Consider the following 144,179-nt stretch of genomic DNA (forward strand, 5'->3'; position numbering starts at 1 on the left):
ATATATATGATGGAATATATGATGGAATACTATTCAGCCATAAAAAGGAATGAACTAACAGCATTTGCAGTGACCTATATGAGACTGGAGACTATTATTCTGTTTTTTTTTTGTTGTTGTTGTTTTTTTTGAGATGGAGTCTCGCTCTGTCGTCCAGGCTGGAGTGCAGTGGCCGGATCTCAGCTCACTGCAAACTCCGCCTCCCGGGTTTACGCCATTCTCCTGCCTCAGCCTCCCGAGTAGCTGGGACTACAGGCGCCCACCACCTTGCCCGGCTAGTTTTTTATATTTTTTAGTAGAGACGGGGTTTCACCATGTTAGCCAGGATGGTCTCGATCTCCTGACCTCGTGATCCGCCCGTCTCGGCCTCCCAAAGTGCTGGGATTACTTATTCTGAGTGAAGTAACTCAGGAATGGGAAACCAAACATTGTATGTTCTCACTAATATTGGGAGCTATGCTATGAGGACGAAAAGGAATAACAATGATAGAATGTACTTTGAGGACTTGGAGTGAAGAGTGGGAGCGGGGAGAGGGATAAAAGGCTACAAATATGGTGCAGTGTATACTGCTCGGGTGATGAGTGCAACAAAATCTCACAAATCACCACTAAGGAACGTACTCATGTAACTAGATACCACCTGTATCCCAATAACTTCTGGGGGGGGAGGGGAAATTGGGGAAAATCTCCAGGACATTGCTCTGGGCAAAATATTCTTGAGTAATACCTCACCACCACAGGAAATCAAAGCAAACATGGAAAAATGGGATCACATCAAGTTAAAAAGCTTCTGCATAGCAAAGGATACAATCAACAAAGTGAAGAGACAACCCACAGAGTAAGATAAAATATTTGCAAATTACCTCTCTTACAAGGGATTAATGACCAGAATATATAAGGAGTTCAGACAACTCTATAGAAAAAAAATCTCGTAATACTATCAAGAAATGTGCCAGGCGCAGTGGCTCACGCCTGTAATCCCAGCACCTTGGGAGGCCGAGGCGGGCGGATCACAAGGTCAGGAGATCAAGACCACGGTGAAACCCTGTCTCTACTAAAAATACAAAAAATTAGCCAGCGCGGTGGCAGGCGCCTGTAGTCCCAGCTACTCAGGAGGCTGAGGCAGGAGAATGGCGTGAACCCGGGAGGCGGAGCTTGCAGTGAGCCGAGATCGCGCCACTGTACTCCAGCCTGGACGACAGAGGGAGACTCCGTCTCAAAAAAAAAAAAAAAAAAGTGCAAAAGATTTGAATATGCATTTTCTCAAAAAGACATACAAATGACCGCAAGCATTTTTAAAGGGGCTCAACATCATTGGTCATCAGAGAAATGCAAAACATTACAGTGAGATATCATCTCACTCCAGTTAGAATGGCTTGTATACAAAAGATAGGCAATAGCAAATTCTGGTAAAAATGTGGAGAAAAGGGAACACTTGTACACTGTTTTTGGGAATATAAATTAATACAACCACTATGGAGAACAGTTTGGAGGTTCCACATAAAACTAAAATTTGAGCTACCATATGATCCAGCAATCCCATTGCTGGGTATGTGCCCAAAAGAAAGAAAATCACCATATCGAAAGATTATCTGCACTCCTATGTTTGTTGTAGCACTCTTCACAATAGCTAAGATTTGGAAACAACCTTTGTGTCTTTCCATCAACAGATTAGTGGATAAAGAAAATGTCATACATATATATAATGAAGTACTATTAAAAAGGTACTATATATTGCACTCCATACATAATGGGAGTACTATAAAAAAGAATAAGATCCTGTCATTTGCAACGACATGGATGTACCTGGAGATCATTATGTTAATTGAAGTAAGCCAAGCCCAAAAAGCAAAGCATTGCATGTTCTCACTTATTTGGGGGACCTAAAAATTAAAAAAAAAAAAAAAAAAATGAACTCATGGAGATAGAGAGTGGAAGGATGGTTACCAGAGACTGTGAAGGGTAGTAGGGGGCTTGGAGGGAGGTCAGGATTTATAATGGAGACAAAAAATAGAAAGAATGAATAAGACCTACTATTGATAGGACAATAGGATGTCTATAGTCAATAATAACTAAATTGTACATTTTAAAATAACTTAAAGAGTGTAATTGGATTATTTGTAACTCAAAGGATAAATACTTGAGTGGGTGGATACCCCGTTCTCCGTGATGTGTTTATTTCAATTTGCATGCCTGTATCAAAACATCTCATGTACCCCATAAATATTTATACCTACTATTTCTCACAAAATTAAAAAAATAAAAATAATATCACTAAATTAACACCCCAGTATAATGTTGAGCAAAGAATAACTACCCAGTGGGAAAATACAAATTTTAAATAAAGATTTAAAAGCTCAACCTCAAATAACAACAGTCGTTATACCTTTTTAAACCCATTCAGAATTATAATGATAAGAAATTGGTAATATAGTTATGTGTCACTTCACGATGGGGATAACTTGTGAGAAATGCATCTTTAGGAGACTTCATTGCTATGGGAACATCATAGAGTGTATCACACCAACCTAGATGGTATAGCCTACTACGCACACAGGCTATATAATATAGCTTTTGCTGCTACTCTACAAATCTGTACATCATGTTACTGTACTGAATACTGTAGGTAATTATAATACAACTGTAAGTATTTGTTTACCTAAACATATCTAAACATAGAAAAGCCATGACAAAAATACAGCATAAAGGATTTTAAAAAAATAGTACACCTGTAGAGTGTACTTAACATGAATGGAACTTGCAGGACTGGAGTTGTTCTGGATAAGCCAGTGAGTGAGTGGTGATGGACTGCAAAGGTGTAGACAACTACTGTGCACTACCGTTGACTTTATAAACACTGTACTTAGGCTATATTAAATATATAAAAACATTTTTCCATTAGTAATAAATTAACCTTAGCTTACTGTAACTTTCTTAACTTTATAAACTTTTTAACAGTTTAAACTTTTTGACTCTTTTGTAATAACACTTAGCTTAAAATACAAACACATTGTAAAATTGTACAATAAGGTTTTCTTTCTTTATATCTTTATTCTATAAGCTATTTTTCTGTTTTTAAAATTATTTATTTCTTTACTTTTTAAACTTTTTTCTTAAAAACTAGGACATAAACACACACATTACCCTAGGCCTACATAGGGTCATCAGCATCAAAATCATTGACTTCCACTTTCATATCTTGTCCCTCTGAAAGGTGTCCAGGAGAAGTAACAACTACACTACAGTTTTATAGGACAACTGTTGTATCTGCTGTTTGTCATTGACCAAAACATCGTTATGCATCACACAACTATACTCAGTGTTGGAGAGAGTCTGGGGGAAATGGGCACTCTAATACACAGCTGACAGCAATGTAAATTGGTAATCTCTTTCTAAGAAGAAATTTATGAAATCAACCTCAATTGAAAAATAGATGCCCTTTCATTCAGCAATTCTACTTCTAGAACTTTATTAGGCAAATGTGCAAATAAATGTCTATGAGGATGCTCATTTCAACGTTGTTCACATTTGATAAATCTTAAACACAATCTAAAAGATTACTAATAAGAAATTTTACTAATTTATATGATAGAGTAATATTTAGACCTTAAAATTATATATGACTATATTTATTGATAGGAAAAGAGAGCCAGGCTATTAAATTTTACATAGAGTAATCATCTCATCTTTATCTGTATATTTAGTGTATAATAACAAAATGTTAGCTAATTATATCTGGGCAGTTGGTATTATTCTTCTATATATTTTTCTTTTTTTTCCTCAAAGTTTTACAATAAATAGGATGATTTTTATAATCAGAAACATGTAAAAGTTTTTTGCACGTTTTTTGCACTTACAAGTTACATGTTATCTTGTCAGTGGTAGGGTCGGTCAAATCTTCTCACTAATGTTGAATAGGAACCTGGTATCAGAGTAGGTTATGGATATGGGAGGAAATGAACCTAAATATTTGGAGCTTATTGTAATGGCAGCTGGAGTTCTAGCAAAGAAAAATGGAGCAGTCCACAGAGCTAGACAGATTTTGACAGTCAGTACCAGGGCAATTGTGGGAGAACTGGAATCATCATTAGAACATGGGGTCAGACTAATTAAAAATTTTTGTGTGCCAATTTTCCTGTGTTTTAATAATGTATAGTTACCACTAACAACTGGATTGAATTTGCGGACTGAGTTTTTTAATAGCCCTTTGAAATAAGGAAGAGTCAAAAGGAAGTCAACTTTGTGTCACAGGAGGAAAGATGATCTGGTATGATCAGACCCTTGCTTGAAGCATGCCCCTATACTACAACTGTCGTTGTCTGCCTTTTAATTTAAACAACAACTTTATTGAGGTATAATTTATGTGCCATAAACTTATCCATTTTAAAAGTACAATTCAGTGAATTTTTTAGTACATTTACAAAGTTGTGCAACCAGGCCAGGTGTGGTGGCTCACACCTGTAATCCCAGCACTTTGGGAGGCCAAGGCCATTGGATCACTTAAGACCAGGAGTTCAAGTCCAGCCTGGCCAACATGGCGAAACCCTATCTCTACTAGAAAAAAAAAAGAAAAAAAACATACAAAAATTAGCCTGGCATGGTGGTGTGTGCCTGTAATTCCAGCTACTCGAGAGGCTGGGGCACAAGAATCGCTTGAACCTGGAAGATGGAGGTTGCAGTGAGCCGAGACTGCCCCATTGTACTCCAGCCTGGGTGACAGAGCAAGACACTGTCTCAAAAAAAAAAAGCTCCCCCCAAACCCCCCAAAAACAAAAACAACCAAACAACAACAGCAAAAAACATTTATGTAACCATTTCCACAATTATTTTATATTTTATTGCCCTAAAAAGAAACCCCATACACATTAGCAATCATTCCCCCCATCTTTCCAGCTCTAGGCAACTACTAATCTCCTTTTTTCTTTTGAGATGGAGTCTTGCTCTCTCTCCCAGGTTGGAGTGCAATGGGGCAATCTTGGCTCACTGCAACCTCTGCCTCCCATGTTCAAGCGATTCTCCTGCCTCAGCCTCCTGAGCAGCTGGGGTTACAGGCACCTGCCACTGCACCCAGCTAATTTTTGTATTTTTTAGTACAGACAGGGTTTTGCCATGTTGACCAGGCTGATCTTGAACTCCTGACCTCAGGTGATCCACCTGACTTGGCGTCCAAAAGTGCTGGGATTACAGGTGTGAGCCAACGCGCCCGGCCTAATATACTTTTTGTTTCCATGAATTTGCCCATTCTGGACATTTCATATAAATGAAATCATATAGCATGTGGTCTTTTGTGCATGCTTCTTTCACTTAGCATAAGGTTTTTAAAGTCCACCCAAGTTTGTATCATATGTCATTACTTTGCTCTGGAGACTGTCTTCATAGCACTGAAAGAGAAAAACAGTAAATGACTAATGAGAAGCCTTCCCTGTGCTGGAAAGAAAAGAAAAACATTTTCAAAGGTGAAAATGGGTGAGGCAGACTGAATGCTAAGGACTGAGGGTTGAAAAGGTTGTAAAATCAAAAGATATGGCTTGTGAAATTGGAACTGATGAAGTCAATGAAGAGAAGTACTTCATATACCCTTAGGAGATTGCAGGAACTACAAAACTGGGAAAAAACTATATAAAGTTTTGCTCTATGTAGTAAACAACTGCTTAAAATGAATGCAAAATTTCAGAGGAGACACCATATGTCTTTAAGAGAAGATTATGAAGAAAAAGATGTAACTCGTCCTTCATCTTTGGAAGTGCCCCAGTGAAAACCTTTCTGAGTTAGTCAGATTGTGGATGACATTGGATTAGAGAGGGTGATAGCAGGACTACTGAATCTCTAGATAAATTCATCATGATCCTTAGGATCCCCCTGCCCCACCCACCTATAAGTAAAACTTTATTGTACATGTAGTCTCCATGTCGCCTAACTTAGCACTCCCATTTCTTAATTTTTAAATTGTTAGCTGATTGTGTCAGACATGTCATGTATTGTATTTCTGCTATTACCCACTATGCACTAGCCACACCCTCTACTGAGCCATGCCAAACCAAACCAAACCAACCAAACAAAGTAAAACAAAACAAAAATATTATACAAGGATGGACAGATAATAGATGCTCATTAGGCACCAGTTGAATGATTATTTTCTGAAGGGAGGTGGTAAATATTAGTGGTGAGGGTTGTACAACTCTGACTGTTCAAAAAACACTGAATTAAACACTTTTAAGAAGTTAGTTTTATGTTTTATAAATTGTATTTTAAGAGGTTATAAAATGAGGTTAAAAGTTTTATGAAAGACATTATGAAAATGTTGGTTTAATTTATCTAGCAAACAACCAAAATAAAGCATTAATATGAGAAGAATATTCTGCTCTGGGAGTGTTTTGAGGCCTGGCAGTGTGTGGTGCTTCTTATTAAATGAAACTTGAGAACAGGAATGGTAAACTATGACCTAGTGCATGTTTTTAAAGGTACAATTTTATATATTGTCTATGGCTGACTGCCTTTCTATAAGGACGGAGTTGAGCAGTAGCAACAGACTATACGCTCCACAAAGATTTAAGTACTTACTGTCTGGGCCCATATAGAAACAGTTTGCTGATACCTGCTTTAGAATGTATGTATGTATTAATTTGGATCATTTTTGCTGCATACTCATGAAGAGCTATAATTCTTAATAAAGTCTTTCTGAAGGTGACAATTCATCAGGTACTATTTTAAAAAAGCAGAAAAGAGGAAAAATATAGCATCGGAACTTGGGAGATAAAACCCTGCTGTGAGAGCAGATTGCAGATAAACAAGAGAGCCAGGAGGAATATTGGCTTATAGAAGAAACCACCTTAGATAAAAGAGGGAATAAACTATGTATGTGAAGGGAAAATATGGAAAGTTTCAGAATTTTTTGAGCTACTAAGAAATGAATCACAAATATCTGCAAATGTTATTGTTTTATTTGGTGGTGGGAAAAGAATTGTATATTAGTCTGTTCCCATGCTGCTAATAAAGACATATCTGAGACTTGGTAATTTATAAAGGTATGAGGTTTAATTGACTCACAGTTCCACACGGCTGGGGAGGCCTCACAATCATGGCAGAAGGTGAATGACGAGCAAAGTCACATTTTATATGGCAGCAGTCAAGAGAGCTTCTGCAGGAAAACTCCCATTTATACAACAATCAGATCTCATGAGACTTATTCACTACCATGAGAACAGTATGGGGGAAACTGCCCCCATGATTCAATTATCTCCACCTGGCTCAGCCCTTGACACATGGGGATTATTACAGTTCAAGGTAAGATTTGGCTGAGGACACAGCCAAATCATATCAAATGATAAATATGTATAATATGTAAATAACATTGCTAATTAAAATCCTACAAGGACTAAACATGATAATGACTGGGAAAGTAGTTTGAAAAGCAGAGGCAGTATGCAAACCTAGTTGCTGTTATTAAGTGTTGTGTTTTAGACTCCAGATTATTCTCTCTGTATGAAGCTATTCAAGGATGTTGCCTTATTTCTTGCCTTCCCTGCCAAAATCGCACTGTATTTTGTGACCATTTCATTTTTTATTTTTTCTTTAGTCATTTTGTTCCCAGTTCTGACATGTAGTCTATGTTGCTGATTTTAGTTGCTTATCCTACTTGTTTCAGCCTTGAGTAGTCTCTTGTTTCCCCTCTGTAGGTGGTAATCCTAATATTAGTTGCACTGGGCTCTGATTTTCACTCAATCTAAAGGTTGTGGCATATAATGGGATGAGGAAAACACAGTGGGTCAAGTCTACCACACGATTCATGTTCTGTCTGGCTAAATCTTTGCCTTCCTTTCTCTACTCTTTGCCTTTGCTAGTAGCTCCATCATTGCCTCACTCATCCAGGCTTCCAAACACTTGAAATCTTTCTCTTCTTCAGTTAGAATATTCTAGAGCACCTACTCTGTTCAAAGATCAGCTGAGCTAAATATTACAAGGATGTAGTTCTTAAAGTTTACCCTTTTAAGCATACAGTTCTATCACTTCCATAAAATCCCTCTTGCTCCTTTGTAGTCAAATCCTCCCTGTCCCCCAACCCCTGACAACCACTGATCTGTTCATTGTCCCTAGAGTTTTGTCTTTTCCAGAGTATCATATAAATGAAGTATACACTGTACAGTATTCTTAGTCTTCTTTTATATGATATAATGCATTTAAAATTTATCCATGTCATTGAATGTATTGATAGTTCATTCCTTTTTATTGCTATGGTAGCCTATACATATAGCCAAGATGTATAGTAGGCTATACTATCTAGATTTGTGTAAGTATACTCTATGATGTTCACACAACAAATCACCTAGATCTATACAACCTACCAAGATTGAACCAGGAAGAAATCCAAAACTTGAACAGAGCAATAGCAAGTAACAAGATTGAAGCAATAATAAAATGTCTCCCAGGAAAGTAAAGCTTGGGATCTGATGGCTGTAATGCTGTATTATACCAAACATTGAAAGAAAGACTAATATCAGTCTTACTCAAGGTATTCTGAAAAATAGAGAAGGAGAGAATAATTCCAAACTCATTCTATGAGGCCAGTATTACCCTGATACGGAAACCAGACAATGACACATCAAGAAAAGAAATCTATAGACCAATATCTCTAATGAATATTGATGAAAAAATCATCAACAAAATACTATCAAACCAAATTCAACAATATATTAGAAGATTGTTCATCATGAGGAAGTGGGATTTATCCCTGGGATGCAAGGATGGTTCACATATGCAAATCAATCAATGTGATACATCATATCAACAGAATGAAGAATAAACTCCATATGATCATTTTAATTGATGCTGAAAAACCATTTGATACAATTTAACATCCCTTCATGATAAAAACCCCCCAAAACTGGGGATAGAAGGAACATACCTCAATACAATAAAAGCCATATACGACAGACTCACAGCTAGTATCATACTGAATGGGGAAAAACTGAAAGCATTTCCTCTAAGATCTAGAACACAACAAGGATGCCCACTGACACCACTGTTATCAGACATAGTACTGGAAATCCTAAGTAGAGCAGTCAGACAAGAGAAAGAAATAAAGGGCATCCAAATTGGAAAGAAAGAAGTCAAATTATTATTGTTTGCAGATAATTTAATCTTATATTTGGAAAACTTAAAGACTCCACAAGAAAGCTTCAATAAAGTTGCAGGAAACAAATCAACATAGAAAAATCAGCAGCATTTCTATATACCAATACAGAACAATGTGAAAAAGAAATCAAATACCTAGGAATTAACCAAAAAATGAAAGGTATCTATAATGAAAACTGTATGGCACTGATGAAAGAAATTGAACAGGACACCAAAAATGGAAAAGTATTCCATGTTCATGCATTGGAAGAATCAATATGGTTAAAATGTCCATACTAGCCAAAGTGATCTAGAGATTCAATGTAATCCCTATCAAAATACAAAGAACATCTTTCACAGAAATAGAGAAACAGTTCTAAAATGTATATGGAACCACGAAAGGTCCAGATTATCCAAAGCTAACCTAAGCAAACAGAACAAAACTGGAAGAAGCATATTACCTGATTTCAAACTATACTACATACCTATGCTACCCAAAACAGCAGGATGCTGGCATAAAAACAGACACATAGCTCAATGCAACAGAATAGAGAACCTAGAAATAACTCTACATACCTATATCGAACTGATTTTCAACAAAGGTATCAAAAACATACAGTGGGAAGATGGCCAAATAGAAACAGCTCCGTTCTGCAGCTCCCAGTGAGATTGACGCAGAAGGTGGGTGATTTCTGCATTTCCAACTGAGCCTCCGCTGGTGATACCCAGGCAGACATGGTTAGAAGTGGGCCTCCAGCAAACCCCAGCAGACCGGCAGCAGAGGGGCCTGTCAGAAGGAAAACTAACAGAAAGGAATAGCATGTGCACTCAAAGACCCCATCTGAAGGTCACCAACATCAAAGACCAAAAGTCGATAAATCCACAAAGATGGGGCAGAACCAGCACAAAAAGGTTGAAAATTCCAAAAACCAGAACACCTCTTCTCCTCCAAAGGATCACAACTCCTCACTAGCAAGGCAAAAAAACTGGACAAGAATAAGTTTGATGAATTGACAGAAGGAGGCTTCAGAAGGTGGGTAATAACAAACTCCTCCGAGCTAAAGGAGCATGTTCTAACCCAATGCAAGGAAGCTAAGGACCTTGAAAAAAGGTTAGACGAATTGCTAACTAGAACAACCAGTGTAGAGAAGAACATAAATGACCTGGTGGGCTGAAAAACACAGCACGAGTACTTCGTGAAGTATACCCAAGTTTAAATAGCCAAATCGATCAAGTGGAAGATATCAGTGATTGAAGATCAACTTAATGAAATGAAGAAGACATGTTTAGAGGAAAAAGAATGAAAATGAATGAACAAAGCCTCCAAGAAATATGGGACTATGTGAAAAGACCAAATCTACACTTGATTGGTGTACCTGAAAGTGAAGAGGAGAATGGAAACAAGTTGGAAAACACTCTTCAGGATATTATCCAGGAGAACTTCCCCAACCTAGCAAGACAGGCCAACATCCAAATTCAGAAAATACAGAGAACACCACAAAGATAATCCTTGAGAAGAGCAACTCCAAGACACAAAATCGTCAGATTCACCAAGGCTGAAATGAAGGAAAAAATGTTAAGGGCAGCCAGAGAGAAAGATGGGTTACCCACAAAGGGAAGCTCATCAGACTAACAGCAGATCTCTCTGCAGAAACCCTACAAGCCAGAAGAGAGTGGGGGCCAATATTCAACATTCTTAAAGAAACAAATTTTCAACCCAGAATTTCATATCCAGCCAAACTATGCTTCATAAGAGAAGGAGAAGTAAAATCCTTTACAGACAAGAAAATGCTGAGAGATTTTGGCACCACCAGGCCTGCACTACAAGAGCTCCTAAAGGAAGCACTAAACATGAACAGGAAAAACCGGTACCACCACTGCAAAAACATACAAAATTGTAAAGATCATCGATACTATGAAGAAGCTGCATCAACTAACGGGCAAAACAACCAGCTAGCATCACAATGACAGCATCAAATTCACACATAAGAATGTTAACTTTAAAGGTAAATGGGCTAAATGTCCCAATTAAAAAATACAGACTGGCAAATTGGATAGAGTCAAGATCCATCAGTGTGCTGTATTCGGGACACCATCTCACATGCAAAGACACACATAGGCTCAAAATAAAGGGATGGAGGAATATTTACCAAGCAAATGGAAAGCAAAAAAAGCAGGGGTTGCAATCCTAGCTTCTCATAAAACAGACTTTAAACCAACAAAGAGACAAAGAAGGCCATTCCATAATGGTAAAGGGATCAATGCAACAAGAAGAGCTAACTATCCTAAATATATATGCACCCAATATAGGAGCACCCAGATACATAAAACAAGTCCTTGGAGACCTACAAAGAGACTTACATTCCCATAAAATAATAGTGGGAGACTATACACACCACTGTCAGTATTAGATAGATCAACGAGTCAGAAAATTTACAAGGATATTCAGGACTTGAACTCAGCTGTGGATCAAGGGGACCTAATAGACATCTACAGAACTCTCTACCCCAAATCAACAGAATATACATTCTTCTCAGCACCTCATAGCACTTATTCTAAAATTGACCACATAATTGGAAGTAAAATACTCCTCAACAAATGCAAAAAAATGGAAATCATAACAAATAGTCTCTCAGAACACAGTGCAATCAAACTAGAACTCTGCATTAAGAAACTCACTCAAAACCACACAACTACGTGGAAACCGAACAACCTGCTCCTAAATGACTACTGGGTAAATAACAAAATGAAGGCAGAAATAAAGATGTTCTTTGAAACCAAAGAGAACGAAGACACAATGTACCAGAATCTCTGGGACACATTTAAAGCAGTGTGTAGAGGGAAATTTATAGCACTAAATGCTCACAAGAGAAAGCAGGAAATATTGAAAATTGACATCCTAACATCACAATGAAAAGAACTAGAGAACCAAGAGCAAACAAATGCAAAAGCTAGCAGAAGACAAGCAATAACTAAGATCAGAGCAGAACTGAAGGAGATAGAGACATGAAAAACCCTTCAAAAAAATCAATGAATCCAGAAGCTGGGTTTTTGAAAGGATCAACAAAACAGATAGACTGCTAGCCAGACTAATAAAGAAGAAAAGAGAGAAGAGTCAAATAGCCACAATAAAAAAATCGTATAGGGGATATCACCACTGGTCACACAGAAATACAAACTACCATCAGATAGTACTATAAACAGCTCTCTGCAAATAAACTAGAAAATCTAGAAGAAATGGATAAATTCCTGGACACATACACCCTCCCAAGTCTAAACCAGGAAGAAGTTGAATCCCTGAATAAACCAATAACAAGTTCTGAAATTGAGGCAGTAATTAATAGCCTTCCAACCAAAAAAAGCCCAGTACCAGACGGATTCAGTCGAATTCTACCAGAGGTATAAAGAGGAGCTGGTACCATTCCTTCTGAAACTCTTCCAAACAATAGAAAAAGAGGGAATCCTCCCTAACTCATTTTATGAGGCCAGCATCATCCTGACACCAAAACCTGGCAGACACACAACAAAAAAAGAAGATTTCAGGCCAATATCCCTGATGAACAGCGATGCAAAAATCCTCAATAAAATACTGGCAAACCGAATCCAGCAGCACATCAAAAAGCTTACCCAGCACGATAAGTCAGCTTCATATCTGGGATGTAAGTTTGGTTCAACATACGCAAATCAATAAACGTAATCCATCACATAAACAGAACCAATCACAAAACCACATGATTATCTCGATAGATGTGGAAAAGGCCTTTGACAAAATTCAACAACCTTCATGCTAAAAACTCTCAATAAACTAGGTATTGATGGAATGTATCTCAAAATAATAAGAGCTATTTATGAAAAACCCACAGCCAATATCATACTGAATGGGCAAAAACTGGAAGCATTCCCTTTGCAAACCAGAACAAGGCAAGGATGCCCTCTCTCACCACTCCCATTCAGCATAGTATTGGAAGTTCTGGCTGGGGCAATCAGAAAATAGAAAGAAATAAAGGGTATTGAAATGGGAAGAGAGGAACTCAAATTGTATCTGTTTGCAGATGATATAATTGTATATTTATAAAACCCCATTGTCTCAGCCCAAAATCTCCTTAAGCTGATAAGCAACTTCAGCAAATTCTCAGGATACAAAATCAATGTGCAAAAATCACAAGCATTCCTATACACCAATAACAGACAAACAGAGAGCCAAATCATGAATGAACTCCCATTCAGAATTGCTACCAGGAAAATAAAATATCTAGAAATACAACTTACAAGGCATATGATGGACCTCTTCAGGTCAACTACAACTACAAACCACTGCTCAATAAAATAAGAGAGGACACAAAGAAATGGAAAAACACTTCATGTTCACAGATAGGAAGAATCAATATTGTGAAAATGGCCATACTTCCCAAAGTAATTTATAGATTCAATGCTATCCCCATCAAGCTACCACTGACTTTCTTCACAGAATTGGAAAAATCAACTTTAAACTTCAAAAAACAGCTTGCATAGCCAAGGCAATCCTGGGCAACAAGAACAAAGCTGGAGACATCACACTACCTGACTTCAAACTATACTATAAGGCTACAGTAACCAAACAGCATGGTACTGATAACAAAACTGATATATAGACCAGTGAGACAGAACAGAGCCCACAGAAATAACACCACACATCTACAACAATCTGATATTTGACACACTTTTCACAAACAAGCAATGGGGAAAAGATTTCCTATTTAATAAATGTTGTTGGGAAAATTGGCTAGCCATATGCAGAAAACTGAAACTGGACCCCTTTCTTACACTTTATACAAAAATCAACTCAACATAGATCAAAGACTTAAATGTAAGACCTAGGACCATAAAAATCCTAGAAGAAAACCTGGGCAATACCATTCTGGACATAGCCATGGGCAAAGACTTCATGTCTAAAACACCAAAAGCAATGCCAACAAAAGCCAAAATTGACAAATGGGATCTAATTAAACTAAAGAGCTTCTGCACAGCAAAAGAAACTATCCTTAGAGTGAACAGGCAACCTACAGAATTGGAGAAAATTTTTGCAATCTACTCATCTGACAAAGGGCTAATATCCAGAATCTACAAAAACTTAAATAAATTTACAAGAAAAAAACCAAACAACCACATCAAGAAGTGGGTAAAGGATATGAACAAACACTTCTCAAAAGAAGACATTTGTGCAGCCAACAGACATATGAAAAAATGCTCATCATCACTGGCCATCAGAGAAATGCAAATCAAAACCACAATGAGATACCATCTCACGCCAGTTAGAATGGCGATCATTAAAACGTCAGGAAACAACAGGTGCTGGAAAGGATGTGGAGAAATAGGAACACTTTTACACTGTTGGTGGGAGTATAAATTAGTTCAATCATTGTGGAAGGCAGTGTGGCGATTCCTCAAGGATCGAAAACTAGAAATACCATTTGACCCAGCAATGCCATTACTAGCTATATACCCAAAGGATTATAAATCATTCTACCATAAAGACACATGCACATGTATGTTCATTGTGGCACTATTCACAATAGAAAAGACTTGGAACCAACCCAAATGTCCATCAATAATAGAATGGATAGTGTAAATGTGGCACATATACACCATGGAATACTGTGTAGCCATAAAAAATGATGAGTTCACGTCCTTTGCAGGGACATGTATGAAGCTGGAAACCATCATTCTCAGCAAACTATCACAAGAACAGAAAACCAAACACCACATGTTCTCACTCATAAGTGGGAGTTGAACAATAAGAACACATGGACATAGAGAAGTCAACATCACACACCAGGGCCTGTCAGTGGGTGGGGGGCTAGGGGAGGGATAGCAACAGGAGAAATAACTAATGTAGGTGATGGGTTGATGGATGCAGCAAACAATGACATGTGTATACCTATGTAACAAAACTGCACATTCTGCACATGTACCCCAGAACTTAAAGTATAATAATAATGATAATAATAATCATAAAGAACATACAGTGGGGAAAAGACAGCCTCTTCCATAAATGGTACTGGGAAAACTGGATATCCATATGCTGAAGAATAAAACTAGAACCCTATATCTTACCATATACAAAAATCAAATCAAAATGAATTAAAGACTTACATCTAAGACCTCAAACTATGAAACTGCTTCAAGAAAATATTGTGGAAAATTTCCAGGGGATTGGTTTGTGCAGGCATTTCTTGAGCAATATCCAAGAAGCACAGGCAACCAAAGCAAAAATGGACAAGTGGAATCACATCAAGTTAAAGAGCTTCTTAACAGCAATGGATACAATCAACAATGTGAAAAGACAACTCACAGAATGGGAGAAAATAATTGCAAAGATCCCTGATGATTAGAGAAATACAAATCAAAACCACAATGAGATATGATCGCACACCAGTCAAAATGACTATTATTAAAAAGTCAAAAAATAACAGATGCTGGTCAGGTTACAGAGAAAAGGAACCCTTATACACTGTTGGTGGGAGTGTAAATTAGTTCAACCATTCAGGAAAGCACTATAGCGATTCCTCAAAGAGCTAAAAACAAAACTATCATTTGACCCAGCAATCCAATTACTGGATATTTACCCAAAGGAATATAAATCATTCTATCATAAAGACACATACATGCATATATTCATTGCAACACTATTCACAACAGCAAAGGCATGAAATCAATCTAAATGCCCATTCATGGTAGACTGGATAAAGAAGTTGTGGTACATATACACCATGGAATGCTATGCAACCATAAAAGGGAACAAGATCATATCCTTTGCAGGGACATGGATGGAGCTGGAGGCCATCATCCTTAGTAAACTAACACAGCAACAGAAAACCAAATACTATATGTTCTTATTCATAAGTGGGAGCTAAATGATGAAACACATGGAAAAAAAGAGGGGAACAACAGACACTGGGGCTTTCTTGAGGTGAAAGGTCGGAAGAGGGAGAGGATCACAACAAATAACTATTGAGACTAGGCTTAGTACCTGGGTGCCAAAGTAATCTGTACAACAAACCCCTGTGACACGAGTTTACCTATGTAACAAAGCTGCACGTCTACCCTGAACCTAAAATAAATGTTTTTGTTTGTTTGTTTGTTTTTGTTTTTGTTTTTAATGAGCTGAAGGGAGGGAGAAAATTATAGACTATTTTCTCAAGGGGTTTAGTAGCAGAGGGAAGGACAATGGGTAGTCTGGTAAGTGAGGAAGATTCAAGGCTGAGGGAAGATTTTTGTTTTGTTTTTATTTTGAAGCAATATAGGCTTTGATTAATTGTAGGCAGAGAACAAAACCCCAATGAATAGGAAGTAATTGGAGATATAGGGGAGAAAAAAAATAACTAATAGAGCACATTTTTTTGGTAGGGGATAATGAACATAAGTGGCTGGCTTCATCATAAGTGGGGAGCATCAAAATATTTTAACTCATTTTGCATTCAGTCACATAGAACCTTTCTTCATCACAAAACTCCCTTCAGCAATGGCTATCCCTAGAGCAAACCCTAATCTAGGATCTCATTGCTTTATATCTGAGAGACTGTGATGGCCTTGTAATTATGTTCCTTCTCTATAATCTTGTCCAATCAAAATTGTCCCTGCATGTTGGCCAGTGGAGCTCTCTTCCAAAATCTTTTCTAGAAACAATCCTATATATGGCCCCTTCTTTCTGATCTCTGATTTTAGCTTGGCATCTTAACTTTTCGGTATGGATAAGGATTTGGGTTGTTACTACTCCCTTTAAATCTAGATTCCTTTACAGTTTCCATTATCAGAAGATAACATGTAACTCTTAATTCTGTTGCAACTTTGGCATTTGACACTGAAATTTGTTGCTGTAACTGATTTTAAATGATGATGATGACACCTCTTGTTTTCTAACTAGGTGGCAAGGATTGCTGCCAAGGAGACTTTCTCTAAACAACTATTTATTTCAAAAAAAAGATCATTAAGTGTGTAACTCTGTATGCATGTGTGTTCATGTATCTGTACATGTGTGTGTTATGCCACAGACATAATTTATATTTGGTATATTTATTATCATATGTGGGCTAATTGATAGCTTACAGGGTCCTTGTGTTTTTCAGTCTGTTGTTTTTGCTCTCAGCAAAAATTACTCAGCTGATGAGGATATTTTGACAACTCTGCCTGTGTGTCCGGGAACTGCAATTTGGTATGAATTTTTTGGTTGAAATGATATAATTTTAAAATATAAAATATTCCAAATTTATAAGGAAATGATGTAGGTAGCCTGATGCAAGGAATAACAAACATTAAGACTTTATATAGTTCCTAATATATAAAATCACAGGGTGGAAACATCATGATTATAGCTTCCTTATTTCATTTGCAAATATTACAAATGTTGTTTACTAAAACTGCATTCCAACAAAAGTTACAAAGAATTATAATTTCCAGCTTGAACAAACAGTTCAATTTAATTCTTAGGAATGTTTCAGTCAACATTTACAATGTATTTGTACCTTTAAGAATTCACATACTTTCTCAAATTTCTTTGTTTCTTGATGCTTCCAAATATACTATGCCCAAATAATTAGTTTTCAACACAGTGAAAGTGTTTTGTTATTGTTTTTCTTTTGTATTCAGTAGCCCAATAATGGCGTTTATATAATTTAGTGTGATTCCTATCTCCTCATTTATTTCTCAGCTGATTTAATTTTTAAGATTCTGATCACATAAATAAATGCCTACAGAATTTTATGGATAACTAATGAAAACCAATCTCTCTCTCTCTCTTTTCCTCTATCTCTCCCTCCCTCCCTCTATCCCCCTACGTGTATATATATACATGTAGGTAGATAGATGGATAGATGGATAGATAGATAACACTTATCATTTGCATAGGTGTTTTGTGAACTTTAATATTTAAAAACCTGGAACTCAAATAACACAAGTGCTGAGCTGTAATTGTTTATTAAAGATGCCTTTACCATACAAGAAGAAAAATACCACTCTGCGCTTGCTGACAGAGAAAGCAAAACAATCTGCATTCTCACAAAGTGTTGTGATTTAGCAACTTTCCTCTGCAGAATTGAGGCTGAGTTTATAGGATTGATTATATTGACCATTTTATGAGTCTATTGCCAAGCAATTGAACAGTTGATTTGATTTGGTTTCCTTAATGGCCAAAGAACCAGATGGCTTGATTGGAATGATTACTGAAACAACCAATTCAACCAGAAAAACAGTTGGATTAATGACGATGTGTTAACACCATCCAACTTCTCAAAGAGATAGCTAATGTAGAAACTTCAAAGCCTGATTTCTCAGATTTAACTAGCGTTGTGAGTCTTGATGGCCAGCTCAGAATTAGTATTGCAGTGGACAACTTAATTGGGGGTATTTTTAAGTTTTTCATAATGCAAATCGACATTCTAAAGGGTAGGATATTGAAGGAGCCAGAAAGAGAAACAACAAATTGTTAGTGCTATTGAGAAGCTTTGAAAGCATGCCAAGCTAAAATGATCATGGGCCATGATATGAGAATCTATAATGAATTTATAGCACAAACATTGTGACTCATAAGCTTCTCACATCAGAGCAATTTGAAAAAGGTGTCTTTGCAAATTGATACCTGTGATATTTGTTCTTTTATATCCTAAAGTGAGATTTTACAAAGTATTAGGAAATTTCATGAAAATGAAAAACATTAACAGTTACAAAAGAAAAGGCAATATTACAAAGCAAAAGTTTGTATGTATTAAGGCTTAAGTATTCATCTATGACTTTTGGCTCAGTTATTACTGTGATGGCAATGTCTAGACACAGAATGTGAAATCAAGGGTTAGGGTTGGAGCAAATATTATGATGTCTCTTGTTACAGTATCTCTTAATGAGAAAAATGATGGGGGCTCATCATATCCTCAAACTTTATGAGAATCAAATTTCTCTAAAACTTCCTCTCCTTTTAAATTTCCTTTTCTCCTATGATAGTGAATATTTGATAATTTCATTACATTCACTGAGCATTTTCCTTCCTTGTCCATATAAGAAGTGTTACCAAACAAAGGATACAGTATCCCAGATGTTTTCCTGGGTTTGAAACAGGACTGCATCTCTTGTCTCTTTATCTGAGAAGAGGAGCAACCCTGTTTTAGGAGCCTTTTACCAAGACTGCAGGCGGTAGTTTGTCAGATTGTTGTTCTTGGAATGTGAGGCCTATACAATAAAATATACATTTGAAGCAGATTTTTTCAGAGATATTATCTCAAGGAATGAATTTATCCATTAATTCAACAAATACATATCTACTAAATGCTAGGCATTGTGCTAAGTGCAGTGTATGCAGTAGTTAACACTATAGACATGCTCACTGACAGACATTAATAGATTACTCTTAAAATACATTTGTAATGAAAAGTTTTTACATGAGCTATTTCAGAAAGGGTCAGGGTGTTATGAATGAATAATGGAGAGTAGTAGAATGTTTAAATTGGTAACCAGGAAAAGTATCTGAGACAGTGACATTTAAGCTAAGACCCGAAGGATGAGTAGATGTTAACCAGGTAATACGTGGTAGGGGGAGAAACGTCTCAGGCAGTATGTGAAAAGGTTTGGAATACAGAGGCTCATGTAGCTCAAGGGCAGAGAGAGAGGGGAGAATAGCTCAAGATAAACCTGGAGAGGCAGGCAGAGGCCAGGGAGGCTGTAACGAAGTGCAACAAACTGAGTGGCTTAAGCAATATAAATCAACGGTCTCATAGTTCTGCAGGCTAAAAAATCAAAATCAAGGTATCAATGGAGTTTGTTCATTTGGAGGGCAGTGAGGGAAGGCTCTCTTCTAGGCCTCTCTCCTTATATTCTACCTATGTCTTTTCATATTGTCTTTCCTCTTTCCATGTGTTTCTGTGTCTACATTTCTTTCTTCCTTTTTTATTAATAAGGATACCAGTCATATTGCATCAGTGCCTACCCCAATGACCTCACTTTAACTTAATTACCTCCATAAAATCCTTATGTCCAAATATGGTCACATTCTGAAGTAGTGGGACTTAACACTTCAATATACGGATTTTGAGAGGAACACAATTCAACTTATAACATAAAGCTTTAACAGACACGCTAGACGTTATTTATTATTTCCTGAGTGCCTAGGGCTATCATAGACAGATTTTATTTTTATAAATGATTGCTCTGCTGTGTGGAGAATCTATTGTAGGGATTTTTATCAGTTTCCAATTGATGCTATGACAAATTAACATAAATTTAATGGCTTAAAAACCACCTAGTTATCTTATAGTCCTAGAAGTCAGAAGTCTCTAAAATCTAGTTTCAATTGGCTAAAATCAAGGCAGATGTCTTCATTCTGGATACTCTAAGAGAGAATGCATTTCTTTGTCTTTTCCAGATTCTAGACACCACCTACATTTCTTTGTTCATGGCTCCTTCCCCCATTTTCAAAGCCAGCAGTAGGGAATCTTCTCTCATCTCTGACCTCAGCTCCAGTCATTACATCCTCACTTTCTGATTCTCATCCTCCAATCTACCTCTCATATGGACCCTTGTGATTACACTGGAGCAAATTGAATGGTCCAAGAGAAATCTCTCCATCTCAAGATTTTTAATTTAATCACACCTGTGAAATCCTTGTTACCATGCAAGGTGACATACACACACATTCCTGAACATCCTGGTATGTGTATGGGGGAGCATTATTCTGTCTACCACAGTAGTCAAGAATGAAAGTAAAAAGCCAGTTACAAAGCTATTGCGATAATCTAAGTGTGAGATGATGGTAACTTAGATTGAGTTGCAATGGAAATGGAAATAAGTAGTCAGATTGGAGAATTAATTAGGAGAAACTGAACAGGACTTGCATATATATATATATGCTATATAGATATGCAATATGTATATATGCTATATATATGCAATATATATACACACACACACTGAACTATAATTGATTTATAATATGCCTCCTGGTTATTGTGAATATCACATCTATAGATCTGTAGCATGGACTAGGAAATTAAAATACTACATTTTGAACATGTTCCTGTATATTTCTAAAAGTAGACATTTTTGCATCCAAAAAGTTTTGCTTCTTTGTTTATTTTGGCATAGGTAGAAATTTTATTTTTAACTTTTTGGAAGAGTTGTATAAAATAGTTTGCTCAGATTTTGAAACCTTATGAATAAATCATTTGAAATTATCTACTAAATTTGCTATTATCTCATTAAGTTTGAATATGAAAGAGAAAAAAATGCTAACAAATTGGAAAATAAAGTCAATCAGAAAATAAAAACTGGTTGTGTTCAAAGTGCGTCATGTGTGGGTGGCAGTTGAAACACTAAAAAAGTAATTTTCATGAGCAGATGACTGAACTTTGGACATGTTCTAAATGGCATTACAAGAAAGGAAACTGGATTTTAGTTAGAGGTCTCCAGAAATTATAGTGGAGAAAACTGACAGAGATGGACCAGTTGGGAAGTTCTCTTGACTGATTCCTATGGCCAAAAGCTCTGGAGGAATATTTAGGTGTGAGGAAAAGGAAAACAGAAAGTTATATGGGCATTCTTAGGCTAGACCATTACTACATAACAGATGTACCATGAGGCAAATATATTAAAATAAAAACTTATTCACTTTATGAGATTTGACACATCTCAAGAACATATCTGAGGATCACATTAAATTAAAAATTCCTTTAGAGGAAAGTGACATTAGCAAGATGGTGGAATAGGAAATTCTATCACTCATCCCCTGACAAAAACATCAATTTGAACAACCATCCAAGCATAAAAAACCTTTACAAGATACCTTCAATAAATGTAAGAAATTTATATGAGAGAATTCAGCAGATGGGTGGAACACAGAAATAAGAAAAGATACATTGAAGAGGGTAGGAAAGATAGTTTTGCATTACCTGTGTCATCCATTGCCTAAGCTTGAGTAATGCAGTACAGGGAGAGATACCTTTCATGTAGGAGAAGAGTGAGGTGAGCACCTGACTTTGCTGTAGTGAGCCCCCAGAGTTTCAGGCTCCAGTACTTCCTCAGTGCCAGGCTGGCCCTCATAGCACCAGGCTCCAGGCCCACAGTGGCAGGCTACCCTCATGGCCACAGGCTCCAGGCTGGCAGGCCCAAGTTCCAGGCTTGCCACAGTACCAAGTTGGTTCCCATGAACCCAGGCTTCAGGCTGGCCTCCATGGACCCAGGACTCAGGTCTTCCCCTATAGACTCAGACTCTAGGCCTGCTACAACACCAGGCTAGACCTGTGGACCCAAGTTTTAGGCCTCCTTTCTGGAGTCTGGTGCCTGGCCCATTTCAGTGGACCCTGGCACCAGGATGTATCCTATGGACTTATGATCAGGACTATCCCTGTGGACCCAATCATCAGGACAACTTCAATGAGCCCTACTGCCAGGCTGGCCACCATGAACCCAAGATCTAGGCCTGCTCCAGGGGACATAGGGCTCCAGGTCCACCCCTGTGGATGCAGGCACCAGGCCTGGCGACCTGCTAACCAGGGAACTAGGTCAGCTAGCCTTAGGATACCAGCAGCAAGCTTGCCCATGGACCACAACAGCTGCCCTACCCAGAATCTTTGGACAGGCTGACTTTAAAGGGCTTTATTTGCTAAAGCCAGTCTGTAAAGACTATAAGAGGTGCTTACTCTTTCAAATGTGCAGACACCAACACAAGGCCCCAAGAATTACAAATAATCAGGGAAACACAACATTATCAAAGCAACAAAATAAAGCATCAGTCACAGATTTGAATGAAATGGAGATCTACAACCTACTTGACAAAGAATTCAAAATAATCATCTTAAATAGCTCAGTGAGCCACAAGAGAGCACAGATAGCCAACCAGACTAAATCAGAAAATGAACATGTGAGCAAAATAGAAAAGTTCAACAGGGATATAGAAAGTATTAAAAAAGTCAAACAGAAATTCCACAACTGAAGAACAAAATGACTGCCCTTAAGAATGTCATACAGACATTCAGCAACAGACTTGATGAAGCAAAAGAAAGAATCAGCAAGCTTGAAGACAGGTTATTTGAAATTACTTAATGAGGAACAAAACAGAAAAAAAAGAATTAAAAATAATGACAAAAGTCTATGAGACTTATGCAATATCATCAAGCGAATTAATGTAAACATTATGGAAATCCAAGAAGGGAAGAGAAAGAGAAAAAAAAGAGACCAAAAAAAGTAAAGAGATAATAAAAAAAAAAAAAAAAAACTTTCAAAATATGGAGAAGAGAATGAACACCCAGATCCACGAAGTCTAAAGACTCAAAACAGATTAAACATAAAGATCTCATCACTGATACACACACAATATAATCAAATTCTCAAAATTCAGTGATTAAAAAGAGAATTTTGAAAGCAGCTAAAGAAAAAAAAGTGACTCGTCTCATCACATATATAGAACGTCTCATAAAACAATCAGTTGATTTCTCAGAACAAACCTTGCAGGCCAGGAGAGAGTGGAAAGACATATTCAAAGTGCTGAAATGAAAATACTGGGTGGGTAGAGAAAGATGGCAGATTAGAAGGCTCCACTGGTCATACCCCCACCCTGCACAAAAAACTATTTACACACACACACACACACACACACACACACACAAACAACAAAATACCTTCATAAGAACCAAAAGTGAAGTGAGCACGCATAGTACCTGGATTTAACTTCATATTGCTGAAAGAGGCACTAAAGCGGTAAGAATCTTGAATGGCAGGTAGTGCGGGTGCAATGTGGAGAGCATTTTTGTGCCATGGGAAGAAAGGAAAACAGCAACTTGAGGCACTAAACTCAGTGCTGACCTTGTTATAGCAGAAAGCAAAACTGAACCAAACTCAGCTGATGCCCGCCCATGCAGGGAGCATTTAAACTAGCTCTAGCCAGAGGGGAATCATTGATCTCAGCAGACAACTTGAGTTCCTACAAGCCTTGCCACCTCAGGCTAAAGTGTTCTGGGACACCAAATAAACTTGAAAGGCAGTTTAGGCCACAAAGACCGCAACACTTAGGTGAGTCCAAGAGCTGAACTAGGCCCAGAGACAGTGCACTGGAGGGGAACATGACCTCCTGAGACACCAGCAGAAGTGGCAAAGGGAGTGCTGGCATCACCCTTCCCCTAACCTACTTAAGGAAAGCAGATGGAAGAGTGGAGAGGACTTTGTCTTGCATCTTGGATACCAGCTCACCCAGAGCAGGACAGGGTCATGATTGTGAGACCCCCTTTCCAGGCCCTAGCTCCTGGACATCTCTAGAAACATACTGGACTAGAACAGAACATGCTGCCATGAGGGTAAGAACTCAGTCTTGGCAGGATGCATCACCTATTAATGGAAGAACCCTTGGGCCTTAAATAACCAGCAATAATACCACAGTACTACATTGGGCCTTGGGTGAGACTTAGACTTGCTGGCTTCTGGTGATTCTTAGCACATTCCCAGTTGTGGTGATGATGAAGCAAGACACCTGCTTGAGAAAGTGGGTGGAAAAGTAAAAGCGACTATGTCTTACACCTCAGGTATCTGTTCAGCCACAGGAGTTAGAACACCAAGCAGGCTCTTGGGGTCCCCAATTCCAGGAGTTGGTCCTTGGATAACATTTCTTGACTTGCCCTGTGCTAGAGGAGGGCCCATTCTCCTGGAAGGTGAAGCCCAGGTGAGGCAGCATTCACCACAACCTGACTGAAGAACCCTTGGGCCCTGAGGGAACATCAGTGGAAGTCTGGCAATATTCTATGTGGGCCTGAGTTGGCAGTGGTCATGGAGTGAAACTCTTCTGTCTTTGGAAAGGGGAGACAAAAATGAGATGGACTATGTCTTGCCGTTTGAGTGCCAACTCAGTCACATTAAATTTCTCTGCATACAAAGACTTTCCTCCTCTCATACATTCTGTTATTGAGGTAACAATTTACATCTGTTATATTGTGTGTCCATTAATAAATTATTGTGGCTATAGTTATTTTTAGTAATTTGACATTTATAGTAGAGCCAAAAGTGATTTGTGCACCACCATTACATTGTTAATGTATTCTGATTTTTTTTGTCAGTACATAGTAGGTATATATATATTTATGGGTTAAATGAGATATTTTGATACAGGCATGCACTGTAACATAATCACATCATGGAAAATGATGTGTCCATATCCTCAAGCATTTGTCTTTGTGTTATAAACAATCCAATTATACTCTTTTAGTTCTTGTAAAAAGTACAATTAAATTACTATTGACTACAGTCATGCTCTTGTACTACAATATGCTAAGACATACTCATTTTCTCTAATTGTTTTTGTATCCATGAACCATACCCAAATCCCCAAGAGCCCACCACCACCCTTCTCAGCCTCTATTCACCATACTTCTACTGTCTATCTCTACCGGTTCAAAAGTTTTGATTTCTAGATCACACAAATAAGAGCCAGTATGAAATTTGTCTTTCCATGTTGACTTAACCAAAGACATTAAAGATCTTTATAATAAAAAAATACAATACTGATGAAAGAAATTGAAGAGATTATCAAAAAAATGGAAAGATAATCCATGTTCATGGATTGGAAGAACCAATAGTGTTAAATGTCCACACTACCCAAAGCAACCCACCCATTTATATATATATTTATATATATTTTTAGGTGCTCCAATATTTGGTGCATACATATTTGTAATTGTTATATTCTCTTGATGAATTGATCACTTTATCATTGTATAATAACCCTCTTGATCTCTTTGTGACCGTTTTTGACTTAAAGTATACTTTCTCTGATACAAGTATAGCTACTCCTTCTCTGTTTTGAATTCCATTAGTACAAAATACTTTTTTCCAATCCTTTACTATCAGCCTACATGTTTTCTTTAAGCTAAAATGAGTCTCTTCCAGGCAAAATGCTGTTGGATTTTTTTTTAATTCATTTAGCCACTCTGTATCTTCTGAGTGAAGAATTTGAACCATTAACACTTAAACTTATTATTAACAGGTAAATATTTACTATTGCCATTTTCTTAATTGTTTTCTGAACTTTGTAATTCCTATGCTCCTTTAATCCCTTCTTCCTGTCTTCCTCCGTGACTTTTTTTTTGCAGTGGCATTGTTATACTGTGATTTGTAATAAGAAATGTATATGTAGTCTTTGTCCCAATTTGTTGGCATACAGCTCCTAAAACTCTTGCATCTCCAATAAGATAAACGTCTTTTAGTAGACTAATGAGATGACTGATGGATGAAGGCTTCTAGATAGCCTCAGGTTGGGCCTGGTTGCCAGAGGAACAAACCATGTAATTATAGTGGTAGAACTGTCAGTCCCATTCCCAATATCTGTAGAGAAAAGAAGGGCTGAAAGTTGTGTTGATCAATGATTTAATCAATCTTATGTATGTAATGAAGCCTCCATAAAAAAACAAAATAACAGGTTTTAAAGAGCTTCCAAATTGCTGAACACAAGGACATGCCTGGGGATGGTGTACCTGGAGATAGCATGAAAGCTCCAAATCTTTTCTCATATACCTTGTCCTATGTGTCTCTTTCATCTGAATGCTTATCTATATTTTTTGTAATAACCTTTAAAATAAATGGGTAAATATAATTAATGAAAGTATAACCTTGAGTCCTGTGAGCCAACTTTGCTAATTTTTAAACTTGAGAAGGGGGTTGTGAGAACATCAGTCTATAGCTAGTGATTTAGGTCACAGCATGGGGCTTGCGATTGGCATTGGAAGTGGGCAATAGGCGAACAACACAGCAGTAGGGGCTACCTGTCTCAGGGATAAGAACCCCTTTCCCTCCCTTATTCAGGTGTGCTCTCACCATTGCTCCATCCACGAGACACACCCTTCTATAGAAGTAAAATTGGCTTGCTGAGAAAATTTATGTTCGAGTGCTATTTCTTCTGCAGCACCGAAAATGTATTTCTAACAGGTGAGAGATGATGATCCAGTTTCATTCTTCTACATGTGGCTTGCCAATTATCCCAGCACCATTTGTTGAAAAGGGTGTCCTTTCCCTACTTTACATTTTTGTTTGCTTTGTCAAAGATCAGTTGGTTGTAAGTATTTGGCTTTATTTCCGGGTTCTATATTCTGTTCCTTGGTTTATGTGTCTATTTTTATACCAGTGCCATGCTGTTTAGGTGACTATGGGCTTATATTATAGTTTGAAGTCAGGTAATGTGATGCCTCCAGATTTGTTCTTTTTGCTTAGTCTTGCTTTGGCTATGCAGGCTCTTTTTTGGTTCTATATGAATTATAGGTTTGCTTTTTCTAGTTCTGTGAATGATAGTGGTATTTTGATGAGAATTGCATTGCATTTGTATATTGCTTTTGGCAGTATGGTCATTTTCACAATATTGATTCTACCCATCCATGAGCATGGGATGTGTTTCCATTTGTTTGTGTTATCTATGATTTATTTCAGCAGTGTTTTGTAGTTTTCCTTGTAGAGGTCTTTCACTTCCTTGGTTAGGTGTATTCCTAAGTTTGGGGTTCTTTTGCTGTTGTTGTTTGCAGCTGTTTTGAAAGGGGTTGAATTGTTGATTTGATTCTCCACTTGGTCACTGTTGGTGTATAGCAGAGCTACTGATTTCTGTACATTAATTTTGTATCTTGAAACTTCACTGAATTAATTTACCAGTTCTAGGACCTTTTTGGATGAGTCTTTAGGGTTTTCTATGTATAGAATCATATCATCAGCAAACAGCGACAGTTTGACTTCCTCTTTACCAATTTGGATGCCCTTTCTTTTCCTTGTCTGATTGCTCTGGCTTGGACTTCCAGTATTATGTTGAATAGAAGTGGTGATTGTGGGCATCCTTGTCTTGTTCCAATTCTCATGGGGAATGCTTTAAAGTTTTCTCTGTTCAGTATAATGTTGACTGTGGGTTTTTCATAGATGACTTTTATTACCTTAACGTATGTTCCTTCTATGCCAATTTTGCTGAGGGTTTTATTCATAAAAGGATTCTGGGTTTTGTCAAATGCTTTTTTGTGTGTCTATTGAGATGATCATGTGATTTTTGTTTTTCATTCTGTCTATCTGGTCTATCATGTTATTGACTTGTGTGTGTTAAACTATCCCTACATCCCTGGTATGAAACTCACTTGATCATGGTGGATTGTCTTTATCATTTTGATATGCTGTTGGATTTGGTTTGCTTGTGTCTTGTAGAGGATTTTTGCATCTATGTTCATCAGAGATTTTGGTCTGTGGTTTTCTTTTTTTGTTATGTCCTTCACTGGTTTGGGTATTAGGGTGATGCTGACTTCAGATAATGATTTAGGGAGGATTCCATCTTTCTCTATCCTGTGGAATAGTGTCAATAGGATTGGTACAAGTTTTTATTTGAATGTCTGATAGAATTCAACTGTGAATCCATCTGGTCCTGGACTTTTTTTGTTGGCATTTTTTAACGACCATTTTCAATCTTACTGCTTGCTGTTGGTCTGTTCAGAGATTCTGTATCTTCCTGGTTTAATCTAAGAGGGTTGTATATTTCCAGGAATTTATGCATCTCCTCTAGGTTTTCTAGTTTATGTGCATAAAGGTGTTAATAGTAGCCTTTCATAATCTTTTGTATTTCTGTGGTATCAGTTATAATATCTCCTGTTTCATTTCTAATTGAGCTTATTTGGATCTTCTCTCTTGTTGGTTAGTATCACTAACAGTCTATCAATTTTATTTTTCTTTCCAAAGAACCAGCTTTTTGTTTCATTTCTCTTTTTTTGTTTTAATTTCATTTATTTCTGCTCTGATCTTTGTTATTTCCTTTCTTCTGTGAGGTTTGGGTTTGGATTGTTCTTGTTTCTCCAGTTCCATGAGATGTGACCTTGGATTGTCTATTGATGCTCTTTCAGACTTTTTGATGTAGTCATTTAATGCTATGAACTTTCCTCTTGGCACTGCTTTTGCTGTATTCTAGATGGTTTGATAGGTTGTGTCACTGTTATTATTCAGTTCAAATAATTTTTTAATTTCTATCTTTTTTGTTTGAGATGGAGTCTTGCTCTGTCACCCAGGCTGGAGTGCAATGGCATGATCTTGCCTCTTGCAACCTCTGCCTTTCATGTTCAAGTGATTCTCTTGCCTTAGCCTCCTGAGTAACTGGGACTACAGGTACACAACACCACGTCTAACTATTTTTTTTTGTATTTGTAGTAGAGACGCTATTTCGTCATGTTGGCCAGGCTGTTCTCTAACTCCTGACCTCAAGTGATCCACCTGCCTCTGCCTCCCAAAGTGCTGGGATTACAGGCATGAGCCATCATGCCCAGCCTGGTTTCCATCTGTTTTTCATTGTTGATCCAATGATTATTCAGGAGTAGGTTATTTAATTTCCATTTATTTGCAGGTTTTTGAGAGTTCCTTTTGTAGTTAATTTCCAATTTTATTCTACTGTCTTCTGAGAAAGTACTTGATATAATTTTGATTTTCTTAAATTTACTGATACTTGTTTTGTGGTCTATCATATGGTCTATCTTGGAGAATGTTCTATATGCTGATGAATAGAATGTATATTCTGCAGTTGTTTGGTAGGATGTTCTGTTAATATCTTGTAACTCCATTTGTTCTAGGGTATATATTCTTACAGGGATTATGGTTGCCTCTGCTGAGTCATGCAGGTTGCCTGGGAACTGGGGGAAAGCTGGTAGTCATAGACCTCACCCCACTCCCATATATCCTGCAGTGCTAACAGGCAGTCTCACTCCCAATGTGCCCCCTAAACAGCACTGAGTCTGTTTCCAGGCAGCCAGTGACCAGGGTTGAGAACTTGGCCCAAACCACGAGCCTCCCCATTGAGAAAGCTAACAGACTCACAGTTTCTCGGTGTCTGGGGGAGCCTGCAGAAGTGATCCAGTTCCTCCAAAGGGTCTGTGAATTCTCTCAGCTTTCCTAGTATGTTCCTGTGGTAGTTCTTGGGATGAAAGTTCACAATGTGAGTCTCCACACACTTCTCTGTCCATCTGAGCAGGAACTGCAAGCTAGTCCTGCCTCCTATCTGCCATCTTCCTCCTGATCAGTGATCTTTGAATGTTATTGTAATTGTTTTGGGGCATCATGTTCTGTGCCGATATCAGACAACAGATTCAATCAATGAATGTTGTATGTGTCCTCTCATTGTCTTACCATCAGCTGCTCTCCCATCTTTCTCTCTCCCCTGAGACCTTCCTGTTTCCTAAAACACAACAATATCAAAATTAGGCCAGTTAATAACCCTACAGTGGTCTCTAAGTATTCAAGTGAGAGGAGAATTTGAACATCTCTTATTTTAAATCAACACTAGAAATGATTAAGATTAATGAGGAAGGCATATCAAAAGCCAAGTCACGTTAAAAGCTGGGCTTCTTGCACAAAATAGCCAAGTTGTAAATGCAAAGGAAACGTTCTTGAAGGAAATTAAAAGTGTTACTCCAGTGAACACATGAGTGATAAGAAAGCAAAACAGCCTTATTGCTGTTATGGAGAAAGTTTTAGTGGTCTGGATAGAAGACTAATTCAGCCACAACATTTCCTTCAGCTAAAGCCTAATCAAGGACAAGACTCAAACTCTTTTTAATTCTATGAATGTTGAGAGAGATGATTAAGCTTCAGAACAATGTTTGAAGCTAGCTAAGACTGTTCCTTGAAGTTTAGGGAATGAAGCTGTCTCCATAGTATAAAAGTGCAAGGTGAAGAAGCATGTGCAGATATAGAAGCTGTAGTCAGTTACCCAGAAAAATCTAGCTAAGATGATTGATGAAGGTGGCTTCACTAAACAACAGACTTTCAATGTAGAAGATAAAGCCTTATATTGGAAGATGAGACCATATAGGACTTTCACAGCAGGAGAGAAGAAGGCTGCAAAGCTTTGAAGGACAAGGTAATTTCCTCGTTAGGGGCTAGTGTAACTGGTGACATTAAGTTGAAATCAATGCTTATTTTCCCATTATGAAAATCCTGGGACCCGTAAAAATTATGCTCTGTTTACTCTACCTGTGCTCTATAAATGGAAAACAAAACCCAGATGACAGCACGTCTGTTTACAGCATGGTTTACTGAATATTTGAAGCCCACTCTTGAGACTTACTGCTCAGAAAAAAAATTGCTTTCAAAATATTACTTCTAACTGACAATGCTCTGAGCTCTGATGGAGATGTATGAGGAAATTCATGTTGTTTTCATGTCTGCTAACATAACATCTATTCTTCAGTCTATGGATCAAGGAGTAATTTTGACATTCAAATCATATTACCTAAGAAAAACATTTTGTGATGCTATAATTGTCATACATAGTAATTCCTCTGATGGATCTGGGAAAAGTCAATTGAAAACCTTTCGGAAAGGATTAATCATTCTACATGCCATTAAGAACATTTGTGATTCATTGTGAGGAAGTCAAAATATCAACATTTACAGAAGTTTGGAAGAAGTTTATTCCAACCTTCAGTGATGACTGTGAAGTGTTCAAGACATCAGTGGAGGAAGTAACTTCAGATGTGTCAAAATAGCCAGAGAACTTGAATTAGCAGTGGTCATGCCTGAAGATGTTACTGAATTGCTGCAATTTCATGATAAAACTTCAGCAAATGAGGATTTGCTTCTTATGGATGAGCAAAGCAAGTGGTTTCTTGAGATAGAATCTACTCCTGGTAAAGATGGCATGAATAACGTCAAAATGACAGCAAAGGATTTTAAATATTCCATAAAGTTAGTTGATAAAGGAGTCGCAGCATTTGAGAAGATTGACTTCAACTTTGAAAAAATTTCTGCTCTGGGTAAAATGCTATCAAACAGTATCTCATACTCCAGAGCTATCTTTCATAAAAGGAAGAATCAATTGATGAGGCAAACTTCAATTTGTTCTCATTTTAAGAAATTGCCACAGCTACCCCATTCTTAAGCAACCAACATCCTGATCAGTCAACAGCCATCAACATTGAGGAAATACCCTCCACTAGCAAAAAAATTATGACTTGCTGAAGGCGCAGATGATCATTGGCATTTTTAGCAATAAAGTATTTTTAAATTGAGGTATGTACTGTTTCTTAGATGTAATTCTATCACATACTTAATAGACTACACAATAGTGTAAATATAGCTTCTATAGGCATTTGAAAATAAAAAAAATTGACTCACTTTATTACAATATTTGCATTATTGTGGTCATCTGGAAACAAATTTGCAGTGTTTCCAAGGTGTACCTACAAATATGATATACCACATTAACACATTGCAGTATAAATATCGTATAATCATCTCAATAGATGCAGAAAAAACATTTGACAAAATTCAACAGCCTTTCGTGATAAATACGCTCTAGAAATTATGTAAAAAAGGAGTCTGCTTCAGCAAAATTAAGTTCATGTATGACAAACATCATAATCAGTGGTGAAAAGCTGAAAGCTTTTTCTCTAAGATCAGGAACATGGCAAGGATGCTCACTCTTGCCACTTCTGTTCAACTTGGTATGGAAGTACTAGCCAGAAAAAATTAAGCAAGAGAAATAAATAATAAACATCCATACCAGAAAGGAAAAATTAAACTTGTGTTCATTTGCAGATAATACAATATTATATATAGAAAATACTAAAGACTCCATCAAAGCACTAATAAAACTAGTAAAGAATTTCAGTAAAGTTGCAGGATTCAAAATCAACATATAAAAATCAGTTGTTTTTCTACAAACTAACAATGAACCACCTGAAAAAGAAATAAAGAAAACTGTCTTATTTATAATAGCATAACAAAATATTTATTAATAAATTTAACCAAAGAACCAAAGAATCTGCACAGTGAAAACCATAAAATATTTATGAGCAAAATAAAAGAAGACACAAATAAATGGAAATATGTCCCATGTTCATAGATTAGAATTAATATTGTTAAAATGTCCCTACTACTCAGAGCAATCTACAGATTCAATGCAATTTCTATCAAAATTTCAATGAGATTTTTCACAGAAATAAAAAAGATAATTCTAAAATTCATATGGAATTATAAAAGACCCTGAATGGCCAAAGTGATCTTGAGCAAGAAGAGCAAACTGGAGACATTGTGTTACCTGATTTTAAAATATACTGCAAGACTATAGTAATCAACACAGCGTGGTGCTTGCTTAAAGCAAATTTGTAAAACAATGAAATGGAATGGAAAGCCCCAAAATAAATCTATGCATTTAATATCACTTGATCTTTGACAAATGGGCCAAGAACACACACTGGGAAAAGTGTAGTATCTTTAATGAATGGTGTTGAGAAACTGGATATCTTATATGCAGAAGTATGAAAGTGAACCCTTATCTCACACCATACACAAAAATCATCTCAAAATGGATTAAAGATGTAAACATAAGACCTGAAATTATAAAATACTTGAAGAATACACAGGAGAAAAGCTTGTTGATATTGGTCTAGACAATGATATTTTGTGGGGGAGAGTACAGCCTCTAAAGCACAGGCAACACAACGAAAATAGACAAATGAGATTGTGTCAAACTAAAATGGAAACAATCAACAGAGTGATGATACAACCTATGGAATGGGGGAACATATTTGCAAGGCATATATGTGATAAGGGGTTATTATCCAAAATACGTAAGGAACTCAGCTCAATAACAAGAAAACAAATAACCCAATTAAGAAATGAGCAAATTACCTGAATAGATATTTCTCATGTAAGATATGGAAACAGCCAACAGGTATATGAAAAAATGATCAACATTGCTAATCATCATAGAAATGAAAATCAAAACCACAATGAGGTATCACTTCACAGCTATTAGAATGTCTATTATCAAAAAGAAAAAGCAACAAGTGTTGGCAATTATGTGGAGAAAAGGCAACACTTGTACACTGTTGGTGAGAATGTAAATTTGTATAGCCATTATGGAAAGCAGTGTGGAAGTTCTTCCATAAATAAAATATAGAATTACCATATATGTTTCAGTCATCCTACTTCATGGTATACATCCCAATGAAATTAAATAAGTATTCTGAAGAGCGATCTGTACCCACATGTTCATTGCAACATTATTAACAATTACCAAGGTTGGAACAACTTAAATGTGTGTTTATGGATGACTATATAAATAAAATGTGATGTGCCTGTTTTATACACATACACTTACACATACACACATGTTATGAAATCTTATTTGGCCATAAAAAATAAATCCTGTCATTTGCAATGATATGGATGAACATGGAGGAATTCATGCTAAATGAAATATGCCAGGCAAAGGAAAACAAATAATGCATGATTTTAGTTCTATGTGGAATGTAAAAAAGTCAAACTAACATAAGTGGAAAATAGAATGGTGGTTTCCAGAGACTGGGGTGTGGGAGAAATAGATAGATGTTTGTAAAATGGTACAAAATTTCTGTTATGCAGTATAAGTAAGTTTTGGAGATCTAATGCATGCTGACTATAGACAGTACTATTGCATACTTCAAATCTGGCAAAAGAGTAGATTTCAAAAGTTCTCACCATAAAAATGTGACTATGTGGGGTGAAATATATGTTAATTAGTTTGATTAGTCATTTCAAAATATAGAATATGTATATCAAAACATCACATTGTACTCCTTAAATAGATACAATTTTTGTTAATTATACCTCAGGAAAGCTGGAAAAATAAGTAAAATCCCTTTAGAAAAAATGATCAACTTAAGTAATAACTGTTTGCCCAGCAGCACTATTTGAAGAAAAGCTGTGTCAGAAGCTGATGAATTATCGATTTATTTTGTTTTTGCAAATTACCAGCTGAATTTGGAATTAAATACATTCCCTAGCATCAGATGCTTTTCATCTGAACTATTTCTAGTGCATTATAAAGTTTACTGTGGTCTTTTATGGCAGGATCTAATTGTTTTGAACTGTTACTAGATGTCTTTTCTTAGTAACTCTAGTTTGTCTCAAATGAAAAAGAGTGCTACATATGTTTGTTTCATTTTGATTTTTTGTTTGGTTAAGAAGAAATAAAATATTAGAGAACTCTATAGATAAATTTACTTATCCTAATCACACAATGGTTTATTATAAAGGCTGGGCCAAGCATCATCTGAATAGACTGAGACTTATAGAGTCTCAGGTTGAGAATTTTTTTCATATGTTTGTTGGCTATTTGTATATCTTCGTTTGAGAAATGTCTATTCATGTCCTATGCCCACTTTTTGGTGGGATTATTTTTTTCTTGCTGATTTGTTTGAGTTCCTTGTAGATTCTGTATACTAGTCTTTTATCAAAAGCATAGTTTGTGAATATTTTCTCCAACCCTGTGTGTTGTCTGTTTATTCTACTGATTGTTTCTTTTGCCGTGCATAAGGGTTTTTTAGTTTAATTAGGTCTTGTTTATTTATTTTTTTGTTGCATTTGCTTTTGGGGTCTGAGTCATGAATTTCGTGCCTAAGCCAATGTCCAGTAGAGTTTTTCCAGTGTTAACTTCTGGAATTTTTATGGTTTCAGCTCTTAGGTTTAAGTCTTTGATCCATCTACAAAAAGGAGTAAGCACTTTACGTTATGTGTTCTGCCTCTGCCTACTTGAGCTCCCCCAGAGATGGGCTTGCTCCATTTGAAATCTCAGTGTGGTCCTACTTTCTGCTCTATAAATAAGTCATGTAGTATTTAGCCTTTATGTCCTGATTAGAGGGTACATTTTTTGTTGTAATGGCAGCCTTATTAATTTACTAGTCCAAACACATTGTATAGCTCCCTCACATGCACACTTAATAGATACTGCCTGATATACCAACTAGTTAGTCCTGGTGTCTGGCTCTACACAGTGTGGTAAATTAGGCCCCCTGAGAGAGGAAGTTGATTTATAGATGCTATTTTTGGTTTGGGTAGAAACTTGGAAGGGAAGTAGGAAGAATGAATAAATAGAATAAATGATACCTCATCTATTATTAGTATGACAATTTATTCTACCTATTAAAATAGGGGCTACATTAGACCTCTAAGGTTTGTTACATTTCCTATAGAAGATGTCTAGAAAAAAAATCTCCCTCTTTAATTTCTGGGACCTCCTACTCTAATGCTGTTTCCTAGCCTTTTCACCAAAAAGCTGGGGACATTTTATAGCTGGTTATAAAATCATGCCAACTTTGGGCTATGCAAATGCCATATTTCTGGATCAGCATGCCAACTCTCTGGTTACTTATTTTCTCATGAATTTATGAGTGTGTGAACCATAATGATCCTTCTTCATAAGAGGGATGATAAGTAGTAAGAGCATGCTCACTGGAAGCCAGCCTGGCTGACTCCATTACAAGTATAACTGATGATATCCTGAGGTATAAGGAAAGACCACATCATATGGTGGATAAAAATATGGGTTTTGGAGACCTATTTAGGTAAGGCCTAACTCTACCTATTTTTATTCGCGTGACCTGTGCAGTTTATTTGATTTTCATTAGCCTCAGTTTCCTCATAGGTTAAATAGGAATAATAATTCCATTGCCTATCAGGGTAGGTGTTCAACAATAATTCTTTATTATGCTAAAGCAATTTGTCTGTGAAAGATATCCAAAGGTTACAAAGAGGAAGCAGGATGCTTATACACTTTCCTGAGTTTTGTCTTATGTGTTACTAAGGATCCTCTCTTGTAAGCCGTTGCTGCCACCAATCTCTTAAATTCTTGCCCTTAGCCTAGGGCTGTCAGTTTTAGGATTGTGAGATATTTGTACGGCTCGGCCTTCTGAAATATACCCCTTTGTAGTTTAGACAAGCAATGTGATAAATCCCTCCTTGCCCCACAGCTTACTGTGGCTTGCCTACACAGTAAAATGGAGGACACAGTTAAGCTTTTGAATATTTGACTTTGAAATATATAGTATCTAAATTAATATTAATAAAATTAATTATAATTATGATAACCGCAGCTAAAAGTTACTGAGCCTTTACTATGTTCCAGGCTCTGTGCTCAGTGCTTGACCTGCATAATCACTTAATCATCACAACAGTCTCATGAGACAGGTATTATTATCCTCAAGTTTAAATCAAACACATTAAGGCTCAGAGAGAGAGGTTAAACAGCTTGCCAAAAGTCATGCAACTAGCAAATATAAAAATGGCGATTTGAGCCCAGATGCATTTGACACTGAGTCTTTTTTTTTTTTTTTTTAATACTTTAAGTTCTAGGGTACATGTGCACAACGTGCACGTTTGTTACATATGTATACTTGTGCCATGTTGGCGTGCTGCACCCATCAACTCGTCAGCACCCATCAACTCGTCATTCACATCAGGTATAACTCCCAATGCCATCCCTCTCCCCTACCCCCTCCCCATAATAGGCCCCAGTGTGTGACGTTCCCCTTCCCGAGTCCAAGTGATCTCATTGTTCAATTCCCACCTATGAGTGAGAACATGCGGTGTTTGGTTTTCTGTTCTTGCGATAGTTTGCTGAGAATGATGGCTTCCAGCTGCATCCATGTCCCTACAAAGGACACAAACTCATCCATTTTTATGGCTGCATAGTATTCCGTGGTGTATATATGCCACATTTTCTTAATCCAGTCTGTCATTGATGGGCATTTGGGTTGGTTCCAAGTCTTTGCTATTGTGAATAGTGCTGCAATAACTATACGTGTGCATCTGTCTTTATAGTAGAATAATTTATAATCTTTTGGGTATATACACAGTAATGGGATTGCTGGGTCAAATGATATTTCTAGTTCTAGATCCTTGAGGAATCGCCACACTGTCTTCCACAATGGTTGAAATAATTTACACTCCCACCAACAGTGTAAAAGTGTTCCTATTTCTCCACATCTGCTCCAGCATCTATTGTTTCCTGACTTTTTAATGATCACCATTCTAACTGGTGTGAGATGGTATCTCATTGTGGTTTTGATTTGCATTTCTCTAATGGCCAGTGATGATGAGCTTTTATTCATGTTTGTTGGTCTTCTTTTGAAAAGTGTCTGTTCATATCCTTCGCCTACTATTGAACCAAAAAAGAGCCTGTATAGCCAAGACAATCCTAATCAGAAAGAACAAAGCTGGAGGCATCACGCTACCTGACTTGAAACTACATTACAAGGCTACAGTAACCAAAACAGCATGGTACTGGTACCAAAACAGGTATATAGACAAATGGAACAGAACAGAGGCCTCAGAAGTAACACCACATGACTACAACTATGTGATCTTTGACAAACCTGACAAAAACAAGCAATGGGGAAAGGATTCCCTATTTAATAAACAGCATTGGGAAAACTGGCTAGCCATATGCAAAAAACGGAAACTGGACCTCTTCTTTACGCTTTATACAAAAATTAACTCAAGATGCATTAAACACTTAAACATAAGACCTAAAACCATAAAAACCCTAGAAAAACTAGGCAATACCATTCAGAACATAGGCATGGCCAAATACTTCATGACTAAAACACCAAAAGCAATGGCAACAAAAGCCAAAATTGACAAATGGAATCTGATTAAACTAAAGAGCTTTTGCACAGCAAAAGAAGCTATTATCAGAGTGAACAGGCAACCTACAGAATGGGAGAAAATTTTTGTAATCTCTCCATCTGACACAGGCCTAATATCCAGAATCCACAAGAAACTTGCACAAATTTACAAGGAAAAAACAACCACATCAAAAAGTGGGTGAAGGAAATAAATTTTTTAATTATATAGAAATAATGGCTAGTAGCTACTGATCAGAAGATTTCAACATATCTTTCCAGGAGAGGGTTCTCTATTCTCTCCATTTTGAGAATCAGCTATGCTAAAGAAATCTAATTCTTCTGGATCTTTTCTTCTTCTGGTCTTTTCTATTTTTAGTGGATTAAGTGCACCTGACTGGCTGTTGGACCCCAAATCTTCAAGATGTCACATGATAGTTGACCCCACCACTGTTTTATATCTATGTGGCCAATCTAAGGCCAATAGCTCACACTGTAGACAGTTCTTTTTTTTTGTTATGATTCTGCTAATGGTACTACTGACCTATTAGTCACTCAGATTGAGAACTGTGGTTATATCTTTAACTCTATTTCTCCCTGGACCATTTAAAGTAATTATTCTGGGCGTTTTTATCATCCAATGAGTCTTGATTCTATTCTCTGTGATAAAACATTTATTCAATAACTGTGGGGAAGACATCGGAAGGAAGTGCCTCTGATTGATTTCCTATCCTCTGTTCTCTTCTTGCTCCAAACAATCTTATACACTTGTTCTAAATTAATCTTCATAAAGCACAAATACATGTCATGTCCATGCTTATGCACATCCAAAGGGCCTGAATTGCCTACTAAATAGTGTCTACATTTGTTAATGTAGCATTCAAGATCCTCCCACTTATCTGTCGTTATATTCTTTCAATTCTTTTTATATTCACTGTGTACCCAATTACCCCCACAATTTCATTATACTTTGTCCTCTGTGTTTTTTCATCTTCTTCTCCTGTCAAGAAGCTCTTCTGCCTCTACTTGTCAGAACAGTATCAGTTTTGAATGATTAAGTAAATGATGCTGTATCCGTATAATGAAATATTTTATGATTAAAAACATGATGACTTACAAAGGATTTTAAATCGCATTTATTAATTCATATAATAAATGTAGAACATCTCCTTCATGTCAGACATTCTGTCAGGTGTGGAGGATACAGAGGTTCATCAGACAGACTTAGCTGATATCATAATGAAGCTTATGGTGGACGTTTAGACATTGAAGAACTCAATGGAGGCATGCTGAGTGCTCAAACAATAAGTATTAGGTAATGTGGACACTTAACCTAGTTTAAAGTTAAAAGGAAGCTTCTTGAAGGCAGCCATGTTTAAGGCATGCATTGAAACATATGAAAAGATGGTAGTTCTCACACTTCTGTGTTTCAGGACTCTTTTATGTTCTTAAAAATAATTGAGGACCTCAAAGAGCTTTGGCTTATGTGAGTTATATTTATCAATGTTTAATGTTATAAATTTAAAAATATTTATTAATTTAAATAATAAACATGTTTACATGCACATTTAATGACAAGTAACTATATTTCCACCAATACAAAAGTCTAGTGAGAAGACCATTTTTCAATTTTACTAATCTCTTTAAGTCTTGCTTGACAGATGGCAACTGGATTTTCATATCTGCTTCTGCTTTTGTAATATGCTGCTTTGTAATATGCTGTTTTGGTTGAAGAATATGAAGAGAATCTAACCTCACACAGATATATAGTTGGACAATGGAGGAATATTTTAGTAGCCTTGTAAGATGATTGTGGATATTTTTGTTTGATACTATTATGCATCAAAACTCAACAAGTGTCATTTTTCTCAAAGGTTAGTTACAATATGGAACCTAAAACTTATCAATGAACTTTTTGTACTCTGTTACATTAAAATTCTTTAGTCTACTTTTCACATTGAATAGATCCTTTAACCACACATGATTTTGACCTTGTGAATCCCTTGAAAGGTGCTCTCTGATCCATAGGGATCCTCTAACTACACTTTGAGGGTTACTGGAATGAGAATTACTTTGGTATTTAGGGGAGGACAAAGATAAAAAAATAAACAGTCTGGTAGTCAGAAAAGTATGGGGAAAAATTAGGTTATGATGTTACTGAAGAAGCACAATACAATGTATGCAGTAGGATCTCAACTCTTTAAAGGTAAAAAATTGACAAGCAATAAAGTCTGTAAGGATTTACAAAATGTTAACAGCAGCTCTTTATGTCATTACTCTTTTTACATTTCCCTAAATTTTTATATTTCAACAATGAGCTGCTTTTTTTTTTTACTTTGAAAATTAATGAAAAATAAAGGGGCAAATAAATCTAAGTATCCTTTGAAATTCTGCTTATGTGTTATGACCTTTATAAAGCCTTTACTTATTGCTTCCTCTATCTAGAAGTAATGTCTCCTCTTTAGTGTTTTCCTATATAAAATGTTTGCACTTTCCTATCAGGATTTAGATTTTTCTGTAGTGCATTATAGGGGTGCTTGTGCAAATTGTACCAGTTGTACTCCCTTGAGTGTAGGATCTAGAGTTTGTTTCCCCAGTATAATGCATAGTTTCTTAGATTGTAGAAATAACTCAACAAAATTTTTGGAATTAATTTGAATTGAAATCCTAAGTAAGTGTTGCATGTATTATAAATGATATTTAAATGATATTACCAAATAACACACAGCTACTGTAGAAGATTTGGGAAAATAGAGAAAAGTATAAATAGGATAGTGGATCACGGTTAACAGCAAAGACTTTGAAATTCTAGTGACCTAGCTTCAAATCCTGGATCTGCTTCAAGCTTACTATCTCTGTGATCATGGACAAGTCTTCTAATCATTCTAATTCCTAGTTTCCCCTTCTATGAAACAGAGGTTATAATTATATCTCCCAGGGTTGTTGTGAGGAATTGATGACATAATGTATGTAAAAATTCTGGTATATAATAATACTTGATGAATAGTAGCTATTTGTTATTACATTATTATCATATCTAAACCATTCATCCAGAATTTCATAAATTTATTGTAATTAATGCATTCTCTAATACATTCAGAGTCACTGGCTACTTAATATTCCTGTTACTGCTAATCACTTTTACAAGTATACATTGTTGATTGAGTTTGTTTGAGGTTATCTGGCCATTTCCAAATAAAATCATGCCTATAAAAGTTATAATCCTATAATGATGGATTATATACAACACACATTACAACCTGTGGGTTGTAATATTATAAGCAATCTGGAGTGGTGGCAAGAGATTCAGATAAACAAGTGAAGAGTCTAATTACCAGAAATGTTTTCATTAAATGGCTGCTGCTTGTATTATGATTGCTGTTACATTTGTTAATGACAGTGCTGAATGACACTCTGTACTTTAGCTTGGAGGAGCATGTCCTGGGGCTGCTACAAGAGCTGTCTGTGTCAGTCAAGGGAATTGAATATCTGACTAACTAAAAGCCAAATAAACACATTTGTTCCCTGCCTTTTGCCATGCTACAATGAAAGAAATATGTCCAAAATGTAAAAATAATACCATTGACCCTCTAACTACTTGAAAAGACACTGTTTCTCGGCAGTAGTTATGGACTATTCAATGCACCATACACCGTCTCCTTAGTATGCACTGGGAGGAAGATTCCTGTCGGAGGATTAAGTTGTTCACCATCATCATTGCCCTACTTTGCCTTTTTGGATGCTCACACCAGCACTGGTACTTCTAGACCTAGTCTGGCCATTCTGTAACAAGAAAAGAATGGAAGGGAGAGAGTTTTTACCATCCTATCTTATGGGGTACTGTGTCTGGGTCTGCTCCACAGACTGCTTGCCTGGCTTTGATACCTCAAACCTGTGTGCTCTTTGTGGCTAAATTGGTCCTCGGATACATTCATATACAGAGTCACCAGGTCTTGATTGTTTCCCTGGCTTCAATTGGTGCCTTCCATTGTGGCACCATGCCTAAGTTTTGCCTAAGACCCCAAATATCTCATGTCTTCAAATTGCCTACTTACAAATCCCCATCTCAACAAAAATTCCCACTTCTTTGACACAACTTATTTACTTGTACATCAAGAGAAAGGCATAATTTTGAATTTATTAACTCCAATATGTCTGACTGGCTGAGAGTCCCTTATCCTTCACAACTTTGCTGGCACTGAAGAACCTCATCTATCCAGTAAGTGTCTGCTATGTCCTTTGTCATGAGCTTGCAGTATTAAGATCAAAGTCTTGAGGAGCCTACAGTCTTGAGGGTGGAAAGACATATAAAAAAGAAGTTATTATGATGATACAATATAGTACTTGCAATGATGGAGATATAGTGTGTTATCGAGTAAGAGCATCTAACTTGGTCTTGAGGTATCAAGGAAGGTAGCTTGGAAGAAGAGATGTGAACTTGCTTTGAGGATTAGGATTTAGCCAAGTGAAGTGAAGGTAAAGTTTATATTAAGCAGAATGGATAGCAGCAGGCAACAGTGCTGAGAAGGAGCATCATGTGTGAAGAAAACTGAAGCAATTCAGAGATACAGAGAGTGGTAAAGAATTAAATGCAAGAGAAGAAGACAGAAGCTAGGTCATGTGAGGCTTTTTTTGTGTCATAAAACTTGAGCTTTGTGCCAAGGGTGATGGGGAGTTACTGAAGTATGTTTATAAGGCTGAGGAAAAGAGCCAGCAGAAGAGAGAGACTGAAGATATGGGAGAAGGGAGTGAATGATAGAATGTGGGGATAAAGAGAGAAAGGAATGTGAATCAAAAGCATAGAAAAATGGTTTGCCCATGCAGGAAAGTCTTCTGGGCTTTGTGCTTCTTCAAAAATCTACTAAAAATCCAGCTTTTGTATACTCTGTGAGTATAAAACACGCTTTTCTTTTTCTTGTTTTTCCCTTTGTCTTTGGCTCAGTCTCCAAACTGCACCCCTACTTAAGGTTCAGCATGATAGACCCTGTGAAAATGGACTAGAACTGGCCTCTGTGAGAGGTATTTGATGTGTACTGGTGGCATCTGAGTGGCATTTGACAGTTTACAAAACCTTTTCACGTCCATTATCTCATAATAGCCCTGTAAGGCAGGCAAAAAAGCTGTGCGCATCCCCATTCTATGAAGTTCAGAAAGTTTAAGTCACTTAAGTCGGTGTCAAGTTACTTAAAATGAATAAATGTCAGTGTTTCAACTGGCATCCAAGTCTTTTACTTCTAGATCCCATTCCCTTTTCAGTACACTCAGATGCTTATTCAAGGTTTTACGTATGAATGAATGGGTTGTACAGGTGAATAGGTAAACCATGATTTCAGCCTTTTGAGCACAATTCTGTAGCCAATGAATCTCATCTACTGGTCAGCACCATGTCATCACAAATAAACTAACTCAGTGTGGTCTCCTCTATGAAATGGGAACTAGAACTTCATTTCATGCCTGGGCTTGTTTGGGGACAATGTATACAGAAACCAACTTTTTATTAATCATTTATTAATTGATTTTATAGATCATCAAGATGGTCTGATTCTTCTCTCTGTCCCTTCTCCTTATTTACCTTTGTTCTTTTTCCTCTTCCTTATGCACCTTGGGCTATCTCAGATGGAATCAAAGTTGAAAAATACGGCATTAAGCGAGTGATGTTAGATATCAGTAGTTTTGGTGTATGCTTTGCATTTGAAAGAATTGATGTTTAATACCTAAGTCCACTTTTGGTTCATTGAATTCTTCTAGTTTATAGTTTTTCCTCATTAGGATAGTTAAGACTTTACTGTATTTATTAGGCCTGTGGCTCTAATAAAATGAACAAAGTACATGAATAAAGAGCAAAATGAGCCATCTGGGTCACATACTGCAAGTGTTCTAACATTTATTTAACTGTCTGACCCTATAAGCACCTCAAATGAGATGGCTTTGAAGATAAAATTAGAGTATATTAAATTTTTCAAATCTCTCCTCAATGTATCATGTTCTTCTATCTTTCTTTAACCCCTGTGCAGTTATAGTTCACAAACTTAAACTATTTGTGTGCTTGCTGATTGTTATTATTCTGGGCAAGTAGATGCTTCATTTGAATATTCATCTTCAGTCTCCAACACTGATTTTTTAGAATATCATGGACCTACTGCCCACTTACAGTTGACACTTCCCTTGTCTTTTTGCATCTCACCAACATTTTTCACTTTCTTCAGTAACTTGTAGGACGGCATTCTGAGTTTTTCATTCTCTCTTTTTGCCATTTATATTAAAAGTTAGAGCCACTATTTTTATTCCCTGGACTCATGGTAGTGTTAGCATTTTGGCTGGCTAGCTCACAGTGGCTGTCAGGTGAAGGAGAGACTAAGGATTGCAGAAAGATATGTCAGGTGGGAGGCTGTCATTGCATTTTCTTGAGGATGAGGACTGGTAACCTGTTTGCCAGAAATAACTGACCCCAATTATGGTATGACTACTAAAATGCTGCTTTTAGAAAATATGCTGACTGAACTATTGTTATTAATGCTTATTCTCACAGGGTCTGAAAGAGATGATCAATCTCTCTTTCCTTCTTATATCTGCATTTGGAGAAAAAGTACTCCCATTATGAGAGAAAATATACATATGAATGTGTGTGATTAACAGGATCTTGAGCCCAGCAAATATTTTCAGCCATCCCTCTGCCCACTACTTTGCTTGTCCTTGATCTTCACATGTACTGTTTCCTGCGCAATACACATAAACACTGTAGAGAGCCTTACATTATGAGGTATTCTACTTTCCTCAGAATATCCCTTCAGATATGTGTAGAAGTGCTCATACTTCATTTATTCATAGTTATATCTTCATTCAACAATTATTTGTTATCTCCTCTGTGCTAGGTGTTTTACTACATGCTGAGGATTCTATAGTGAGCAAGGTAGACATAGCATTTGCCCTCCTGGAGTTAAAAAAAAGTGACAGACTAAAAGGAGAGGACTACCTGAGATATGGTTATCAGGTAAGATCTTTATGAAATGATAACCTAGTTAACACCTGAAGCATGAAAGCAAGCCAGATATAAAATCAATCAATCAGTTAAACAAACCAGCAGACTATGGTGAAGAGTGTCCCAGGCAGAGAGAGGAAAATATTTGACAATTCTGAAGAATGGAAAGAAAGCCATATAACCTGGAGTATAGTGTGAGATAGAGGGTGTGGTGCAAGATAAGAGCAAAGAGGTAGACAAGAGGCAAGGTTTTAGGGCCTTGTAGGTCATGACAAGAAATTTGAATTTTATTCTAAGTACACGGTCCTAAAAATCCCCTGGATGGTTTGTATTCATCAGGGTCCTCTAGAGGGACAAAACCAATGGAAAACATATATATATATATGGAAGATTATTAAGTATTAACTAAAACAATCACAAAGTCCTACAATAGGCCGTCTGCAGGCTGAGGAGCAAGGAGAGCCAGTCCAAGTTCCAAAACTGAAGACCTTGGGGTCCGATGATTGAGGACAGGAATCATCCAGCATTAAAGATGTAGGCTGAGAGGCTAGGCCAGTCTCTCTTTTCACGTTTTTCTGCCTGCTTATATTCTAACCAAGCTGTCAGCTGATTAGATTGTGCCCACCAAGATTAAGGGTAGATCTGCCTTTCCTATCCCACTGACTGAAATATTAATCTCCTTTGGCAACATGCTCACAGACAGATCCAGGATCAATACTTTGTATCCATCAATCCAATCAGGTTGACACTCAGTATTAACCATCACAAGTCCCCTTGTCAACTTGAACCCATACACATCTCCTGAGCTCATACATGATCTTCAAATAAAGACAATAATAAAGCCATAATTATGCCTAACGTAATACAACTATTCTTCATACAACTGGAAACGCACCAATCCCCAACCCAAATACTATTACATAAAGTTAACAATACTTAAATGCTGATGTGAAGTAAATAAATCTTATGTCACATGATAAAGGAGAAAGAAAATAAAATGAAGATATTTTGTTATTATGAATGTATACATGCACAAACATGTTTTAACAAAAAGTGGAGGAAATACTCATGACAGTTACAGTCCTCGATTCTGCAGCTGGTCATGTGGTTGTAGCTGGTATTGATGACTACCTTCTTCTGCTACCCATTCTATATTCCCTTTGCCTTCAGCAAGCACCTTAGCAGGTTGTGGTTTTTTCCAGGGGAGTCACCCAAACCTGAAGGGCCATTTGTAGTCCTGCCTGGATTGGGCTGTTGTAGTTTCCCATTGACCTTAATCACAGGGCATTGTAATACTAAGAGATGCCCAAATGAATCCCTTATATTCCATGCATACTCTTCCTTACCTCCATTATGGAGTACTAGACTGAATTCATCTTGATAGTCTGGGACAGTCACCCCAGCCAACACTGTAACTCCCTTCTTAGCCTGTTGACTTAAAGGTAGGAGGAGACCAAAGTGTCCAGGTAGCAATCTTAACTCCTGGTTTAATGGAGTCATTGTTGTGTCTCCTGGTGGCAGTGTTCCTCCCTCTGGAATTAAGACCTCTAGGCCAGCAGAATGTAAGCTCATGGAAACAGGAAGCACCCAAGACTAAACCAGGAAGAAGTTGAATCCCTGAATAGACCAATAACAAGTTCTGACACTGAGGTAGTAATTAGTAGCCTACCATCCAAAAAAAGGCCAGTAACAGACAGATTCACGGCCGAATTCTACCAGAAGTACAAAGAGGAGCTGGTACCATTCCTTCTGAAACTATTCCAAACAATAGAAAAAGAGGGACTCCTGAACTCATTTTATGAGGCCAGCATCATCCTGATACCAAAACCTGGCAGACATAAAACAAAAAAAGAAAATTTCAGGCCAATATCCCTGATGAACATCGATGTGAAAATCCTCAATAAAATACTGGCAAACCGAATCCAGCAGCACATCAAAAAGCTTATACACCATGATCAAGTCTGCTTCATCCCTGGGATGCAAGGCTGTTCAACATGTGCAAATCAATAAATGTAAGCCATCATATTAACAGCACCAATGACAAAAACCACTTGATTATCTCAATACATGCAGAAAAGGCCTTCTATAAAATTCAACACCCCTTCATGCTAAAAACTCTCGATAAACTAGGTATTGATGGAACATATCTCAAAATAATAAGAGCTATTTATGACAAACACAAAGCGAATATCATACTGGATGTGCAAAAGCTGGAAGCATTCCCTTTGAAAACCGGCACACGACAAGGATGCCCTCTCTCACCACTCCCATTCAACATAGTATTGGAAGTTCTGGCTGGGGCAATCAGGCAAGAGAAAGAAATAAAGGGTATTCAGTTAGGAAGAGAGGAATTCAAATTGTCTCTGTTTGCTGATGACATTATTGTATATTTAGAAAACCCCGTTGTCTCAGCTGAAAATAACCTCAAGCTGATGAGCAACTTCAGCAAAGTCTCAGGATACAAAATCAATGTGCAAAAGTCACAAGAATTCGTATACACCAATAACAGAGAGCCAAATAATGAATGAACTCCCATTCACAATTGTTACAAAGAGAATAGTATACTAGGAATACAACTTACAAGGGATGTAAAGGACCTCTTCAAAGAGAACTACAAACCACTGCTCAAGGGAATAAGAGAGGACACAAACAAATGGAAAAACATTCCATGCTCATGGATAGGAAGAATCAATATCGTGAAAATGGCCATACTGCCCAAAGCAATTTATAGATTCAATGCTATCCCCATTAAGGTATTATTGACGTTTTTCACAGAATTAGAAAAAAGCTACTTTAAATTTCATATGCAGTCATAAAAGAGCCCTTATAGCCAAGACAATCCTAAGCAAAAGAACAAAGCTGGAGGCATCATGCTACCTGACTTCAAACTATACTACAAGGCTACAATTACCAAAACAGCATGGTACTGGTACCAAAACAAGTATATAGACCAATGGAACAGAACAGAGGCCTCAGAAATAACACCAAACATCTACAACCATCTGATCTTTGACAAACCTGACAAAAGCAAGCAATGGGGAAAGGATTCCCTATTTAATAAATGGTGTTGGAAAAACTGTCTAGCTATATGGAGAAAACTGAAACTGGACCCCTTCCTTACACCTTATACAAAAATTAACTCAAGATGGAGTAAAGACTTAAACGTAAGACCTAAAACCATAAAAAGCATAGAAAAAACCCTAGACAATACCATTTAGGACATAGGCATGGGCAAAGACTTCATGACTAAAACACCAAAAGCAATGGCAACAAAAGCCAAAATTGGCAATGGGATCTAATTAAACTAAAGAGCTTCTGCACAGCAAAAGAAGCTATCATCAGAGTGAACAGGCGACCTACATAATGGGAGAAAATTTTGCAATCTATCCATCTGACACAGGGCTAATATCCAGAATCTACAAAGAACGTAAACAAATTTGCGAGAAAAAAATAACCCCTTCAAAAAGCGGGTGAAGGAGATGAACAGACACTACTCAAAAGAAGACATTTATGCAGCCAACAAACATATGAAAAAAAGCTCATCATCACTGGTCGTTAGAGAAATGCAGATCAAAACCACAATGAGATACCATTTCATACCAGTTAGAATGGCAATTATTAAAAGTCAGGAAACAACAGATGCTGGAAAGGATGTACAGAAACAGGAATGCTTTTACACTATTGGTGTGAGTGTAAATTAGTTCAACTATTGTGGAAAACAGTGTGGCAATTCCTTAAGGATCTAGAACCATAAATACCATTTGACACAGCAATCCCATTACTGTATATACACCCAAAGGATTATAAATCATGCTACTATAAAGACACATGCGCACATATGTTTATTACAGCATTGTTCACAATAGCAAAGACTTGGAACCAACCCAAATGCCCATCAATGATAGACTGGATAAAGAAAATGTGGCACATATATACCATGGAATACTATTACTATGCAGACATAAAAAATGATGAGTTTGTGTTATTTGCAGGAACATGGATGAATCTGGAAACCATCATTCTAAGCAAACTGATGCAGGAACAGAAAACCAAACACCACATGTTCTCACTCATAAGTGGGGGTTGAACAATGAGAACACATGGACACAGGGATGGGACATCACACACTGAGGACTCTTTGGGGGTTTGTGGCTAGGGGAAGGATAGCATAAGGAGAAATACCTAATGTAGATGACAGATTAATAGGTGCAGTAAACCAACATGGAACGTGTATACTTATGTAATAAACCTGCATGTTCTGCACATGTATCCCAGAACGTAATGTGTAATTTAATAAAATAGATTGCATGACTGTTATGATCTGTTTTATTCACTTAATACAAAGTATCCCAAGAAACAGTTAGAAGAATATAATGTGGATGTAAAAGTCAAGGAACAAAAAAAACTTTGTTTGCAAAGATGTTACTGCTAATAAAAACCTACTTTTGTATGATTCTTTACAGCTTACAATAATCTTTCACATTCATTTAAAAATCACATAATTTAAATATGCAAATGGTTAAAAATTAACTAAGAAATTGAAAGTAAATTTATTGTGAACTATATTGAAGAGAGAGATCCAATATTCAAATATGTCACATAAATCAAGTTATATTTCTAGGATTAATTCATTTAAGTAAAGTCAATTATGAATTTTTTACTCATGTGTACAATGCTTTCTCTTTTTATGTATTGGTTCTCCTTGGAAAAATGCGGCTCATAGATTTTTTTCTCACCCATTTCTCTCATTTTATTCATAACAAAAACATAAGTATGTTGTATTCTAAGTAAATGTGATTATTTAAAACTGTGACACAATGAAGTATATTACCTTCAGCAAGGCAGTTATCCTTTCTGGGTGTTAGTTTCCTCATTGCTAATGGAAATGGTTGAATTAGATGTTGTCTGAGACTGTTCATAAATCTGACATCCTATCATTCTATGAAATATTGGACATATTCTTTGAACAATAAATGCACCCAGATATTTTCATCACTTAATTATATTTCTTCTAATATACTACCTATTACTGTCCAGGAGGCCTGGACATAGGCCTCACATGCTCAGTGGGTACACTGTTTTTTAACTTTTAAATTCAGGGATACATGTTTAGGTTTGTTAAACTCATGGTAAACTCATGTTACAGGGGTTTGTTGTATAGGTTATTTCATCTCCCAGGTATTAAGCCTAGTAGCCATTAGTTATTTTTTCTGATCCTCTCCCTCCTCCCACCCTCCACCCTCAGGTAGGCCGCAGTGTATGTTATTCCCCTCTATGTGTCCGTGTGTTCTCATCATTTAGCCACATATAAGTGAGAATATTTGGTATTTGGTTTTCCGTTTCTATGTTAGTTTGTTAAGAATAATTGCCTCTAGCTCCAATCACGTTTCTGCAAAGGACATAATCTTGTACATTTTTATGGCTGCATAGTATGTCATGACATATATGTATTACATTTTCTTTATCTAGTCTACAGTTGATGGGCATGTAGGTTGATTCCATGTTTTTGCTATTGTGAATAGTGTTGCAGTGAACATATGTGTGTATGCGTCTTTATGATAGAAGATTTATATTCCTTTGGGCATTTACCCAGTAATGAGATTGCTGTATCAAATGGTAGTTCCCTTTTGAGTTCTTTGAGGAATTGCCACACTTTCCTAAATGGTTGAAACTAATTTACACTCCCATCACCAGTGTATAAGCATTTCCTTTTCTCTGCAATCTCAACAGCATTTGTTATTTTTTTGGCTTTTTACTAATAACCATTATGACTGCTGTGAGATGGCATCTCATTGTGGTTTTGATTTGAATTTCTCTAATTATCAGTGATGTTGAGCTTTTATTCATATGCTTTTTGGCCACATGTATGTCTTCTTTTGAAAAGTGTTCATGTCCTTTGCCCACTTTTTAATGAGGCTCTTTGTTTATTTCTTGTAAATTTGTTTATGTTCCTTACAGATGGTGGATATTAAACCTTTGTCAGATGCATAATTTGCAAAAATTTTATCCCATTCTGTAGGTTATTTGTTTACTCTGTTGACAGTTTCATTTGGTTTGCAGAATCTCTTTAGTTTAATTCGATCCCATTTGTCCATTTTTAATTTGGTGCAATTGCTTTTGATGTCTTCCACATGAAATCTTTGCCCATTCCTATGTCTAGGACGATATTGCCTAGGTTATCTTCCAGGGTTTTTATAGTTTTGGGTTTTTAAATTTAAGTCTTTAATCCATTTTGAGTTCATTTTTGTATATGGTGTAAGGAAGAGGTGCAACTTCAATCTTCTGCATATGTCGAGCCAGTTACCCAGCACCATTTATTGAATTGAGATCTCTTCCCCATTACTTTTTTTGTTAGTTTTGTGGAAGATCAGATGGCTGTAGGTGTGTGTCCTTATTGTTGGGCTGTCTATTCTGTTCCATTGGTCTATGCACCTGATTGTGTACTATTACCATGCTGTTTTGGTTACTGTAGCTTTGTAGTATAAAATCTGGTGGTGTGATGCCTCCAGATTTGTTCTTTTTGCTTAGGATTTTCTTGGCTATTCAGGATCTTTTTTGTTCATATGAATTTTAAAATAGTTTTGTCTAGTTCTGTGAAGAATGTCATTGGTAGTTTGATAAGAATAACATTGAATCTACGAATTGCTTTGGGAAGTATGACCACTTTAACAATATTGATTATTCCTATTCGTGAACATGGAATGTTTATTCCTTTGTTTGTGTTATTTCTGATGTCTTTGAACAGTGTTTTGTAGTTCTCTTTGTAGAGATCTTTCACCTCCCTAGTTAGCTGTATTCCTATGTATTTTATTCTTTTTGTGGTGATTGTGAATGGAATTGCATTCCTGATTTGGCTCGTGGCTTGATTGTTGGTGTATAGTAATGCTAGTGATTGTTGTAAATTGATTTTGTATCCTGAGACTTTGCTGAAGTTGTTAATCAGGTTAAAGAGCTTTTTTCCTGAGACTATGTGGTTTTCTAGATATAGGATTATGTCGTCTGCAAACAGGGATATTTTAACTTCATCTCTTCCAATTTGGATGCCCTTTATTTGTTTCTCTTGCCTGATTGCTCTGGCAAGGACTTCCGATATTATGTTGAGTAGAAGTGGTGAGAGAGGGCATCCTTGTCTTGTGCTGGTAGTCAAAGCGAATGCTTTCAGCTTTTGCCCATTCAGCTTGATGTTGGCTGTGGATTTGTCATAGATGGCTCTTATTCTTTTTTTTTTTTTTTTTTTTTTTTGAGACGGAGTCTCGCTCTGTCACCCAGGCTGGAGTACAGTGGCCGGATCTCAGCTCACTGCAAGCTCTGTCTCCCAGGTTTATGCCATTCTCCTGCCTCAGCCTCCCGAGTAGCTGGGACTACAGGCGCCCGCCACCTCACCCGGCTAGTTTTTTTGTATTTTTAGTAGAGACGGGGTTTCACCGTGTTAGCCAGGATGGTCTCGATCTCCTGACCTCGTGATCCGCCCGTCTCGGCCTCCCAAAGTGCTGGGATTACAGGCTTGAGCCACCACGCCCGGCCAGCTCTTATTCTTTTGAGGTATGTTCCTTCAATACCTAGTTTGTTGAGAGTATGTAACGTCAAGTGGTGTTGAATTTTATTGAAAGCTTTTGCTGCATCTATTAAGATAATCATGTGGTTGTTGTCTTTAGTTTTGTTTATATGATGAATCACATTTATCGATTTGCATATGTTGAACCAATCTTGCATCCCAGGGATAATGCCTATGTGATCGTGATATATTAACTTTTTTATGTGCTGCTTGATTTGGTTTACCAGTATTTTGTTGAGGATTTTTGCATCAATATTCATCAAGGATATTGGCCTGAAGTTTTCTTTTTGTTGTGTCTCTGTCAGGTTTTGATATCAGGATAATGCTGGCCTCATAGAATGAGTTACGGAGGAGTCCCTCCTCCTCAAGTTTTTGGAATAGTTTCTGTAGGAAGAGTTTCTGTTCAGCTCTTCTTTTTACATCTGGTAGAATTTGGCTGTGAATCCATCTGGTCCTGATTGATTTCTGGTTGGTAGGCAATTTATTACTGATTCAATTTCAGAACTTGTTATTGTTCTGTTCACAGATTCAATTTCCTCCCAGTTTAGTCTTGGGAGTGTTTTTGTCTCCAATAATTTATCCATTGCCTCTAATTTTCTAATTTGGGTGCATAAAAGTTTTCATAACATTCTCTGATGGTTCTTTATATTTCTGTGATGTCAGTGGTAATATCCCCTTTGTCATTTCTAATTGTGTTTATTTGGCTCTTCTCTTTTCTTCTTTATTATTAGCAGAGCTAGTGATCTAGTCTATTATTATTATTATTATTATTATTATTATTATTATTTAAACCAACTCCTGGATTCATCGATCTTTTGAATGCTTTTTTGTGTGTGTGTCTCAATCTCATTCTGTTCAGCTCTAATTTTGGTTATATCTTGTCTTCTGCTAGCTTTGGGGTTAGTTTAATCTTGTTTCACTAGTCCTTTTAGTTGTGAAGTTAGGTTGTTAAATTGTGATCTTTTGAACTTTTTGACATGGGTCTTAAGTGCTATAAATTTCCTTCTTAACACTGTCTTAGCTGTGTTCCAGGGATTCTGGTATGTAGTATCTTTGTTCTTATTAGTTTCAAAGAATTTGGTTTCTGATTTAATTTCATTATTTACCCAAAAATCATTCAGTTGAAGGTTGTTTAATTTCCATGTAATTGTATGGTTTTGAAAGATTTTCTTAGTTTTGATTTCCAATTTTATTGCACTGTTGTCTGAGAGTCGTTGGTATGATTTCAGTTAGTTTGCATTTGCTGAGGATTATTTTGCATCCGATTGTGTGGTCAACTTTAGAGTATGAGCCATGTGGAGATGAGAAGAATGTCTTGTTTTGGGGCTGAGAGTTCTGTAGATGTCTATCAGGTTTATTTGATCCAGTGCTGAGTTCAGGTCCTGAATAACTTTGTTAATTTTCTGTCTCAATGATCTATCTAATACTGTCAATAAAGTGTTGAAGTCTCTCACTATTATTGTGTGGGAGTCTAAGTCTCTTTGAAGGTCTCTAAGAACTTGCTTTATGAATCTTGGTACTCCTGTGTTGAGTGTATGTATATTTAGGATAGTTAGGTCTTCCTGTTTAATTGAAGTCTTTACTCTTATTTAATGCCCTTCTTTGTCTTTTTTGATTATTGTTTATGTAAAATCTGTTTTGTTTGAAAGTAGAATTGCAATCCTCCCCTTTTTTTCTCTTTTCCATTTGCATGATAGATTTTTCTCCATCCCTTTACTTTGAGCCTATGGATGTCATTGCATGTGAGAGGGGCCTCTTGGAGACAGAATACCATTGGGTCTTGCTTTTTTATCCAGCTTGCCACTCTGACTTTTAAATGGGGCCTTTAGGTTTTTTGTGTGGTTGCTTTTTAAGTCTCACTAGTCTATGTACCTGAGGATTTTTTTATAGTGGCTGATAATGGTCTTTCCTTTCCATATTTAATGATTCCCTCAGGAGCTCTTATAAGGCAGATGTGATGGTAATGAATTCCCTCCGCATTTGCTTGTCTGAAGAGGTTATTATCTCTCCTTTTCTTAAGAAGCTTAGTTTGGTTGGATATGAAATGCTGGGTTGGAATTTCTTTTCTTTAAGAATGTTGACAATTGGCCCCAAACCTCTTCTGGCTTGTAGTGTTTCTGCTTAGAGGTCTGCTGTTACTCTGATGGGCTTTCTCTCTAGCTGCCATTAACATTATTTTTCTTAATTTTAACCTTGGAGAACCTGATAATAATTGGTCTTGGAGATGAACTTCTTGTGAATTATCTTGCTTAGGTTCCCTGTATTTCCTGAATTTGAATATTGGTCTCTCTAGCTAAGTTGGGGAAGTTATCATGGATGATATCCTGAAAAATGTTTTCCAAGTTGTTTTCTTTGTTCCTATCTCTTTCAGGAACACCAATGAGTCATAGATTTGTTCTCTTTACATAATCCCATATTTCTCAGAGGTTTCGTTTGTTCCTTTTCATTCTTCTTTCTCTATTCTTGTCTGACTGACTTATTTCAGAAAGCTGGTCTTCAAATTCTGAGATTTCTTTCCTCAACTTGGTCTATTCTGCTATTAATACTACAATTACACTATGAAATTCTTGTAGTGTGTTTTTCAGCTCTATCATGTCAGTTACACTTTTTTCTATATTGGCTACTTTTTCTGTCAGCTCTTGTATTGTCTTATTTTGATTTTTAGCTTCCTTGGATTGAATTTCAATGTATTCCTGCATCTTGATGATCTTCATTCCTATCCATATTCTGAACTCTATTTCTGTCATTTCAGCCATCAAAGCCTGGTTCAGAACCCTTGTTAGAGGGCTAGTGCAGTCATTTAGGGGAAAGAAGGTACTCTGGCTTTTTGAGTTTCCGGAATTCTTGCACTGCTTCTTTTTCATCTATGTGGGCTGATGTTCCTTCAATCTTTGAAATTACTGTCCTTTAAGTGTTTTTTTTTTCTTTTATCCTATTTGATGACCTTGATAGTTTGATTGCAGTATATGGTGGGTTCAGCTGATTGCCTTTTTTTCTGAAAGATTTTAGGGCTCCAGAGCTCAGGTCACAACTTCTGAACTGCATGTTCTAATTCTGGAGGACTGGTATCAGGTCCTTACTTTGTTCTCCGGCTCCTTGAAGTTAGGAGTTCACTGTGCTGAGGTGGTCAAGTTGCTCCTGGACTGTTGGTCACAGCACTCCAATGGGTGGTTCATGCCAAAGCATTTTGTAGGAAGGTGGCAGCAGGATCCATACTCATTCACACATGTCAGCTGCAGTGGCAGTGGTAGCACAGCAGGGTGCTCACTCGATGGCTGGGGCAAGGTGCTAGTGGATGCCAGGGTGCTGGCCTCTGTGTGGGAGTTTGCAGCTGCACCAGAGGCAGCACAGCTCACAGTAGGTGGGAGGCCCCCTGCTGGTGACTATGCCTGTGGTTTCACTGGTGGTGATGTTAGCACGGGGGCAGAATGCTGGTGAGTATAGGGCTGTGTGTGCCCTCTGTGTATGTTCATGCAGGCGAAGGTGGTTGCTCAGGGCAGGGGAGGGTATGCTATTCTTCATGCCTTGTTTCACTCTGGGGGCAGTGTTGGCACAGAGACGGAGCACTGGCAGGGGTAGTGCTGGTGGGCTCTGTGCCCACCAAGGCTCCAACTGCAATGGCAGTACAGTAGGAAAAGGGGAGGTGAAGTGTACTGATGCCAGCAGCAGTGGCAAGGCAGGGTGCATACACATAGATGTGCTGTTAGATCAGGGAAGGCAAGATCTGCCCATGCACACACATTCAAAGCAATGTGGGGGGTGGTCATGGCCCTGTGGGAAGCCGCAGTGAGTATGGGGTGCTGTCAGGCTGCTGCATGTCTTTGGAGGCCAGGCTGCTGGAGGTCTCTGCTGGTAAGGTGGGTCTGCCAGCCTAGGAGGTATAATGCAGGTCCCCAGGTCAACTGAGGGTGCACTACAAGCAGGCGTGGGAAGGCTGGGGCCCTGGAAGAAGCCAGCAGACCAAGGGGTGCTCAGGTTGAACTGGTGACAAGACTGCCCTTCAGAGTTTAGTTCCTACAAGTCTTTTAGGGCTAAAAAGTGTCCTATGGGAGCAAGTCGAGCCTAGGGAGATGAGTGTCCCTGGCTGTGCTCCACTACAGAAGATCCCACACCAAATCCTCTGGGCTTTTCACTAGCTGGAGTTCTGTCCCTACCACTTCTCTTAGTAGCTCTCCCTGCCAACTCAAGTGTCCATGGGTCAAGGGGTCTCCTTCTGTTGAGATTCCAGAGGCCCATGATAAGAGTGGTTTTCTCATTGCCAGTTCAACTCACACGTTCCCCCAGAGTTGTTGGGGGCCAGGAGCCAGTCTTGGTGCACAGTAGCCCCATGCAGGGTTCCCAGCTTCTCCCGTCTTCATCCCAACTTATGTGTCTTCCCTCTGTCCACTTTCAGTGCATTCTCTCTGAAGATCAGTTAGGAGTGCACCAGTGTCTCTGTCCCTTGGTGGCAGTTATTCCACATGGCTATGTCTAGTTGGCCATCATCAGCGAGTACACTTTCAACCAAATGGAAAATAAAATAACAAGAACAGCTGGAAGTACTCTCTAGATTCTAACTATTTAGTTATCATTCATGTTCTAAGTATAATTTTACTCAAGTGTCACCATACACCAAAGACCATTTTGTCCTTCAACCAGAAACCAAAACGGTTATGCTGTAGAAACTGCAGAAGACATGATTAGTGGACTGAATTTAGAACGAAGCACCTTTATTATAACGAAGTATAGTATAATGGTATACTATTTTGAATTCTTCAACTGGGTCATTAAAAGAAACGGGTTGGTTCTTCTAGCCTCTGGTATTCTCATTTATATAAGATTTTATCTCTGGACTTTCAGATGGCTTGCTTATGTCCATTTCTGTGTGAGCTTTTAAAAAGCATTTATTTCTTGTTATTTCTTTTCTTGGTGTAAGATTTAAGATGGCTCCTAAGCAGCAGACTGGTTGCTGTCTTCTGAGCTGTGATGAATGGACACAGTAGACTTATCAGGCCACCTCAGATGCCGCAACCCCATTGGCTTACCCCATAGGATGGCAGTGGCTTACAGGGACTACTAGAAACACATTGTGTGATGTATGGGTAAAGAAAAATTAAAGCTGGTTAGACTTGATTTACATAGCTGCTAAGGCATGTTCTTCCTTGAGTCACAGCTGCCACTGTTGCTAACAACAACAAGAGCAATATTTATAATGTTTGGAATGCTTATTGTTTCAGGAACTTTATATACATTATAATATTTAATTTTCAGAACCTTAATAAGTAGATACTAATATCATCCTTGTTTTATAAATAAGAAAACTAAGCTATGTAAAGTAACTTGTTTGTAGACATAAAGTTATGAATTTATGGCCCACACATATATACCAAGATGTGTCAGACTCCAAAGCCTGACCTCTTTACTACTGAGCAAACAGCCTCATGAGGCAAAAATGTTACAAAGGCTTTAGACTTTGGAGAAATTTACAGTGAGCTGTGTTTGTATCTCGGAAAGTATAGCATTCAATTTTAAAACTAAGCTGATTTTACAAAGGTTATTGAATACCGTAAGAAACCAGTTCTAATCTAAGGCAACTTTATGCTTTGTGGAACTTTCCATCTTTCTGAACTTTAAAAATTAAGTAGCTGTCAACTTTAATCTGAAATGGCCGTCAGTAAATACTCTAACAGAGAATATAAAAATATCAGTGGCTGCATAAGACTATTATTACTAATAAAATTATCTAATAGGGTTTTCTTACAAGGAAAAAGTTGAGTGGCTTATTTAGATTTGAGTTTTTATGTACAGTTGTAGAACTTAAAAATGAAACAAAAAGCTAATGCCATAATTTCCTTTCTGATATTATCCAATTATTGTTTTGCATTTAAAAAATACACAATGGGAGGAATGATAAAGACCAGCAGTTCCAACACATACATTTTCCTGTTAGAAAGTAATCACCAGGGGTTATATGGCTTGCTCGAGGTCACACAGGGATTAGTGTCAGAGCCGAGACTAAAATCTTGTCCTATTAATTCTTTCACCATTCCCCTTTATATTCTGCACAAAATGTTAATTGTAATATAAAAACTTTTGAAGTCTGATAATTACGTGGTACTTAAAATCACCTTTTTATTAGTCTGAAGGCTTATAATTTTAGCTCATTGGTTTTAAAATAGAGATACTGGGGTGGCTTGACACAATAATAAAATGCTATTGAAACTATCCCATGTCTTTAACTGAGAAACCAGTCCATTTTTAAAGGAAACTATAATTCTGAAAAACTTCTCTTTAGCCACATCATTATCACTTATGATTGAGTCAAAGTTTGAGCCATTGTTTATGAATCAAATTTCCACTCAGTTATTTGAGAATGAAGAAATAGAGAAAGAAATCAGCTTTGGAAAAACAAGCAATTGATGGGGCTAAATATAACCATAAGTTCTGATTGCTCTGTTCCAGTATTTATCTACTAGTCATAGGCTATTATCATATTTCTTTGATTCCACTTGTTTTCACTAGCTTTATTTTTTAATTGAATTTAACATGAACATATGACTAAACGAGTCTGGTTGCCAACATAAGTGTCATGATTTCTGCAAGAAATCACATATTACTGAAGGAAATAAGGTAGTTGCTATAGCTATGGCTATAGGAGTTTGAAACACCTATGTGAAAAATAAAATAAAATATAAGCAATTTATTATGTCAGCTAAAACTTATATATTAGAATACAGAAGCTTCCAGTTGTAAGACATCATGGAAGCTTTCTGCTCCAGTATTCCAGTGAGTATAAATCTCCTTTCTGTAGTATTTCTGATGCCTGTTAGGTACTTATGCAATTTGAATACTTTTAATAATGGGGATCTGATTGCTTACTAAGTTAGTTCATTTAAGTGTTGGACAGATTTTATTGTGAGAAAGATCTTTCTTATCTTAAGCTAAAATATAATTGCTTATTATTCCAATTAATTAATTCAAATTTAATCATCTCAAGCAATATTTAATGCAGATGTTCAGCCAGATACACATAAGTAGAGCCATACCAGATGTTTATGGCAGGCATCCATTTGGTTTGGTCAGGCATATGTTTCAACTGGCTAGGTGTCCCTTTTCACTGGTGCCTGTTTCTTGCTAGTTGTTAATTATTTTGACTATCATCACTGGATGCATACATTGGTAGTGGTTTCCTAGTAAGGTAAAAGGAGCACTATACTGAGACTAAGGGGTTTAATTTTGATTCCCTTAATTTAGTTGCCAATTTTCTCATTTGTCAAATGAGGATATTCCGTTAGATCAATGATTACTAAACTTGGTTATATGCCAGAATCACCTGGAAAGATTGCTAGAATATATTTTTCCTGTATTTTACCCTAGATGTATTGGATCAGAATGTTGGCAGGAAAGAGGGGTTGAAAACCTATGGCCAGAGTATAGGATCCAGAAAGCGTGGCAAGGGGAGGGAAAGTTTAAGTATGGGACTTAGCCCAGACTTCAGGAGCAAAATACTTCCAAACTGTCATTTGGCCCAAATGCATTTGGTGTTTTCTATGCAGTCCTCAAAATATTTGATGTAAGAGAAGCCAGAGAGGTTATTTTAAGTTTCATGTACAGATAGTCATGGCTTTTTTTTTTGAGAAAAATCCTCTCAATACTGCTAAGCTGACATTTTGGGCAGGTAAAGCTAGATTTGCAGCTTCAAAGTCAGCCCAAACCTCACAGAGAAGTTTATTTTACATTAAGGGAAAATGTGTTGAATGGCAATTATAAGTGGTGTAATTTTAGAGCAGAAGAAACACTGACATCCCCCAGATCTTTCCCTTTTCTACCAGTTAGTTCCTGGAATTCCGTTTTTAAAACATAATGGATTTAATTAAGGCCTTTGTTTCTATTAGATTTATTGGCAAATCTGAGCATACATTTTAATGGATGGAATGAAGGAAGTAAGAAACATTTTTAAAAAAAATATTGTTGTACAAGGTGCTATGTAAAGTTAATCCAGGAATTTTATTTGGGGATACCAGGTACATAATACAGTTTGGCTCCATGTCCCCACCCAAATCTAATCTCAAATTGTAATCCCCATGTATCAAGGGAAGGAACTGGTGGGAGGCGATTGGATAATGGGGGTGGTTTTCCCCCTGCTATTCTCCTGATAGTGAGTGAGTTATCATGAGATCTGATGGTTTTCTTTTCTCTCTCCTGCTGCCTTGTGAAGAAGGTGTTTGCTTCCCTTTCACCTTCTGCCATAATTGTACATTTCCTGAGGTCTCCCCAGCCATGTGTAACTGTGAACCAATTAAACCCTTTCTTTTATATATTACCCAGTCTTGGATATTTCTTTATAGCAGTGTAAAAACAGACAAATACAGTATATAAACAATCAATTGTACTTACTAGGGTCAAGGAGGTGAAGAGAGCAATGGTCTTTTCCTAAATTAGGATTTAAATAAAATACCAGCAAACTTGTTTTTATTTATTTGAGGATTGATTGACTGAGTCAGGCTAGAGAAGAAACTTGGGTAACGTTCATAATGCAGGGGAAGTAATTTAAGGCAATGACTGATTATCATCTCATATTTCCTGCCCTCTCCCTCTTAGCTGAGCAAGTAGGCACATAAAACTAGGGGTTGGGGAAATGAGATAAAGGAAATTGCTTAATAACCCCAGAAATCGATAAAGAAATAGCTTTATATTTAATGAATTCTAATAGATGGTAGGAAGTAAAGTGCCATGAGAAAAGAATTTTTAAAAATAAGCTGTGATGGGAATTTGAAGGAATTAGTTTCTTCTGTCTGAGAGAGTTGAAAAGTATCTCAGGGCACATTTCAAGTAATCTGTCCATTATGACTAGAGATTGAGGTTGTGAATAAAAAAGAAGGATACAGGAGACATAGTCTGTAGTAATAGTTTAAGGCTAGATTGTAGGGAGTTATTGAGGGATGATTTAGAAATTGAGCTAGCTCTTGAAGTCAGTGGAGCGCTAGGCCCAAGAGTATTTCAGCAGGACAATGACATGACTTCACGAACAGTAGTTTGTAGGATGGAAGCAAATTGGAGGGAGAGATGACAGAAACAGAACAACTAGAAATATGAAGTCACGGTTGCCTGGTGGAGGTAGAGAGGGGAACACAAAATATGCTGTTCTGCCCTTAGTGCCCTGAATGTAAAAGTCTTTTTTCTTCTCTTCAGATTTTACTTTTCAAAAAAACTTGACCTTAATTTCCCTGATGGTGCTCATATTGGGAGTGATTATTGGAGAAATGGCTGATTCTGAGACTGGGAAGTGAAATATACTTCTACTAGTGCTGGAGCATCTTCTAGTTCCAGAAAGTAAAGTAGTTCTTAAAACAAAATTTAAAAAAAACAATAAAAAACACAATAATAGGGTTTTGTCAAAGGGGTAGAAAAGCCAACTGAAAGAACTTTCAGTAGTCAAAGGTGGAACAATGTAAACAACAACATAAAGAAATATTGGATCATAACGCAAATTATAAAAGCAAGGAATTATGAGTCCATACTGATATAAATAAGTGGTTGACTAAACAAATAAATGGGGGAGAATACACAAATCTTCCTTGCAAAGAAATTCCACATTATTTATGAAGATACCCTGCCTTCAAGTAGGTAGACCATAGCAGAGGATGTACGTAATGACCTGCTTCCTAAGAGTAGAATACAGAGAGGCGGAAAAATAATAACTAACAAATACTACCTCAGTGGCGTAACCTGACAATGTGATCAAGGTCAACATTATCAATAATAAGCCATGTCAATAGCCTATATCTTGGGATATGATGTAATGAGGATGGCACTCTATTTCTGTGGTCTTATTACCAAAAACCAGTAATCTCAGTCTAATTGTGGAAAAAAATAAGAAAAATCCCAGTTGATGGACATTCTAGAAAATACCTGACCTGTACTCTTCAAAATTATCAAGGTCTTCAAAATCAAGGAATGGAAAATCAAAGAAACTGTTACAGCCAAGAGAGCCTAAGAATATATGACAACTAAATGTAATATGATACCTTGATAGGATTATAGAAAAGAAAAATAATACTAAGGAAAAAGTGAGGAAATCTGAATAAAGTATTACATTTAGTTAATAATAATGTATCAATATTGATTCATTCATTGTTGCATATATATGGTACTAACATATTAAGATGTTAATATAATAAGTCTTAATATAGTAAGATACTATTATATTAACATCTTAATATAGTAAGTTGTTAAAATAGGGGAATCTGAGTATGGGGTACACAGGAACTCTGTAATATCGCTAATAATTCTGCAAACTTAAAATTGTTCTAAAAGTTTGTTTGAAAGTAGAGGAGAAATATTGTGGCACTTGTTGAGTTATTAAATCAATCTATTCTTTTTTTTTTTTTTTTTTTTTTTGAGACAGAGTCTCTCTCTGTGCCCAGACTGGAGTGCAGTGGCGTGATCTCGGCTCGCCGCAAGTTCCGCCTCGGAGTTCACACCCGTTCTCCTGCCTCGGCTTCCGGTAGCTGGGACTACAGAAGCGCCCGCCACCACACCGAGCTAATTTTTTTGTATTTTTTAGTAGAGGCAGGGGTTTCACCGTGTTATGGGAGTTGAATACTCCGATCTTCTGACCTCATGATCCACCCACCTCGACCTTCCAAAGTGCTGGGATTACAGGCGTGAGCCACCGCGCCCGGCCAAAATCAATTATTCTTAATCATCAATAAGGTATTCAGTGAAGCCTCAGCATTTGTTGACTAACCTCTCTGCCTTTACTTTCCCTCTTCTTTTTAGAGACTCTTCATTGCAGATATTCTCTTAGTGTCTTCCTAGGCTATTTAAGGTGAGTGTGCTAAAGCTAGAAATAAAAATGGCTCAGTTGTGAATATAAGCCCCATTGCTGCAAGAAATCCACTTTTAGGGCCTGATTGTAACTTCTATTAGGTGTTTGGATTTAACCTAAAAATTAAACCAGTACAAACTCAAAATGGAGAAGGAAGATGGCAAAGGAAGCCTGAGGTTTTGGTTTTCCTTGAGTATAGTCGTTCCAAGGCCAACATTACATCTTAGCCCTTTGCTGAGCACTATAATCCATTATTTCAGTGAGCTATTTGAATGACAAAATGGTAAACTTACAAATTCTGAAATCTTGGGAAAATGTTTTCTGGCTCATTTTAAAGGATGACAGGAAAAAGTTCTGTACATATTGGATTCATCTGCTCTTTAAAGTCTTATCTTTAAAAATACACCCCAAGTCCTAGCTTGTGTAAGGATACTAATCTCTCTCCTACACAGGTGCCATAATAGCACAGAATGCTGCTGACCTTGTCAAGAAGAGAAATTTGTAACTCAGCTAAAGAGTAGGTCAAACCCCATTAACGAAAATGTCCCTAAACCTATGTATTGATTAAATCAAGAGAAGGAACAACATTACAGGACTATTTGAACTAATATCAAAGTGGATGACAGAGAGATAAATGTGATAGTGGGAGAAGTGACCATTAAAGAATATTTAGGCATCTCCCTCCCTTGATTTATGAAAAAAAAACAAGATTTATGAAGAGAAGAAGGCTAAAGGGTCATTGCATTTAGCAAATGAGAAACTCCCACTTATAACTGAGAACATGCATTATTTTGTTTTCTGTTCTTGCATTAGTTTGCTTGAGGATAATAGCCTCCATCTCCATCCATGTTCCTACAAAAGACATGGTCTCATTTTTTTTTTATGTGGCTGGTTAGTATTCCATTGTGTATATATACCTTATTTTCTTTATCCAATCTGTCATTGATGGGCATTTAGGTTGATTCCACGTTTTTGCTACTGTGAATAGTGCTGCAATGAACATCCATGTGCGTGTGTCTTTATGGTAGAATGATTTATATTCCTCTGGGAATACACCTGGTAATGGGATAGCTGGGTCAAATGATAGTGATGCTTTTAGCTCTTTGAGGAATCACCATACTACATTCCACAGTGGTTGAACTAATTTACACTACCACCAACAGTTTATAAATATTCCCTTTTCTTCACAACCTAGGCAGCATCTTTAATTTATCGACTTTATAATAATCGCCATTCTGACAGGTGTAAAGTGGTATCTCATTGTGGTTTAGATTTGCATTCCTCTAATCATCAGTGAAGTTGAGCGTTTTTTCATACACTTGTTGGTTACATGTATGTCTTCTTTTGAAAGTGTCTGTTCGTGTCCTTTGTCCACTTTATAGATGCGGGATATAAGACCTTTTTTCGGATGCATAGTTTGCCAATATTTTCTTCCATTCTTTATATTATCTGTTTACTCTGTTGATAGTTTCTTTTGCTGTGCAGAAGTTTTCAGTTCAATTAGATCTCACTTGTCAATTTTTGCTTTTGTTCCAATTGCTTTCGGTGTCTTCATCATGAATCTTTGCCCGTTCCTATGTTCAGGATGGCATGGTCTAGATTGTCTTTTAGGGTTTTGTAGCTTTGGGTTTCACATTTAAATCTTTAATCCATCTTGAGTTGATTTTTGTTTATGCTATAAGGAAGGGGCCCAGCTTCTGTCTTCTGCATATGGCTAGCCAGTTTTCCCAGCACCACATATTGACTAGGAAGTCTTTTTCCCCATCACTTGTTTTTTGTCAGCTTTGTTGAAAATCACGTGGTTATATGTGTGTGACCTTATTTCTGGTCTCTTTATTCTGTTCCATTGGTCTATGTGCTTGTTTTTGTACCAGTATTATGCTGTTTTGGTTACTGCAGCTCTGTAGAACAGTTTGAAGTCAGATAACGTGATGACTATTTTTTTTCCTTAGAATTGCCTTGGCTATTTGGGCTCATTTTTCTTCCATATGAATTTTAAAATAGTTTCTTTTTTTCTGGTTTTGTGAAGAATGTCATTGGTAGTTTGTCATTAATAGCACTGAATCTGTAAATTGTTTTGGCCAATATGGCCATTTTAACAATACTGTTATTTTCTATCCATGAAGATGAGATTTTTTTCATTTGTTTGTGTCTTCTCCAATTTCTTTGAGCAGCGTTTTGTAATTCTCATTTCAGACATCTTTCACCTCCCTGGTTAGCTGTATTCCTAGGTATTTTTTTTCTTTTTGTGGTTACTGTAAATGGGATTGCTTTTTTTATTTGGTTCTTAGCTTGACTGTTGTTGGTGTATAAGAATGCTAGTGATTTTGTACACTGATTTTGTGTCCTGAGATTTTATAGAAGTTGTTTAACAGCTTAAGGAGCTTTTGGGCTGAGATTATATGGTTTTCTACATATAGGATCATGTTATCTGCAAACAGATATAGTTTACTTCCTCTCTTTCTATTTGGATTTCATTTATTTCTTTCTTTTGCCTGATTGCTCTGCCCAGGACTTTCAATACTATGTTGAATTGGAGTGGTGAGAGAGGGCATCCTTTTCTTGTGCCAATTTTCAAAGGGAATGCTTTCAGCTTTTGCCCATTCAGCATGATGCTGGCTATGGATTTGTCATAGATGGCTCTTATTATTTTGAGGTATGTTCCTTAAATATTTAGTTTGTTGAGAATGTTTAACATAAATGGTGTTGAATTTTATTGAAAGCCTTTTCTGCATCTATTAAGACAATCATATGGTTTTTGTCTTTAGTTTTGTTTATGTGGTGAATTGCATTTATTGATTTGTGTTTATGTTGAACCAAACTTACCTCCTAGGGATAAATCCTACTTGATCAAGGTGGATGAGGTTTTTGATGTGCTGCTGGATTCTGTTTGCCAGTATTTTGTTGATAATTTTTGCATCCATTTTCATCAAGGATATTGGCCTGAAATGTTCTTTTCTTGTTGTGTCTCTGCCACATTTTGGTATCAGGATGACTTTGGCCACAGAATGAGTTTGGGAGGAATTCCTTCTCCTCAGTTTTTTGGAATAGTTTCTATAGGAATGGTACCAGCTCTTCTTTGTACATCTGGCAGAATTCAGGTGTGAATCCATCAGGTCCAGTTTTATTTTTTTTCTGGTTGGTAGGCTATTTATTACTGATTAAATTTCAGAGCCTGTTATTTCTCTGTTCAGGAAATCAGTTTCTTCCTGACTCAGTCTTAAGGGGTGCTGTGTTCAAGAATTTATCCATCCCTTCTATGTTTTCTAGTTTGTGTGCATAGAGGTGTTTATAATAGTTTTGCTGGTTATTTTTGTTTATGTGAACTCCATGGTAACATTCCCTTTGTTAATTCTAAATCTGTTTATTTGAATCTTCTCTCTTTTCTTCTTTAGTAGTGTAGTTAGTGGCCTATATATCTTATCAATTTTTTTCAAAAAACTACTGGATTCATTGATCTTTTGAGTGGTTTTATGTGTCTCAGTTTCCTTCAGTTCATCTCTGATTTTGGTTATTTTTTGTCTTCTGCTAGCTTTGGGGTTGATTTGTTCTTGCTTCTCTAATTATTTCAGTTGTGATGTCAGGTTGTTAATTTGAGATCTTTCTAAATTTTTGATGTGGACATTTAGTGCCATGAATTTCCCTTTTCATACTGCCTTAGCCATGTCCCAGAGATTCTTATATGTTGTGTTTTTGTTCTCATTAGTTTCAAAGAACTTCTTGATTTCTGCCTTAATTTCATTATTTAACCAAAAGTCATTCAGGAACATGTTTTTAAATTTTTATGTATTGCATGGTTTTGCGCAATCTTCTTAGTCTTGACTTCCATTTGTATTGCACTGTGGAGAGTGTGTTTGGTATGATTTTGGCTATTTTGCATTTCCAGAGGATTGTTTTATGTCCAATTATGTGGTCCATTTTAGATTAAGTGTATATGTTGATGAGAAGAATGTATATTCTGTTGTTTTGGGTGGAGAGTTCTGTAGAGGCCTACCAGATCCATTTGGTGCAATGTTAAATTCAGGTCCTGAGTGTCTTTGTTAATTTCCTGCCTTGATGATCTGCCTTATACTGTCAGTGGAGTATTAAAGTCTCCCACTATTATTGTGTGGGAATCTATGCCTCTTTTTAGGTCTCTAAGAACTTGCTTTATGAATCTGGGTGTTCCTTTGTTGAGTGCACATATATTTAAGATAGTTAGGTCTTCTTGTTGAATTGAATCCTTTACCATTTTGTAATGCCCTTCTTTGTTTTTATCAATGTTTGTTGGTTTAAAATCGGTTTTGTCTTCAGCTATGATTGCAATCACTGCTTTTTTTCTGTTTTCCACTTGCTTGGTAGATTTTCATCCATCTCTTTATTTTGAGCCTCTGGATGTCATTTTGTATGAAATAGGTCTCTTGAAGACAGCATACCTTTGGGTCTTGCTTTTTTATCCAGTTTGCCACTCTGTGTCTTTCAAGTGGGTCATTTAGCCCATTTACATTCAGGGTTAGTATTGATATGTGTGGATTTGATCATGTCATTGTGTCCCTGGTCTATTTAGGTAAGTGTGTTTTTGTATTAGCTGGTAGTGGTCCTTCCTTTTTATATCTAGTGCTTGAGATCCCTTGTAAGGCAGGTCTGGTGGTAAAAACCTCCCTCAACATTTGCTTATCTGAAAGGAACTTATATCTCCTTCACTTAGGAAACTTAGTTTGGCTGGATAAGAAATTCTTGGTTGAAGATTTTTTTTCTTTAGGAATGTTGAATATGGGCTCCCAATCTCTTCTGCCTTGCAGGGTTCCAGCTGAGACATCTGCTGTTAAACTGATGGTGTTCTCTTTGTAGGTGACTTGACCTTTCTCTCTAGCTACATTTACCATTCTTCCTTTCATTTCAATCTTGGAAAATCTGGTGATTAACTGTCTTGGGGATGATTTTCTTGTGTGGAATCTCACAGGAGTTCTCTGTTGTCCTCTCTAGCAAGGTTGGGGAAATTTTCCTGGATGATATCCTGAAATGTGTTTTCCAAGTTGTTTGTTTTTCCCCCTACACTTTCAGGAATGCCAATGATTTATAGATTTGGTCTTTTTTTTCTATAAAGCTTCTATACTTAAATTTTTTAAATATAAAAGTGTCAATTTATTATGGTTCAATACATAAACTGACATTCAAACATCTTAAACTTTAGGAACAAAAGTTTAACATTCAAACAGAGGTACGGTTTTCAGGAAACATCCAGAAGTAATTTGTTGTCTAATCTAGAGTGCTGACAAAAATTGCTTCATGATGAATAAAGTGTGTTTCACCAGCAAGTTTCTTTTTGTTTTGTTTTTTCATTCCTCCATAAAAATCACCAGCAGTTGAATACAGACCAACTTCATAATGACCATGGCTCTGTATCTGAGAAGAAACCGCTAAAGAAATCCCTTAGGTTAACCAACAAGATTGGCTTATAATTCAGAGGGGATAAGCAAAGCATGTAAGTGAACAAATTAAATTGTTCTTTAGAGATGAAGGTAAAAGTGTATCCATTACAGTAATTTTTGCCTCTGACAGATTATTCAATTTTCAGTGTTTTCCTTATTTTTTTTGGTGGGGTGAGGGAGGGTCTTGCTCTGTTTCCAGGCTGAAGTGCAGTGGTGTGTTCATGGTTCACTGCAGCCTCAACCTCCTGGGCTAAATGCAATCCTCCCACCTTAGCCTCCTGTGTAGCTGGAATTACAGGCACATGCCACCTTGCCCAGCTAATTTTTTAATGTTTTGTAGAGGCAGGGTCCCACTATATTGCCCAGGCTGTTCTCAAACTCCTGAGCTTAAGCGATCCTCCCACCTCAGCCTCCCAAAGTGCGTGGATTACTTGTGTAAGCCACCGTGCCTGGCCTTACCTGCTAAAAAACAAAACAAAACAAACAAACAAAGAACCAAAAACAACGTAGGTTTTCTTGGAGTCTGTGCTATTCGCATCTTGCAAATGCAAACCACATATGCTCTTTAATGAAAACGTTTCCATGCACACCACTGTTAGGAAGAACATCATTAAATAACTGACTTCTATATCCATAAAAGGATGATTTTAGTTTCAAGATTTTAGATTTACTAGAGATAGCCTGTATTTGAGTGTATCAATCATGTCACACAAAGAAAAATATTTGCAAAGTGTTCTCTGTTCAGAAACGTCACAAATGGTTCTCTTGTTTGTCAGATCATTTTGCAATAGGTCGAGTAATACTTATCTACATAAAAACCTGAAAATTGGCTCAGGGAAGTGTATTGAATTAGTAAATTACCCCAATGAAACAGTGTTGAGAATTATTTTGTCTTGTGGGCTCTGAGGCTTTGGGAGGTAGAGGTGGACCCTGACAGTCTAGGTCATTGACATCCACATTCAGTTTATGCCTTTTCTCAGGCACAGTTCAGTACTGAATACTATTTATCATTCTGCAAAATGTTGGCTACATCTTTCAGGTGTTAGTCAGATTCTTAGATTAGCTTCTTAGCTCTGTTCTGTTGATGAACAGAAGACTTCAATTTTCAGGACTGATGATTCCAGCATCTTCCACAAGCTTTCACTTTCACATCTTTAACTAAACTATCTGTTATAAATTTGGTCTCCTTCAAAAGTGCCCCGAAGTCAACTTTGGTTGTAATATATTTGTCTCTGACATATTCTTCAAATTATCTTTGTTTTTTTCCTGTCATTGGAGGAGAACTCCACCCAGAATCTTAATTTTTTAACTTCTTCCACGTGGATGTTAAGGTACTCACAGAGGTTTCATCTAGAATTCTTCCCTCTTCTTTCTGGTAAGTACTTCAATGTTCTCATTAAGCTTCTCTTTATCTTCCCTCTCCAACAAAGATCTAGATTCCCAGTGGTGATCTTTTTGATGAGTCCTCTATCAAACCATGACATATGTGAAGAATGTACCCAAACAACCCTTGGGAAAAGGCAGGATTTTTCAAGAAAGTTCCAGGGTATCTACTGGTGTCAATACACTTTCAGTCCTACACCTCAGACCTTTTTTTTGTAATCACTTTATTGAGATACAATTCACATCTTTCACTTAAAATGTACAATTGAATGGATTTGAGTATATTCAGAGTTGTGAAACCTACACCACAAGCTAACTGTAGGATATTTTTTCCACCCTGAAAAGAAACCCCACACCTATTAGCAGTTACTCTGTTCTACCTACAGCCAGTCTAGGTAACACTAATCTTTCTGCCTATTCTGGACATTTCATATGAATGGAATCATCATGTGATATTTTGTGACTGGGTTCTTTCACTTAATGTTTTCAAGGTTTATCCATGTTTAGCATATATCAGTCCTTCGTTTCTTTTTACTGCCAAATAATGGTTATGGGCCTGGGGGTAGAGTTGCTAAGTCATACGGCAGCTCTGTTTCATCTTTTGAGGAACCGATGATGTGTTTCCTGAAGTGGCTGCGCCATTTTACATTCCCACCAGTAATGTATGAGGGTTCCAATTTCCGCACATCTTCACCAACAGTGGCTATTATTTCTCTTTTTAATTATTGCATTCTAGTGAATGTGAAGTGATATCTCCTGGTGGTTTTTTTTTTTTTTTTTTTTTTTTTGGGATGGAGTCTTGCTCTGTTGCCCAGGCTGGAATTCAGTGGCATGATCTCAGCTCACTGCAACCTCTGCTTCCTGGGTTCAAGTGATTCTCCTGCCTCATACTCCCAAGTAGCTGGAACTATAGGCATGCACCACCACCCCTGGCTAATTTTTGTAATTTTAGTGGAGATGAGGTTTCACCATGTTGGCCAGGCTGGTCTCAAACTCCTGACCTCAAGTGTTCCACCTACTTCGGCCTCCTAAAGTACTGGGATTATAAGCATGAGCCACTGTGCCCCAGCCTCATAATAGTTTTGATTTACACTTCCCTAATGCATCTTTTCAGGTGCTAACTGGCCATTTGTCGATGGTTTTTCCTTCTTTTAAAAACTGCTGAGACATCCATAAACATTTTCAAAATGTAGGGTATGTTTTTCAGTGTGAAGGCAACTGTTTTGATGTGTTTTCCTTTGCTCTCTATCACCAAATACTGTACATACAAATAAGAAGACTGGGATTTTTGTTGTCCATTGTTAATCCTAAATGCAACCAAACACATGGAGACTTTGAAAATCCTTCAGAATAATGCTATAGTTAAGATTTTGCTAAAGCAAGTGTATTTTTCTAACTCCTTGAGCTGCATATTGCCTTGAATAATCAATCATCATCTGGATTGTATCCTCTTCGGGGGCACTTTTCTTTCCTTTCAATTCTTCCCTTGCCCAATACTTCAGGTATTTGTGAGCAAAATCATTTGGAACTTGCCAAATTGTTTGCAAAATCCTTCTGTAGTGGAGAAGAACTTGTTGCCTTCTTATGAACTGCTTTAATGTTAGCATTGCTGGGGGTAAGCAGGAAGTGGCCGTGTCTGCCAGTGGTCCATGGCCTCTTTATATAATCACTTACTTCTCAGAGATTTTACTATGTCCATTTATTCTTTTTCCTCTTTTTTTCTGATTGTCTTATTTCAGAGAACCAGTCTTTATGTTCTGATATTCTTTCCTCTGCTTTGTTAATATTTGTGATTGCATTGTGAAATTCTTGTATTATGTTATTCATGTCTGTCAGACCCAGTAGTGTCTTTCTTGTACTGACTATTTTGTCCTTCAACTCCTGTATCACTTTATTGTGATTCTTACATTCCTTGGATTAGGTGTTGCCATTTTCCTGAATCTTGATCATCTTCATTCCTATCTATATTCTTAATTTTATTTCTATAATTCCAGCCAGTTCACCCTGGTTAAGAACTCTTACTGGTGAGCTGGTGCAGTCATCTAGAGGACATATGGCACTCTGGCCATTTGAGTTACTGGAGTTCCTGTGTTGGTTCTTTTTTATCTCTGTGTTTGTATATTGCTAAAACTGCAATATAGACTGAGTACAGTCAATAGACTTCTATTCTGAATGTTTTCACCAGGTCAAGGGTTTGCGCAGGGTCTTTATTTGAAATTGATGCCTTATCTCTGGTTTCAGAGGAGGGTATGTTAGTGAGGTACTTTTGGTGTTGAAGCATTGACGTGTGATCCAATAGGTGGCACTTAGGCTTATTGCTTAGTTGGTAGACTCTTGCTTGGTTGTATGGCTCCCCTATGTTTCCTCACAGTTGCAGTGAGGTTTCCTCTCAATGCCCTGGAAGTATGGGCTTCTCTCCACCTTGAGTGCTGCCTCTAGATCACGGCTTGGCACTCCTGGGCTGCTCACTGCAGCTCTTGGGTGATCTCAGTATTTATTTTTCTTCCTCAACTTAGAGACAGCAGAGAAAGGGACCTTGGTAGTGGTTGTGGCCTTTTGCTTGTCTCCTGTGGGCTCCACCACAGAGAGATGCAGGTCAGCAGTTGCTCTGTGCAATCAGCCCAGGATGGAGGGTCTGTGCTGCAGGCCCATCTACGGGTTCCCTGTCTGGTGATGAGCAGTGGGGTGTGACATAGTTTGGCTCTGGGTCCCCACCCAAATCTCATCTCAAATTGTAATCCCCACATGTTGGGGGAGGTACCTTGTGGGAGGTGATTGAATCATGGGGGTGGACTACCCCCTGCTGTTCTCGTGATAGTGAGTTTGCACTAGATCTGGTTGTTTAAAAGTGTGTGGCACTTCTTGCATGTCTCACACTCTTTCTCTCCTGCCACCTTGTGAAGAAGGTCCTTGCTTTCCCTTCACCTTCTGCCACAATTTTAAATGTCCTGAGGCTTCCCAATCATACTTTCTGTTAAGCCTGCAGAACTGTGAGTGAATTAAACATCTTTTCTTCATAAATTACCCAGTCTCAGGTAGTTATTTATAGCACTGTGAGAATAAACTAATACGGAATATTGGTACCAGCAGTGAGGTACTGCCATAAAGATAACCTGAAAATGTGGAAGCAACTTTGGTAGTAGGTAATGAGCAGAGGCTGTAACAGTTTGGATGACTCAGAAGACAGGAAGATGTGGAAAGTTTGGAACTTTCTAGAGACTTGTTGAATGGTTTTGACCAGAGTGCTGTTAGTGATATAGACACTGAAGTCCAGGCTGAGGTGGTCTCAGATGGAGATGAGAAACTTGTTGGGGACTGGAGCAAAGTTGACTCTTGCTGTTCTTCAGCAAAGAGACTGGTGGCATTGTGCCCCTGCTCTAGGGATCTGTGGAACACTGAGCTTGAGACAGATGATTAGGGTATCTGGTAGTAGAAATTTATAAGCAGCAAAGCATTCAAGATTTAACCTTGCTGCTCCTAACAGCATACAGTCATATATATTCACAAATAGATGGTTTGAGATGGGAAATTATGCTTAAAACAGAAGCAGAGCATAAAAGTTTGGAAAACTTGCAGCCCAGCAATGTGATAGAAAAGAAAACCCCATTTTTCTGGGGAGAACTTCAAATTGGCTGTAGAAATTTGCATAAGTGACAAGGAGCCGAATGTTAATAGCCACAACAAAGGGGAAAATGTCTCCAGAGCACGTCAAAGATCTTTGCAGCAGCCCCTCCCATCACAGACTCAGAGGCCTAGGAAGGAAAAATTGTCTAATGGACTGGGCCCAGAGCCCTGCTGCTCTGTGCAGCCTCAGGACCTGGTATACTGTGTCCCAAACACTCCAGCTCCTGCTGTGATGAAAAGAGGCAAAGGTACAGCTCAGATCAGTGCTTCAGAGGGTGCAAGACCCAAGACATGGCTTTCACATGGTGTTGGGCCTGCAGGTACACAAAAGACAAGAGCTAAGGTTTGAAATCCATCTGGATTTCAAAAAATGTAGGGAAATGCCTGCACGTCCAGACAGAAGTCTGCTGCAGGGATAGAGACCTCATGGAGGACCTCTACTAGGGCAATGCAGAGGGGAAATGTGGGCTTGGAGCCCCTACAGAATCCCCACTGGGGCACTGCCTAGTGGAGCTGTGAAAAGAGGGCCACCATCATCGAGAACCCAGAATGGTAGACCCACTGACAGCTTGCACTCTGTGTCTGGAAAAGCCACAGGCACTCAATGCCAGCCAGTAAAAGCAGCCACAGGGACTGTACCCTCTGCAGAGCCACAGACATGGTGCTTGTCCAAGGCCTTGGGAACCCACCCTTTGCATCAGTGTGCCTTGGATGTGAAATATGGAGTCAAAGGAGATTATTTTAGAGTTTTAAGATGAAATAAATGCCCTGATGGGTTTTGGAATTGTATGGGGCCTGTATCCCCTTTGTTTTGGCCAATATCTTCTATTGGAATGGGAGCATTTACCCAATTCCTATAGCTCCATTTCATCTTGGAAGTAACTAATTTGTTGTTGTTGTTGTTGCTTTTTAGTTTTACAAGCTTATAGGCGAAAGGGTGTTGCCTTGTTTCAGATGAGACTTTGGACTTGCAGTTGAGTTAATGCTGGAATGAGTTAAGACTTTGGGGAACTGTTGGGAAGGAATTATTGTATTTTAAAATGTAAGAAAGACATTAGATTTGGGAGGGGCCAGAGTGGAAAGATATGGTTTGGCTCTGTGCCCCCACTGAAATCTCATCTTGAAGTGTAATCCCCACATGTTGTAGGAGGGGCCTGGTGGGAGGTGATTGAAGCATGGGGGTGGCCTTTCCTCTTGCTGTTCTTGGGATACTGAGTGAGGTCTCATGAGATCTGGTTGTTTAAAAGTATGTGGCATTTCACCCCTCATGCTCTCTATCTTTCTCCTACTATCATTTGAAGGTTCTTGCTTCCCCTTTGCTTCTGCCATGATTATAAGTTTCCTAAGTAATCCCGGTCATACTTCCTGTTAAACCTGTGGAACTTTGAGTCAATTAACCTTTTTTCTTCATAAATTACCCAGTCTCAGGTAGTTCTTTATAGCAGTGTGAAAATGGACTAATAGAGTGGGACATGTGGGAAATGAACTAGTCTCCTCTCCTTGGGTTGACTGCAGCTTCTTGGAGGTGTGGATAAGGAAGTTAAGGTCTTTGCTGCTTTGCCGGTCCGAGGGCAGCAAGGGCAGTTCCACTGCAGAGGCAGTGGCAGAGACACTTTCAGTTGCCTCTAAATGCCCTTTCCAGGGAGCATCTCTCTCGATAGTTGCTACTCTCTCGATAGCTCTGGTTGGATGTGTGTGTGTGGAGGGGTGTTTGGATGTCCAGGCCTGGAGTATCTGCCTAGTGAGGAGATACGGGAACAGCTACCCATGTAATAGTCTGGCTGCTTTTCCACAGGGTTGCTGCAGTATGCTGGGGGCCCGCTTCTGTCTGCATTCACCTCAGATTTTCCAGTACCTGGAGGTATCACCAGTGAAGGCTGTGAAACAGTAAAGATGGGAGCCTGCCTCTGCCTTTGGGACCTCTGTCCCAGGGAGGTACAGACCTGTTGCTTGCCTGAACACACCTATAGGAGGTGGCTGGATATCCCGGTTGGGATGTCCCACCCAGTGAGAAGGAATACGATTGGTGTCCCACTCAGAAAACCATTCTGGACATGTTTTCATAGAGTAGCTGTGCTGTGCTGGTGGTCCACTTCAGTGCCCAGTTTGCTGAGATACTCCAAAGCCTGAAGACTGGAATAGCTGATCACCCAAACAGCAAAGATGGCAGCCTGCCCCTCCTCTGGGAGCTTCATCCCAGGGAGACTTGAAACCTATGTTAGCCAGAGAACACTGGTAGGGGTAGCTGGAGATCCTAGTTGGGAGACCACACCCAATGATGAGGAACGGGATGAGGGACCTGCTTAAAAATGTTGTCTGGGGTGGGAGCGGCAGCTCACGACTGTAATCCCAACACTTAGAGAGGCCGAGGCAGGTGGATCACCTGAGGTCAGGAGTTCGAGACCAGCCTGGCCAACATGGTGAAACCCCATCTTTACTAAAAATAAAAAAATTAGCCGGGTGTGGTGGTGGGTGCCTGTAATCCCAGCTACTTGAGAGGCTGAGGCAGGAGAATTGCTTGAATCTGGGAGGCAGAGGTTGCAGTGAGCCAAGACTGCGCCACTGCACTCCAGCCTGGGCAACAGAGTGAGATTCCATCTAAAAAGAAAAAAATGTGATCTGGTCACATTTGTGTAGGGCTGCTGTGCTGTGCTGTGCTGGCAGCCTACAATAGCCCCTGGTCACCTTTGTCTCTCCAAAATCTAAAGGCTGGAATAGCTAAGTCACCCAAACAATGAAGATGGCCCACCCCTCCTTCTGGGAGCTCTGTCCCAGCAAGATTTCAAATCTATGTTGGCTGGAGAGCACTGATGGGGGTGACTGGAGACCTCAGTCGGGAGGTCCCATTCAGTGAGGAGAGATGGGATTAGGGACCTGCTTTAAAAAGCAGCCTGACCATGTTTTCACAGAGCAACTGTGCTGTGCTGGGGGACTGCCTTCTCCCCTGGTTGGCTCAGACCCTCCAAAGCCCCAAGGCTGGAATGGCTAAGTCACTACAACAGCAAAAATGATGACCTGCCCTTCTCTTTGGGAGCTCCATCCCAGGGAGGCTTCAAATCTCTGCTGGCTGGAGAACACCAGTAAGGTTGGCTGGAGGCCCTGGTTGAGAGATCCCACTCAGGGAGGGGGAATGAGATTAGGAATCTGCTTAATACAATAGCCTGGCCATGTTTTTGTAGAGCCAGCTGTGCTGTGCTGGGAGATCCCTTTTGCCCGATTGGCTTGGACACTCTAAATCCTGAAGGCTGGAACAGCTGTTGCTCAAACAGCGTAGATAGAGGCCCACCCCTCCCTCTGGGAGCTCCACCCCAGAAAGGCTTCAAATCTCTGTTGGGTGGAGAACACTAGCAGGGTGGCTAGAGGCCCCAGTTGGGAGATTCCACCCAATAAGCAGGAACAGGATTGGAGACCTGCTTTAAAAAGCAGTCTGGCCACGTTTTTTTAGTAACAGCTATGCTGTACTGTGGGCTCCCTTCCACCTCGGGTGGGCCTGTCCTTTCCAAAGCCAGAAGGCTGGAAGGACTGACAAGGTCACCCAAACAGCAAAGATTGCAGCTCACCTGCCCTACTCCTAGGGAGCCCATCCCACGGAGATGCAATGCTGCTACTGGTAGCTGGCTGGAATTCTGAGACAGTGGGTCTATCCTGTGAGGTGTGGTGCAAGTGGGGCCTGCAGACCGTCACTGCTCAACCTCCTTGATTTAGCCTCTTTCCTAGGGGTATGTATGGGGGTCTTGCCTCCCGCTGTGCCAGAGCTGCAGTTACTTCTATTGGAAAGCCCAAGTATCTAAGGCTGCCAGGTCTCCATGTGTGCCTGAGAAGCTGATCTGCCAAGACTCCATGTAGCTCTGTGTGACAGACTGAAGGCTCTGGTGGAGTGGGTTCATGAGGGGATTTCCTGACAACCTGAGGGTTGCTAATATTTGTAGGAGTAGTGTGGATTTCCAGGGTCACACATTCACTCACCATTTTCCTGGGCGAGGGAGGTTCCCTTGGCTCCAAGTTGCTCCTGGGGGTGGGGGGGGTGGGGGGACGGAGGGGGGGGGGCGCGGGGGAGCTGTTGTCCTGCCTTGCTTTTCTCTGTTCTCCGTGGGTCGATTTGTTTCCTTGATTAGTTACAATGTGAGTACCTGGATGTTTCATTTGAAGGTTCTTTATTTACTCACCCCTTCCGTTTCTATCTGTGAGAACCGTGAATACTAACTGCTTCTAGTTAGCCATCTTGGCCACCTCCTTAGAATTTTTTCTTTACTTTATAAGTTTCTTTAAATCTCCAGCATCACTCCTGTGCCTCCTGCCATTACTTACTTAACACTTGTGTGTTATAAGAATCATTCTTTTCTTTTTATTTATCAACTGTCTATTCTTCTGCTTCTTTGGCTCTTTCATGTTCACCTGTTCTCATATCCATTTTCTCACATGTTTGTATTTAGAAATAAGCTGGTGGCATCCACAAAAGTGGCAGGAAACATGACTTCAGAAGCCACATGCATTCAACTCTAGGAACTTGAGAAGGAAGAGCTGGTTGGTGTGAGCTGAGTGTATTTTTTCCTAGTGAATTTAATGAAGCTATGAGGTCTTTCTCTTATTCTTCTAGGAATTCTGAAGTTTTTGTGGGCTATGAATAAATTTAAGCACCATAGTTTAATAGTATTTCTTCTTAAATATATGGTTTTAAATCATATATGATATGGTTCTTTATTCCCCTCTGTAGCCCTTCTATTTTATTTGGTTTTATTTTCTCCCCAAGGAGTATATCTCATGTGTTATAATGAAAGTCAAGGCAAAAAGTAATTCAAAATATATACATTCAATACAAGAACTATAAGGAGCATCTCTTGTCCCTGACACAAATTAACCCCATTCTGCAATACTATGGAAGAACTAGCAAAGTTTAGTATACCAATATATTGACTCTATGCTCTAAAAGCTTTATAATTCATGACTAAGATCTATCAATTTAGAGAAGAAACACCATGACTATACTTACATGGCAGAAATAGAGAGCATAATTGAGTCAGTGCTTTGGATAGCTAGTTGTTTATTTGGATAAGTATTGTCAATATAATTAAAACCATAACATTGACAATCAATTAGATGATGTGATTGCTATGAAATCTTGGAAATTATTGAATCATGTCTTTTAGGTAGCAGTAGTGGTTAGTGAGAAATAATTCTCTGGTTCTGTTGTTACATGTCGTTCAATTCCCTGATTCTGGAAAGATGCTAGACTTACTCCCTTCCTTTTTTATCTGTTTTCTTTTCTTCTTTCCTTCTACTGTATCTATGTATTTATACATAGCCCTTGCATTCTTCCCTTAGGAGATATATCTCTATCTATCTCTATCTATCTATCTATCTACCTATTTATAATTTAGTATGCTAAATAAATTTACTTGTATTAATAATATATAAATATGTCACACTCCTTCCTTGAGATATTAATATTTATATATCTATATTGTGTATATAAATAAATATATATTTATAAGTTATATATTTATACATATATGTGCATATAATACATATGTATACAGAGATACAAATAAATAAGTAAATAAGTAAGTATAGATATATTCCAAGAGAGAAGTATGCATGGGGTTGAGGGGAAAGAGGGATGCAGTTCTCATCTTTAGGTCATTTATAAATGAAGGGGAGAATTGGTAAGCTTTCTTGATCAAAGCATTAATCAGTTTTATATATTTTCCTGTATTGCAAGAACTATAGATCAAAGGTATTTTATTGCATGTTCATAGCTTTTTATGGGGTAAGAAGTGGCAAATATAATAAATTACTATATCCTATTAGTTGTGCAAAAATGATCTTTACGAGGAAACAACTTGTTTTCTTTCTCTTTATGACACTTAACACATTTAGTGTGATAGCACACTAACCTGCATAAATGTTGTACCTCTCCTCCTATGTTTTAAGCTTCTGGATGGTAATGACAGTGTTTGATTCCTATTTTATCCCTCATGGTATCTAACAGGGTGTCTAACATGCCTGGAACAAAGCGAGTACTCTGCAAATGCTTCTTGAATAAATGAACCCTAGGAAGTTGAGAGCTGTAAGACAACACTTTAACTTTGAATAAAACAGTAGTCCTTGAGGTATCTTACCTGGATTCTGTGTACATTTCAACATAATTCAAAAAGGTGAGAACTTACCTTCATTAATTATAAAGGTTTATGTTGGCCACCACTTAGTTCCTATGGTTACGTCTCTGAGATACTATAAAATAGGTACTTCAAGAGTTTGGTAACAAGAACGAATTGGCTGTTAAGAATTCATGAATGCTGATAACTAATTTACCTATAATGGTTATAATTAATTAGTTTAGAATCATCTACTGCAGTCTTAAAATGAATAGGATATTTAAAGGTCACCACTGCTCTAAGCTCTCATTTAAAACTCTAATTGAACAAAAATACATCGCAGATATCAATTGAAACATTTGAAATTAGTCTCTGGCTAAAATAGTCCTAAAATAGTAAATGATAGATTTATTTGCTTTCTCTTAAATGTTGTGATCTATATAGTATGCTATTAAGTTATTATAAAACACTAATTTCCAAGGTTTTGGATCACCGGGGATATGCCCTTCATTTATGACATAGAAAGAAGTAGAATGAATCATGTATACACTAAGTAATTTCCTACTAGATGTTTAGCAATGAATTTTCACTTTTTTCCCGTTCACTGGAAATGCAAATTGATATCATGCACTAAATCATGTTTAGCACTAAAGATATGAAATTCAATTAGAAAGTCCATTTATCAATGACAGAGAACATCTAACAATACATCTCAACATAACAAAGCAACATATCTACACATAATGGGAACACAGAAGAAATAGCATTTCTCACTGTGATTTTTGACTAGAGGTATGTTAGCAGATATGTGATAATATTAAAATGGGGCATTTGTAATTGTGAAATAGTAAATCTTTGAAGAAAGTTGTTGCTGTTGGATCATGGCAGAAGCTTTCCACCTATATCTCACATAATATTGTTTCAGAAAATGTTGCTATCAGTGCCATGTAAAAAAGTCTCCACAATCAAAGAGGTTTGGAAAATTGTTTATAGTGGTTCTTTAGCCATGCCTTCCTGGTGTCAGTAGGTTTTCCTATAGTTCTGAGTGGATGTAAGAAAGCATGTCTACCCACTGAATTGTGTCTTTTGTATGAAAGCAAACAACTTATCAAAACACCAAAAACCAGCTTGTTTAAATATGATACATAAATCAACAATATATAAAGTATAAATGCCAAGTGTGACAGATTGTATTGTCTAAAGATGATTGCAACAGTATCTCCCATCCCACACATTCTTCTTACAAAGTAATGTGGACACTTTTCCCATGGAGAAGTGGGGTCTTTGTTGGCTTCCCTTAAATTTGGATGGGCTTGTGACTATAGCAGACGTGATGCAATGTAACTTCTGAGACTAGTTCATAAAAAGTGATATAATGTCTGGTTCTTTTGGATACCTGCTTGTAGCCCTGAGCTGCCACATACACAAGTGTCTCAAGGCCACCATGCAGTGCCATGAGGATGCGCAGATTATACCATGTGGAGACTACATATAGTGGAAAAAATACCTGGCTTGCAACCCACTGCTTCAGCCAGAACCCCTGCAATTCCAGCTGTAATCAACCTCTCACCACAATCATATCTGAGACTCTGAACCAGTCACAACTATTCAGCGGAGCCCTTTCAGAAACCCCTGACCCACAGAAACCATAAGAGGAATAAATGTTGTTTTAAAACCATTACATTTTGGGGTGATTTGTTATGCAGCAATAGTAATTAGAACTTTGGGTATCATATTTAACACAATATTTAGTAATAATACAGACCGTTGTATTCATAGTATAATACATACATATAATAATACATACCTTAGTATTCAAACCAATCATGACCTCATTGACCTTCAGCTTTTGACACTGTGAAATGAGGCTATTATTTTGAATTTAACAAAGGAATAAGAAAAGCATATTAAATATTTCACACGTTCCAAGTCTTGAGATATATTGTAGATAAGCTACATGTTCACTGCCCAAAGTGTTTCCAGGAACATAATTTAGGATTACTGAGCCACTAGGAACATATTATTTTACTGTTCTTCTTGAATTATTTAAATAAAAGAGAGTATTAGAAATGTTGACACCTGTTTCTTTACCATTTACAGCCCACAAAAACCTTAGTGTGATTCAGTGATTTAAAATGAGGTGAGCATTTGAGTGTTCTCAGCTGGAGTCCTATTTCTGGACTTTAAAAGGCCCCAGGAATGTCTAAGAGCAACCAGAGATCTCCCTGAGAACAGTGATTCAAAAACTTCTTACAGGATGATGTTCCCTCACATGGGAAAAACTGAGAAGATATCACAAGTAGATTTTCTGAAGATAGGAGTCCAGTATGCTTCCTTAGTCATAAAGATCCATTAAATCAGTGTGGTTGCCAATGATTTTCCTGAAGAGTGGAGGGCAGACTGCATAGTCATTAGGTAAGCAAATTTGAAAAAGCTCATTTAAAAGGAGGTTCTGATGATATACATTTGAAAGAGGGAGCAATATATGTCTGGGGAAATATTTTAAGACCTAGAAAAATGTCCAGTGTTTGTCTAGGAGTATCGAAACATCAACTCTCATTTTCCAGTCAAGATTTGAACTTTCTTTCTCCAAATATAGACATGTAATGTTGTCTTAATCGGGAGAGGTTAATTTTCTCTTTGTCACCTAACCAGTGAGTGATTAGACACTATCATGCTCATTGAAATTCACTTAATATAACTTACCATTGATCCCTTACCATGCACCTGGCATGTGTATTAAGTCTTTTAATCATCACAACAACTCTATGAGACATAGGCACTGTTATAATCCACATTTTACAGATGAGGGCCCCTGAATCCCAGAAAGGTTAACTTGCCCAAGATTATGCAGTCAATAATTGATAGTCTGGATTTAAACACGGGCAGTCTGGCTCTAGAACCAGTGCTGTTCAATTCCATGCTATATTACCTGTCTTGGATATTTGTTGGTACATAGTGCTAGCCAAAGATGGTGCTAAGTTAAAATTTTGTTGTTGTTTTTTATCTCAAGAACTCTGCTCTCAGATAAGTTACTTAATTGTTCCGACTCTTTGTCTCTGCAACTATGTGATGAGAATAATAATATAGTTCCTATGCTTATACTACAGCTGTGAAGATTGTAGGTAGTATATGTGAAGTACCTAGTGTGATAGTCAGTACATACTCTCGGTGCTGATAGTGATGGTAGTATCTTCTTTCTCTGGTATGTCCTACTCAAAGCTTAATATGATAGTACATGGAGACACAGGGACAGATGTGTAACTCACATCTGTCTGCACAGATGTGTGCAAGGCAAGAAAAGATGATATGGCAGAAAGGAAGTACAGAAGTCTCTTTAATCGGGCTTCTCCAGACCTAAATGATAATGTGGAGGTACCAAGAAAGAACCTAGGTTTAGGAAAGGGAAGCTGCAGTGAAGAACTAAGAATGTTCAGAAAAATGAGCAATGATAAGTCATAGAGTGCAGGAATTTGGTGCAGAGCCTAAAAGTTCACTCACAATCAAGAGTATTATTTGCATTTGACATGCTGTAGGGGTGGTATACTATAGGTTTGAGAATAGAGGAGTTACATAATCTGAACATCCCATAGGGAACATATTTTCTTATTACTGTGGAGAAGAGGGCTTGGTGATAATTAAGGAGACAAACAGTTATCCAGCTGGTTACAATTTGGGTTAAGCCTACAATTTTGGAAATGGAGAGTAAGGGGCACATCTGAGACCTCTAAAATTTAATAGATCTTCAACATTCTTGAGGGTTATGTCTTGAGATCTTTGCAGATTCCCAAATTCAGGAATACAGTTATAACATATAATTCATTATAAAATGTAGTGAAGTATGACTGAAAAATTTATGGGAACCCTTTGGGTCATTAACAATCCAATAAATGCATCTAAATAATTCATACAGCTCTTAAGATAAATTCTACCAATAATATCACATCCTTAGACCATTCCACTTACATTACCATTACTTGCAAATTGGCATTCTTTGTATAGCCTTTTTACAAGGAAATTATCTCCTCCACCCCTACCCCAATTCCTAAAAATTACTATGTTACACATTACCAATGGAGAACAACAAAGCCATGTTAAGATGCAGGCACTTAAAGGAAATGATATCTGTGGTGGGTGTCAGCTGGGTTCATGCACTAGCTAAGTAACTTACCTCGACACACCAGCCAAAAGGAGTACATGGTACAATTTCATGCTTCAGTACACTGACAAATTGACTATGTGCCGTGGACCTTCAGAACCACTTGAGAATAATGATAACTGAATTTCAAACCTGTGAATGCTTAGTAAAGTTTGAGTATACATTAAACTTTGTGTCACTTAGTTAAGATAAGACTATTGGTCTAAGCCCCTATCTACCCAGTAAGCCTAATTACACAATTAGAATGCTTTTGCTTATAAGGACTAAATCATGTGTCAATATGGGAGTGCATATGAGCATGAAAATCTTGTCTCTTTTACCTGAAACTGCTCTATTACATCCATGAAAACCCTATGTCAGTGATTTTGCATCCCAGGCAATATTTGGCAAAGTTTGTATACAGTTTTAGTTGCCACAACTTGGGGAGTTGTGTTACTGGCATCAAGTGGGTAAAGGCCTTGAATGCTGCTAAATATCCTACAAATGCAAAAGACAGTCCCCTACAACAAATAATTATTCAACCCAAAGTGTCAGTACTGTTGAGGTTGAGAAACCCTGCCTTATGTCAAGACAGTAATCTTATCAGGGAGAGGCCACTTTTAATTTTTCCCACTGTGATTACTTTAATGCATCAAGACTGGACCATGGGATGCCCAAATATCTCATTAAAAACTGTTTCTGGGTATGTCTTTGAGGGTGTTTCTGAAAGAGATATGCATTTGAATTGGTGGAATGACTGAAACAAATTGGGTGGGCATCATCCAATCTGTTGAGGGCCTGAAGAGGGCAACAAGACAGGAAGATTAAATTAACTGCCTAACTGTTAAGCTGGGTCACTGATCTCCTGCCCTCAGTGTTTCTGGTTCTCAGGGTTTCAGACCTAAACTGGGAACTACCCCATTGGCTCTTTGGCCTGTGAGCTATGCTTTTTGGGGCATCCAGCTTTCAGACAGAGATCATGGGGACTTCTGAGTCTCCATACCTTTACAGTAAATCTCCCTCTCTCTCTCTCTCTCTCTCGCTCTCTCTCTCTCTCTCTATATATATATATATATATACACACACACACACACATATATAGATAGATAGATAGATGATATAGATAGATAGATAGATAGATAGATAGATAGATAGATAGATAGATAAATAGATAGATATAGATATACTGGTTTTGTTTCTCAAAAGAATCCTAACTAATACAATATACCTATTAAAAAGCTGGGTTTGGTCCCCAGTTCTTGGTTCCTCTTGATTTTTAGTCCAATAATTAGGAGAATCTACAGTCCCTAGTGTCAAGGATGTAACATTTTCATATCTACAAGATCACTTATTTGTAGTAAGCCACTGAAGTTTGTGATTTATACATGTAGCCCATGCATAAATATTTAGTATCTACTGTGCTAGTTCTGAGTTACAGTGAAGAATAAGTTGGACAAGCTATTTTCCCTTAGGGTTCCATAGCATTTAGAGTTTGTTGAGGGATACAGACAAGCAAGCAGACAATTACAATGTCGAATGGTAGCTGCTGTGTTAGCAGAGTCCAGGTTCTCTGGGAGCATACTATGCATCTTTTAAAATCAGGTGTTTGTGGGAAGCTCACCTTTAAAGTGTATCTATTCGGTTCTGTTTATATGCTGGATTATGTTTATTGATTTGCGTGTGTTGAACCAGGCTTGCATCCCAGGGATGAAGCCCACTTGATCATGGTGGATAAGCTTTTTGATGTGCTGCTGGATTCGGTTTGCCAGTATTTTATTGAGGATTTTTGCATCGATGTTCATCAGGGATATTGGTCTAAAATTCTCTTTTTTTGTTGTGTCTCTGCCAGGCTTTGGTATCAGGATGATGTTGGCCTCATAAAATGAGTTAGGGAGGATTCCCTCTTTTTCTATTGATTGGAATAGTTTCAGAAGGAATGGAATTAACTCCTCCTTGTACCTCTGGTAGAATTCGGCTGTGCATCTGTCTGGTCCTGGACTTTTTTCAGTTGGTAGGCTGTAAATTATTGCCTCAATTTGAGAGCCTGTTATTGGTCTATTCAGGGATTCAACTTCTTCCTGGTTTAATCTTGGGAGAGTGTATGTGTCCAGGAATTTATCCATTTATTCTAAGTTTTCTAATTTATTTGCGTAGAGGTGTTTACAGTATTCTCTGATGGTAGTTTGTATTTCTGTGGGGTCGGTGGTGATATCCCCTTTATCATTTTTTATTGCATCTATTTGATTCTTCTCTCTTTTCTTCTTTATTAGTCTTGCTAGTGGTCTATCAATTTTGTTGATCTTTTCAAAAAACCAGCTCCTGGATTCACTGATTCTTTGAAGGGTTTTTTGTGTCTCTATCTCCTTCAGTTCTGCTCTGATGTTAGTTATTTCTTGCCTTCTGCTAGCTTTTGAATGTGTTTGCTCTTGCTTCTAAAAACCACATGATTATCTCAATAGATGCAGAAAAGGCCTTTGACAAAATTCAACAGCACTTCATGCTACAAACTCTTAATAAATTCGGTATTGATGGAACATATCTCAAAATAATAAGAGCAATTTATGACAAACACACAGCCAATATCATACTGAATGGGCAAAAACTGGAAGCATTCCATTTGAAAACTGGCACAAGACAGGGATGCCCTCTCTCACCACTCCTATGCAACATAGTGTTGGAAGTTCTGGCCAGGGCAATCAGGCAGGAGAAAGAAATAAAGGGTATTCAATTAGGAAAAGAGGAAGTCAAATTGTCCCTGTTTGCAGATGACATGATTGTATATTTACAAGACCCCATCCTCTCAGCCCAAAAATCTCCTTAAGCTGTTAAGCAACTTCAGTAAAGTCTCAGGATACATAATCAATGTGCAAAAAATCACAAGCATTCCCATACACCAATAACAGAGAGCCAAGTCATGAGTGAACTCCCATTGACAATTGCTTCAAATAGAATAAAATACCTAGGACTACAACTTACAAGGGAAGTGAAGGACCTCTTCAAGGAGAACTACAACCCACTGCTCAATGAAATAAAAGAGGACACAAACAAATGGAAGAACATTCTGTGCTCATGGATAGGAAGAATCAATATCATGAAAATGGCCATGCTGCCCAAGGTAATTTATAGATTCAATGCCATCCCCATCAAGCTACCAATGACTTTCTTCACAGAATTGGAAAAAACTACTTTAAAGTTCATGTGGAACCAAAAAAGAGCCCACATTGCCAAGACAATCCTAAGCCAAAGAAAAGCTGGAGGCATCATGCTACCTGACTTCAAAGTATACTGCAAGGCTACAGTAACCAAAACAGCATGGTACTGGTACCAAAACAGAGATATAGGCCAATGAAACAGAACAGAGCCCTCAGAAGTAATACCACACATCTACAACCATCTGATCTTTGACAAACCTGAGAAAAACAAGGAATGGGGAAAGAATTCCCTATTTAGTATATGATGCTGGGAAAACTGGCTAGCCATATGTAGAAAGCTGAACCTGGATCCCCTCCTTACACCTGATAATAAAAATTAATTCAAGATGGATTAGAGACTTAAATGTCAGACCTAAAACCATAAAAACTCTAGAAGAAAACCTAGGCAATACCATTCAGGACATAGGCATGGGCAAGGACTTCATGTCTAAAACACCAAAAGCAATGGCAACAAAAGCCAAAATTGACAGTTGGGGTCTCATTAAATTAAAGAGCTTCTGCATAGCAAAAGAAACTACCATCAGAGTGAACAGGCAACCTACAGAATGGGAGAAAATTTTTGCAATCTACTCATCTGACAAAGGGCTAATATCCAGAACCTACAAAGAACTCAAACAAATTTACAAGAAAAAAACAAACAACCCCATCAAAAAGTGGGCAAAGGATATGAACAGACACTTCTGAAAACAGGACATTTATGCAGCCAACAGGCACATGAGAAAATGCTCATCATCACTGGCCATCAGAGAAATGCAAATCAAAACCACAATGAGACACCATCTCACACCAGTTAGAATGGCAGTCATTAAAAAGTCAGGAAACAACAGGTGCTGGAGAGGATGTGGAGAAATAGGAACACTTTTACACTGTTGGTGGGACTGTAAACTAGTTCAACCATTGTGGAAACACTGTGGCGATTCCTCAGGGATCTAGAATTAGAAATACCATTTGACCCAGCCATCGCATTACTGGGGATATAACCAAAGGATTATAAAACATGAATTGAATTGGCAATCTGCAGCCTGAACTACTTTTAATTTTGGTTGTTGTGTGAGGAGAATGGTGAATTGGAGGGCGAGGCTTATCAAGATCACATTGGTACCATCTCCAATCCTGAAATCCCCATCTTCCTTTTTCTTCTTGTGCATGTTACAAAAATAATCCTCACTCACTGTTAAAATTTTCTAAAGTATACAAATTGAGACATGAAATTCCACTCAACATCCATCAATTTCGTTTTTCAAAGCAGTACTGTGGTTTGAACGTGTCCTCTAAAAGTTCATGTGTTGGAAACTCAATTCCCCTGCCCCCACGAATAAATTAATGGATTAATTAGGTATCTGCCCTCATGAATGGACTAGTGCAGGAGTGGGTTTCTTATCACAGGAGTGGCTTTGTTATAAAAGTGAGCTTTCTCTTTCTCTCTTGCCCTCTCACTACGTGATGCCCTCCTGCATGTGATGATGAGGAAAGAAGGCCCTCAACTGATGCTGGCACCATGCTCTGAGACTTCCCATCTTTCAAAACCATGAGCTAAATAAGATTATTTTCTTTTTAAATTACTCAGCCTGTGGTTTTATGCTATAGCAACAAAATAATGGTTTAATAAAGTGGTGTCAATAGTAAGTTTTCTGCAAGCCTTATCTTCACTTCCTTTTTAATGCTGTTACATTCACAAACTGTATATAGTCTTGGAGGTTTTAAAGCATAAATTATATCCGTCTATCTATCTATAGATGTAGACCTCTTCCCTTTTTCTGTTTGAAATATTTTCTGAAAATCTTTTTACATCAGCATACATGAATCTACATTATTATTTTTCTAGTTGCTTAGTTTTTTATTATCTGGATGAGCCATAATTTTGGGTGGCTCTTACTTCACCACAGTTATCCCAGTTACAGATTACTTTTCTTCTAAGGGGGTGGGGCACTGGAGTGCCTCTTAAGAAATCAGTGGTCTGCCGGATGATGGGAAAAATAATTACAACTCCTTAGTCAAGGCTTATATAGAGGCTATCTGCACCTGAAACCTTCAACCTAAAACACCACCCCTTACTCAAAGCATTTCCCTTTCCCACTTTTATAAAAGCCCTTTAGGCTGCAGGTTTTCGTCTGCCATGCCCCTCAGTAATGCCTCTGATATTTGCCTTAATGTGATTTCATTTGGATAAATGTATCTGAGGGGGAGAAAGGCAGGGAAGCACCCAATGGGATTTGCCCCAGAACCTGCCCACTCCCTTTTTCCATCTGTGCTTCAGATGAAACACAGTCAGTTGCTTTTGGATGTAATTTAAATGATAATAAGGCTGTTAGAAATATAAATAAGGTAGGGAAAGGAACTTGGGAAATTCACAAAAACAGGCAGAATGCAGTTGACAGGAAGCAGAGAGTGGAGGCACCTGCCTGTGCAAGCCAACAGTAAAATAACATATGTTTGAAGGGCCCCAGGCTCAGAGAAATTTATTTGAATTTGTTAATGATATTACTTTTTATTCCTGTCTTTGCCAGCTTTATTGGTATATGTTTTCAGGATCAAGAAAACAGGCAGTCTGACTTACTGTTTTTAAAAAATCTGCACTTCACCTTTTACTTTACAGTTTTTATAAAAGATGGAATCATTTTATCCCTCCAGATGATCACAAAGAAGAATTGGATATCAGTTTTTTGTTACTGTTTTCAACCAAAAATGGTGTTGACTGAGGCAGATGTGGTCATTGTTCAAGGCACCCTAGGAAGGATGGAGTTGATAGGCAAGAGATAACATGAGGACCTGGGTTAGGGCCAATGTTGAGAGAACCCAGGAGATGAAAAAAAGGAAGGCAGACTGAAGAGGGCAGGAGCCAGAGCAGAAAACAGGGCAGAAATTGAGAGACAGATCAATCAAGCTGGTCAGGGACAGGAATAAAGAAGCCTAAGGGCCATTCAAATAGACTGCCAGTGTACCAGGTTAAGTGCCCAGGGAACAGGATTGGCAAAAATAGTGCCTCTGTTGAGAAGTTACACTACTGAAATGAGTAACACCAAAATTGCCTGATCTTAGAGTGAGGTGAGAAGAGTTTGATTTTAGTGGGGTAGATTAAAGGACTCTGAGGGAAGCAGAGCATGGGTCAATTCTCAGATATAAAGCATTTTGGTCCACATTCTTCCCAGTCTACTGGGTATTTAACCACCCTTTTGTAGAATTGAAAGTTCACGCATCTGTACCTTATATTCTTTTGAGCCATTTACTGTTTTAAAGGACAGTAGGTATATATATGGTAAGAGGAGAATAGAGTCAATTTTAGTTGCAGTGGGCAGAGAGAGAAGTGTCATGGTTCCTGAATATGGACAATAACTATAGCAAGAGTGCTGTGAGGCTTAAGAGCCTTAACAATGGTGCAGAGCTTTATGAACATGTCTTCTAGTTTCTTGAAGAGATGGATCAATATAGTAATATAGGTGCACATCCTTTCCAGGCATCTCTTTTGAACAGGCTAGTCATTGGGATGCCAAGTGTTTGCTTACTTACTGTAATTGACTTTGCCCCATTACACTTTGTGGGTAGCTCAGAATTTACTTATGACAGTAGTTTCTAAATTTTATTTTTAACAGTAGGGTTTTTTTTAATCAAATGGAATCTCACAGAGAACTGTAATATTTCAACATATGTTAGAATATTTTAAGTTCAAATGCACTCTATTTCAGCACATGTATAAAGTTTTGATGAATGCAAGCCTTTAAAATATGGGCTTCTACGTGACAGTTGTATTCTTATGTTCAGTTTTCACATCTAACTTATTCTTCTGTAAGATTTTGTTTGCACAGTGTAGAGACATTCCTAATTCACACAGATGAATTGGAAATAAAAGCTGCATTTCTGATAGCTCAGCTTGCAGTCTCAGGGGACTCTTGAGATAAATAAAATGGTAGGAATAGCTACCAATCAAGGTCTGCACCAAAAACTAAATCATCTGGCACCAAAAATTAGCACTGTATGTACTAATCTGATGTATATTCCATTTCAGTGTGTTATTTTACTACGTTTGAAAGATATTTAAAAATATAGGCTGGGCGAAATGGTTCACGCCTGTAATCCCAGTACTTTGGCAGGCTGAGGCCGGTGGATCACCTGAGGTTAGGAATTTGAAACCAGCCTGGCCAACATGGTGAAACCCTGTCTCTACTAAAAATACGATAATTGGCAGGGCATGGTGGCAGGCACCTGTAATCCCAGGTACTTAGGAAGCTGAGTCAGGGGAATCACTTGAACCTGGGAGGTAGAAGTTGCAGTGAGCTTTTATCACGCCACTGCACTCCAGCCTAGGTGACAGAGTGAGACTGCATCTCAAAAAAATAAAGATAAATAACTAAATAAATAAATATTATTGTAATTCAAACTGAATGCTTTTGGAATCACCATAACATCTTTGAAGAACCTTAGAGGTTTTTGAAATACAGTTGTAAAGCCTTTGGCCTAATAAGGTGTCTGCTCTAGGAACAGCATAGTGAGAAATGAGTCAGGGAGCTGAATCAAAGGAAAAAACTTGTAAGAAAATTGTGGTTGTCAGTCAAGCCAGATGATCAGGTAAGCAAGTTCTATGATTCATAAAAGGGTTACTCAATTGTTTCTTGGATGATATAACAATGTAAACACTGGCTACCTGACTACAAGTGCTTGGGACAGGGTTGTGGTAGGGCAAAGTAGGCTCCTGACTGGAAAGCAAAGATAAAGCTGCTTCAGAACTATTTTTGTTTCCTTTATTTCTCTTTGCATATTTAGTTTTTACTACAGTAGGTTTTCAATAAATATTAATTAAATAAATTAAGAGGAATGTGAATGGCGATCTTGATGAAGAGTTAACAGAGGTAAGATAGCCTCTGTGAGTATATTGCTGCCCTCAGATACCATAAGGATACTTAGTCCATTCTGGCTGATATAAAAAAATACTATAAATTGAGTAGCTATAAATAACAGGAATTTATTGCTCACAATTTGCAAGCCTTGGAAGTCCAAGATCAGGGTGCTGGCAGATAAAATGTCTGATGAGGGCCTACTTCCTGGTTCCTAGATGGTGCCTTCTTGCTGTGTCCTCACATGGTAGAATCCATCCAGTAGTCTCTCTGGGGCCTCTTTTATAAGGCCAGCAATTCCATTCATGAATGCTCTGCTCCCGTGACCTAACCACCTTCCAAAGACCCCACCTCCTAATACCACTACCTTGGGGGTTAGGACGTCCACATATGTATTTTGGTGGGACATCAACACTCAGAACATAGCAGATGCCCTACACATAATTGATGTACCATTTATGTTTATTGAATGAATGCAGAACTTTAATCTTGAAATCCAGGGCCTGTATATGTTTTTTGTAGAGCTTCGAGCACTAATTTTTGTCTTTTTCAACTAGCTTCACCCCATTACATTGGGCTTTCTTTTAAAGAATATGGCTCAACCTATGACTGCCTAATACAGTGCTAATTAACAGATTCCTTCCCTGTCAGTTCTAGGCCTCCCAGAACAAATGTCCCAACAAACTTTCTTTTGCTCTCATCTGCTTGTTATCAATTCCAAACTTAGTTGCTTCTGATATTGCCTTTTGTTTTTCCTCGGTACACCTGGTTTTAGCAAATTGCACATCCTCTTAACATATGCCCCTCATTGACATTAAACCCATCCCACCCCTGCCACAACAACTCATGTAATGCCTTTTTTTTCATTAATCCTTTTTTATCATCATTCACTGTTTCCCTTGATATCCCCAAATGTGGAATAGTGTGGAATAGTGAGGCTAAATTTTAATAATAGGTCACATTTTTTTCTTTAGCATTTACTATGTGCCAAGTATTAAGCTAAATGCTTCACATGCCTTATCTCCATCCTTTCAAAACCCCAATGTAGTAGATATTGTATTTTCCCCCATTTTACAGCTGAGACAAATGAGGTCCATAAACAATAACTAACTTGAACAAAGTCACACAACTTGTTAGTGAGAGCCAGAATCTGATTCCAGACACTATTTCCTAATTAATTCTTATCATCACTCCCTACAAAACAGCTTGTAGGAAGGAAGCATATTATTAGCAAAAAAGTCATTTTTTTGTGATTCTGGCTAGAGTCCAACTTTTACACAGGCCTCTGGAATGAAGATCAGGACATCGCTTTTTCTATCTCTACTGCTACTCCTAAAGGCAAATACCAACTCAATGTATTGTGTGTTATCAAATTTGAGGGTTAAGAGTGATTGTCTTAGTATATTCAGGCTACTATAATGAAATATCTTATGCTGGGTAACTTATAAACAGCATAAATTTATTGCTCACAGTTCTGGAGGCTGAGAAGTCCAAGATCAAGGCACCAGCAGATTCACCAGTATCTGGTGAGGGCTTACTCTCTACTTTGAAGATGATGTATTCTAGCTGTGTCCTCATGTGGCAGAAGAGGGGAATGAGCTCTCTTGGGCATCTTTTGTAAGGGAATTAATATTATTTATGAGGACAGAGCCCTCATGACTTAATTGCCTTCCAAGAGGCCCCTACTATTGTGTATTAGATTTTAATAAATGAATTGTGGACAGGTGGATTGTGAGGAGGGCAAACATGCATATCATAGCAATGGTTCTTCCTATTACAGGAACTATAATTATACGGGCCACTGAGAGGGTAAGAGGCTGTCCCAGAGTCACATATCAAAGGTGTGGCAGAAGCAGGAAACAAACCTGTGGGTTGTCAATCTTAGTCCACCTACACTTGCAGGCTATGCCTAGATAAGGGACATGGAAGAATTTCCAGGTGTATTTGAGACTTCCATATTGCTCTGAAAAAATGTCTTGAGTGAGTCCTCTTCCTTTTCTTCCAGTGCCCCCCTCAACTAAATTTTTCCGCAGCAAAAATGATTTGTGAAATCATATCCTATTTATTCCCACTTTCCATGAAATTTTGTAGTGAGCTCCAAGTCTTCTACAGACTTATTATTTCCTGTTTGTCTCTATCTCTTCTTCCCTAGTCTGGCAAGTTTTATGCTAATACTCCTAACACTTAGTGAGCACCTTGAGGTGCTCCTGCCTTCTCCACACACAGGCATAAGAATCACAAGGTTTGTGGCCTGTGTTCACTATGTGAACATAGTGCCTGCTTAGGACCCTTTGAAGTGGTAGGGTTATGTTTCCTAAGGCAGTCTATACAAGGTCTGTATTATGACTTTGAGGATAGTAATTAATGTAGGGACAGGCTGGAAGCTATGGTTGAGAAAGCAAAGAATATGCAAAAGTCTAGGTCAGCAACTAAGTGGGTGATTCTTGTTTGCATTTATGAGAGTTTTATCCAAACCAGCAGAGGAGGTGGAATTCAGCGTATGCTTGCTCCCTTCCTGGATTGTTAGACATTGTCTTACACCAAACCTGTTAACAACCACTATTCTTCACAGGATTGTGACATATCCCTTTTTTACAGGAGGAAAAAAATAATAGTTAACATCAATTAAATATACCTTAATCATATGTGTCTGGTATATTATGTGCCAAGCATATAGTGTTAAGGCATAGTAATTTATATAATCCATGCATATACTCTATAAAGTAAGTACAATTGTTATTATCTCAATTTTTCATTTAGGGGAACTGAGGCAGAAAAAGAACAGCTTGCCCAAGATCACATAGCTACTAAATGGTAGAAGTGGGGCTAGAATTAAAGCAGTGTGACTCCAGAATCCACTTATTTACTTAGTCTGCTATACTGCATCTCAGAAGCATAATCACTTAGATTCCGACAAATGGTATCTTAATACAATAGGGCTGTGATAACAAAACTACTATAGACTGAGAGCTTATAAAGATACCTCTCGATAGATAGATAGATAGATAGATAGATAGATAGATAGATAGACAGATAGATCTATCTATCTGTCTATCTATCTATCTATCTATCTATCTATCTATCTATCTATCTATCTATATCGTAGAATAGAGAATTCTGGAAGCTGGAATGTCCAAGTTAAAGGTGCTGGCACATACAGTGTGTGATGAGGGCCTGCTTCTTGGTTCATTGACAGCCATCTTCTCGTTGTGTCCTTACATGGAAAAAAGAGTGAGAGAGTTCTCCAGGGTGTCTTTTATAAGGTCATTGATCCCATTCATAACGATAACACAGGGTAAAGAAAAATATATATGTTGGGCTTCTATCTGTATTTTACAATAAGCCACTTTAATTTTTTCTTGGAAGGGTTCAGGAAACAGATAATACAAAAGTAATCCTGGGACCCTGGTAGTGACTGAGACATCTGCAAGGAACTGAAAGGACACAATCTGTAAGGAGTTGAAGTTGAAGGAGTAATGTAGCAACCCTAAGAGATCTCTGTAATTAATTGCTGCTCTAACATTTCCTAGAGTTCTTCTGATGCCTTCAAAGAAAGTGATATGTTCTTGGCCTTTTACATACTTCATTTGTTCCTCACAATAACCTAATTACGTAGGTATTCATTTTGCCCTCCACCTATCAGAAGAAGGAACTCAAGTCCTGAGAAGACAAATATTTTGTCCAAGGTCTCAGAACTGGTAAGTGGCAGAGCAGCCTGGATTTAAACTCAGGCAGTTTGTTTTTAGAGCCCACATATTTAAATGTTGCAAAGGATATAGAAAATCTAGAGTTCAAAAGCTCGTGCAAATAAAGCGTCAGAGCAATGAGTCAGCAATCTGAGGAAAGCAAGATCCTGAAGGATCAAACTATTGAAAAGCAAACCCAGCAGCTGGCCAAAAGGTCAATGTCAGCAGAGCCTCAAGCAATGACAAGGCAAAATGAATTAGAAAACACCCTTGAGGAACAGTAAAAGGAAATTTGAATTTTACCTTTCCCAGCTAGCAAACACCATGTATGTTTCCTATTAGTGCAAAGACCAGTCCAGTAGTATAGCTAGCCTCAGAGCTATAGGGAGAAGTAGGTTCAGTAGAAATGACTGAATGGACTGGCAGTAGCAGGGAAGAACATATTCAGCTAAAGTTACTTGCCAGAGATCATTTAGAAAATAATAGAATTATGGACTATTAGAAGTTAGAAAAAATACTAGATTCCTCTATACCACATTTATTCTTAAGTCATTTTTTATGACATTCCTGTGAAAAGGTCACACCTTCCCGCCTGTGTGGTTTTCAGGTAACTTTCATGTTTCAAAATGTACTCCTTATGTTGAACTGAAATCTACCCCCATGTACTTTCCTTCTTTGGGGCTCAGTTATTTGCTCCTGGAGCACACTTGAGTAAGTCAAACCTCTGTCCACATGGCAACACCCGTTTGGGGCACATTTTGGAGAGAAATGGGGGAGGATAAGTTGTGCTATTAGCTTAACCTGATTGGAAGGTAAGCATAGGCTGACTTTTCTCATGAAAAGTCAGAAAGTCAAAAGTTTTATTTGATCATGGGAAGTATAGTTCATTAATCCATGACTTCTCCACAAGGGGATTTTGTTTTGGAATTGCTATTGTCTGAACTCATTCTTAATGGATCTTCTAAAACACCCTCAAAGCAGTTCATTCCCATGGTAGGCTCAGTTGTAGTTTGACTTTGTTTATTTACTTCTGGCCCTGAGATCTTGGCTCTATTCAGTGAAGAGTATGAGGAAGCAATTCCTGTTCCAAACGAAGGTAAATCCTAGCAAACTCTCTTTTTCTCTCACTATTCCTGCAATTATTACTTACATCTCCAAATATATTCTTTCTTTATAGCTAACCTAGTAATTTAGAATAAACATTCAGTATTTACAGAGACACGGTATAAGTGAAATAAGAACAGAAATAACAGGCTTTGTCTTATTTTGTTGATGACATTAATAGCTAAATAAGATAAAATAATACAGGTTAAATTGGATTCTGTGCCTGAGTCTAAAAAAAAAATAATATAGCCTAAGGGTCACACAAAAAGTTATGCATTCTTTGTTGTGTGTGTGATAGAGAGTTAGTACCAGACAGAAAGAGGAAAATGTCATACAGAGTTGTCTGGAAAGACCGTCCAAGATATACAGCTTCTTGGCTTCTGTATGATGAGAAGGAAGGAAAAATGAAACAATGGCAAGTATAGATGAAAACTAGAGCTTGCGAATCAAACTTAAGAAGGATGTATGAACCACATAGAGGAATTCCATACCAGATACTTGTGAATTTTTCCAACCAGAAGTTCTGAAAATTAAGAAAAAAAATGAATTAAGAAGTTGACACCGTGTGAATTTAAGAATTAAAAAAAGGAATGATTGGTCCTAAATTGGAACTCAAAGAAGCAGAAAAAATGATTTTCACAGAAGCTTGGAATAGTGTTTCATGGGGTTCCTTTTTTTCCCCTTTGGTGTGTGTATGGGGGCAGGGGCTCTGGCTTGGCAAAGGTCCAGCTGTCTAAAGGTACTAGTGTAGTTTTTGTTATGGGGCATCTTGGAATGGTAGAGTGGGCAGGGGTGTGTAGCTGGCCAAACCTAGTTAAGGAAAAAAGGGAATGAGGAACTCAGAAGGCTATAAAGAACAGAGGGAAGATCTTCCGGTTAGGCCACAAACTCTATTGGATCTTTTAAGAGCTCTTTCTCAGTTCTGATGCTGTCAAAGTCAGATAGTTAAAGTGTAAAGAAGGGCTATGAGGCAGTTTTGGAAAATGAATAGACATTAAGGGTACTGGGGAAGTAGATGGAAACACTCACACATGCACAGATATTCACACATATTCATACATCTATATAACACACACACACATGCATACACACACTCACTCATGAATGGCATTACTTCAGAATGGCTTATAACTTTAGCCAAAGAGTAATTTAGACCACGGATGCAGTCCTGTATGCTGTTCAAACATCAGTGGTAATCTGGGTACTGAAAAATTGCCTTTAGCCCCAACCCACAGAGGGTGAATCCAGGATTGACAGACAGGCTGCATTGTTGTAAGTGGATCTCATAAGAATTTAGATGTCTTGGGAGGGAGATATTCTAGGGTTTTTTCAGTCAGGGAGAAAGAAAAGTTACACTGAGTGCACAAGGCAAAGGAAGCTAGGCAGAATCTCTCTTCTCCTATCCCTGCTGTTGTCAAGTACACACTCAAGAAGTCTTGAGTGTATATTGTGTGAGACGCGAGGCAAACTTTTCTGACCCAATAATTTCGCTGAAGATGATGAAAAGGATGAGTGGGTCCTTTCTGTTTCCAGTAGCAACAGTTGAATAACAGGAATGAAAACTCTCCTGCCTATGAGATATAAGATGGGAGAACAAAAGGTCAAGGGATAGAATCCACAATCAATGACTAATTGACTTCTCTACACTGAGGAGCTCTTGCTGGATTTTAAGATGTGATTGTTTAATCCCTCACAGTGCCACACTGTTTACAATTTACCCCAGATAAGAAGTGTATTTTCTTGCCGATGCTTAAAATGCAAAGATATTCAACCCTGAACAAATTAAAGGCAACATAAAGTAAATGACCTTTATTCATTATGATGCTCTCAGCTCTAGCTGAATAAAGAACATCTTTTTTCACCTAAATTTTAAATTACAGGGTCCCCTAGATCAAAATCATAATGACATTTATCTTGTTATCTGATGCCTGTAAGAAGTTGAAGGGATTTCTAAATATAGTTGTCTCCATGTTTCAGACACATTTTTTCACTTTATTTGACAGTTATTAAGTACATTAATTTGCTGATGGTAATTTCAACACAACAACCATATAAAAAATGTAAGTCTTGTTTTCCCATCAAAGAAGAAGAAACTAGCAACTATCTTGAGAGCCATAAATCAAAGTATTAAAGACCCTTCAAATACCATTTAGTGAGTGAAGTGGAATTCTGGGTATCAAAATTCAGTTGGATAAGAAATATAATATGATTACAGTTAAAGGAACTTTTTTATATGGTATTTCCCTAACCCAGATAGAGAGATATGGTAGTTTTACTAGAATAATCGGTAAGCAACAAATATATAGGTACAAGACAAGGTCTTGAATTCTTGGTTGATTCTACCAAAACAAACTCATAAATAATGTAGGTGAAAAAGCTTATTGAAGCAGATAGCTTGAAAATCAAATAACTTGAGAGTAAACATTGACTTTCTTAGTAGAATATTTCGTGAAGGCCCTGAATTTATTTCCCTGAGGTGAAGCTAATCACGTCTGCTCTGTTCCATGGCTCTAGGCTGTACCCCGCTAGCTTTAGCCAGGTTTCCTGCAAATACGTATAGTTGGCCCCAAGGGCCTGAACCAAAGATCAGGAAAATGGCCTAAATCCACACACACCAATGAAAAAACAACTCAAAGTGTATTTCTTCTCCATAAATGAAGGGTAGCATATTATTAGTAATAAAAATACCACTTTTCTTCAAAAACTTTGATTTTAGGATATACATGGTTCTTAATGTGATTGTTAAAAGTCCCAAATGAGCCCCAGAGTATACTGGGGATCAAGCATGACAGAACATTTTATTTATCCTAGTTGGTAGTATTATCCGTATCCATTGTTTTGAAGCAAAACAGGTGGATTTCTTGTTCATTAAAGGACTTTCCTTTTAGACACACCCATATAACATTCACATCCTGGTCCTATACAATCCATGTAATTTCACTTTATTACTTTCCTTTTTCTTTTTTTAAAAATAGTATTACCAAAATAATATATGTATATAGTTTAAAATATAATTTGTGTTGAAAAATCAGTCCCTTTATTCATATCTCTCCACAGCTCAGTCCCATTTGAAACTGTTAGCTATTTCGTCTAGTATTTACCTTCATATTTCTAAATGACATACTGTGTTGCATTTTCTTGACTTATTGACATTACACATTGCCTATTAATTTCTTATAATAAAATATAAGAATTTAAGCTCTCTAACTTCTCTCTCACACACATTCACTTCTATTATTATTTAAAATACTATGCCTATGTAAAGTGTTCACTGTTGAACTCAGTGTTCTACCATGATTCTATTTCTTTTCTCTTGCAATTTTTAAAATCATAAATTGCTGTTTTTTGTTTTCCATTTCCCATGTTTTCTTTGTACTTAACTTAATTTCTCCTCAAATGTCCTTCTAGAATTGTCAGTGACAATCATTATTTTTTAAAAGTACTCAAATACTTGGAAAAAGTTGAAAATCCCCCACCAGTTCCATTCTTCCCTATAAGCTTCTTTCCCACAGTCCTGTATCCTCTTTTTTCTTTTTCAACTTTTATTTTAGAATCTGGGGGTATGTGTGCAGGTTTTTCACAAGGGTAATATTGCATGACACTGAGTTTTGGGATATTACTGAATGTGTCACCCAGGTAGTGAGCATAGTACCCAACAGGTAGTTTTTCAGCCCTTTCCCCTCTCCTCCTCTCCCCTACATTGTAGTCACAAGTGTCTATTGTTCTCATATTTATGTCTTCATTTACCCAATGTTGAATTCCCACTTATAAGTGAGAAATGCAATATTTGGTTTTCTGCCTCTGCTTTTTTTTTTTTTTTTTTTTTTTTTTTGCTTAGGGCAATGGCCTCCAGCTGCATCCATATTTCAATCTAGAATGGATGTTCTCTGTTCTCTAGGCATGGGCCACAGTTGTCCCATAACCTCCTTTCCTCATTCTGTTGTGGATATCACCTGTTTGATAGATTCCATTGTCTTTCTAGGTTTATTCTCTCACTTTGATAAGCATATGCCACCTAAGAAAAGACATGGAGAATAAAGTTTTGAGTTCTTATAATCAGCCCTTTAAAAAATCCTATTTTTTGGCCGGGTGCGGTGGCTCATGCCTGTAATCCCAGCACTTTGGGAGGCTGAGGTGGCCGGATCACCTGAGGTCGGGAGTTCAAAACCAGCCTGACCAACATGGAGAAACCCAATCTCTACTAAAAATACAAAATTATCTGGGCATGGTGGCACATGCCTGTAATCCCAGCTACTAGGGAGGCTGAGGCAGGAGAATTGCTTGAACCTGGGAGGCGGAGGTTGCAGTGAGCCGAGATTGCGTCATTGGACTCCAGCCTGGGCAACAAGGGCGAGACTCCGTCTCAAAAAAAAAAAAAAAAAAAAAAAAAATCCTATTTTCAATGCTGGTGGGAATGTAAACTAGTTCAGCCATTGTGGAAAGCAGTTTGGAAATTCTTCAAAAAGCTAAAACCAGAACTACCATTCAACCCAGCAATGCCATTATTGGATATATACTCAAAGGAATATAAATCGTTCTACCATAAAGACACATGCATGCTTATGTTCAACACAGCTCTATTCACAGTAGCAAAGACATGAATTCAACCTAAATGCCCATGGATGGTAAACTAGATAAAGAAAACGTGGTATATATACACCATGAAAAAGAACGTAGCCATAAAAAAGAACAAGATCATGTCATTTGCACGGACATGGATGGAGCTAGAGGCCGTCATTCTTAGCAAACTAATGAAGGAACAGAGAGCCAAATACCATATATTCTCGATTATAAGTGGGAGATAAACATCAAGTACGTATGGACACAAGAAGAGAAAAAGAGACACCAGGGCCTGCTTGAAAGTAGAGCATGGGAGGAGGGTGAGGATTGAAAAACTATCTATCAGATACTCTACTTATCCCCTAAGTGACAGAATAATCTGTACACCAAACTCCCTGTGACATGCAATTTACTTATACAACAAGCCTGCACATGCACCCCTGAACCTAAGATAAAAGTTAAATAAATAAATGAAAGGATAAAAGAAAGAGAAAAATCCTTTAAAAAAGAATTTCTCTCAATTTGGAAAATTGCTTGGGCACCTCTTGGCTACATGAGTGATACATTATAAACTTAATTAACAGTTTTACATGTACGTGAGATGAGAGGTTGAATGCTGCTGCTTGATGAGTTTGCTTGAATGGTGATCAGGCAACAGCTGACCTCTTCATAGCCACCCTCCAAATGTCAGAGGTCTTTTTCTCTAAGGACCTTAGTTTCTCCAAGAATCTTTGTCTACTGCATCGTCCTGAGCAGAGTAGCAGTGATACATACCTAGCTGTTTCTAGGAACAGGACAGGGAAAAGGAGTGAGGGTTCTAGTGCTCAATATGGGATATTTACTTAATCTTCTTGTTCTCATACCCATGACTTATCCTTGTCCTACACTACAGTCCTTGAGCCTGGAGCCTCCCAGTTCAATTTTTCCGGAGACTAAATCTCTCTTCTCTTGGGGGAAGAAGGGGTAGACACCACCCACATGGATCAGAAAAGGGGAACTGGTGAGTTCAACCACTATGTATATTATCTTTCAACCTGAAAATATCTCTTCATCAGAAAACAACTTTTTCAGTTGCAAGCCATTTCCTTACCTTCTGCAGTACCTGGCGCCTCCAGGCATTGAGCCTCAGATTCTGCAGAGATACTGGAGTTACTTCTCATTGTTTTTCCCCCTCTGCAGGCACTGAAGTTATCAATTCCGTTTCTATGCTAAATCAGTTAATACTTTTCTTTCCACGTTTCATTTTGTGAAAAAAAAAAAAAAAAAAGGCTTTTAAAATCTTTTGTTTCCTGTTGTCTCCTCTTCTATTTTCTTAGTTCCTGTTCCTAATATCATCCATTACTGCTATCCATGGCTCTTAGTAAAGGCTTAGGGAGAAAACAAGATAAACTCGTGGTCAATTTGCCATATTTAACTAGAAATCTGTTTATCCATTACTTTCCTATAAGCATGGTGGTTTGCATATTCTTCTCTCCTTATCTATAATTACAGTTGATTTAGTGTGGCTTTGACAGAATAGACAAGAAAGCTAAATTAAAGTGGACTTTATATAAAGATTAGTTCTTGATTCCAACTCAGCAATATTTCTTAGGGTCCTATAATAAGTGGTTTTGGTTTTCTCTACTTTACGGGACATTATCAATATCATCTTGGGCCTATTACTAATTAGCAAATATAATATCAGTGTACCCTTAATAAGTTGTCTTTCAAACATGTTGTGTCCTAAATGTATCTAGCAAGAGAATTATAAGGAGGCATTAGCTTGAAATTCCACAAAAAGTAAATCCAGGCATTTGTGTGATAAACTTTTAACTAACTTGCATTTATTAATTAAGTTTAAACATAAGATAATCATGTATAGCTTCAAGTTCAACTCAAAAGTTTCCTGAAATTCTGCATAAACTAATTCCTTAGTTATTTATTTAGAAATATCCCCGCTGGTGAGCAGTTATGTAGCTTTCATTGTTTCCCACTTATTTAGGTTAGAATTATCTACAGCAGAAGGTTGGACTTCTTTTTTGAAATGTAAAAGAGATGATTTGGAGATGGATTCAATAGAAACCCAAAACCCAGCATCGCACAATATACTTATGTAACAAACCTGTACATGTACCCCCTGAAACTAAAATAATAAAAAAGAACTTTTAAAAAAATAAAGTGAAAGATGAACACTGTATAATTCCCTTTAAAGCATTTATTATTTTGTTAAATGTCTTAAAGAATCGTAAAAGAAATAGTCTTTTTAAAAAAGCTGCCGGGTGCGGTGGCTCAAGCCTGTAATCCCAGCACTTTGGGAGGCCGAGACGGGTGGATCACGAGGTCAGGAGATCGAGACCATCCTGGCTAACACGGTGAAACCCCGTCTCTACTATAAAATACAAAAAACTAGCCGGGCGAGGTGGCGGGCGCCTGTAGTCCCAGCTACTCGGGAGGCTGAGGCAGGAGAATGGCGGGAACCCGGGAGGCAGAGCTTGCAGTGAGCCGAGATCCGGCCACTGCACTCCAGCCTGGGCGACAGAGCGAGACTCCGTCTCAAAAAAATAAATAAATAAATAAATAAAAATAAAAAAAAATAAAAATAAAAAAAATAAAAAAGCTATGATAGGCAAAATTATAAGCCCCAAATATATATTTCCTGGAGCCTCTGAATATGTATTGTTACTTGGCAAGGACAAATTAAGGTTGTGGATAGAATTAGGGCTGCCAATCAGCTGACCTTGGAATGAGGAGAGTAGCTTAAATTATCCAGGTGGGCCCAATGTAATCACAAGGGTACTTATAATTGGAAGAGGGAGGCAAAAGAGAGTGTCAGAATGATGCAGAAAGACTTGACAAACCACTGCTGGCTTAGAAGATGGAAGAATGGGGGCCAGGAGCCAAAGAATGTGGGAAGTCTCTAGAAGCTGGAAAAGGCAAGAAAATGAATTATTCCCTGGAAACTCTAGAAAGGAATGCAGCCCCGCTGGTACCTTGATGTTAGTCTGGTGAGACCTGTGTCATACTCCTGACCTCCAGAATCATAAGATAATAAATTTTTGTTGTCTTAAGTCACTAAATTAGTGGCAACTTGTTACAGTAGCCATAGGAAACTAATACAGAAGTCATATACTGAAACTTCACTTTCTCCATTCAATATACATATTGAACAGGAACTAGTACCAATAACCATGAAGATAATATGGGGGCTACAAAGTTGAAACATAAGGGCCATGATCTTTAGGAACTTATGGACCAGTATATAAGATTTTGTGTTGTTTTGGGTGTGCTATGGATTGGTGGAAAGAGTCTTGTCTTGTCTTGTCTTTTCTTTTCTTTTCTTTTCTTTTCTTTTCTTTTCTTTTCTTTTCTTTTCTTTTCTTTTCTTTTCTTTTCTTCTTTTCTTTTCTTTTCTTTTCTTTTCTTTTCTTTTCTTTTCTTTCTTCTCTCTCTCTCTCTCTCACACACACACACACACACACACACAAGGTCTTGATTCATTTAGCTAAGGATATACAAATTTAGCACAAGCGAGGTGCTTATTAGAGTAGGAGCAGCAGCAGCATTATTCCTTTAACCCTTTTAGTCCCTAATGTGGGGCACAAACAGTAGCAGGTAACACTGCTTGAATAAGGCATGATCTTGCCAAGTGCGAGAAATCTGATTTTGTGCTGTACCATATCCCTTCTCTGTGTGAGGGTTATATCACTGCCCAGGAAGAATTAAGTAACACATGCTCTTACATTTAAGGGAGTATTTATACATACCTGGTTTTCCTGCTTCTTGTTCTCAGAGTATTGTTTCTTAGGTTCTCAGTATCATGAGGCTGCATCTCACTCAGGGTGTAAAAGCAGAGTCAGGGAGTGCCCAGGTCCCCCTGAGGTGTATTTCTTCATCTAGAAAGATCATTTCTCCATGCGTATTTAAGTATGTGAATTTAATTGCTTTACATATAAGGTAGAAAGTGATAAGAGAAATATGTTTGCATACACAGCAACAAACATGTAGACATGTTGCTTTGGATACTTCTAAACAAATATTGTTAAGGTGATTAATGTATTCTCTTTTTTTTGCTTCAGGTTTTAGATTTAATATAGATAAATGGTATATATTTCTTATCTAGGAATATTGTTTCTTCCTTTTTGGGTATTTATTTTGTTTGTTTTTCTTTTTTAATTTGCAACTTTTATTTTCAGTTCAGGGGTATATGTGCAGAATATGCAGGTTTGTTACATAGGGAAACATATGCCATTGTGGTTTGCTGCACAGATGATCCTATCACTTAGGTATTTATTTTTTTTTTTTAATTTTTGAAATTCCCTTTTTTTTGGTTTTGTTTTTTGTTCTTCAAAAGGCACTTTTAAAATTTTTATTTCAATAGATTTTTTTGGGAACAGGTCGTGTTTGGTTACATAGATAAGTTCTTTAGTTGTGATTTCTGAGATTTTAATGCCAGCACCCACTGGTTATTCTTCCTGATTCTCTCTCTTCTCCCACCCTCCACCCTCCACCCTCCAACAGGCCTCAGTGTGTGTTGCTCCACTCCTGTGTCCATGTGTTTTCATAATTTATCTCACACTTATAAGTGAGAACATGCAGTGTTTGGTTTTCTATTCCTGCATTAGTTTGCTAAGGATAATGTTCTCCATCTCCATCCATGTCCTTGCAGAGGACAAGATCTAGTTCCTTTTAATGGCTGCATAGTATTTTGTAGTGTACATGTACCACATTTTCTTTATCCAGTCTATCATTGATGGGCATTTGGGTTGATTCCATGTCTTTGCTATTGTGCAATGGACATACACGTGTATGTGTCTTTATAGTAGAACAATTTATATTCCTTTGTGTATATGCCCAGTAATGGGATTGCTGGGTTGAATGGTATTTCTGCCTCTAGGTCTCCAAGAAATCACCACACTGTCTTTCACAATGTCTGAACTAATTTACATTACCACCAACAGTGTAAAATGGTTCCTTTTTCTCCATAAAACTTGTCAGCATGTTGTTTTGATTTTACTTTGTTGGTTTTGTTTTGACTTTTTATTGATAGCCATTCTGCCTGGTATGAGGCCATATCTCATTGTGGCTTTGATTTGCATTTCTCTAATAATCAGTGATGTTGAGCTTTTATTCATATGCTTGTTGGCTGCATGTGTGTCTTCTTTTGCGAAGTGTTGGTTCATGTGTATATTAGTCCATTTTCAAGCTGCTGATAAGGACATACCCAAGACTGGACAGTTTACAAAAGGAAGAGGTTTATTTGGACTTACAGTTCCACATGGCTGGAAAGGCCTCACAATCATGGTGGAAGGCAAGGAGGAGCAAGTCACATCTTGTGTGGATAGCAACAGGCAAAAGAGAGCTTGTGCAGCGAGACTCCCATTTTTAAAACCATCAGCTCTCATAAGACCCATTCACTATCACAAGAACAGCATGGGAAAAACCCACCCCCATGATTCAGTCATCTCCAAATGGGTCCTTCTCAAAAGAAGTGGGAATTATGGGAGCTACAAGATGAAACTTGGGTGGGGACACAGAGCCAAACTATATCATTCTGCCCCTGGCCCCTCCCAAATCTCATATCTTCACATTTCAAAAGCAGTCATGCCTTCCCAACAGTCCCCCAAAGTCTAAACTCATTTCGGCATTAACTCAAATGTCCACAGTCCAAAGTCTGATCTGAAATAAGGCAAGTCCCTTTTGCCTATGAGCCTGTAAAATCAAAAGCAAGTTAGTTACTTCCTAGATACAATGGGGGTATAGGCATTGGATGAATACAGCCATTCCGAATGGGAGAAATTGGCCAAAACAAAGGGGCCACAGGCCCCAGGCAAGTCCGAAATCCAGGAGGGCAGTCAAATCTTAAAGCTCCAAAATAGACTCCTTTGACTCCATGTCTCACATCCAGGTCAGGCTGATGCAAGAGGTGTGTTCCTATGGTCTTGAACAGCTCTGCCCCTGTGGCTTTGCAGGGTACAGCCTCCCTCCTTGCGGCTTTCACAGGCTAGCATTGAATGTTTGCAGCTTTTCCAGGTGAATGGTGCAAGCTGTTAGTGGATCTACCATTCTGGGGTATGAAGCATGGTTGCCCTCTTCTCATAGCTCCACTAGGCAGTGCCTCAGTAGGGACTTTGTGTGGGGTCTCTGACCCCACATTTCTTTTCTGCAATGCCCTAGCAGAGGTTGTCCATGAAGGCCCTGGCCCTGCAGCAAACTTCTGCCTAGGCATTCAGGAATTTCCATACATCTTCTAAAATCTAGGCAGAGGTTCCCAAACCCCAATTCATGATTTCCATGCACTGGCAGGCTCAACATCATGTGGAATCTGCCAAGGGTTGGGGCTTTCACCTTCTGAAGCCACGAACCAAGCCCATTCAGCCATGGCTGGAGTGGCTGGGATGGAGGTACCAAGTCTCTAGGCTGCACACAGCAAGGGGACCCTGGGCTCAGTCCCTGAAAGCACTTTTTCCTCCTAGGCCTCAGGGCCTGTGATAGGAGGAGCTGCTGTGAAAACCTCTGACTTGCCCTAGAGACATTTTTCCCATTGTCTTGCAGATTAACATTTAACTCCTCATTACTTATGCAAATTTCTGCAGCCAGCTTGGATTTCTCCTCACAAAATGGAATTTTCTTTTCTATCGCATTATCAGGCTACAAGTTTTCCAAACTTTTATGCTCTGTTTCCCTTATAAAACTGAATGCATTTAATGGCACTCAAGTCACCTCTTGAATGCTTTGCTTCTTAGAAATTCCTTTTGCAGATACCATAAATCATCTCCCTCAAGTTCAAAGTTCCCCAAATCTCTAGGGCAGAGGCAAAATGCTGCCAGTCTGTTTAGTAAAACATAACAAGATTACCTTTACTCCAGTTCCCAACAAGTTCCTTATCTCCATCTGACACTACCTCAGTCTGGATTTCATTGCCCATGTCATTATCGGTATTTTGGTCAAAGCCATTCAACAAGTCTCTAGGGAATTAGAAACTTTCCCACTTTTTCCTGTCTTCTTCTGAGCCCTCAAAACTTCCAACCTCTGCCTGTTACCCAGTTCCAAAGTTGCTTCCCCATTTTCGGGTATCTTTTCAGCAGCGCCCCAGTCTACTGGTACTAATTTATTGTATTAGTCCTTTTTCATGCTGCTGATAAAGACATACCCAAGACTGTGCAATTTACAAAAGAAAGAGGTTTAATTAGACTTACAGTTCCACATGGCTGGGGAGGCCTCACAATCATGGTGGAAGGCGAGGAGGAGCAAGTCACATCTTAAATGGATGGCAGCAGGCAAAAAGAGAGCTTGTGTTGGGAGACTCCCCTTTCTAAAACCATCAGATCTCGTGAGACCCATTCTGTATCACAAATACAGCACAGAAGAGACCTGCCCCCATGATTCAATCACCTCTACCGGGTCCATCCTACAACACGTGGGAGGTACAAGATAAGATTTGGGTGGGGACACAGAGCCAAACCATATCAATGTTCTTTGCCCACTTTTTAATGTTTTTTTTGTTTTTTCTTGTAAATTTGTTTATGTTCCTTATAGATGCTGGATATTACACCTTTTTCAGATGCATAGATTGCAAAAATTTTCTCCCATTTTGTAGGTAGTCTGTTTACTCTGTTGATAGTTTATTTCGCTGTGCAGTAGCTCTTTAGTCTAATTAGATTACATTTGTCAATTTTGACTTTTGTTGTGATTGCTTTCAATGTCTTTTTCATGAAATTTTTTCCATGCCTATGTCCTGAATGATATTGCCTAGGTTGTCTTTCCAGAGTTTTTATAGTTGTGGGTTTTACATTTAACTCTTTAATCCATTTTGAGTTGATTTTTGTATATGGTATAAGAAAGGGGTCTAGTTTCAATTTTCTGCATATGGCTAGTCAGTTCTCCCAGCACCATTTATTAAATAGGGAATCTTTTCCCCATTGCTTATTTTTGTCAGGGTTGCCAAAGGTCAGATGGCTGTAGGTGTGCTGCCTTATTTCTGGGTTCTCTATTTTATTTCATTAGTTTATGTGGATTAATGTATTCTCTTAAGCAAAAAGATACAAGGCAACTGTTAGGACAACTGGGCTTCAAAAGGCCAGGAGGCAAAATTAAACATGTTAAAAAGAAAATCTCTTGATTAGAAAAAGAAAGATAATGATGCAAACTGCAAATGTTGGATCATGTTTTTAATTTTTCTTTTTCTGTCTGCTTAGCTTACAATAAGAGATAGATACAGTGGCAGCAAAAAATTAGAGAACTATAAAAGTCTGACAAATCTAAAATATGAGAAGTTGAGGTTAAATAGTAGCTAATGGTTGAGTTTATTGTTGCACCCATAGTCATCCAATTAAACAATGATCTTTTTGTCATTTATTTTGTACTCAATAGGTTCTGTGGAATACAAAGATGATTAATACCCAGTTTTTTTCATCAAGTAATTTTTAATCTAACATTTTGGTATAAATACTCATATAACTGTAATGCAAGGCCTGTTAAAGAGATTAATAGATAGAAGCATAGGGCCATACTATTCAGAGAGAGACAGAGGGTGAGAGAGAGAAAGAGATCAAACTCGTTTGTGGTGAGACTTCACATTCATTTTGCAGAGAGGAGTGGATTCTGGGATTTGACTCTTGGATGGCATTTTGGGACATTCCCTGGGGCAGGGAGTGGGGATCACACTGCCCTGAATGATGATACCCAGGCCAAGCAGCATCTACCATAAACTGACTTGAACCTTAAGAGAACATCTAGGGTAGTCTGGCAGTACTCCTCATGGCCTGTGGTGGCAGTGGCTACAGGGTAAGGCTTTTCTGCCTTTGGAAAGGAGAGGGCAAAAAGGGAAGTACTGCATCTTGTGGTTTGAGTGCCAGCTCAGCTGCAAAACAATAGAACACTAGGTAGACTTCTAAGGTTTTTTAATCTAGGCCATGACTCCCAGATGAGAGCTTGTCATCTGGGGCAGCTCTTCTGGATCCACCTGAGATCTGGGGGACCTCACCACCCTGAAGGGAAGAACACAGGCCTGGCTGGCTTTGCCACCAACTGATTGTAGAGCCCCAGGGTCTAGAGACAACACAGGCAGTAGTCATAGAGAGGTTATAGCAGGCCTTGGGTGAGACCTAGTGCTGGTTTGGGTCTGATCCAGCACAGTCATAGTAGTGGGGGCCACTGGGATGCTTGTATTACTCCACACCCAGCTTTAGGTGGCTCAGAACAGAGAGAGAGAGAGACAGAGGAGAGAGACTCTGTTTGTTTGGCAGAAAGTAATGGAAGAGAAAAATAGCCACTGCCTGGTAACCCGGAGAATTGTCATTGATTTTGTCTAAGACCATCAAGGCAGTTACTTCTACAATTCCACAAGAACCACAGTGTTACTGGGTTGCCCTCTAAAACAGATACAGGTTAAGTCACAACACTCAGGTCCTTTCAAATATCTGGAAAGCCTTCCCAAAAATGATGTCTACAAATAAGCCCAGACAGTGAAGACTACAATAAATATCTAGCTCTTCAATGCCCAGACAATAGCATCAACGTCATGCAAGAAAATAACCTCACCAAATGAACCAAATACAGCACAGGGGACCAATCCTGGAGAAATAGAAATATGTGACCTTTTAGACAGAGAATTCAAAATAGCCGTATTGAGGAAGCACAAAGAAATGGAAGATAACACAAAGAAGGAATTCAGAATTCTATCAGAGACATTGAACAAAGAGACTTAAATAATTAAAATGAATCAAACAGATATTGTGCAGCAGAAAACAGCAACTGGTATATGGAAAACTGCTTCAGAGTACTTTAATGTCAGAATTGATGAAGCAGAAGAAAAATATAGTGAGCTTGAAGACAGACTATTTGTGAAAACACAGAGGAGACAAAAGAAGAAAGAATAAAAAACCATGAAGCATGCCTACAGGATCTACAAAATAGCCTCAAAGGGACAAATCTAAGAGATATTTTCCTTAAACAGGAGATAGAGGAAGAAATAGGGGTAGAAAGTTTATTCAAAGGGATAATAGCAAAGAACTTCCCAAACATAAGGAAAGATTCCAATATCCAAGTACAAAAGGTTATAGAACACCAAGCAGATTTAACCCAAAGAAGACTCTCAAAGTAGTTAATAATAAAACTCCCAAAGATCAAGATTAAACAAAGGGTCGTAAAAACAGCAAAAGAAAATAAACAAATAACATAAAATAGAGCTCTACTAGATCTGGCAGCCAACTTTTCAGTGGAAATCTTAAAATTCAGGAGAGAGTGGCATGATATATTTAAAGTGCTAAATGGAAAAACCTTTAACCCTAGAATAGTATTTCTGACAAAATTACATTTCAAGCATGAAGGAGAAATAAAGACTTCCCCAGACAAAAGCTGATGGATTTCATCAACATCAGACCTATCCACAAGTAATGCTATAGGGAGTACTTCAATAAGAAAGAAAGTGACAGTAATGAACAATAAATAATCACCTGAAGGTACAAAACTCACTGGTACTAGTAAGTACACAGAAAAACACAGAATGTTATAACACTGTAACTGTGATGTGCAAACTACTCTTATTCTAAATAGAAAGAATAAATGATGAACCAGTCAAAAATAATAACTACAACAACTTTTCAAAACATAGTACAATAAGATATAAATAGAGACAACAAAAAGTTAAAAAGCAGGGGTAAGACTTTAAGGCATAGCATTTTTTTTCAGGTTTTTTGTTTATGTAATTAGCGTTACATTGTAATCAGGTTAAAATATTGGATGATAAGATAGTATTTGCAAGCCTCATAGTGAACTCAAACCAAAAAACATACAAAGGAGATGCAAAAAATAGAAAGCAAGAAATTAAATCATATCTACAGAGAAAATCACCTTCAGTAAAGGAAGACAGGAAGGAAAGAAAAAGGAAGAGAAAACCAGAAATTAAATAACAAAATGGCAGGAGTATGTTCTTATCAATAATAACATTAAATGTAAATGGACTAAGCTCTCCAATTAAATGATACAGATGAGCTGAATGAATGAAAAAACAAGACCCATTGATCTCTTGCCTACAGGAAACACACTTCACCTACAAAGACACACTTAGACTGAAAATAAAGGGTTGGAAAAAGATATTCCATGCCAATGGAAATCAAGAAAGACCAGGAGTCACTATACTTATATCAGACAAAATAGATTTCAAGATTAAAAAATGTAAGAAGAGACAAAGAATGTCACCATATAATGATAAAAGGATCCATTTGGCAAAAGGATACAAAAATTTTAAATATATATGCACCCAACATGGGAGCAGCCAGATATATAAAGAAATGTTATTAGAGATAAAGAGAGAGACAGGGCCAAATACAATAATAGCTGGAAATTTCTGCATAACACTTTCAACGTTGGACAGATCTTCCAGACGGAAAAAAAAAGAAACATCAGATTTAATCTGCAATGTAGACAAAATGGATCTAATAGAAAATTACAGAACATATCATCCAAAGACTGCAGAATACACATTCTTTTTCTTAACACATGGATTGTTCTCCAGGATGCACTGTAGGTTAGATCACAAAACAAGTCTTAAAACATTCAAAACATTTGAAATAATAATCTTCTCTGACTAAAAGGACATAAATCTAGAAATTGATAACAAGAAATTTTTGAAATGATGCAAATACATGGAAATTAATATGCTCCTGAATGACTGGTGGGCCAATGAAGAAATTAAGAAGAAAATTGAAAAATTTTCTTGAAAATATGATAATAGAAGCATAACATGCTGAAACCTGTGGGATACAGCAAAAACAGTACTGAAAAGGAATTTTACAGCTCTAAGTGCCTACATCAAAAAAGAAGATAAACTTCAAATAAACAACCTTATGATTCTTCTTAAAGAAGTAGAAAAGCAAGAGCAAACCAAACAAAAAATCAGTACAAGAAAAGAAATAATAAAGATCAGAGCTGAAATAAATGAAATTGAAATGAAGAAAACAATACAAAAGATCAATAAAACAAAAAGTTGGGTTTCTTTTTGAACTTAAACAAAATTGACAGACCTTTAGCAAAAATAACTAGGAAAAAAAGAGAGAAGATCTAAATAAATAAAATCAGAAATTAAAAAAGAGACATTATGACTGATACTGCAGAAGCTCAGAGCACCGTTAGTGGTTAGTCTGAGAAACTCTAAGCCAATAAATTGGAAAGTCTTATAGTAATGGACAGATTTATAGACACATTTAATCTACCAACATTGAACCAGAAAGAAATTCAAATCCTGAACAGTCCAATACCAAGTAATGAGACGGAAGCCATAACAAAAATCTCCCAGAAAAAAAAAAAAAAAGAAAAGAAAAGAAAAAAAAAGAAGCCTGGGAACTGATGACTTCACTGATGAATTCCACAAAACATTTAACGAAGTACTAATACAAATCCTACTCAAACTGTTCCAAAAAAGAGAGAAGAAAGAAATACTCAAATTCATTCTATAGGGCCAGTATTACCCTGATACCAAAACCAGACAAAGACATATCAAAAAAAGAAAACTACAGGCCAATATCTCTGATGAATATTGATGCAAAATTCCTCAACAAAATATTAGCAAACAGAATTGAACAATGCATTAGAAAGATCATTCATCATGACCAAGTGGGATCTATTCCTGGGATGCAAGGGTGGTTCTATATATGCAAATCAATCAGTGTGATACATCATATCAACAGAATGAAGGAAAAATCCTATATGATCACTTCAATTGATGCTAAAAAAGCATTTGATAAAATTCAACATCCCCTCATGATAAAAAGTCTGAAAAAACTGAGGATAGAAAGAATGTGCCTCAACATAATAAAAGCCATATATGACAGACCCACAGCTAGTATCATACTGAATGTGGAAAAACCAAAAACCTTTCCTCTAGGATCTGGAACACAACAAGGATGCTCACTAACACTACTGATATTCAACATAGTACTGGAAGTCCACAATAGAGCAGTCAGACAAGAGAAAGAAATAAACGGCATCCAAATTGAAGAGGAAAAGTATTAGAACTGACAAACAAATTCTGTAAAGCTGCAGGATACAGTATCAGCATACAAAAATCAGTAGCATTTCTACATGCCAACAGTGAACAATGTGAAAAGAAATAAAAAGGTAATCCCATTTACAGTAACCACACATAAAATTAAATACCTAGGAATTAACTTAACAAAAGAAGTGAAAAATCTCTATAGGGAGAACTATAAAACACTGATGAAAGAATTTTGAGAGGACACCAAAAAGTGGAGAAATATTTCATTTTCATGGATTGGAAAAATCAATATTGTTAAAATGTTCATAGTACCCAAAGCATCAACAGATTCAATGCCATCCCTATCAAAATACAAATGACATTCTTTATAGAAATAGAAAAAAATTTTCCTAAAATGTATATAGAACCACAAAAGACCCAGAATAGCCAAATCTATCCTAAGCAAAAAGAAAAAACTGGAGCAATCACATTGCCTGACTTCAAATTATGCTACAGACAGAGCTACAGTAACCAAAACAGCATGGTATTGGCATAAAACAGGCAAACAGACAAATGGAACAGACTAGAGAACCCAGAAACAAATTCACACACCTCCAGTGAACTCATTTTTGAGAGAAGTTGCAAGAACATACACTGGGAAAATTAGTCTGTTCAATAAAGAGTGATGGGAAAACTGGATGTCCATATGTACAAGGATGAAAGTAGACCCCTATCTCCTGCCATATACAAAAATCAAATCAAAATGAATGAAATACTTAAATCTATGACCTCAAACCTTGGAACTACTACAAGAAAACATTGGGAAAATTATCCAGGACATTGGTCTGGGCAAATATTTCTTGAGCAATACACCACAAGCATAGGCAGCGAAAGCAAAATTATACAAATGGGATCATGGCAGGTTAACAAGCTTCTGTACAGTAAATGATACAATCACAAAGTGAAGAGACAACCCACAGAATGGGAGAAAATGTTTGCAAACTATCCATTTGACAAAAGATTAATCACCGGAATATATAAGGAGCTCAAACAACTCTATAGGGGAAAATCTAAGTTGATCAAAAAAATGGGCAAAAGATCTGAATAGACATTTCTTAACAGAAGACATAGAAATGCAAAACAGGCATATGAAAAAGTACTCAGCATCATTGATCATCAGAGGAATGCAGATCAAGACTACAATGAGATATCATCTCACCGCTGTTAAAATGGCTTTTATCCAAAAGACAGGCAGTAACAAATGCTGGCAGGGATGTGGTGAAAAGGGAACCCTTGCACACTGTTGGTGGGCATGTAAATCAGTACAACCACTATGGAAAGCGTTTGAGTTCCTCAAAAACTAGAAATTGAGCTACCATGGGATCTGGGAATTCTACTGCTGGGTATATACCCTAAAGAAAGGAAATCAGTATATTGAAGATATATCTGCACCCTATATATTGGTTACAGCAGTCTTTACAATAGCTAAGATTTGGCAGCAACCTAAGTGTGCATCAACAGATGAATGGATAAAAATGGTAGTCAACCAAAAAAGTCCAGGGACCAGATGGATTCACAGCTGAATTCTACCAGAGGTGCCAAGGAGGAGTTGGTACCATTCCTTCTGAAACCATTCCAATTATCAGAAAGAGGGAATCCCTAACTCATTTTATGAGGCCAACATCATCCTGATACCAAAGCCTGGCAGAGACACAATAAAAGAGAATTTAGACCAATATCCCCATGAACATCGATGCAAAAATCCCCAACAAAATACTGGCAAACCGGATTCAGCAAGCAACACATCAAAAGCTATCCACCATGATCAAGTGGGCTTCATCCCTGATGCAAGGCTGGTTCAACATTCAAGCAAATCAATAAACATAATCCAGCATATAAACAGAACCAAAGACAAGAACCACATGATTATCTCAATAGATGCAGAAAAGGCTTTTTGACAAAAATTCAACAGCCCTTCATGCTAAAACAATAAATCCGGTATTGAACGCACTCACAAAATCATCATAAGAGCTATTTATGACAAAACCAATATCATACTGAATGGGCAAAACTGGAAAAATTCCCTTTGAAAACTGGCACAAGACAGGATGCCCTCTCACCACTCCTATTCAACATAGTGTTGGAAGTTCAAGAAGCAATCAGGCAAGAGAAAGATATCAAGGGTATTCAGTTAGGAAAAGAAGAAGTCAAATTGTCCCTGTTTCTTGGTAGATGACATGATTGTATATTAGAAAAAACCCCATTGTCTCAGCCCAAAATTCCTTAAGCTGATAAGCAACTTCAGCAAAGTTCAGGACAAAATTAATGTAAAAATCACAAGCATTCTTATACACCAGTAACAGACAAACAGAGAGCCAAATCAGGAATGAACTTCCATTCACAATTGCTTCAAAGAGAATAAAATACCTAGGAATCCAACCACAAGGGATGTGCTGACCTCTTCAAGGAGAACCAAACCAATGCTCAGTGAAATAAAAGAGGACACAAAACAAACGGGAAGAACATACCGCGCTCATGGATAGAACAATCAATATCGGAAATGGCCATATACTGCCCAAGGTGTAATTTATAGGTTCAATGCCATCCCATCAAGCTTCCAATGAGTTTCTTCACAGAATTGGAAAACACTGCTTTAAAGTTCATATGGAACCAAAAAGAGCCCGCATCTCCAAGACAATCCTGTCAAAAGAACGTGCTGGAGGCATCACGCCACTCCGACTTCAACCACAAGGCTACAGTAACTAAAACAGCATGGTACTGTACCAAACAGAGATATAGACCAATGGAACAGAACAGAGTCCTCAGAAATACCACACATCTACAGCCATCTGATCTTGACAAACCCGGAGAAACAGTTGGGGAAAGGATTCCCATTTAATAAATGGTGCTGGGGTCTGCCAGCCATAAGTAGAAAGCTGAAACTGGATCCTTTCCTTACTCCTCTTATGTAATTAATTCAAGATGGATTAGAGGACTTAAATAAAGAAGACCTAATACCATAAAAATAGAGGAAACCTAGGTAGTACCATATTCACATAGGCATGGGCAAAAGACTTCATGTCTAAACACCAAAAAGCAACGGGCAGCAAAAGCAAAATTGACAAATGGGATCTCATTAAACTAAAGAGCTTCTGGCACAGCAAAAAGAAACTACCATCAGAGTGAACAGGCAACCTACAGAATGGGGAGAAAATTTTTGCAATCTACTCATCTGACAAAGGGCTAAATATCCAGAACCTACAAAGAACCTAAACAAATTTACAAGAAAAACAACAAACAACCCCATCAAAAGTTAAGCAAAGGATATGAACAGACATTTCAAAAGAAGACATTCATACAGCCAACAGACATAAGAAAAAATGCTCATCATCACTGGCCATCAGAGAAATGCAAATCAAACTAATGAGATACCATTCACACCAAAGTTGAATGGCGATCACCGTCAGGAAACAACAGTGCTGAGAGGATGTGGAGAAATAGGAACGCACTGTTGGTGGGATTGTAAACTGTCAACCATTATGGAAAACAAAGTATGGTGACTCCTCAGATCTAGAACTAGATGTACCATATGACCTGTTGTCCCATTATTACTGGTATATACCCAAAGGATAAATTATGCTGCTATAAAGACACATGCACATGTATGTTTATTGCAGCACTATTCACAATAGCAAAGACTTGAATCAACCCAAATGTCCATCAGTGACAGATTGGATTAAGAAAATGTGGCACATATAATATCCATGGAATGCAGCCAAAAAGGATGAGTTTGTGTCCTTTGTAGTATTACGGATGCAGCTGGAAACCATCATTCTTAGCAAACTATCGCCAAGAACTGAAACCAAACACCGCATGTTCTACCATAGGTGGGAACTTGAACAATGAGATTACTTGGACTCAGAAGGGGAACATCACACACCGGGCCTATCATGGGGAGGGGGAGGGGAGGGGGGAGGGATTGCATTGGGAGTTATACCTGATGTAAATGACGAGTTGATGGGGGCAGCACACCAACATGGCACAAGTATACATATGTAACAAACCTGCACGTTATGCACATGTACCCTACAACTTAAAGTATAATAATAATAAATTAATTAAAAAAAAATGTGGTAGTTATCTACAATGGACTACTATTTGGCCATAAAAAACGAGATCCCGTCATTTGTAACAACACGGATGGAACTGGAGATCATTATGTTAAGTGAAGTTACAGAAAGACTGTAACTGGCTTACTTCACTTTCTAACTTATTTGTAGTATCTGAAAATCAAAGCAGTTAAACTCAGACAAAGAGAGTGAAGGATGGTTACCAGAAGCTGGGAAGGCTAGTAGGGTGCTTAATGAAGGTGTGGATGATTAGTGAATACTGGAGAAAAAAAAAAAAAAAGTTAGAATGAATAAGTCCTTGTATTCGATAGCACACCAGGGTGACTATAGTCCATGATAATTGAATTGAACATTTTGTAGTAACTAATAGAGTGTAGTAGGATTGTTTGTAACTCAAAGAATTAATGCTTGAGGGGTTAGAATACTCCATTCTCCATGATGTGCTTATTTCACGTTGCATACCTTTATCAAAACATCTCGTCCACCCCATAAATATATAAACCTAATATGTGCCTGCAAAAATTAAAAATTAAAAAATTAAAAAACCGAATCTCTGCTCTCAAAGATCTCATAGTGTTTTGTGGACTATGATAACGTTACATACAAAGTGCAGGTCAACTTTAGAACATAACTTTCCTCATCTCTGAAAATGGAGCTTGGAATGGATGGGCTTGTGGTGAGACAAATTACTGAATGCGAAAGAATGTGTGAGACAAATTGCTGAATGTGTAGGTGTATGGATTAGTTTCTGCGTTCTGTATTCTGTTCCTCACCGTTAAAAGTATGAAGACTGATATATGTTCCATAATATATTTTTGTGAATCTGACGATTATTCCTCACTCGTATTTTCCCTTCTGCATGGCTTCAAGGAGTCTCTCCAGTCAGAATGACCTATGATAAGTGCCTGTCCTGTCATGTACTGTAGTGATGAGTCAAATGAATGTCCTGACTCTAACACATTGGACTGGCTCTCTGACTCTTGGCTATAAGTACTCTTTGTAGAGAAAGCATATTTCTACTCTATTCACCCATTGGGAAAATGGATTCTTAGCTGGTAATACTCAGGGATCTGAACACGCAGTCTGAGCTCTTTCTGCTGGGGCCTCTGAGCAGTCTGTGTTTCACCAGACTGCAACTGTTCTCCAAAGTGACATTTGTTAGGCTTGTTAACTGATGTCTTTTCTTCAAAGTGCAATGTGAAACAGCAAACTTAAGGATTTCAGAAATCTATATAGGGATAACTTTTACTGAAAATATTGCTATTAATGCAAATGCTTTCACCTAAGAATAATGGAACAAAAGGCAGTTGACAGCTTAACTGCTTTTAGAAGAAGAGGGAGTGGGCTTTTGAAATTGATTGCTTGGGCTAACACAATTTGTGCAAAATTTGCTTCTCAATTGGACTTGTGACAGCTTTTAGCTATGTTTGAAACACCAGAGAAATTTCTCTTTTGTTCCTTGAAAGGAAAGTGGCTATACTGATTTGGGTTATTTGTCTGGAAACCTGTCTTGTTCTCTGAAAAACTGTCTTTTAAAACAGCCTTTTAAAAAATGATGGAGCTCTGGGCCATGGCTACCTTATATAATTATGACATGCACAACATTTATCAGCAATAGTTTCTCTTTGGAAATATTCTGGCTGAATTGCAGTGGTTTATCCTTATTTCTAAATAAAAAGCTCTGAGTGGGTTGTGACAACTGCCAGACAGGTGTTATTTAAACAAACAGACAAACAAACCAAATAATGAAATAATTCTGATTAAATTTTCAAAGAAGTCAGCTCAGGTAGCTAGAATAATAATCCCGAACACTGATTTCCCCTCAACAACCTGCACCTGGGGAAGTTGAGTGACAGCTCTCTAGGGGAGAGGATAGACCTACTTGAAGTATTGCTCCTCTAGAATTATATAGGAGATGAAAAGAACACAAAGGTTAAATTCCTCACTCCCACCCGCCATGACTTGCCTGTTTCCATCTAGTAAGTAATCAGTGAATTGGAGGAAACTTAATGTGCCTCTTTACATGAGAAGAGAGTAGTATCGTGAGAAGTGATACCTAATTCAAATATAGGGAGAGCTTCTTTTTGCTCATCTTGGGTTCTTTAACTCTTTTAACTGGATTTTGGATTTCTCATAAAGATATTTCGGCCTGAATTTCGTTGTTTTATTGGTGTTTCTGTGGAAAACAAGGACAAGGACTTCTTACCCTGCCATCTTGCTCCTCCATAGTTTCTTTACATGGGTTATGTTATCAACAAGTGTGTTCTAAAGATTTAGTACAATGTCTGCCTGGTACAGAGTAGGGACTTTATAAAAGATAGTTATTTGACAAATACATGAATATATGAACAGAGGAAATTGGGGAGTTCCAACTGGGCATGTTCCTTTCAAAGGAAACACAGGCTGGGCACGGTGGCTCACACCTGTAATCCCAGCACTTTGGGAGGCCGAGGCCGGCGGATCATCTGAAGTCAGGAGTTCAAGCCTGGCCAACATGGTGAAACCCTGTCTCTACTAAAAATACAAAATTAGCCGGGCATTGTGGCAGGCACCTGTAATCCCAGCTACTGAGAAGGCTGAGGCAGGAGAGTCACTTGAACTTGGGAGGCAGAGGTTGTAGTGAGCGAGATCACACCATTGCACTGCAGTCTGGGCGACAGAGTGAGACTCCATCTCAAAATAAAATAAAATAATAAAATAAAATAAAATAAAATAAAATAAAATAAGGAAACAGTCTGCTCCTGGCTGAGCCTCTAAGTGTCTTAAATGAAAATCAGTGAAGAGTCTATATGGGGGAGAAAGTTCTATACAAGAATTAAACAAATGGCTAAATGAGTCATGTGCACTGGTTCTGTCAGTGAAGGAAATACAAAGATTCTTCTTTAGAGAGTGATTTTTTCACCCTCTAAATTCCTAAAATTTATTTGGCAATTGAGTATATACACTATTCTCTTCTCTGATTGTTTACAACTATTTGAAATTTTAAACTTAAGGTAAATTTAAATTTACCTTAAAAATGAACAATATGGGTAAAAAATGAAGAATTTTAATATAGAAAGGTGCCAGATTATTCTCATTTTTTCCAATTCTTCTAATGCCAATAAATCTCTAAATCATATATAAAAATACCCATTATATTTGAACATATCTTGGCATGCTTTTAGAATTCTATTGCTCATTTTTATTAACTAATAGTAAATTATTAATACTTCCAATCTATAGAATGCTTATTATGTGATAGGCATTTGGAGAAGCACCTTTACATGCCTTAACCTCATTTAATACTTATTACTTTTAAAGGTGTAGGCATTAGCATACCCGTTTTAAAGATGAAGACACTGAGACCAATAAAGTTAAATAATTTTTGCAAGATCATATGTCCAGAAGAATGTTAATACATTTCAGAAGAATGTTCAGACTCATTAAATATTTCAAAATAGCACATTGAAGGAAAGGAAACTTTCAAATGGAATAGCTTCAAATGGAATTGCTTTGCCTGGCTGCATGGAGTCTAAGGAACAAATTTCTTATCCTCTTCAGGTTTATGAAAGAAGGTTGTAAGAGAAATACAGCCCAGGTGGTTCTTGATTTTTTTAAGGATATTAGCAAGAAGAAATGGACTACTATTCAAAGAAAAGACCTAAATAAAGTACCATATCTTGCCATCAAACCTATGGAATAAATGACCCATGAATGGTGGCCGGTTTCACAGCCATGGGGCTTGGTTGATTTGCTCAAATGCCTGTTCAGTTACAAGAGTCAAAAGAATTAAACTTTTCAAACACAAGATGGAGGCTCAAGATATAGTAATATGTTTCTGATGCCAGATTTATTTTGCTTTCCATCCATTGCTCTAGAGAGATACATTTCATTACATTATTTTCATGTTTTAAATGCATCAACTTGGTAATGTGACTTACATTTTAATATGATGTGGAAAACATTGTTTTTTATTTTTAATAAGGTATTCTCATCTAAAATCCCAAGTCAGTATTAACTCTGAAGTATCAATTAGTATCATTCCTGAGAGCAATCTTTTAATCCCAGGGATAGGTATTTGGGGTATATATTTTTTGAGTATATGCCTAAGATGATCTTTAGCTTTTGGGAAAAAGAAAGCAAAAACTGATAAAATATGGCAAGAAAAGATAAAGGAATTTGGTGCATAATATCAGAATAGGTTATGCTTATGTGGCAGGATGTATATTAAATATCCAGATCCAAAATCTCTTTAACATGTATGAGTTGAAAATTGCATATTGAAGTAGAATGCAGAGCACCTTCCTTAGGTACAGTGATGCTACATATCAAACAAGCTAAAAGGAAATCATATGCTTTTTTTTTCCATTTAATTATCATAACCATAATGTGCAAAATTATTTATCAATCATTCATGAATTTCTAAAATGCTTATAACTGTATTAGCTGGGCACATAATAATCAATTAAACAATGAAATCAATCTACCTTTCCATTAGCGAACAGAGATCCCTTGCAGGACCATGTCTACATTAGTTCTCTAGAATACTTAAAACGATGTGAACATTTATTAAATGATTAGTGACAATACAAATACATTTATGTATTAAAAAGGACTATCATATCTTTGGATTGATTTTATTGAAATGTTTTTGCTTGAAACAGATCTGAAATTGATCCAAGGGAACAGCTACAAAGTGCAAATATGAATAATAGATTTTTCTTTCAAGGGAAATATGAAAAAATATGTATTTAATCATTACTACTGCCTTGTTATGCTCATGGTATCTAGGCCTCTTCAATTTTTTATCTGCATAGTTTCCTGAAGTCCTTACCTTTGGACCTGCAGCAGATAAAGTCCTAATAGTTTCTCCACCCAGAAATAGGGCAAGCCTAAATACCGGAACTCAAGTCTTCTCTACCTAAACTGGTTGTTGACTCCTGTCTCTTAACTCATAGAGTAAATCCTGATGTTTCTGGTACTTCAATCTGACCCGAGCAGATTTTGCTTTGACCACTGAATACCCTAGGTGGGGTACTATAGATCAGTATTTTTCAACTTATTAGGTTCACAGACTCCTTAAAAAATCTTATGAAACCTATAGACCTCTGTCCCACAAAAAATTTCATTACAATTTTATGTAATGATCCCTAGAACCTCATCTATGACCCTCAGGTTAAGAGCCATTTCTTTAAGCTGTCACAGGAGCTTGATTATACTTTGGTATAATAAAGTATACCAAACTTTGGTATACTTTATATAATAAAGTTGATTAAACTTTATAACAGTTTGTAAGTCCAAGTTTGTTCGGGAAAAGGTGAATTCCACTAAAGCCAAATATGTATAATTTATTACCTAGTTTGACATTATCCAGAGACTCAAGTAGCATTGAAACTGGCATAAGGTAAAATTTTAATACAAAACTACATGTGGAAGATAACATTACAGTTTATTTACGTTGCTAGGATGAATGTCTGTATATTTTTCTTTGGAATTGTGACTCCTTTGGGTTGGCAGAAATATGAAAGTTCATTTTGTTCAACAGGTCTTTTGATGCTTTAAAGTCCTCTATGTGTATCAGTTTTCTCTGTTGCTTCAGAGTTAGCTATCATACTTTTAACACGTGAGAAAGAAATGATTAAATATCAGTTTGAAAATTTAAACCTGCTTCCGCTTTACATAAGAAAAATTTAGCCTATTGTGACCTCTGGTGTTTTTTTCAGAATTGAAAAGAATAAATAAATGGATTCCTTTATGTAAAATAATATAACATACTTCTTTATTTTCTGACTTGATTCTCTCTAGAGTGTAAGATCTGGATTCTGCAGTTGTTGACATGGTATCATTCTTTTTTTATGCTGAGAGATGTCATCAGTTTTTGAATGAGAAATAGAATATCATTGTTGGAGCAGATAAAAATTGAGTCACTTATTTACAAAATACTTTTCTCTCTGTGACAACCAGCCTTCACTACCTAAATTAATAGCATATTTTAGAAATCAGCCTTTTTAATACCGTGAGTTTTCTAACTTAAGAACCTGAATGGAAATATAGTAAAGAGAATAGAGTATTTCTGAATGTCAGTTCCCAGGAATTCTTGTTATATGTCCCATTTGTTTTCATCAAACTTCTAGATTCCAAATGTCTTTATCCTTTCACAAGTTTTACCCCTCTTTTAATGAAGTGTTTGAAAACCCTTACTTTATGTATGAGAAAGGAATAAAAGTAATGTGACCAATTTCATTAACAATGCACATGCTAATAAACATTGGTCTTTAAAGTATGTCAACTTGGGATTCCAGAAAATTATCCAAGTGTTGTCTTGGCCAAAAAATAACACAAAAATTTGTTTCAGAACCAGTTTATGAGTCACATAGGTTGTTATACTGATTACTGGGGCTAGATTTCTGATTCTCAAACTTGTTTCATATTAACATCACACAGGGAGCTTTAAAAATATGATTTCCAGGCCCAACCCTAAAGATTCTGAGTAATTGGTGTGGGGTGTGGGCTAGACATAGGGCTTTAAAAATTTTCCCAGTTGGTTCTAATGTGTGCCCAAGGTTGAGAACCACTGGGCAGAAGGTTTGACAAGGTTCTGAGGACACCTAATAGCTTATTTGCTACCTAAGAGTGCTTTTAAACCAAAATTTACAGTTTAAAGCTATTCGGAATAAAGTAATAGAATAGTTTGTGAAGTAATTTTCCATGACTCTCGAATTCACCATGATTTCTCCAATATAATGGCTAATTCAGCACTGTGCCCAATAAACACATTACCCGGAGAGCATTGAACTATCTTTAATAAAGAAAACCCGAAAAAGAAGCATATTCACAAGGAGGGCAGTCTTATTAATTTGACTTTGTATTGACCAGGTTTAGATTTACATTACATATAGTTTGTTGAGGAAGATTATTTTCGTTCTGCACTATTTTGAATAAGTGTGTAGTGAATTAATGTGTTTTTTCCATATAATGGCAGTGAAGGGTTTTTGGTTTGTTTACTTTTTTGACAGAGAGACAGGGGAGCAGCTAAAAATAATCTTTTTATCCCATGGTCTTAGCCTATGTGTATTTGAGATTTTGTTCCCGTTTCATGGTACATACTCTTCCTATAAACAGTTTATCCATAATGTTGGTTTCTTATCAAATATGTCTTACAAGATGAAGTACTATCTAACACTCCTGAAGTTCTGAATGATTTTATAGAAATGCTTGATATGGTAGAAACATTTTTAGCTCTCTCCCAAATTAATAGGTTTTACTTGTATTCCATGGATAAAAATATTTTATTTGATCAACATATTTAATTAAGTTAGATTCAGGAGCAGAACTCATTTACTCAGTGATGATAAAACGCAGAAAAAGCACAATAACTTACAGATATGTGTAGCTGATAAAAATGTAGTTATAGAAAGAATTAGTGAAAAGTTGACCTTATGGTCTGTGCATTTTTTATATAAAGATAAACTTCTCAGTAACAAATAACAAAACCAATAACTGTGGAAACACCTTCATACCTATGAAGGGTGAACCAAAAAGACTCCTCAAGTCTACTCAATAGGCTGTGCATTTATACTCTTGATGGAGCTGCTGACCTTGTCCTCTATTAGTGCAAATTGGAATATCAAAGCAGTATCAAAGAATTTCATTGTAACTGTTAATAACTACCTGTGGGAAACTATACAATCCCACTTGATAAGAAGGTTAGGAGGTCTGAAAGAAAATGCTGAAATATGGTAATCTCCCAATTCCCACAAAACCTAATCATTCAAATATTTCATGTAATACCAATGTGCATGTGAAATTTAACAATGACTCACATGAGATGAGGAACATTTCTTTTTTTTTTTTTTTTTTTTTTTTTTGAGACGGAGTCTCGCTCTGTCACCCAGGCTGGAGTACAGTGGCCGGATCTCAGCTCACTGCAAGCTCTGTCTCCCAGGTTTATGCCATTCTCCTGCCTCAGCCTCCCGAGTAGCTGGGACTACAGGCGCCCGCCACCTCACCCGGCTAGTTTTTTTGTATTTTTAGTAGAGACGGGGTTTCACCGTGTTAGCCAGGATGGTCTCGATCTCCTGACCTCGTGATCCGCCCGTCTCGGCCTCCCAAAGTGCTGGGATTACAGGCTTGAGCCACCGCGCCCGGCCGGAGATGAGGAACATTTCTTATACCCTAGGGTGGCTAGGAAGTTTTTAAAAATTAGGTGCGTTTCATGTGTGTACTTTACAGACCAACATTCTTTAATACACCCTGTCATTTTAAAAAAATCATAATAATCACTCTTTATTGACCTTATGCAGATGCTAGACACTGTTCTCTATATATTAGATTGAAGATATAAAATTGCCGTATTTGACCATTGTTGATCTGCATAAACAGCATATAGTTCAACCTAATATATTATCTCAATTTATCCTTAGAACTCCACTGAGATAGTTGCTATTGTCCTCATTTTACAGATGTGGAAGCTGAGGTTCAGAGGCTTACTTTATCTTCAGTCCAGAACAAGATACTGGCAGAAGGATGATTTTTTAAAAAATAAATTGTATCGTGTATATTTGAGATTTACAACAAGATGTTATGGGATACATAAAGATAGTAAAGTTGTTCCTATAGAGGAGCAAATTAATATGTCTATTATCTCACATAGTTATTTTTCCTGTGAGAAAGGTGATGAAAATGTTGCTTATTTAACAGAAATCCCTAATACAATGAAATTTTATTAACTATAGTCCTCATGTTGTACATTAGATCTTTGAACTTGTTCCTTCTATAGATCTACTACTTTATATCCTTTGGAATACATTTCCTCTTGCTCCACCTGACCCCTGGTAATCACCATTTTATTCTCTATCTCTGTATATTTGATCTTTATTTTTTAAAAATATTATACATACAAGTGAGACAATATATTATTTTTCATTCTGTGTCTGGCTTATTTCACTGAGCATAACATCCATTTTGTCCATCCATGTTGTGGATAATGGTAGAATCTCCTGTTTTTACAGCTGAAAAATATTTCATTGCATATATTTACCACATTTCCTTTATTCATTCATTCATCAACGGACACTTAAGTTGTTGTCCTATCTTGGCTATTGTGAACAATGCTCCAATGAACATAGAAGTACAGAGTAATGATTTTACCTTACTCAAGTATATAGACATACCTCATTTTATCACACTTCAATTTATTGTACTCTATAGATAATTGCATTTTTGACAAATTGAAGGTTTATGACAACCCTGTGTCAAGCAAGTCTGTTGGCACCATTTTTTCCAACAGTTTGTGCTCACTTCACATCTCTGCATCACATTTTTGTAATTCTCTCAATATTTCCAACATTTTCCTCATTATTATATCTGTCATGATGATCTATGTGACCATAGATCATCTTTGATGTTCTATGATGTTACTATTAAAATTATTCTGGGGGGCCACGAACCACACCCAAATAAGATGGCAAACTTAATTAATAAATGTTATGTGTGTTCTGAGTGCTCCACTGACTGGTTGCTCCCTCATTTCTCTCCCTCTCCTCAGGCCTTCCTATTCCCTGAGATACAACACTATTTAAATTAGTCCAATTAATAACTCTACAATGGCCTGTAAGTGTTCAAGTGAAAGGAAGAGTCACACTTGTAATCAAATGCTAGAAATGATTAAGTTTAGTAAGGAAGGCATGTCCAAAACCAAGACAGGCTGAAAGTTAGGCCTCTTGTGCCAAATAATTAGCCAAGATATGAATGTAGGGAAAAAGTTATTAAAACTAAAAGTGCTACTCCAATGAACACATGAATAATAAGAATGTGAAACAATTTTATTTCTGATATGGAGATAGTTTTAATGGTCTGGATAGAAGGTCAAGTCACAACATTCCCTTCAGCCAAAGACTAATTTAGAGCAAGATCCTAACACTATTCAATTTTATGAAGGGTAAGAGAGGTGAAGAAGCTGCAGAAGAAAAGCTGGAAGCTAGCAGGGGCTTAAGGAAAGAAACTGTCTCCATAACATAAAAGTGCAAGGTGAAATAGCAAGAGATGAAAGAGAAGCTGCAGCAAGTTATCCAGAAGAGCTAGGATCATTGATGAAGGTGACTACACTAAACAATAGATTTTCAGTGGAGACAAAACAGCATTATATTGGAAGATGATACCATGTAAGACTTTCACAGCCAGATAAGAGAAGTCAATGCCTGGCTTCAAAGATTCGAAGGAGAGGCTAACAATCTTGTTAGGGGCTAATGTAGCTGGGGACATTAAGTTGAAGTCAATGTTAACTCATCACTTGGAAAATCATAAGGCCCTTAAGAATTATTCTCAATCTACTCTTCCTGTTCTGGATAACAGCTTATCTGTATGCAGCATGGTTTATTAAATATTTGAAGCCCACTCTTGAGACCTACTGCTCAGAACAAAAAATTTCTTTCAAAATATTGGTGCTCATTGACAATGCACCTCATCACCGGAGAGCTCTGATGGAGATATACAAGGAGATTAATATTGTTTTCCTAACTGCTAACAACATCCACTCTGCAGCTCATGGATTAAGCAATTTCAAACAATATTGCTTAAGAAACAAGTATTGTAAGGCCATAGCTGCCAATGATAGTGATTCTTTGAATGGATCTGGACAAAGTAATTTGAAAACCTTCTGGAAAGGATTTACCATTATAGATCCCATTAAGAACATCCATGGTTTATGAGAAGTGATCAAAATATCAACTTAACAGAAGTCTTGAAGAAGTTGATTCCAGTCCTTGTAGATGATTTTGAGGATTCAAGATATCAGTGGAGGAAGTATTTGAACATGTGGTGAAGTTAACAAGATAATTAGAATTAGAAGTGGAGCCTGAAGATGTGACAAAATTGCCACAATCTCACGACATAAATTTAACAAATGAAGAGTTGCTTTTAATGTATGAGAAAAAGAGGTGAGCTTTTTTTTTTTTTTTGTTTAAGATGGAATTTACTCCTGGCAAAAATGCTGTGAAATTATTGAAATGATAACAAAGAATTTAGAAAATTCCATAAACATAGTTGGTAAGGCAGCAGATTTTGGGAAGATTTACTCCAATTTTGAAAGACGTAATACTGTGGGTAAAATGCTATCAAATAACACCTCACACTACAGAGAAACCTTTCATGAAAGAGTCAATCAATGTGGCATGCCTCCCTGTTGTCTTATTTTAAGAAATTGCCACAGCCACCCCAATATTCAGAAACCACCACCCTGATCAGTAAGCAGCCATCAACATGGAGGAAAGACCCTCCACTAGCAAAAAGATGACTCACAGAAGGCTCAGATTATTTTTAGCCACAAATTATTGTTAATTAACGTATGTACATTTGTTTCATATACAATGCTATTAAACACTTAATAGAATACATTTTAGTGTAAGCATAAGTTTTATACGCACTGGCAAACCAAAACATTTGTGTGACTCACCTTATTCCAATATCCAATTTATTGCGGTAGTCTGAAATTGAACTTGCATTATTCTCAATGTATGCCTGTATACCCAGAGAAGGAATTCCTGGATCATATGGTAGTTCTATCAGTATTATTCAATCTCAGAATGGCCTGACTCTAAATAGACTAATATTCTAGTGTAGTACTGCGCCTGGCATTTTCCAATTTATTTAAACAATGTATGCATGGGACTTATTCATGATAAGGGTGTAAGTTCAATTTCCTTTTTAAAAATAGTTTTATTGATACATAATATTTGCACATATTTTTGGATGGGATACATGTGACATATTATTGCACTCTTACAATGTGTAATGATCAAGTCAGAATATTTAGGACATTCATCAGCTCAAATATTTGTAATTTCTATGAGTTGGGAACATTTCGAGTACTCTCTTCTAGCTATTTTGAAATATACATTATATTGTTGTTATCTTTAGTCACCCTACTCGACTGTGAAATATTATAACTTATTCCTTTTATCTAACTATGTTTGTACCCATTAACTAACTTCTCATCTCCACTCCTATACACACACCCTTCTCAGCCTCTGGTAACAATCATTCTACTATCTACCTCCAGTAGATTAACTTTTATAGCTCTTACATGTGAGTGAGTACGTGTGATTCTTCTCTGTGCTTGGCTTATTTCAATTAACATAATGATGTTCAGCTCCATCCATGTTGCTGCAAAGGACATTATTTCCGTTTTTAGGGCTGAATGGTATTCCATTGTGTATATATCCAATATTTTATCAATTTTTCTGTTGATAGACTCAAAGTTGATTCCATATCTTTGCTATTGTGAATAGTGCTGCAATAAACATAAAGGTGTAGGTATCTCTTTGATATACAGATTTATTTTCTTTTTTATAAATAACTAATAGTGGGATTGCTGGATTATATGGTAGTTCTATTTTTATTTATTTTTTATTTGTACACATTTTGTGTATACATGTATAATTGAATCACATGTATATAATGAATACATACATGTAATGATCAAGTCAGAGTATTTAGTGTATGGTAGTATATGGTAGTTCTCTGGGTATACAGGTAGTTTAGTTTTTTGAGAAAGTTTCATAATGTTTACCATAGTGGCTGCACTAATGTACATTCCTACCAACAGTGTATATGAGTTCCCTTTTCTCCATATCCTCACCAGCATCTGTTATTTTTTGTCTTTTTAATAATAGCCATTCTATTTGTGGTAAGACAATATCTCATTGTGGTTTTTATTTGAATTTCACTGATGATTAAGATGTTGAACATTTTTAAATATATGTGCTGCCCATTTGTATGTCTTCTATTGAGAAATGTCTATTGAAGTTCTTTGCCCATTTTGTAATGGAATTATTATTATTATTATTATTATTTAACTGTTGATTTGATTTCCTTGTATATCTGGATGTTAGTCCCTTATTGGATGTATAGTTTGCAAATATTTTCTCGGATTCAACCAGTTGTCTCTTCACTTTGTTGATGGTTTTCCCTTGTTGTGCAGAAACTTTTTATTTTATTTTATTTTTTTATTTTTTATTAGTTTTTTTTTTGAGGTTTCTGCAGGTTCTTTACTTCAAGACAGTGCTGAGCAATATTAGGTGTTAATTCCATTGTCTTCAGCCCCTGTGTTGAAACTGGGGTTCTTTCGAGGACTCTGGGATCCTGAACTTTGTGGCCCATTGGTTGAAGGGCTGAAATAGAAGGATTCTCCTGCACCTGCATTTGTTTTTATTTTTTATTTTTATTTTGTATTACATTTTAAGTTCTAGGGTACATGTGCACAACGTGCAGGTTTGGTACATATGTATACATGTGCCATATTGGTGTGATGCACCTGTTAATTCGTCATTTACATTAGGTATATCTCCTAATGCTATCCCTCCTCCCTCCCCTCACCCCACAACAGGCTCTGGTGTGTGATATTCCCCTTCCTGTGTCCAGGTGTTCTCACTGTTCAGTTCTCACCTATGAGTGAGAACATGCGGTGTTTGGTTTTCTGTTCTTGTGATAGGTTGCTGAGAATGATGGTTTCCAGCTGCATCCATGTCCCTACAAAGGATACAAACTCATCCTTTTTTTATGGCTGCATAGTGTTCCATGGTGTATATGTGCCACATTTTCTTAATCCAGTCTGTCATTGATGGACATTTGGGTTGGTTCCAAGTCTTTGCTATTGTGAATAGTGCCACAATAAACATACGTGTGCATGTGTCTTTATAGCAGCATGATTTATAATCCTTTGGGTATATACCCAGTAATGGGATGGCTGGGTCAAATGGTATTTCTAGTTCTAGATCCCTGAGGAATCGCCAGACTGTCTTCCACAATGGTTGACCTAGTTTACAATCCCACCAACAGTGTAAAAGTGTTCCTATTTCTCCACATCCTCTCCAGCACCTGTTGTTTCCTGACTTTTTAATGATTGCCATTCTAACTGGTGTGAGATGGTATCTCATTGTGGTTTTGATGTGTATTTCTCTGATGGCGAGTGATGATGAGCAATTGGGGCAAGAGGTATTGCAGAGGGAGGAGGGAGAAATGGGAGATTTATGCCCAGCTTCAGATGTTTAGAAGGAATAAAAAAGGCATGAATGCAGGAAACAAGTACCTCCTCACCTGCCAGTGACCCCACAAAGAGAATGCCATCTGACAGGCTTTGAGTACTTGGGGGAATATACTGTGGACTAAGCTGTAATGGCCCACATTAGTGGAAGGATTATTTTGTAACGTCAAGGCCTGTTATGGGCTGAATTATATTCCTCCCAAATTCATATGTTGAAGTCCTAACCCCTATTACTTCCTAACATCACTGCATTTGAGGATAGAATCTTTAAAGAGGTAATTATGGTTAAATGTGGTTAATAGGGTTGGCCCTAATTCAAAATGACTGATATCTTATAAGAAGAAGAAACCACGACACAGATTTACACATAGAGAAGATCAGACATACACATAGAGAAGATCAAGACACAGGGAAAAGACAGCCATTTACTAGCTGAGGAGGAGAGAGGTCTTAGAAGAAATTAACTTTGCCGACATCTCGATCTCAGACTTGTGGCTTCCAGAACTGTGAGAAAATTAATTTCTATTGTTTAAGTCACCTAATATGTGATATTTTGTTATGGCAGCCCTAGAAAACTAATACCAGGTCTCAAAATAAATGCATTTTGATTATTATCAATGCTTAAATCAAATGATAGAACCATTTTTTTTGTTTGTTTGAATGTTTCTTTTTTCCTGTCAGAGCTCTTTAGTCACTTATTCACCCAGTAAATCTTTATCTGGCATGTACTTTGTATACCACACAAGGAGGTAGATTCCTGGGAATATGAAGAACAGATATACATCTTACACTCAAGCAGCTCACAGTCTATTGGAGGAGGCATAAAATTAGGGAATCGTAACACAGTGTGAAAAATTCTGCAATATGTACACATAGGGTATTGTGGGAACGCAAAGGTGGTGCACTAAACCCAGCCTCAGTGGCTGGGATAACTGAACTTCTGAGGGGAGGTACTACTTCCCCTCAGAAAATGTTTAAAGAATAGGTAGGAAGTTGCCAGGGAAAGTAAGAGCTGAAGGTATTACATTCAGAGGAAATAACAGGGACAGATGAGCAAGCAGAGTGCATTCAAATAAGTGGAAATAGTAGTGAAAGATGAGGCTTAAAATGTCACCAAGGCTAAACCACTGAGGGTTTTCAATGTCATATTAAGTGTTCAAGAAAACTAAACATGGCCTGAGGAGGACACCGTTCTTCTATATTTGAGTCCTTGTGGATGAGCTATAACCTAGCTTAATAGTCAGACAAAATTGAAAATCTAACTTAGGAGTATTTGCCTGTAGTAATAACTGAGTCTTGGTCAATCCCAGCAGCCATACTTCAACCACTCATAGACAGCTAAGTGTTCAAACTGTGTTAAAATAAGGCAAACAGCAACCTGTAACCAACCCAACTGTTTCTGTACCTCACTGCTGATTTCTATACATCATTTACGGCGTTTTTTGTTTTTTGTTTTGTCTATAAATCTTCTTCCACCACGTGGCTGCACTGGAGTTTCTGTGAATCTGCTGTGATTCTGGGGGTTGCCCGATTCGCAAATAATTCATTGCTCAATCAAACTCTTTAAATATTAAATTCGGCTGACATTTTTCTTTTATAAGAAAATTGTATTTTATCTTAAATTCAATGAGGGAGACAATGAAGAGATTTTATCATCAGAAGAGTGAAAAAAATCAAGTACACATATTATAATATGAAGATTGGGGGATGGCATGGCCATGCCCTGAGACAGGGAACATTGAAGGAGAGGTTGAGTTGAGGCAAAGATGAAGAGCTTAGTTTTAGATAGGGTGGGTTTATTTTACTGATTGCCTTGGTGTATTTTGCTCCTATAACAAAAAAAACTTAGATGGAATAATTTGTAAGGAGTAGAAATTTATTGCTGATAGTTTTAGATACTGGGAAGTCCAAGATCAAGGTACAAGCAGATTCAATGTCTGATGAGGGACTGTTTCTCATAGACAGTTTCTTTTAGCTGCGTCTTCACATGGTAAAAGGGACAAACAAGATTCCTTGGGCCTCTTTTATAAAAGCACTAATCCCATTCATGAGGGTGAGTTCCTCATGACCTAATTATCCTCCAAAGACCCTACCTCTTAATGCCATTTCATTGGAGATTAGGTTTTAATCTATGAAATTTGGGGGAGACAAACATGTTGACCATAGCACTGCTTGTGAGACAGTTAAGATACAGATGTCTTATTTGACTTTTGGAACTGGAGTTCAAGAGCGAGAAATTGGATAGAGATCCATACTTTATAATTTTATTATTATAAGTAATTCTTCTTACATTCTTTGTTACGTGTGCAATTTGGGCACAGATCAGGAGCCATTTGTGTAAGAGAGATACACTGCATATATTGAGAAGCAATGTTGGGAGCAGGAAGGATTTCAAAAGGTGCTAAGAACCCAGTAAGGACATACAAGAGCTGTAATGTGGAAAGAAAGCTGAGATTGGAAGCTGGGGTGCACAGTTATGAAATAGGTCTAGGACTATGAGTTGAGTTTCAGCGAAATTCTGCAAGGTCTTCCAAATCCCTTCTTCCTCATGTGATATGGTTTTTATTTTGCAGCCTGTTCATGCATAAAGCCTTTTCCCCTTAAAGCCACTGCTTAGCCTGAGTCATCACTATAGTAGCTGACACAAAGAGAACTTAATGATTGAGGTTTTTAAAAATGACAGGTCAACCTTCAGAATATCAAGAAACTGGTAATGAGGGACACTGATGACATAGTTCAAAGGAGAGTAATATACTATCACTGTTAATTACAAGTAAACTTTTAATATTTTCTTTTGGATAATAGAATGAGAAATAACAATAGAGGAGAACGAAATTCTATAAGCCCCTTTTAAAATCTTTTTCACTTTCAATCCTGTTTGTCTTGAGGCTGCATTTAAGTATCTATGTGGGTCATTCTTTGTGGAAATTTTATTGTCTCCTAACACCATTTGACAGTTAGAAATGAGTTATATATTGAAGAGTCAAGGTAGAGATTTCACCACAGTAGAAAGGTCATAAATGGTAAGCATAAAGATGATACCCAATATTGGTTTTATAGTGTTCATTATTAAGGTGATAGTAGAGAATTTTTGTCAAGTTATTTGTGATGGACAGACACTAAGGAGCTAGAAGTATGTTAACCAAACCGTTTGTTTCCCTCAAAGTGTTTTATTTTGTTGTCTATGGTTATTACTTTGGAACATTTATTTAGAAATTTCTAGCTCTTTCCTTTGTCACAGAAGGTGATAAAGACATACCCATATATTTAGACATGATTTTGAAGTTCTGACTTTTCCATTAGACATAATCTTAAATATTTCTCCTGAAAATGCATCAAATACATGACATTAATAAATCCCAGGCAGTAAATGTTATCCTTAATTTACAGAACAGGAACAAAAATAATGCAAAACAAGGTGATAGTTAATAGAAAATTTAATTTACAGGAGAGTGTCAGAATAACCTGAGCCATGTATGAGCTTTAATGAAAGTATTGAATAGAAAGATAAGTAAATACCTTGTCTTTGTCAATATTCTGAGAAAAATCAAGCCCAAAATTTTACAGTATGGAAGGTCAAAAACAATTTGGCATCCGTGCTGTCATAGCTTAAGGTTTTTCCTAGGCCTTGGTTGGGAGAAAATGGAAATGTTGATGCAAAGGGATGAGGAAGATATTAAGAAAAACCGAGAGGCAAAAGCAGCTTACGAAGTAGTTAGAGAAGAGAGCCACCAAAGTGAAAGAAATTTTGTTTCCCTTTATTAACTATTACAAAGATCGGATGGAGAATAAAAATAAACAGGTAATTTTATTTTAAAATATTATGTCCTTTTCATCTCCATCCCTTCGGTTAAAATTGTGTTTTACCTGTGCTTCCAGTCTTTCAGAAACAATTTGTTGATTCCTTTTATTTACATATTTTGTTATGCAAATTCAGTAACCTTGAAGTATTCATGTATTTCAATTGTCATTGTGATTATGAGTTGTTTTTTGTTGTTTGTCTTTCCCAGATAATGAATGAAAATAAAAATTACTTTGGAAACATGTAAATGCATTTGGCTGAAACAACAATCTGGTGTTTAGATAAGAATTAGCCCTATATCCTTACAAGGTTGCATGTACCCATTCATTCATTCATTCATAGAGAATCATTTATTGGGTTCCTTCTATTTTCTAGGCTCTCTCTGGGTACTGAGAGCTCAATACAATACAAACCCTGCCCTCAAAAATAATAACCATCTCTCCAGAATAATTTTGCTTCTAAGAGTCCATAGTTACCATAAACAATCTTGGTGTCTCATACTGTTCCTTTTTTTCATCACAATTGACTTCTTAAAATGAAAGTGCACTGAAGTACACTTAAGGAGAGTTCACCTTGAAATTATAAGTGATCTATATCAAATTAATTCTAAAAGTTGATAGTAGACAATATTAATATTCAGGGATTAGTTGGGGTGGTGGCTTACTCCCCTCTCATTTTACAATAATAGTGAGATTGCATCTTACAAAAAAAATTCTAGATCCCAGGCTTGAAAGCCCTCAGAGTTATATTCTCTGCCTAACCTAATAATGAAGGTAGTTCTGTTCCCACATTAGGAAGAAAAACCATAAAATATTTACAATAAGATTTTTTTCTTTATATAACCTCAACTTTCATTTTAGATTCAGGAATACATGTGCAGGTTTCTTACATGGGTATATTCCTTGGCACTGAGGTTTGGGGGTGCCCAATAGGTAGTTTTTCAGTTTTGGATCCCTCCCTTTCTACTCCCTTTAGTAGACAGTAGTCCCCAGTGTCTATTATTCTCATCTTTATGTCCATGTGTATGCAATACTTAGCTCTCACTTATATAGAAGAGAAAATAGTGTTTGGGTTTCTATTCCTGTGTTAATTTGCTTAGGATAATGGTCTCCAGCTGTATCCATGTTGCTGCAAATGACATGATTTCATTCTTTTATATGGCTGCGTAGTATTCCATGGTGTATATATACTATATTTTCTTTATCCAATCCACTGTGGATGGGCACCTAGGTTGATTTCGTGTCTTTGCTATTGTGATTAGTGCTATGATGAACATATGAGTGCATGTGTCTTTTTGATAAAATAATATACATTTTCCTTTGGGTATATGCCCAGTAATGGGATTGCAGGGTCAAACAGTAGTTCTCTTTTAAGTTATTTGAGAAATATCCAAACTGCTTTCCACAGTGGCTGAACTAATTTACATTCCCACCAACAGTGCTTAAGTATTCTCTTTTTTGTGCAGCCTCACCAACCTCCATAGTTTTTTGACTTTGTACTAATAAGCCATTCTGACTGGTGTGAGATAGTATCTCATTGTGGTTTTTATTTACATTTCTCTGATGATTTGTGATGTTGAACATTTTTTCATGTATTTGTTGACTGCTTGTATGTCTTCTTTTGAGAAGTGTCTGTTCATGTCTTTTGCCCATTTTTAATGATTTTTTTAAACCTATTAAGTTCCTTATTGATTTTAAATATTAGATATTTGTCAGATACATACTTTACTAATATTTTCTCCCATTACTTAGGTTGTCTGTTTATTGTGTTGATTGTGTTGCTGAGCAGAAGCTCTTTAGTTTAATTAGGTCCTACTTGTCAATTTTTTTTGTTGTTACAATTGCTTTTGAGGACTTAGTCATAAATTCTTTCCCAAGGCTGATGTCTACAATGGTATTTCCTAAGTTTTCTTCTAGAATTCTTATAGTTTGAGGCATTACATTTAAATCTTTAATCCATCCTGAGTTAATTTTTGTATATGGTGAAATGTAAGGGTCCAGTTTTATTCTTCTACATGTGGCTAGCCAGCTGTGATAGCATCATTTATCAAATAGGGAGTCCTTTCTCCATTGTTTATTTTTGTCAACTTTGTTGAAGATCAGATGGCTGTAGGTGTGCAGCCTTATCTCTGAGTTTTCTATTCTCTTCTACTGGTCTATGTGTCTGCTTTTGTACCAACACCATGGTGTTTTGGTTACTGTAGCTTAATATATAGTTTGATGTCAGGTAATGTGATGCCTCTGGCTTTGTTCTTTTTGCTTAGGATTGCTTTGGCTATTTGGGCTCTTCTCTTGGTTTTGTATGAATTTTAGAATAGTTTTTCTTTCTAGTTCTCTGAACGATGACATTGGTGGTTTGATACGAAAAGCACTGAATTTGTAGATTGCTTTGGGCAGTATGGTCATTTACAATTCTATGCACACAAACAAGAAGATAATTTTAGAAAAAAAATTTGATTACATTTTGAACTATGATAGCCACCAGAGATTGTCCTGTGGTTAATTCAATTTCATAAGATATTGTACCAGTCATCATTTAGAGGCCAGAGTCTTTTGACTAGGAATTGCATATAGGGAATCTCAGTGTTCATGACTATCTAGTGACCCTCAAGTATTGCAGTGATTTGTGTCTAAGCCACTTTTATCAGCAGTCTCCTGTCATAAGCCCAAAAGTGGGCATCTGACCAGGGAAACCTGAAGTCGTGTTAACTGTTTTTGGATAGATGGCAGTAGACAGGAGAGGTGTGGCTTTTACTGTTTCATATAGATACATATAGTTAATTGCAATTACCCTCACCCAAAATCAACAAACTCTCTCCATTACAAAATACTAACTTTTTGTGCTTTTACTTACTTGTTTTTCTCCTCATCCGGGCACATCTTGAACTTCATCACCTATAAATTTGGTTGGGAAGACACATCATTAGTTATCATTTTGACTCTAAGCCAGGACCTGTGTGCAAGCAGGAGGAGTCAATTATCAGAATATATTCTCTCGGTAGAAAGTCATTTACATCTTTGTGAGGTTGTTCCCTATTAAAGACTAACTGCTCATTGATATTTCATTGAGGCTGCTTGGGTTAAGTCCTGTATCTCCCTTCCATCTAAGCCCCGAGACTATTTTGATGCTGCATTAAGGAACTCAGTCAATCAATTTCTCAATACACTACTCACACAAAGTACTGGAGCCAGGACCCTGAAGTAAAAACTAGTACTTTTTGCTTTTGTTCTTTTCTTTTTTCCTTGCTGTGATAACAAAAGGGACAAATAACTCTTAATTGGCTGAAGGGTTTTCATACAATGGTCCTTGCCAAAAGATGCAAACCAGCAGGTTTTTACAAATCTCACCCATGCCATGCCTTATCCATTATGTTGCTTATCATGAAGGAGCTTTACTGGACAGCTTAATATTAGTGGTGTGCAATTTGTTTCCATTAACTCTGCTAGCCTGAGAGACAAGTCACCCATTCTAATGAGCAAACATCTTTCTCTTAATAAACCTTGCAGTGACCTTGGCATGACTTCATTCTATTTGGATGTAATGATATCCCAGTTCCATTAATCTTTCCAGTGATGTTTGGCCTCATGTAATGGTTACCAACCCTTGAGTTGCTCTAAGGAAATGAGACATTATGCAAATTTGCACCCATTCCACTGAGGTCAACCTTTTCAGAACTTTCCCAGAAAGAATAATGCTGCATTCATGCTTACCCCTGCTTTATGAATGGAGCCTCTCAGGAGTTCTGTTGCCCTTACTTATTTTGCTTTGCAGCCTGTATGACCTTGCCTAGGAGAAGGGCTCTTTGCAGTGTAATTATAATGACAAACCCAGTGTTGTAAGTTAATGTTGTGCATCAGCATAGGCATTTAGGGTACTGATGGGATTAAGTCAAGAAAAAAAAAAAAAGAAGCACTTTTTTCCCCCGAGATGTTTAGGTTATTTATCTGGCTTCTAGCTCTCTGAAATGCAAACCCTCACTCAGCCACATTAAGCTAAGCCCTTTAAAAGAGAAAAACAATTTTCCTCATACTTCTCACTTGCAGAATGGCTAAATGCTTGTAAACTGCTAAAGGATGAGTAGATGCTTCATTTCTGAAAGGCTTTTTATATAGTTCTGTTGTGCCAGGATGAGCAAAATTAATCTATTCTAGTATATTTTTGACCTTTTATAATTTTTCAAAAGGTATTATAAAGCGATGCTCAGCTTTATGAACAACAGATATTTGACCAGTAAGAGGTCGTTATTTGCATTTTAGTCTTATTCACTTGACCGAGGAATTATAAAACATCTTTTGAACTCCATAGTGTATCTCTGCATTTATTTACAGATTATTAAATGTTAGAACAGATGATGGGCAGGAATATTGAAAGTGCAAGAGTTTGGAACCACTATGAACTGAAGAGTAGAAATATAACCTATAAGAAAGTTATAATAAAGTCAACAGAATATTAAGAATACAGATTTATATATAGCTTTTGAGAAACTTAACTCCTGCATTGAGTAACCGTATATTCAGATTAAATGCTTTGGCACTACCAGGCCCTGAAGACAGATGCTGATTTGGAATTAGAATTGAACATTTTTAGGAATTTCGTAGACAAACATGATATATATTATATTGGTTAGAAGAGTGTTCTTTAGAGGCATACTTGGTTTGGAGTCGTGATTTCTACGAACTAGCTATCTGAACTTGGACAAATGACTTCACCTCTAAGTTTCTTCATCTTAAATGAGGGACAGTAATAATTAACAATAATAATAATAAATACTCATTGTGGCTACTGTGATGATTAAATAACCTAATTTTTTTTTGAGTGACTACCATGGTGCCTGGACCATAGTAATTATTTAAGAAGTATTTGATATTATTATCACCATCATCAGTTTTAAGTGTATTGCTTTATCTTCATAGTACAGCAATTTCTAAGGTGGTAAGTCTTAAACTTTAGCCTAAATCAAAATCACTCTAGCTCCTGTATGACATTTCTAGACACAACTCGGGGCAGAAGGGAACTTGGTGCCTTGAATAAAAGGACCCAGTCCTCGCAGGATTCATCACCTGCTGACTAAAGAGCCCTTGGGCCCTAAATAACCATCAGCCATACTCAAATAGTATGCCATGGGCCTTGGGTGAGACTCTGAGATGTGCTGGCTTCAGGTGAGACCCAGCATGTTCCAAGTAGTGGTGGCTATAGAGAAAGACTCCTTCTGCTTGAGAAAAGAAGAAGGGAAAGTAAGAGGACTTTGTCTTACACCTTAGGTGCCAGCTCAGCCACAGTGGGATAAAGCAGCAAGCAGTATCTTGGGGTTCTGGAGTCAGGTCTAGGCTCTTGGAGAGCAATTCTGGACCTGCCCTGGGAGAGAGGGAAGGGGAGACCATTGCCCTGAAGGGTATGTCCCAGGCCTGGCAATATTCATCAGAGTCTGACTGAACAGTCCTTGGGCTTTAAGTGAACACTGGTGGTGGCCTGGCAGTACTCACTTTGGGCTGGTAGTTGTGGCAGCTGGGAGAGGCTCCTCTGCCCATGGAAAGGGAAAGAAGAGGGGAAGGGACTTTGTCTTGTGGTTTGAGGGCCAGTTTAGCTGTAGTAGAATAGAAACCAGGTAGATTTCTAAGGCTTTTGACTCTAATTCTCAGCTCTCAAACAGCATCTCTGGACGTGCTTAGGCCTGGGGACCTTGCCAGCCCAAAGGAAAGGACATTAAGCTAGCTGGCTTCCCTATCCACTGATTATAGAACCCTAGGGCCTTGAACAAACATAAGTGGTAGACAGGTAGTGGTTACAGTGGACCTTTGGTGAGATCCACTGCTGGCTTCAGAAATAACCCAGCACAGTCCAAATGGTGGTGGCCACAGGGGTGCTTGCGTCATGACACCCCATAATACAGGTAGCTCAGCAGAAAGAGAGACTCCATTTGTTTGGGAGAAAGTAAGGGAAGAAAACGAGTTCCTGCCTGGTAATCCTGGGAATTCTTTTGGATGTTATCCAAGACCACCAAGATGGTACATGTACAATTTTTTTTCTTTTTTTTTTTTGAGATGGAGTTTTGCTCTTATCACCCAGTCTGGAGTGCAGTGGCATGATCTCGGCTCACTTCAACCTCCGCCTCCCAGGTTCAAGTGATTATCCTGCCTCAGCCTCCCGAGTAGCTGGGATTACAGGCACCCATGACCACACCGAGCTAATTTTTGTATTTTTAGTAGAGACAGGGTTTCGCCATGTTGACCAGGCTGGTCTTGAACTCCTGACCTTAGCTGATCTGCCTGCCTCTGCCTTTCAAAGTGCTCGGATTACAGGTGTGAGTCACTGTGCCCGGCCTACATCTACAAGTGTGAAAGAACCACAGTCGTATTAGAGTTGCAGCCTATAGCCCTTTGAATACCTGGAAAGCCTTCTCAAGAAAGACAGGCACAAACAAGCCCAGACTGTGATGACTACAATAAATACCTGTCTCTTCAATGCCCAGACACTAACAAACATCCATAAGCATCAAGACCATCCAGGAAAATATGACCTTACCAAATGAAATAAATAATATACCAGGGAGCAGTCCTGGAGAAACAGAGATATGTGACCATCCAGGGAGATAATTCAAAATAGCTGTTTGGAAGTAACTCAAAGAAATTCAAGATAACACAGAGAAGGATTTCAGAGTTCTGTCAGAGACATTTAACAAGGAGATTGAAATACGTAGAAAGAATCAAGCAGATACTCTAGAGCTAAAAATTCAATTGAAATACTGAAGAATGGATTAGAGTCTCTTAATAACAGGATTGACCAAGCAAAAGAAAGAATTAGTGAGATTAAAGACAGGCTATTTGAAAATATAGTCAGAAAGGCAAAAGAAAAAAAGTAAAAAATGATGAAGCACATTGACAAGATCTAGAAAATAGCTTCAAAAGGGCAAATCTAAGAGTTATTGGTCTCAAAGAGGAGGTCAAGAAAAAAATAGGGGTAGAAAGTATATTCAAAGGGATAATAATGAGAACTCCCCAAACCTAGAGAAAGGTATCAATATCCATGTACAAGAAAGTTATAGAACACCAAGAAGGTTTAACCAAAAGAAGGCTACCTCAAGGCATTTAATAATCAAACTCCCAAAAGACAAGGATAAAGAAAGGATCCCAAAAGCAGCAAGATAGAAGAAACAAATAACATACAATAGAGTTCCACTAGGTCTGGCAGCCGACTTTTCAGTGGAAACCTTACAAGCCAGTAGAGAGTAGCATGATATATTTACAGTTCTGAAGGAAAGATTACTTTTACACTAGAATAGTATATCTAGCAAAAATACCCTTCAAGCATGAAGAAGAAATACTTTCCAAGACAACCAAAAGCTGAGGGATTTCTTCAACACCAGACATGTCCTACAAGTAATGCTAAAGGGA

Source organism: Papio anubis, chromosome X, assembly GCF_008728515.1.
Source record: "Papio anubis isolate 15944 chromosome X, Panubis1.0, whole genome shotgun sequence".
Taxonomy (NCBI): domain Eukaryota; kingdom Metazoa; phylum Chordata; class Mammalia; order Primates; family Cercopithecidae; genus Papio; species Papio anubis.